This window comes from Capra hircus, chromosome 21, assembly GCF_001704415.2.
Source record: "Capra hircus breed San Clemente chromosome 21, ASM170441v1, whole genome shotgun sequence".
Lineage (NCBI taxonomy): Eukaryota > Metazoa > Chordata > Mammalia > Artiodactyla > Bovidae > Capra > Capra hircus.
In genome coordinates, this window is record NC_030828.1 from 68,549,249 (window position 1) to 68,683,248 (window position 134,000).

A 134,000-nucleotide genomic window follows, 5' to 3' on the forward strand; every position below is an offset into this window, starting at 1 on the left:
GTGAGGAGCTGTGGGGGATGCCAGCACCCTTCTGTGCGGGGGTCTGGCCTGAGCCCCGCGCCCCCAGCGGAGCGGAGCACGTGGTGCAGGAGGCCCGGCTGCCCTCCGGGGGTGGGGGGCTCCGGGGCCCAGGGATGAGGAGGGCCCAGGGTGTGCCGGGCGGGCTCAGATCTGGGGTGCGGGCCATGCCCCCCCCCCCGGAGCCCAGGGCCGCTGAGGGCTTGGGCCTGGAGTATGCTTAGGGGCTGTGTTCTGGGGGAGTTCCTTTCCAGAGCCTTAGCAGCCTGTGGTCACCCCGAGTGCGCTTTCAACACACCCCAAACGTTTTTGCTGCCTCCTGTTTCCCCAGGGCAGCAGGGAGGTGCTTCGCAGGGGTGTCGATGAGCCAGGTGGTCCCTGCTTGGGATGCTGAGCGGGCCGAGGCCCTGTAGGCTCCCCTCCTGGGCTGTTCCTCCCCTCGTTGGGCCCCGGGAAGCCCCTGGCATTGGGTCTTGCCCCACTTTGTGGGGAGGCGGCTCCAGGAGACAGCACTGCTGGTTTCCCGTGGGGTTCCCAGCTGGTCCGTGAATTCACAGGGAGGCGAGGTGCCCGCTGGCTGTCCCTGAGATCCTGAGAGGCCCGCGTGCCCAGCTTAGGTGGAGCGTGTCAGGCCTGAGAGCAGCCGTGGCCTCGCCGCCCGAGCCACTTCTGTGTGCCGTCTGCCCTGTTGCTGGCCGGCTGACCCCGAGGGCCAGGCCAGCCTCGTGACCTTGGGTGCACACCCCCACCTGGGCAGTGGGCAAGCAGGACACCTGCCGGCCCGTCAGGCCCTCCCCTGCCCGCTCTGGCTCACAGGTGGTCGCGGGAATGGGGGCCTGTGCCCCCTGTAGCAACAGGCCCTTGGTGGACACGTGGGGATCGGGCTCGGCTGCAGCGGCCCTTCAGGGAGGGGCCTGTTCATTTCCCACCCTTGCCCATCCGAGCAGGAGCCGGTCACCTGGAGGGCGGTAGGAGGTCCCTGGGACCCACTCGCCCCCTCTGTGCTGGCAGCCCCCAGCCTCCCCTGCCCAGGTCCCCTGGCCGCCCCGGCAGCTCTCCTCCTGCACAGTGTCCTCTCGGACCACATTTCTGCATGCAGGCCCCCTCTTTCCCGGCGTGAGACCCCTCTGGTTGGCTCACCCTTGCGGCTTGCCTGGTGCCCCTGAGGTTTACCTGGCCAGAAGCCCCCCCTCCCAGGCTTCCGCCCTAGGGCCGTGTTGGGGTGCTGAATAAATGAATGAGAGGAGGCGCCCAGCTCCTGGGTGGAGACTGGAGGGGGAGGCAGTGGGGTGCTGGGGGCCCTTCACTGGCCCCCACTACACCTTGGCCGCCTGCCGCTCAGGGCGGGACCCCCACTGTGTGCTGTCTCTGCCCCTCCCAGGCCGTGGGCACCGCAGCCTGTACTCCCTGCTTTGACGTGTGGGCTCCAGGCCTCCTGGCTGTGCAATCGACCAGGGCCTGGCCGCACTCAGGCCTTGCTGTGCCTCAGATGCCTGTGTCCCCCGCGGGTCCCCGAGGTGCTCCCGGGGCCCGAATGGAGGGCCGCCCTTGGACTCCAGGTTGGTCCGTGCTGTTCCGTCCCCCACCTCTGGACGGGATCCCAAGGCGCTGTCCCCTGGGTCCACAGGGCCTGTGGGCAGGGTGTCTGCAGGTCGGCGTCCTGTCCCGAGGAGCTGCTGGCTTGGGGTTGGGGTCGCCGTCAGGGCCTCTCAGGACCCAGACGGGCAGATGCGCGCCTCTCCCTGGGGCTGGGGCCCACTGGGCAGGCTGCCTGGCCTCGGTGCAGCACAGGGACGGAACCCGGGGAAGCTCTCTGCACGCGGGACCCTCCACCAGTCACTGGATTCAGCACGAAAAAGTACAGGATGCCTGAAGGTTTGCATTTCAGATACAACGTGTCTTAGCATCTGTGTGTCCCAAATGCCGCATGGGAGGGACACAAGAAAGTGGTCCGCAGCACCCAGCCTCTCCCGGGCGTCCTGCGTCCTGCCTGGCAGGCTGTCCCGAGGCCCTGCCAGGGTGTCTGGGCGGGGCGAAGGCATGGCCGCAGCTTCGTGCCAACTGACCGGGTGGGCGGAGTGGGTCAGCCTGGGAGGGACCAGGCCTGGTTCTTCCCCAGGAAGTGGCCGGGCCTGGACAGGAGGCCTCTTGGGCGGCACGTGGCGGGCGAGGCCTGGATGCCGGTGGTGGGGTCAGGGTCTGCGCCCCGCTGCGGGGGTCTGTGCTCTGCAGGAGGGCGGCGGGTTCCCGTCCAGGGCGGCCCTGGGCTGCGGGCACCGTAGACATCTCTTTCTGCCCCTTCGTGAAGGCAGAGCTGATCCATCAGGCTCCAGGACAGACAGAAGACCCGCAGCCCGGAGCCACGGGCGCCTGTTACCGGGCAGCGGGCGCCTGGGGCTGGCTCCCGTCTCCTCTCCTTCTGCTCTCGTTGTGGCCGCTTTTAGAAGGTGACGGACCCCGCCCTCCGGGCCGCGTGGCGGTGCCCCTGCTGCCCCCCCCTTTCCCGTCTGTCTTCTGCTCTCTGTCGGAGACGCTTCTGCGCTCGTTTGCTTACCTTTTTACGAGGTAAGACGTTGCCAGGCGGGAAAGCTGCGCAGGCTTCAGGGGCAGCGAGGGCCCGTGGCGAGGGGCGCGGCCGCCTTGGGCTCTGGGCGGGAAGCGGGTGGACCCCTGTGCACGTGTGCACACTTGACCTGCAGCCTGCCCCCCTGTTGGGGATCTTCTGGGGCCTTCACACTCGTCTGAGGGGAAGCTGCGGCCGTTGCAGTCTGGGGTTAATTCGCGAGGAGCTGTGGCTCAGGGAGGTCTGGGGCAGGTCCTGGGTTGGGGCCGGGCTGGGCGGTGGACGCCCTCCAGTTGGTGGTGGCTTTGCTGGGCACCTGGATGGGTGGGCATCGGTGCCGGACTCGCCAGGGCTGAGGCGGGGTTGATCGAGGTTGGTGCAGGATCCCCTTCTGGGGCTGAAGTTGGGGTCACTGTGGATTTGGGGGGCTGCCCTGAGGCCCTGGTCCAGGCCCCGCCCGTGACTCCGCAGCCTGCCTTCTCTCGAGCCTGGCGTTCTGTGCTGTCCTCTGCTTCGGGCCTCTGCTCCCCCAGCACCCCTGCCCATCTGTCCTCGGGGAGCAGGCGGGCTGGAGTCTGATGGCAGCAGGCCCGCTTCCCTGGGTCTCCAGGGGCCCCGCGTGGACGGAGGGGGCCGCTGGCGCTGTCCTGTCGGGGGCTCGGGGTGGCGTCAGGGTCGGGGCCCTGGGGGGGCCTGGCGGCCGTGCTCCTACCCTCCCAGGCCTTGCAGCCCTTCGGCCGCGATCACGGCAGCCTGAGGAGACGACCTTTCCGAGCAGCAGGTCTGTCCTCTCCCCTGCTTCAAACTGCAGGGTCAACTCCCAGCACCTTGAGGGCCCGTCATCTGGCCCTGCCCCCAGCTGGCCCCTCGCAGGCCCGGGTCCCTCTAGCTGACCCACGTGACAGTGACCGCCGGATGTGGGGGTGAGGGGTGCGGGCACAGCAAGCCCGGAGGGTCCATGCCCGGCACCTGGGGGGCAGGCCCACTGCCTCCCGCCCTCTGCAGGGTGGGTGTCCAGGCGGGCCCCCGGGCCCCCGGGGCTCTGTCTGTGGATGTCGAGCAGAGGGGGCTACCCTTGAGGAGGGGTAGGTCACCCCTGAGAGGTGGCCGCATCCCGTGTGAGGGGACCAGGGTCAGCACAGGGCCACCTGGGGAGGCATGCTCCAGTGGGCACCATGTGAGCTCAGGCCTGCGGGTCCGTGTGTGGGTCAGCGTGGGCTCCGCAGGGCCTTTTGTGGGGTCCAGGTGGGAACAGTTCTGCCCCTTCGTCCAGAGAGAGCGCAGGGCGTCTGAGCTGAGGCCTGGTGCCCGGCCCGACCCCCTGTCACCTCCATCCTCTGAACCCCTGGATGGAGGCCGGCCCCTTGGTCGTCGGCCACTTCGGCTCCGGGCAGGGCCTGGCCTCCGTCCAGGGGGTGTGTGCACAGGGGTCTGGCTGGAGAGATGGCGCGGCCACACCCGAGGGGGTGTGCCTGCCAGGCCCCGGGCCCGTGAGGCTCGGCAGGTGAATGTGGAGGCTGGCCGGGGCCTGGGGTCGGGCTCCCGCAGGCTCCCAGCTCCCAGGCTGAGCCTCTGCGCCCCCCGCGGGGTCTGCGGGTCCGGGGCTGGTGGGAGCCCGTCCCTGAGGTGCTGGTGACCCAGGCCTTCAGGGGCCGCGCCGCGTCCCTGGGGGCCTCCCTCCGTCCCGCCCTGCCTCGTCGCTCCTGGCTGCTCGCCTTTGTGAGCCTGCGGGTCCCTCAGGGTGATGCTGACCAGTGGGACCGCGAGGGAGCATTCCCCCGGCCTTGGGACCGTGCGGTTGGAGGTGCTGTGCTTTTAGTTGGAGGTTCCGGTGTCTGAGCGGGCCCAGCGATGCCCTGAGGCGCGTCCAGGGTCCCTCCGTGCCGGCAGGCTGCAGCCGTGAACCGGTGGTGTGATACAAGCCAGGATGTGGCTGTCAGTCTTCGAGCCGAGCGCGGAGAGCAGGTGCTGTGTTGATCCCGAAAGAAAGCCTGGCCTGAGGCTGCAGGAGCCTGACTCTGGCCTTGGCCCTGACCCTGACCTCGCCCTGGGCCAGTGGGTCAGCTCAGGAGAATTCAGCGTTAGAGATGATTTCAGAAATGCGATTACTGTGGCTAAGGGATTTTTAACATCGGAAGCTAGATCTGCCGAAGTGCTCACTCACACACCCTTTGTGGTTCAGCTCTTTGACTTGGACAGGTGTGCACAGCGGCTGTCACACATGCTTCCAGGTGTGTGGTCTCAACAGGATGAGGAGGGCCCCGGCGGTCAGACGGCTGGCACGACCCACCGATTTCCCTCTTGCCTTGTGGTCAGCCCCCGTGCCCAGCCCGGCTCCGCAGCCCCGAGGGGACCCTGTCGCTCCTGACACCCCCTAAAGGGTGTCAACGCAGCACGTCCAGGGCTTGCCCAAGTGTGGAGAGCACCTTCCTCTGCCTGCCGAGTCGGTTCTGTCAGACGGACGTGTTGTGGTGGACTCAGCAGCTGTGGGACGTCGGGTCTGGAGGCCCCAGCCTGAGGACTGGTCAGCAGCAGAGGCGGCTGCTCGCAGTTGTGGAGGCTGCAGGTCCCCAGACGCGGTCCAGGCTGCCCCCTGCAGACCTGACGTCTCGGGAGAGCCCACTTCCTGGCAGGGAGCTCTGGGGTCTCCTGTAAGGGTGCAGACGCCCCCTTCTGGGGCTCACCTTCAGCCCCTCCCAGAGGTCCTGCCTCCAGATAGCGGGCTGCCGGTTTGGGGTTTCAGCGTGCCACTTGAAGGGCGTGTTCGCGTCGCTGCAGGGTCGTCTTCAGCCTCTGGTGGCTGCACGCTCCACCCTGCCGTGTCACCTGTCGTGGTGAGAGTCCCGGGCTGGGAGGGCCTGGCGGGGCGGGGACACCCCCAGTGCCCCGGGCCCTCTGCACCCTGGCCAGCTGGCTCTCGTCGGGCCAGTGTCTCTGTCGAGGGTCTGACAGGCGGGCAGGGCGCCTCCAGTCTCCCCGGATCGAGGCGCGGGGGCACGTTTCCGCCTGCTGGTTGGCCTCCTAGCGTCTGGCCGTGTCTGCGCGCGGCCTCTGCCTGGCTCCTGAGGTCGGGAAGGAGCTCACCAGCGAGTTGTGGCGCTTTGTTTTACGTTGTATGCTTTAGTCCTTTATCAGATACGTGTTTTGCAAATTTTTTCCCTTACAATCTACATGTTTTGTGCATAAAATCTGCCAACCCCAAGGGCACGGAGGTCTTGCCCTGTGTTCTCTGGAGTGTTTATGGCTCCGGGCTTTGCCTGTAAGTGTGTGGCCCATTCTGACCTACTGGCATGTGGGGTGGAGGCGAAGGTCCTCGGCCTCTTCCTTGTGGGTGTGAGTGCCCTGTGGCCCGTCTCCACCTCTTACCCCCATCTGGGGGGTCTGGTCACAGCTGTTTGCCTCCCCGCACCGTGTGGGTCACTGTGACTTCACAGCAAGTCTGGGTCAGGTGGGACGCCTCTGATTCGTCCTTTCTCTTTCAGCTGCACTTGAGGCTCGCGAGGTCTTAGTTTCTCCAACAGGGGTCAAGCCCTGGGCAGTGGCAGCGCTGAGTGCTAACAAGTGTGCGGCCAGGAAGGCCCTGGCTTCATGCCGTCTCCAGATTGCTTCATCTGTCCTGCTGTTTCGGATGCCTCATGTCAAGGGTAGGACTGTCTTACTGACGTCTCTGCAGAAATCACAGTGGAGTTCGGTTGGGATTATGGGGAAACTGTGGCTGATACCAGCTTGGGGGAAGGTTGGCATCTTTTCCAGGGCTAGTCCCTCCTGCAGGGCCTGGCAGGCTGTGGCCCGCTGACTGCTCCTGTGACTCACGAGCTAAGAATGGTTCCTACATTTTTAAATGGTTGAGGGGAAAAAAAATGAAAAGAAAACTTTAGGACGAGTGAAAATTCTGTGAAATTCCAGTCTCAGTGCCTCTAAATAAAGTCATGTCAGAACGAGCCCTGCGGGCGTGTGTGCCTGTCTCCTTGGGCTGCTGTGGGGCCTTGACGAAGTCGAGCGGCGGATGGTGAGGTCGCCTGCCCACATGTCCGCCCGCCCTGAGTCACACGCCCATGTCGTAAGGTCAGTGTCCCAGAGAGTGGAGCGCTGGGCTCAGGAGGGTCCTTGCGGGGTGCGTGTGCGGGGACAGCGTGTGTGTGTGCGCGGAGACAGTGTGTGTGCGCGGAGACAGTGTGTGTGCATGCGGGGACAGCGTGTGTGTGCACGAGTCTAGCGTGTGTGTGCGGGGACAGTGTGTGCGCAGCGGACAGCATGTGTGTGCGTGGGGACAGCATGTGTGTGCAGGAGTCTAGCGTGTGTGTGCGGGGACTGTGCGCAGCGGACAGCGTGTGTGTGGGGACAGCGTGTGTGCGCGAGTCTAGTGTGTGCACGCGGGGATAGTGTGTGCGTGCAGGGACAGCGTGTGCGTGGGGACAGCGTGTGTGTGCACGGGGACAGCGTGTGTGTGGGGACAGTGTGTGTGCGCGCCAGTCTAGCGTGTGCGCCCGGGGACAGCGTGTATGCGGGGACAGCGTGTGTGCATGGGGACAGAGTGCGTGCGCGCAGGGGACAGCGTGTGTGTGGGGACAGCATGTGTGTGCACAAGTCTAGCGTGTGCACGCAGGGACAGCGTGTGTGTGGGGACAGTGTGTGTGGGACAGCGTGTGTGTGGGGAGAGCGTGTGCACGTGGAGACTGTGTGGGGACAGCGTGTGCGTGGGGGGATAGCGTGTGCGTGGGGACAGCGTGTGTGCACAGACATCATGTGCGTGGGGACAGCATGTGTGTGGACATCGTGTGCGCGTGGGGACAGTGTGTGCGCGTGGGGACAGTGTGTGCGCGTGGGGACAGCGTGCGCGTGGGGACAGTGTGGGCGGACATCGTGCGCGTGGGGACAGCGTGTGCACGTGGGGACAGCGTGTGTGTGGCGACAGCGTGTGCACGTGGGGGCAGCATGTGTGGGCGGACATCGTGCGCGTGCGGACAGCGTGTGCACGTGGGGACAGCGTGTGTGGGCGGACATCGTGCGCGTGGGGACAGAGTGTGTACGTGGAGACAGCGTGTGTGGGCGGACATCATGCGCGTGGGGACAGAGTGTGTACGTGGGGACAGCGTGTGTGGGCGGACATCGTGCGCGTGGGGACAGTGTGTGCTTGTGGGGACAGCGTGTGTGGGCGGACATCGTGCGCGTGGGGACAGTGTGTGCACGTGGGGACAGCGTGTGTGTGGCAACAGCGTGTGCACGTGGGGACAGCATGTGTGGGCGGACATCGTGCGTGTGGGGACAGTGTGTGCACGTGGGGACAGTGTGTGCACGTGGGGACAGTGTGTGCACGTGGGGACAGCGTGTGTGTGAGGACAGCATGTGTGTGCACGAGTCTAGCGTGTGCACGCAGGGACAGCGTGTGTGTGGGGACAGCGTGTGTGTGGGGACATCATGTGTGTGGGGACAGCGTGTGTGGGGACAGCGTGTGTGTGGGGAGAGCGTGTGCACGTGGAGACTGTGTGGGGACAGCGTGTGCCTGGGGGGACAGCGTGTGCGTGGGGACAGCGTGTGTGCACAGACATCATGTGTGTGTGGACAGCGTGTGTGTGGGGACAGCGTGTGCGCGTGGGGACAGTGTGCGTGTGGGGACAGTGTGTGCGTGTGGGGACAGCCTGTGTGTGGCGACAGCGTGTGCACATGGGGACAGCATGTGTGGGCGGACATCGTGCACGTGGGGACAGTGTGTGCACGTGGGGACAGCGTGTGTGTGGCGACAGCGTGTGCACATGGGGACAGCATGTGTGGGCGGACATCGTGCACGTGGGGACAGCGTGTGCACGTGGGGACAGCGTGTGTGGGCGGACATCATGCGCGTGGGGACAGTGTGTGCTCGGGACAGCGTGTGTGGGCGGACATTGTGCGCGTGGGGACAGAGTGTGTACGTGGGGACAGCGTGTGTGGGCGGACATCATGCGCGTGGGGACAGTGTGTGCTCGTGGTTGACAGCGTGTGTGGGCGGACATCGTGCGCGTGGGGACAGCGTGTGCACGTGGGGACAGCGTGTGCACGTGGGGACAGCGTGTGCACGTGGGGACAGTGTGTGTGGGCGGACATCGTGCGCGTGGGGATAGCGTGTGCGCGGACAGCGTGTGCGTGTGTACAGACAGCGTGTGTGTGGGGACAGCATGCGTGTGCCGGGACAGCCGTGGACCTTCCAGCTCAGGGAGGGCCCGTCCCAGCTGACCCTCCTCACCAAGTCCGTGAAGACAGTGTGATGGGGCCTCCACGGATCTTTGGCCGGGCAGGAAAAGCCGGTCCTTGGCCATGACGTCCCTGCGTCGTGCTGGTGGTCGGCTTCCCAGGCTGAGGGCCCGGAGCCCTGGGGTCAGGAGCCTGGCTCTGTGAAGAGTCTGCCTACAGGCACAGCCAAGATGCTCAGAGAAGTTGGGAAAACACCAGCCTGGTGGCAGTGGAAGCGGGCTCTGCTGGGACGCTGTGTCCACCCAGTTGGGCTCAGGGCGGCTGGGGGTTGTCATCCCAGGGTGTCTGCCAGGGTGCTTCGGGACAGGTGTGCGCTGGATCTGAGCCTGCCCTACCCCGCCCGGCGCCGCGGGGAGCGGCCGGCTCCTGCTTTCACCCGTGTGTCCGTCCCCTCTTGCCCTGGGGCGGCTCAGGGGCTCCCGGGTCTCAGGCCGTCAGACGCGGGCTGACCCTCACCACCGGCCGCCCTGGCCCCGGCTCGCGGGCGGCACATCGTCTGACCTCTCAGTCTCTGTATCCGCATGAGCCGGCTGGTGGAACAAACCGCTGCGTGTGAGTGTGTACACACCCGTGTGTCATACACATATACATGCCTCTTCCTGCCGTTGGCTCTGCTTCCCCAGAGAACCCTGGCGGGGGCAGACCTGTCACAGGTGACGGGTCGACAGGGCGGGCCGCAGCCGGACACTGGGCAGAGTGCGTGAGCACGCCGGGCAGCTGCTCGGCAGGCGCTGTGTGCAGAACGCAGGGTCTCCCACCTCACCCCGCCTGTGTGTCCGCCGTGAGCCGCGTCCGCTTGTGGGCTCTGCTGTCGTGAGCTCTGCGAGTCGTATCAGAAGTGGAGGCTGCGTATCTTGACTCGCCCTGCCCAGAACGGGAGGAGCGGCTCTCAACCGGTTCAAACGCGGACTGTCTCTGGACGCCAGTTTTGGTGCAGCTTTGATGAGAGTTCTCTGTGAATTCATCTGAAAAGGACGTAAAACGGCACTTCCTGCAAGTTCACGCGTTTGGTTTGGCGGCGACTGATCCTGAATCACCGACTGCTCTGCGCAGGTTCCTCCTGTTGAAAGGCGAAATGGGACCTCCGTTCGGATCCACGTTTGCAGCAGGCATGTTTTCTGAGCTCAGGCTGCAGTGCGGGCGGTGGAGGTGTCCGGGTTTCAGAAGCTGCTCCGCCGCCCGCCTCTGAGGTGCTTTGGGTTTGCTCCTTCGCCGGCAGGACTCTGTGGACTCGGCGGAGCTGTACTCAAGCTTCAGCTTAGGATCCTCACGGCAGCAGGATGCAGACCACGAGCAGCAGAGGAGAAAGGCCACGCTTCCTGCCCGTCTCTCCGGGGCTGCAGTGTGACCGCACGCACGTCGGCGGCCAGGGTGTTCCTCCCAGCCGGCCACGTAGCCAGGGCTGGCCTGGGGCCTGCTGGGCTGACCCTTCGCTGCACAGACGCTGAAAGGGGCAGAGAGGAAGCTCGGCAAGTCCGACACGAGTGTTCTCGGTTCAGCTTTCACACTGGCCGATGGATTCTGGTGTTCAGGTGCTTCCTGTGTGGCGGGACGCTGAGACTGCGGCACGGGTTGGTGTCAGCAGGGACAGGGCCCCGGGCTTTCATGATGAAGCACGTGAACTCTGAGCCCTGCTTAAATGAATTGTTTCTCCCACCAACAGAATTTCTTAGTAGACCAGTATTTTATCAGAAAAAGTGTATCCAGTTGTTTACTTTAGATTTCATTGGCAAAACGTTTGTGGAAATGTATCCTGTAAATAAATAAGCTAGAGGGGTCTCTTTGGTCTCGCTTCCTGTCCCCCGAGGCCTGCAGTCCTTACTGTCGGGCCCTTTACCGGAAAAGGTTCACGGTCTGTGTTCTGACGATGCCTCGCACGTCACTGCTTGTTCAGACTTTGTTGGTTTTCCTCACTAGTGTCTTGCAGTTCTCAGCATGCAGATCTCTGTGCAGGACTTGCAACCTTCAGAGGTTCGTAGGTGGTTAAGTCGATACCGCAGCCCTGAGTACTCAGTGGTGCTAATTTCTTTTACCTATCAGTGTGCTGGCTTCTGGCTCTGCGGGATTGTGGCTGCTGCCGGCGGGCCCTCTCTCGCCGTGGGAGCCAGGGCTCCTCCACACGCTGCACGGTCTCGTGGCGCGCCTTCTCCTGCGGCGCGTGGGCCTAGCCGCCCCGTGACACATGCCGGCCTCCCAGACCGAGGGTGGACCCTGCGTCCCCTGTGTTGGCCGGCAGATTCTTAACCCCTGGACCACCAGGGGCGTCCTGTAGATGGTGCTTCTGATAGACTTTTGTATCCTGTGAGCTTGCTAAACCCTCCCTCGTGAGCTGCTTTCTTCTAACAAGAGAAAGCAGGTTTATGGAGCAGGCCGCCCTGGCCGCGAGCGGCTGAGGTCCTTCCAGCCCACTGAGGGGCTGGGGCGGCCCCAGCCTCGCAGTGCTGGCAGCTGTTGGGTCGACCGGGAATTTCTCTGCGGACAGCCACGTCGTCTGCACGGAGAGTGCCTCCCTCTTCCTTTCCAACCTGTACGCCTCGAGTATTTACTCTTACTGCTTGTGGCGCCGGCTGGGTCCAGTGGGTGAGCAGCAGGGGGTGGCGGGCGCCCAGTCCCGGGTCCATCAGTAAAGGCGGCGTCGCTGTAGACTTTGGAGAAGCCTGCCAGTGGGCGAGGGTGTTCCTTGGACTCCTGGTTTGCGTCTGAGTTTTAACCAGGAGCTGTTCAGGTGTCTTCGGCTGAGGCGGCTAGGTGGCTTTTCGTTCTTACTCCGACGCTGTGACCCCCGGGCCGGGGGTGTGGCCCCATCCAGGCTGCCGGCCTGGCCTTGCAGAGGTTGCGCCCTGGGGTGGGGGGCTCCATGCTGTGGTCCCTGGGGTGCCAGCGGGGGTATTGGGGCCTCCTCGGCCGCAGGCCTCTCCTCCAGTGCTGCGGGGGGAGTGTGAATGGACCTGTGGTTGGCCTTTGCTCTGTATTTGGAGGGGTTTTGGGGGGTTCTTTTTTCTTTGTGTCTCTGCTAGGCTGTTGCTTCTCAAGTCAGGTCCTTCGTGGGTGTCCCTGCAGCCCCCTGCCCCCTCGTGGCTGCTCAGGGTGAGGCTGCTGGGCCCCCCCCCTCCTGCCCTGTGTTTGTGCCCACCTTGAAGCCCGCCCTCGGGAGTGCGGGGGCCCTGGGGGTGTGGCCCCCCCTCCCGCCGCCGCCCCGGTCCTGGTCCAGGGAGCTGGGTGCTGCCCTGGACACACGGCACCCCGGGGGCGTGTGGGCTGTTTCCGGTTCCTGACGTGTAGGAGCGATTCTTTCAGGTTTAAGTTGCTTATCATCTGGTTTCTTAGAGTGAAAGCTTAGATGGTTGATCTGAGGCCTTTCTGTAAAAACGGCTTTACTGAACAAGCCTGAATGTGATAAAGCGTGCCCACCGCATGGCCAGCCCCCGCCCCGTCAGCGTGGATGGTGTGACCCCTGCTGTGACCCCTCTGGGGTACTGTCCATCCGGGGTCAACTGGGCCGTGTGCAAGCCTCAGCAGAGTCCAGCGGGGCAGCCATCCCCTGCGGGCCCGCGGGGAGGCGAGGGCCCACGGCCGGGCTGGCAGCCGGTGGCCTGGTGGCTGTCCTGGGCCTCCTCGGGCAGGCCCCCCGATCCCACCGCAGGCCTCCCTGCGCCCACCCCAGGGTTTTGGGGAAACGAACTTCTGTGGGGGGAGTTTGCCCTGACCTGAGGCCTGGGACCCCGCTCTCCTGCGTGCCTGGTCTCCTCCCGCCCCCGTGGGAGTCCAGGACCCCGACCAGCGCGTTCGTCTTTCCAGGGAAGGTGGTGGTTTGCCAGGGCCGGGACTGGTGTGCGTGGGGTGGGGTGGGGTGGGGTCTGGCAGCCCTTCCCTGTGCTGACGTCTCTGGAGCCACACCCATCCAACCCAGGTGCCCCCCCGCACTGCGAAGATGTTCCAGGGGGCGGGCTGTGGACGCCGGCCTGGAGCAGCGACCCTGCCTCAGCTCACCCGCCCCCGTAGCGAGGACCCTGGGGCGGGTGAGGGCTCCGCACGGCTGACATGCTCTCCCCCGACCCCCTTCGCAGATTACGTCTACTTCGAGAACTCCTCCAGCAACCCGTACCTGATCCGGAGGATCGAAGAGCTCAACAAGGTAGCGTGTGCCCACGCCTGCTGGAGCCCCCTCCTCGGGGTCTCTGCTGGCCTTGCCGGGGGGGGGTGGGGGGGCGCGCCCCTGACCGAGGAGTGAGAGTGAAGGACATCCCTGCCCATCTCCCTGCCCGCCCCTCACCGGCAGTGTCCTGGGCGGGGGCTCCTGAGCCCTTCCAGCCCCGGGAGCCACCCCGCCTCTCCTGCAGGCCACCTGGTTGGCCGCATGGGCGGGGGTTCTGGGGGGCCGCCGAGCACGCCTCCTCCACAGCCACCGTGGAGCCCGGTCAGCGGCCCTGGGGCCTGCTGCTGCTCCCTGCTAGGTTCCTGCGGGGGTGGCTGTGGCCCCCTCCCCGGAGCAGCCCTCCGGGAAGCTCCATGTCGCCCGTGCAGGCGAGGGGCTGCCTTGTGGGGCCTCCATGCCAGGCCGGTCAGGGCACTTGTCCCCCAAGGATCAGACTTGGCTTGCGGCTGCACCCCAGCCCCACGACCACGCTCGCCAGGACCAGGCATGGGTGGGAAGTCGGGGCCCCCGGAGTCCCAGCGTGGGGCTGGCTGCAGCGAGCCCGTGCTCCCGGATGGCCTCAGGCTGGGGCTGGGGCCTGGCCAGGATGTGCCGTGGGGTGGCCTCGCTGTTGGAGCCTGGGCCCTGGGGCACCTCCCCTGCCCCCTGCTCGCCGCCTGCTGGGGCCACAGGGCAAGAGGGCTCCCCCGTGCCCACTGCTGCGACGGGACCAGGTAGTCACCCCCATGTGGTGGGCGCTGGCACCGGCTGAGGGCGCAGCTCAGGGCCAGGCCTCTGCCCCCAGCGTCTCCTCGGCTGGTGGGGCCGCGGCGGCTGGGCTCTCAGAGCAGCCGTGGGGCCCTTGCTCTGGCTGCGGCCCTCCCCCTCAATCCCTGCCTGTGGCCGCCCGGGGCCTCTGCAGGTGGGGAGGGGGAAGGCGGATTGCAGGAGCCAGGGCGCGCGGCCTTCTGCCGCGGTCTGGCTGGTCCTCAGCCCCGTGCCCTGCCCGCCTCCCTGCCATGGGGCACGGGGCTCGATCCCGGCTGGAGAGGCGGTCGCAGCCTGGGCGAGCGCGGCTCAGGCAGAGGCTGCAGGCCGGTCAGCCGGAGGGCTCTTAACCTGACGGTGGCCGGGGCCCTGGCAGCCCCACGCACGTGGGAGGTGGGGAAGGGCGAGCTCCGGGGTCAGACCTGAGCCGCTGTCCCCACGAAACGCCTGCCCTTGGCCGGCGGCCTGGGGGGCGGGAAGACGGAAGGGCAGCTTCCTTGTGAGGCCCGTCACGACGGCTGGGGACAGGGCTGACGTGGGCGCAGCTGATGAGGGAGACTCGGCCACTGCTGCGGTTGGTGGGGCTGGGAGACTCGGGGAGAAGTAATCCCTGGAAGGTGCTCGTGGAAACTGGGACGAAATCACAGAGAGAGAGAAGTCAAGTGGAGGATCCTCTGGGGGCCCAGCGGCCAGCCAGCAGGGGTCAGAGGGACAGGGGCTTCGCAGGCGGAGAAGCGACCGAGGAAATGCTCCCCCACCCCACCTGCCCCCACGGCCTTCCTCCCAGAGCCGCAGGCCTGCCCAGCCCCAGGACAGCGGATGCCCCTGCGGAAGGGTGCCCTGCGGGTGTCTGGCCCGTCTCCACGCCATCGCCCCGGAGCCGCCTGGGGGGGTGCGGGGGTTCCCAGCAGGTGGAGCAGGCAGGCCCTGGAATGGCCTGTGGTGGGCGGAGGGGAGCGGGCCGCGTGGCAGGCGGGGCCACCCCCGTGCTTTGCTGCTCCTCTGTGAAGGAGAGCAAGTGGACAGTGAGCTTTTTTTAAGAAAAGCACAGTTGCTGTCGTTCTATGGGTTGGGGTCTGCGTCTCTGCTGATTCGCCCCCTCCCCTCTGACCCCGCAAACCCTCCTCGAGCTGCGCCTGCCACCCCCTTCCCTGGCCCTCCCAGGACTGGGGGCTTCTGTGAGCTTGCGAGGGGACTGCTGAGTTTCCCTCTTAGGAGTCTGATTGGGTTTGTATCGGATCTGCCTTGACTGCGTGGAAACGTAAGTCTTTTCCGCCGCTGGAGCAGATGACTTGCTGTTTTGTAAGGACGGAGAGGCCTGCTGTGGGGGTGAGAGGGGCAGACCCTCGGGGCGGGGCTGTGGGGGGCCCGGCAGGCTCCACCCAGGAATTAGAAGGCAGATTTCAGAGTGAGGTCAGAACCTGGGTGTGGGAATCTCCGCAAAGGCCAGCAAGGGGCACCAAGTAGGTGTCGCCAAGCCCGACAGGACATCCCGTGCGTGCCACACTGTCATCCTGGCGGAGGACCCTGCGGGGCGTCTGCTCCCGGGCAGGGCCCCCTGGGGGCGTGCTCGGCGATGGTGCCCTGAAGATGCGAGCCCGGCTGCTCCGTGGTTGGCCTCCCGGCTCCGTCCAGTCGCTGCTGCCATCCTGTTGAGGTGCCGGACGTCTGCGTCTGTCAGAGGCCCCTCGTCCTCCCCAGCTCGGCGGATGGCCTCCAGACTGTTTCTAGCGATTGCTTTTTGGTCCGCAAAACTCGGGACGCCTGTGAGTCCTGCAGACTGCGTCCCGATGGGCCTGGCCACGCTCAGGACGGGCGTGCGACCCGCAAGTATTCTGGACCTTAGTTTTCCCTGGAGACATCTTGGTTCTCGTCACGTCCCTTGTAGGCTGGAGGGAGGCTGTGTGCCCTCCGAAGTCTCTGTGGCGACCTCGTAAAGCAGCAGAGAGGGTGACACTTACTTTACGTCAGGAACGCGAAAAGCTCTGAAGACTTCCTTGAAAGGTTCCTGGTCTAATGGAGTTGAATAACTAGAAGTTAAATGCTTTGTGTAAAGAGACTTTATTTAACCTAACGTGAAAACTTCTGCAATATTTTAAATTCTGCAAAGATTAGGGTTGTGATACCGCCCTTGTATTACTGTTAAAAACGCCGTGAACGCTGTTGGTTTAAACAGTCTTCTCCGGGGGAGGCGAGCGCCCCTGGCTCTGCGGCGTCCTGGCTGCCACTTGGTCGGGGCCTCGTGGGCCTCGGCAGCCTGACTGTCCCGGGCCGTGGCGACCGCTCCCGCCCAGGTGCCCGCGTCCCTCGAGGCTCGGGCTCTCCTCACGAGGCGGCTGGGACCGGCGCCCCGTCCTTGGTCGTGCCTGTCTGGTGCCCGCTTGCAGGGGTGCGGGCGGCTTTAGGTCCGCTGAGCCTCCCCCGGCCCTGGCCGGCGTGCCCTGCCCCTTGGCTCCCTGTGCTGGCCCCTGCCCCCACCCGAGGCCCTGCGTGGGGCCGCCCCTGCCAGGGCGCTCAGGGCCCGCCTTGCTGTTGCAGACGGCCAGCGGGAACGTGGAGGCCAAGGTGGTGTGCTTCTACCGGCGCCGTGACATCTCCAGCAGCCTCATCGCCCTGGCCGACAAGCACGCCAGTGAGTCCTCCCGCGCGCTGCCCCATGTCCCGGGGCCTTCAGCCGGGGGCGGGGCTGCTGTCCATGTGCTCGCGTGGACTGCCCCTTGCACAGTGCAGGGGTCGCAGGCCTGGGGGTGGGCCACGCAGGGTGGGCGCCTCTGGTGGGGGCGGGCTCCACCTGTGGGTTCCGGCCCGCGTGCATGCATGCGTACCTCCTATCAACAGCGTTCTTGTGGCACGAGCCTCCGTCCAGTGCAGGACCTGGTGCTCTGCCCAGAGGGGCAGGGGTGGGGTTCAGGGCCACTGGGCCCTCCCAGAGCCTGTGCCCACCAGCCTGGTACTGCCTGTGGCCTCCCGGTGCTGAGCAGAGGTTTTGGATCCTGGAGGTGCGGTGTTAGTGGGCCCGGCCCCATCTGCGCCATCCCGGTGGTCAGGGCCCTGAGGCGGGCCGGGGGTCTGTGTGGCCCGGGCATAGCCAATGGTGGGCAGTCTCCCGTGTCCGTGCCCAGCCCTGAGTGACCGCAGCCCTGGCCCTCTGCTCACAGTGGCGGCCGTGTCCACGGGCCCAGCTCTCCTGCCCTTGGGCCCCAGGGGAGCTTGTCCAAGCGTTAGGTCACGAGACCTGCGGGGAGTGGGTCCCCCCGAAGGAGGGAGCTGGCGGGGCTGGGGAGGCCCCCACACCCGGCTCAGGGCAGGGCCTCCGTCTCCCCAGGACCCTCCGTCTCATGGGGCCAGGCTGGACCAGGGGAGTGGGAAGGATACTCGGGCCTCTTCTGGCAGGAGGGATGGAGGCTGGGTCGGCGCCCACTGCGTGGTCGGATCTGCTGCTAGAGCTGCTTCTGGGCCTGGAGCCCGAGGCACGAGCTCGCGCCCCGCCCCGCTAGCACAGATGCCCCGGGCCCGTGGGCCTCCCCAGAGCAGCTGCCTGCCCGGCCCTGCTCACAGGTGCATGGGCCTCCCGCAGAGCTGTCCTGAGAGCCGGACCTTGCCTGAGGAGCAGTGGGCATGGGACAGGTCCTTCCAGGAACCCCAGAGCGAGTGCGGGGCTCGGGAACTGGTGGGGTGTGTGGGTGAGGCCCCAGCTCTGAGCCCAAGGCCAGGACTCGCTGGATCCCAGAGGGAGGGGCTTTGGCCCCAGGGGCTGTGTGCTCCTGGGTTCCTTGACGCTGGGTACCACAGCTCACTCGTGTCTGCGGCTGCAGAGCCGCGCAGAGACTCCTGGTCTCCTGGGGGCAGGGGTCAGCCTGGCCGAAGCCCTGGCTGCCCCTGAGGCCGCAGTGTGGCTCCTGGCCGCTCCTTGTGTTGCTGATGGTTGGGAGCCCCGTGGGCCTGTGTCGGCGTGAGGAGGGCGAGGTCTGTGGCCATGATATGGGCCCCCAGGGCCTGTCTCTGGCCCCGGCTCCTTGCTGCTCTGCCGGGCCGGCCAGGCTGCCCCTGGATGGTATGAGCACCAGTGTGGGCTGGGGGCCGTCTGAGTGTGGGTGACCCCCTTGCGTGGGGCTGCCCTGGGGTCCCCAGGGGTCGGCAGGGTGTGACTTGGCTGCAGTGTGGGTGGGTGCCCAGGTCCCTGTGGCCCCCGCCCAGATAGCCTGGCTCGGCCTCCTCCCCAGCTGCCCGCACCCCAGCCCCGCCCACCGGCTGCTGAGCTGTGGACGCGTGGGGGGCAGCGCGGGTCCCTGCGCAGCCACCACAGGGGGGCAGCAGAGGGCTGCAGGCCCCACGGGCCCGAGCGTGCTCCATGCAGCCTCCTGGGGGCCTCGGGGTGGAGGGTCGTCTGGCTGTGGGCTTGGCTTTCCCTGTCCTCCTGCGTAGCCCCAGACCACCACTGCCAAGGGCACTCCCGCCCCAGGCCTGCCTGTGCGGAGTCCACATCCTGGAGGCCCCCCGCTGCCCCCCGCATGCCAGACTTCCAGGCTCTCCCTGTGGGCGCCAGTGTCTTAGCCATGGGGGGTGGCTGAGGACCCCGGGCAGGAAGCTGTGCCGCTGATCTGGCTTGGGGACCCATCCTGCCCCGACCTGGTGCCCTGGGCCCGATTCTCCAGAAGGTCTGCCTCCCTCCCACTTTGCCCAGACAGGCCAGCCCAGGCTGGTCTGGGGTCTGCTTGGAGGCGTGGGTGGCGCGGGCGTGGGGGTGGGCAGGGCCGAGGTCAGCTAGGTGGGACGTCCTCTGGCTTTGGCTGGGTGGTCTGCGGGCTCCTGTCCACCTTGCCTCCCAGCCTCACCCCCTCAGCCAGGCCGGGTGCTGAGGCTGACCTGCTGTCTGGGCGCTGTCTGTCTGTCTGCTGTATAGCCCTGTCAGTCTGCTATAAGACCGGATCGGGGGCCGACGCCAGCGAGGAAGGTAAGAGCCGCCCTTGCCGGAGAGTCCTGGCGCCTGTGCGCCGGGCTGCATGCCCGCCCCTGCCTGCCTGCGGTGAGGTGGGCCTGCGGAGGCCTCTGCAGCTTGGCCTTGAGGGGGTTCTGGTGCAGGGAGGGCACGGGACATGGCCGTGGGGTCTCTGCCCCCCGGCCCTGGACGTGCAGCAGCGGCCGCCTCGTCTCCTCTGTCTCCCCTCAGCTGGCTCAGGACACGTCCTCCTTCCTGATGAGACTCCCCGGCTGCGGGCTGCTGGGGCGGCTGGGCTAGAGTGCCTGCCGGGGCCCCCTGCGGGGCGGGGGCCGGGGGAGCCAGCGGGTGGGTCTGTTCGGTGGCCTGAGTCCGTGTCCGCTCTGTCCTTCAGGAGAAATAGAGGAGGAGATGGAGAACCCGGAGATGGTAGACCTGCCTGAGAAGCTCAAGCACCAGCTGCGGCATCGGGAGTTGTTCCTGTCCAGACAGCTGGAGTCCTTGCCTGCCACGCACATCAGGTACCGGAGGCCTGGGCGGGGACCGCACATCAGGGGCCGCAGGCCCGGGTGGGGACTGCACATCAGGGGCCGCAGGCCTGGGCAGGGAGCACAGGTCAGGTACCCCAGGCCCGAGCAGGGGACCGCACGTCAGGGGCCGCAGGCCTGGGTGGGCACGGGAGCACGCGCCCACCCTGATGCCCGCCCTCCTGTGTCCTGCCTCGCAGGGGGAAGTGCAGCGTCACTTTGCTGAATGAGACCGAGTCCCTCAAGTCCTACCTGGAGCGGGAGGTGAGGCTCCCCCGCCCCCCGAGGGGCACAGCTTGTCTTGCCGGGGGCGGGGAGGCCCGTGGCAGCTGCCCTGGTTGCCGTCTGGGCTTCCCCAGCAGGCGGGTGCCCACCCAGCCGTCCTGGCGGCCGTGTCCCGGCCACACTGTGCCGACCCAGCGTTGCTGGCCGGGCAACTGGAAGCGTCTGAGTTTGTGAAACGGGTCGTCAGTGCTGCCCGGGCCAGGGGACCAACCTCGTCCCACCGGTGGACGGGCCTTGCGGTGATGCCCAAGCTCCTCACCCTGTGGCCGCTGTCCCTCCCGCCGTGACCCCCAGGGTGGGTGGTTCTGGCGGGCTTGCCTGTCCATCGTCCCCTCTCCCGAGAAACGTGATGATCAGAGCCGTCTCCAGAGGACACACGCGTGTCCCCGGAGCAGCAAGACGCATCTCCAGGGAAGCAGGGGGGCCAGCAGGGGTCGTCGCAGCGGGGCTCGGGCGTTATCCTGCAAGGGCAGGTCAGGGCACGGCCAAGGGGACACGTGCCACTGGCTCCCAGGGGACCTGCCCACGGATCCCTGCAGTTCCTGCTGGAGTGTCATCCCCTGTGGCTGGCACCCTCCCCAGGCAAGGCCAGGCTCTCCCGGGGCCCCGAGGAGCGAGCGGAGGGGGCGGTGTGGACTGGGAGCGCAGGTGGCAGCCGGTGCCAGCGGCCCGGTGATCCAGTGAGGGCGGCCTGGTGTGCGGCCTCCCTGACGCCTGACTCAGGAGTTGGAGAACCGCCAGGCGACAGCCTGGAGTCGGCGCAGAGGAGCTGCCGGGGCAGCCCGGCCCCCCGGGAGCCCCTGCCTGCGGGAGGCCTGGTGTGGCCTGGAAAGGTGGCGGGCACAGCCGGGCCGTGGCCCCAGGCAGCTTCCCCTGGGGAGCAGACGTGTGGCCTGCAGTTGGGAAAGGCCCCCCCGGTGGCAGCCGCCCGAGCAGTGCTGTGGCGGCTGTGAGCAACCTCTGGAGGTGCATGGGTCCTGCCGAAGCACCTGCGTGTGCCTCTAGGGTGCACGGCGGGCGTCTTCTGCTGTTCTGCTTCACCCGTCTGGCGAAGGGGGTGCCTCCGAGGAGAGGGGGGTGGCCCAGGCCAGGGGCTGGCAGCACAGGCGCACAGCTGCAGCCCACGGGACCTATGCCCCGGAGCCCTAGGCCCTGATGCGGGGGCAGCCCCTGCCCGCTGCCACCTGGGGCTGAGGGCTGTGGGGGCACAGCCACAGTGGAGTCAGGGGCACAGCGGGGGCGCGGGGCCAGGTAGACCCTGCGGGATACAGGGAGGCCCCAGGGGAAGCCCTGGGTGGCAGGCTTGCTTTCGAGAAGCGGCCCAGGCTGGCTCTGTGCCACTTCCTGGGGGCCAAGGAAGGTGCCCACGGGCTGGGGGCAGCCAGCTCCGGGCGCCAGGCCCGGGACGTCCTGCCACGCGGCTGCTCTGTGTGTGTCTCCCGTGACAGCCGCGTGGCAGCCCTGCCGTCGCCTCCGAGGCCGAGCCCAGAGTCTGTCGGCTTTGTTCCCAGATGTCTTCAGGGTTTCGCTGCTGTTAAATGCCTCTGTAACTAAGCTGCAGCCTCGCCGCTGGCGGGCTTGAGGCGGCTGGGGGCTGCCCGCGTGGCCGCGGCGCCGAGCGTGACAGCCCCGCCCCGCGCTGCTTTCCAGGACTTCTTCTTCTACTCTCTGGTCTACGACCCCCAGCAGAAGACCCTCCTGGCAGACAAGGGGGAGATCCGGGTGGGGAACCGGTACCAGGCGGACATCACCGACCTGCTGAAAGAAGGTGGGTGGGGGCGCGGCGGGCCCAGCACCCCCAGCGCCTGTTGCTGGGCCCTGCACGCTGCCTGGAGACTTTGTTTCCTCTTAGCAGTTGTTGTCATGACTTTTTAAAAGCTCTTTCTCTGTTCAAAGAGCTCGTTTGAGTGATTGCTGGTATCGCTGACTTCTGGTGGACGGTGCTGTCCACGAGGCCACCGTGCTCGGGGGACGAAGTGCCTGGCTCCCCTGCCCGCTCAGGCCTCCAGCGGCCTGGGGTCACGGGTGGGCCTGACCCCTTCCTGCAGCTCAGTCTGTCCCCATGCACGCAGCACAGAGGAACTCGGGCCCCGATGACCCCCCCAGGCCTTGCTTCCTGCAGGGGCCCCATGGTTGACAGCAGACCTGCCGTGAGTGGCCCTCATCCCTTGGGTGGTGGCCTTGCCCAGGCAAGTGGGGCTGATGCAGGGGGCCGCGGGGGTCCACGCTCGTGGGCATCCTGTCCTCTCCCGTCCTGCTCGCGCGGCTCGGTGAGGCGGGTCTGGCAGCTGGACCGCACACGCGCTTAGCCTCGGGGCATTTGGGCACCTTGCTCTCTTTGGAGCCGGTGTCCCCACAGAGCTGGCCCCGTGTGAGGTGCCCAGGCCGCCTGGGGTCCCCGGTCCCTCGTGGAGCGTGTGGCCGCTCCGCTCTCGTCCTCAGGCGGCCCTGGCGAGCGTCTGCCGCGTGGGTGGGGCGTGGGCCAGGCCTGGCTCCCCTCTGCTCTGCACCGCAGGCTCCTCTGTGCAGGAATCCCCAGAAGCCCCCTCTCCGCGGCTGCCGCGCCTCCCGACCCCCAGCTGCTCCGCTCGTCCTGGGCTCTGCTCTTGGCCCTGTGCACATTGCCTGTTGCACACGTGCACACACGTGTGGCACACCTCACTCGGACCTCACCCACACGCTCACACCCGCCTCCCTGCCGGGGCCGCGGTCTCCCTTTTGGGGCGCCTGCTTGTCTGCGGAGCCAGGCTCGTGGGAAGCGGGTGGTGGGGCGGCTCCCCCGTCCGCCCTGCGTGTCCAGCTCCGTCGCAGGCGGGCCTGGCCGCCCCTCCCTCCGGCCCCATGAGCACTCGCATCATCCTGGGGGCCCCTGCACGGCATCTCCCGCACAGACACCCCTCCGGGGTCAGGCGTCCTTGGGAGTCCCCGGGGCCCCCCAGGCCTGTGCTCCCGCGGGGTGGCTAAGGGTTCCTGGTGAGGCCTCAGGAGGACGCTGGTGGCTCAAGTGTCCAAAGAGCTCACGTTGCCCACCGCCTGGGTGCTCGGCGGGGTTGAGCCTCTGTTCTCAGGGGCCCTGGGCGAGCCCTGCTCACAGCCCAGGCTTTTCCCGCTCCTAACTCGGGGACCCTGGCGAAGGCCTCAGCCTGCTGTCTCCCCGCGCCTCCTGGGGCATGGACCCTGCCAATGTGAACCTGTGCCCCGTCCATGAGTGTGTGTGGCGGCCACAGAGTGTGCCGTGATGCTGCCCGCCCGCTGGCGTGGCACTGGGACGGGGGTGCCACTGCACCTGGGGCTCTGGGCCTGGCTGCCTGGCCACGTCACTAGGGCCTAGATCCAAGGGGAGGGTCCCTGGCTTCCCTGGGGAGGGTCTCAGTGCCATGTAGCTGCCAGGAGGGAGTGCACCATGCCCATTCTCCAGACGCCCCATCGCGTCCCACAGACCTGGCACCCCAGGCTCTCAGATCTCCGCGCCCCATCCCTGGATCAGCCCTGCACGTCTGCGGTGCCGGGCTTCCCTTCCATGGGCCCCTGGCCCAGCGCGCCCCTGTAGCCTGCCAGGGTGACCTCCCCAGGGCGAGGGGGCACGTGTCTCCCCAGTGACTTTCAGCCGTGCCGGCCCTGCTGACCCATGCCCACCCCAGGCTCCGTGGGCTTCCTGAGTGCACAGGGGTCCTGGGCCTGGAAGCGGGTTCCTGCCAAGAGTGACCGTGGCCGAGGGCGTCTGCAGGTGTTCAGCTCGGGCGCCCGCGTTGAGGGTGGGTGTGATGTGTCCTCCATGCCAGCCCAGCCACGCCGGGTGGGCATTCTGCAGACCCTCCTCGTGGCCCCATCCTCCCTGCTGATCAGAGCACACTGGCCCTTGGCACAGGTGCTGCCCAGGACAGAAGCGTCCACGGCCAGGCCCTGGGCTCCCCCGTGCCACCCACAGGCCGAGGGAGAAGCTGCCCTGAGACGAGGCCTCCGGCCTCAGGACCCCGGGTGGTGGGCGAGTGTCTGCTGAGCTGGCATCAGCGCACTGGTGGTGAGGGGCTGGCACGGGGGGCCGGGCGCAGTGGCACCCAACCCTGCGGCATCTTAGGGTAAAGAGCTCGACCGATCAGATCCGGACTGCCCGCCCTTCCCCCCATGGCTGCGCTGCTGGTGCCATCCCGGTGGTTCCTCTGACGCCCGGGGGCCCACACCCGGACCCCACTCCAGAGGCGAAGGCTTGCCCCATGCCATGCTTGCCCTGGAGCGCCGACCGGACCGCGTCCGTGTGTGTGTGCGCACGCGTGTGTACACATGAACCTGTGTGTGTGTGCACACGCGTGCCGTGTCCCCACCCCGGATTCACTCACCCTCTCCCTCCCTGCAGAAGGCGGTGCTCCCTCTTCACCCCAGTAGGCCAGGCCAACCCTGGCTCCAAGCTCTCACGAGAGCCTCGGGGCTCTTCCCGCAGCCCTGGTGGCCTCACCCCGCGGCACCCCTTCTCCACAGGTGAGGAGGACGGCCGAGACCAGTCCAAGCTGGAGACCAAGGTGTGGGAGGCCCGCAACCCGCTCGTGGACAAGCAGATTGACCAGTTCCTGGTGGTGGCCCGGTGAGTGCCCGGCAGGCAGGGCACAAGCTGGCGCGGCCTTGACTGCTCGCCCGCTCTGGTGGGCTCTGGGACGTCTGTTCCTTGGGGTGTTGCCCAGCGAGGGCACACGAGGCCAGCGGGGCAGGGCCCACTCTGTCACGACCCTTTTGTGGTCCCCAGGGAGGCCTGGCCCTTCCTGCGTGCAGAGCTGGCTCTGAGGGGCTGCTCAGGGCCCCCCAGCATGCCGGGGCTCTTCCTGCAGACTGCGCGGTGGGATAGGGTGCCTCTCCAGCTCCAAAACCGGGCGGAGGCTGCTGGGGCGGATGTGGCCAAGGCCCAGGCCTCCTGGACACGTGCACCTCTGCTGAGGCTGCCGCCCTGGCCCCCACTGGGCAGCTCCGGTGAGCACTGAGGCCACATGCTCCCCCCAGCCCCGCCCCGGGCTGGGCGCCATCCAGCGCTGGAACCCAAAGGCTGTCTCGGGACAAGAGCTCTGCGGAGACAGGCAGAGTCCCCGAGCTCCAGAGCAGAGCGCTCCTCCCCGAGACAGCCGAGTCTGGGCCCCTCTGCGTGTCTGGCGTGGCCTGCCTGGCCTCCTGCTTGTCTGCTCCAGCGGTCAGCGTCTCTTCCCCTCCCCGCCCCCCCCCCCCCAGCTCTGTGGGCACCTTTGCCCGGGCCCTGGACTGCAGCAGCTCCGTCCGGCAGCCCAGCCTGCACATGAGCGCCGCGGCCGCCTCCCGGGACATCACCCTGGTAGGTGGGCGCTGGCCAAGCAAGGCCCAGCACGTCTGCTCAGGCCAGGCCCCTGGGCACGGCCTCACCCAGGGCAGGGCTCTCTGTGGCCCCGCGTGGCAGCCCTGTCTTCGCACAGGCTCAGGCTGACCTGCACATCCCGGGGCCGCCCTGCTCCTTCTTCCCGCCCTGTCTCGGGCAGCAAGTCTCCCAGAAGGAGGCTCACGTGCCCCGGGCGGGCCCTGCCTGCCCACGGCTCTCTCTCCCCAGAGGCCCGAGCCTGTGGCCTTCCACATGTGACCCGGGTGTGTCCGCCATCTGGGCTGGGGCTAGGTCCCAGCGCAGGGCTCCGGTGACCCTGCCTCCCGCCCTGCACAGTTCCACGCCATGGACACGCTGCACCGGAGCGTGTATGACGTCGCCAAGGCCATCTCAGCCCTGGTGCCGCAGGGCGGGCCCGTGCTCTGCAGGGACGAGATGGAGGAGTGGTCAGCCTCGGAGGCCAGCCTTTTCGAGGAGGCCCTGGAGAAGTACGGGAAGGACTTCACAGACATTCAGCAAGACTTCGTGAGTTCCGCGGGGCGGGCTCAGGGCCGCGCTGCTCCCCAGCTCTCTGTCCCTGTCTGCTCGCCTGTTAGAGGCGCCTGCTGTGCCTCCAGGTCCTCGCTGGCCCTCAGGCCCCGGGCGTGTTTGAGTCCGGTGGTTTTTAACCAGCCGAGCTTCCGCATACGTCCTTGGAAGTGTTCCCCAGTGAGTGCGTGGGAATCAAGTCTGCAGGGATCCCTCACTCTCACGGCTCCTAAAACACACTTGAGCTCGTCTGAAAGGAGGCGAAATGCTGGTCATTCAGAGGAGCAGGTCTGTGCGGAGAGGGCAGCAGGGCGGCCGAGCCGGCCTGACCACGGGCCCTAGGGAGAGGCTGGGGTGCAGCAGCCTTGCCCGCGTCTGATGCCCAGCAGCATCTCCACTGGAACAGATGAAGCTGGTGCCGGGCTCACTGCAGGAGGTGGAAAACAGGTGTGGCCCGGAGGCCCTCAGGGCGCCCTGTAGAGCCCTGGTGCCACGGGTGCAGGCTGAGCCCTGAGCCGGCCCCTTGACCGACACGCTAGAGTGTGCCGAAACCTCAGCAGGGGGGCAAGGGCTCCCCACCAGAAATAAGCGGGGCGTGCCCCCCACAGGCCCCGGGCACCTCACGCTCCCGTGTGACGGCCCAGGTGCAGGAGGCACGTAGCCTGTGATCAGCTCACCCCAGCGGATGTGGGTGAAGGTGCTCAGGGGATGCCAGGCCCGCAGGCGGCGCAAGCCCTGCTGGACTTGGGCTTGGCCTGTGAGCCCGGGGTGACGCCAGAACCGCGGGAGCAGAGGGTTCTCGCATGTGCAGCCCGCAGCCTGGAGGGCTCGGGGACCTGGGTGCCTCCTGCAGCGCCCCCCTTTCCCCGGCACTGTGCACCAGGGGCGGAAGCGCCCGCCCACCCAGCCAGCCAGCCAGCCCGGCCCGGGCGCTGCGGCAGGAAGGGAAGCTGGGCAGGGCTTCTCTGCCATGCGGTCTGCCCAGGAGGGGGCGAGCCTGGGCGGGGCCCAGCAGGGCCCGCCGCCCCCCGCTGACACGCCCGCGTCCCACAGCTTCCCTGGAAGTCGCTCACCAGCATCATCGAGTACTACTACATGTGGAAGACCACGGACAGATACGTGCAGCAGGTGAGGGCCGGCCGGCGCGGGCGGGTCTCCCCGCAGACCCAGCTGCCCGCTTCTGACCCTGTGTTCTGTGCTTTAAGAAACGCTTGAAAGCGGCTGAAGCGGAGAGCAAGTTGAAGCAAGTTTATATCCCCAACTAGTAAGTGTACCCCCGGAGCACCGCCCCCGTGGCTCCACGCCCCTGGGTGGGCCAGGCCCGCTGCTGGCCTCACGTGGCTCAGAGTCTGGGCGAGTCGGGGGCCTGTCCTTGAAGCCCAGGATGGCAGGGGTGGCGGGAGGGCAGAACCCAGCCCTGGCTCTCCCTCGGCCAGCCAGGCAGCACCGGGCGCGGAGGCTGGAAGCCGTCCCGCCTGGGGTCTGACTCTGACCTGAGCCCGCGGGGAGAGAGCTGGGGTTGGCAGCCGCCCTGCGGCCCGGCGAGTATGGATGGGGCTGCCGGGGTTCCAGAGCCGTGCGCCAGGGGCTCCGTGCTCCCGTGACGCCCTCCCTCTCTCCCCTACCCAAGTAACAAGCCAAACCCGAACCAGATCAGCGTCAACAACGTCAAGGCAGGCGTGGTGAACGGCGCGGGGCCGCCAGGCCAGAGCCCTGGGGCCGGCCGGGCCTGCGAGAGCTGTTACAGTAAGTGCCCCCAGGCACACCCTAGTCCGCGGCCCTGGGCACCCCTGCACCGTCCCAGGGAGCGGCCTGGGGGCGAGGGTCGCACTCTGCCGGGAGGAGCCCTGATGGGGAGCAAGGGGAGCGCGGTGCCCGGGCCCGGGGTGGTGTGGGCGGGCGGCAGCTGTGGAATGCTCTTTGCCGTCACTGGTTCTGCTTAAGAATCCGTCTATTTTCAACTTTGTTGTCCGTAGCCACCCAGTCTTACCAGTGGTATTCTTGGGGTCCCCCTAACATGCAGTGTCGCCTCTGCGCATCTTGTTGGACATATTGGAAGAAATATGGTGGCTTGAAAATGCCAACCCGGTTAGATGGAGAGAGGCCGGGACCCAACCGCAGTAACATGGTAAGCCCCGCCCCGCGCCCCGCCCCGCCCGCCCGCGCGCCCACCCCTGCGGCCCGGCCCGCGGTCATGGCGCTGTGTCGGGGCGGCGCGCCCCCTTCCGCAGAGCCCCCACGGCATCCCGGCGCGGAGCAGCGGGAGCCCCAAGTTCGCGATGAAGACGCGACAGGCTTTCTACCTGCACACCACCAAGCTCACGCGCATCGCCCGGCGCCTGTGCCGCGAGATCCTGCGCCCCTGGCGCGCCGCCCGCCACCCCTACACGCCCATCAACGGCGCGGCCATCAAGGCCGAGTGTGAGTGTGCCCGGGGCGGGCGGGGTGGGGTGCTGCCGGCGGGCGCGCGCACTGACCCTGGCGCCCTCCCGCAGGCACGGCTCGGCTGCCGGAAGCCTCCCAGAGCCCGCTGGTGCTGAAGCAGGCCACGCGGAAGCCCTTGGAGGCCGTGCTGCGGTTCCTCGGTGAGCCCGCCCGCAGGGTCCTGTGAGGATTCGGAGGGGTCTTCCCCATGCTGTGCCCTCCCGGGTGGGCTCTGGGCTGGGTGGGAGGCGTGCCCCCCAGGAGGGACGCAGAGGGGCGGCCTGGGGCCTCGAGCATCCCACTTGTCCGTGGCCCTCCGCTCTGCTGGGCTGGGCTAGGATTCGGTCCCTCTCCCTGTGCCCACGTTCCCTTGGGAAAGACGCTCGGAGCTGGCGGGCTCCTGGGAGACACAGGCGGCTGTGGCCCCTCCTGCCATCTGGGCTCTGGCCTCTGAGAGCCGCTGAGGGCTGGGGCGCTTGGTAGGTGTAGGCCTGCGCCTCCTGGAGCCGGTCTGGTGACCTGTCCACGATCAGCTGATGGAGACCCTAGTTTATCATCTGGCCAGTGGCCAGCCTGTGCTGTCAGCTCTGTGGCCGCTAAGGGGACCTGCTCATTTGTGGGGATCTGGAGCCTGTGTGCTGGTTGGTAGTCGCCGGTGGGCCCGTCGGCTAGACCAAGGGGTCTAGCCCCAGCCTCTGTCGCTGCCCTCAGGGTGCCCAGGGCGCCACACTGGCGTGCCTACCGGGCCTGGGCTGCCCACACCCTCCCGGGTGGTGGGGCTGCCGCTGAGGAGCAGCCTGTGCCCACTTGCCTGTGTTGGCCCTGCAGAGACGCACCCCCGCCCCCCCAAGCCCGACCCAGTGAAGAGTGTATCTGGCGTGCTCAGCGGCCTGACCCCTGCCAAGTCGGCCCCTGTCATCAACAACGGCTCCCCCACCATCCTGGGCAAGAGGAGCTACGAGCAGCACAACGGGGTCGACGGTGAGTCCGGGGGGCCTCGGGCTCGGCCGGCGTGGCCGTGGGCCTGGGGTGCCCGGCGCCCGCCGCGCCCGCGCCCGCTGACCATGTGTTCTCTCCTCTCTCCTGCCGCCGGGCGCTGCCAGGCAACGTGAAGAAGCGCCTCTTGATGCCCAGTAGGGGTAAGGCCCGGCCCTCCGCGCCTGTGTGCTGTGCTCACGCGTGTGTGGCGGATGGCTCAGGGCAGTCCACGCGGGCTGGGCCGCGCCCCTAACCCGGCGCCCACCTGTCACTCGGCAGAGACCTTGGGGCTGCCCCTGCCCCCACCCGGGCGCCCCGGCTCACGAAATGCCCTTCCGTCCAGGCCCAGCGCCGGTCAGTGGACTGTCCTCTGTCGGGCGGCCGTGGCGCCCCTGCTGCCCGCCCGCATGCCGTCAGCCTCAGCTCACGTGGCCGCCCGCCCTGTGCTTGTGACCTTGCCTGCGCCTTGCCTGGTGGGGGGCTGTGGGACCCTGGCCCCTCGGGCGCCGACGGGACAGAGCTGTGGTGTGGCTGGCATGGCTGGGTGGGGGTCTGTGAGGCCCGGGGAAGGCCCAGGCCGGGGCCCCACGGGGAGGTGCACCCGGGGCTGAGACCGTGGGCCTTGTCCCAAGTGGGGGGCTTGTGCCGGGGCATGAGGCCACCACAGGGCTCCCCTGCTGTTGGGCGCAGCTGGCACTGGCTTCCGGAGTGTGGCTCCCTCGCCCACCCAGTGGTCCCGGGCTGCTCTAGTAGGGGTCACCACGGTGCCAGCAAGGAGCATTTCAGCCTTGTGGGGGCCAGTGCCCCTGACGGTCAGCCTGTGGCAGGACCAGTGAGGGGGAGGTGAACGGAACCAACAGAAGGGGAACTTAGGGGGACGCACTTAGAGCTCCTCCCGCCAGCCCCTCCCAGCAGCAAGGTCCGGCCCGGCGTGGACACCCCCACGCTGCATCATGGGCAGCCAGCATGGACGTGGCCGGAGCCTTCCCCCAGTCTCAGGACTGGAGACCTGCCGGCCCAGGAGGCTGGCCCAGGCTTGGGTCTTGGATCTCTGGGAGGGGGTGGGAGGCAGCGGCTATCTGGCCCAGCCTGGTCCCCTGGACGTGCCCATCTCAGTGTGTCCAGGAGCCCGGCAGGCACCTGCTGAGGGCCAGCTGGTGGCACTGAAGTCGGGTCCTCTCACTCCATCCGGACACAGGCTCTTCCCGCCCCAGGCCCCCTGCTGCCTTGCCCACGACCCCTTGGGGCGCCAGCTCACTTGAGCCTTGCCCCCTTGCTGACCTCCCCCTTCCCCTGGAGCCATCCTTGGGTGTTCTCACAGTCCCTGGTCTCAGCAGAGCAGCTGGTCCACTCGGCTGCCCACATCCCACAGGAGGGGAAGCGGGTCTTATCAACAGGGCTTGGGGCTTAGGGCTTGACTTGTAAAAAGCTCTTGATAGCAGTGGGATAAACTCTACTCACTTCCGTCAGTTTTTCCAAAATCCACGTGTTCCCGTAGCTACTTCAGCGCCAGCCCTGGGTCCCGGGCGGGTGTCAGAGGCTGCACTCAGGCTCACTGGGGTGCTGTGTGGCGGCCGGAGCAGCGGCAAATGGCAGGACCGGCTCTAGGCCAGGGCCCTGACCCCAGGGGGCCTTAACTCCCTAAGCTGGCCCTCTGTGGCCTGTGGCTGCCTCCGCCCCAGGGCCCCGTGTGTACATCCCCCACACTAACTGTGTGCTTTCTTCTCTCTGCCACCCGTCCCTCTGGTAGGCACCTACCTGGGTAAGTAGCACACAGCCCTGAGCGCTGTGTATAGCTGTGCACACCCGTGGACAGCTCGTGAGCGCTGCAGGCTGGCTGCCGGGGCCCCTGCCCCTGCCTGCTGGCGTTGCGGCTACCCCAAGTTAGGAGGTGCTGCAAATGGGGGCTGGACAGCTATTCCAGGCTCATCTAGAGTCAGACCTTGGTCAGGAAGCACTTCTGGGAGGAGTTAGATGTGTGTGGCAGAATGCAGGCGGTGGAGACTAGCTCACGTGACCGTATAGTGCACACTGACACGCTCACAGCCACACGCGCTCACCCAACACGCGCTCACGGGCCCGTGTACGCACACCAACACGCGCTCACGGGCCCGTGTACGCACACCAACATGTGCTCACGGGCCTGTGTACTTGCACCGACACCTGCTCATGGGCCCATGTACGCACACCAACACACTCATGGGCCCGTGTACGCACACTAACACGAGCTCATGGGCCTGTGTACTCACCAACATGAGCTCACTGGCCCATGTACTCACACCAACACATGCTCACGGGCCCGTGTACTCAGACCAGCACGTGCTCACGGGCCCATGTACTCACCGACACACTCACGGGCCCGTGTACTCAGACCAGCAGGTGCTCACAGGCCTGTGCACTCACCGACACACTCACGGGCCCGTGTACTCAGACCAGCAGGTGCTCACAGGCCTGTGCACTCATCGACACACTCACGGGCCTGTGCACTCACACCAACACATGCTCACGGGCCCGTGTACTCAGACCAGCACGTGCTCACGCGCCCGTGTACTCACACTGATGCTCTGGTGGCCACGCACGTAGACTCACTGCAAGAGCGCTTGGGAGCTGCGGACCGTCCTGGCTCCCGTTGAAGGTGGGCCTGTGACCTGGGGCAGCGCCTTTTCTGAGCCGCTGGTAGCGGCTTTCACCGCCAGACCCCAACCACAGAGAGGGCCTGCTAGCTGGAGCGCGGACTGCTGGCCTCTCCTGGGCGCCTCCATCAGCTTCCTGCAGGGCCTCTGGCCCCAGGTCCACGCTGGGCACTGGGAGCCCCTTGGGAGGACGCCTGGATACGTCTGAGCCCAGGGAGTGGCTGCCCTGCAGAGGGCCCCCCTGTTGCTGTTGCCAGGTGTCACTTGGCTGCTCTATAAACCGGGCCACAGTGGTCCTGCCTCCTCAAGGGAGTGAGCTCAGACCGAGGCTCCTACACTCTTCCCCTCCCCAGACCGGGGCCCCTGAGAGCCACCTGGGCGAGGCCAGGGCTCGGGAGCTGAGGCCCACCTGGGTGTGGGCTGCAGCTCTGGGGAGATGTAGCCCCGGGCTTCCTGCGTCTCCGCTGTGGGCCCTTGGCACGCTTGTGGGTGCGGCATGTGCCCGTGGGGACCTCATGGCCTGTCCTTCCTCCTGTCAGGTTTGGCCAACCACGGACAGACCAGGCACATGGTGAGCGCAGGGGCCCTGTTCTCCACATGCTCACACACACATGCTCCTGTGGGCCTTAGCAGGGAGGCCGCAGCCCTGCCAGGCGCTGTGGGGGCATCTGGGAGGCCCCTGGGGACCTGAGGAGGGGTAGGTGTTGGGGTCTTCATGGGGTCTTCGTGGCCCTCGGGGCACCCCTGCCTCCACTGCCCCTGGGACAGCCACCGTGGGGCTCCTGGGCACTGCGTGGAGGCCCGGAGCTCCCCTCTCAGGCCTGCCCCACCGCAGGGACCAAGCCGGAACCTCCTGCTCAACGGGAAGGCGTACCCCACCAAGGTGCGCCTCATCCGGGGGGGCTCGCTGCCCCCCGTCAAGCGGCGGCGGATGAACTGGATCGACGCCCCCGACGATGTGTTCTACATGGCCACCGAGGAGACCAGGTGGGGCGGCCGGCGGGCGGGGCTCGCGGGCCAGGGGCTCCGTGCTGCGCTGCGCGGCCGCCTCGCTGCGCGGCCGCCTCACTGCCCGGCTCCACCGCAGGAAGATCCGCAAGCTGCTCTCGTCCTCCGAGACCAAGCGCGCGGCCCGCAGGCCCTACAAGCCCATCGCCCTGCGCCCGAGCCAGGCCCTGCCGCTGCGGCCGCCCGCGCCCGGCGCGTGGCTCGCCATCGCCGACGCGCTGCTGCAGCTCACGTGCGTCAGCTGCGTGCGCGCCGTAATGAACTCCCAGGAGGGTATCCGGTACATTCTCAGCAACCAGGCCATACGTGCCGCCAGCTCTCCCTGGGTGAGGCGCCGGGCACACGCGCGCAGGGTGGGAGGGGCGGGCGCCCACTCTGAAGCCGGGACACTGCAGCTGATCCTCCGCCAGCTGCACCTGTCACCCGCTCTGCTCTGTGACTTCCCCTGCGTTTTCCGCCCAGCCCGGTGCTAGTCCAGGCTCTGCCCCAGCCTGAGTTTCTCTGGCTTGAGGGCCGGTCCACACCGTGGCAGTCGGAGTCGACTGGATCAGAAACATGTCCCTCTGAGGGGCCCCCTCCACTCCGCCTGGTTCCAGCTCCTCGGCTCTGGGCCACCGCTGGCATCAACTCTCCACCCCACCCCCGCCTCGGCACTGGCCTCCGGGGGCGCCTCCTCCCCGCTCAGGCTGTGGTGCCCATGTGTGCCTGCCGAGTCCTGCTCACCCTCTGAGCTCTGGCCCACTCACCTATTTTAGGGAGTCTCCCCAGGCTGTGGCTAGACGTAGTCCCCAACCTGGGGGAGACCCCAGGTGGCCCTTGGTGGACAGTGGTCACTGCATGCTCTGCCTGCCAGGCTGTGCTGCCCCCACTGATGCATGGGGCTCCAGGGCAGGCAGGGCCCAGTGGGGCGAGTGAACCAGAAACCACCCGGCCTCAGGCCCAGCCATTGCCGTCTGCCAGAGTCCTTAGTGCCTTAGTCTTAGCAGGGTCAGCCAGGAGACACCCCCAGAGCTTCCCCAGCTCCAGGAGTGTGGTGGAAGGCAGGGGCCACGGGGACAAGGCGGCTTCGTGGGCTGTGAGTCGCAAACACGGTTGCTCTAAGTTTGGAGAAAACATGGGCTCAGTGCTGGGAGCAGTGCCAGTGTGGGCCTTGGGCCCAGAGCCTGCAACTTAGACCTGAGGGCTGTCGGAGTAGAACCCCAGTGACTGGGGCCATGCCTGCCTCCACACCCCTTCCGGGGGTCCTGGGGCAGCCAGCATGTCCAGAGACCAGTGCCTGATGTGGGCGGTGGGCCCTGGTCTCTGTCAGCCCTGCAGGTTGGCAGCTGCAGGGTGGGAGCCTGGGCCCGGCGGCGGATGCAGGCATGGGGAGGGCAGGACCCAGAGGAGGGGGCCCGAGCCCCTCTGAGAGGCCCCTACCTCTGGCAGCTCTGGACACGTCCAACGTGATGGTCAAGAAGCAGGTGTTTGAGCTGCTGGCCGCCCTGTGCATCTACTCGCCCGAGGGCCACGCCCTGACCCTGGACGCCTTGGACCATTACAAGGTGAGCCACATGTGGTGGAGGCCGGGCCGGAGCCTGGGGGCACGCTGACCCCTGCCCGCCCCCCCCACCCCGCAGACAGTGTGTGGCCAGCAGTACCGCTTCAGCGTCATCATGAGCGAGCTCTCGGACAGCGACAACGTGCCCTACGTGGCCACCCTGCTCAGCGTGGTCAACGCCATCATCCTCGGCCCCGAGGACGTCCGCGCCCGCGCCCAGCTGCGCAGCGAGTTCATCGGTAACCTTGACCTCTGCGCCGGGCCCTGGCCACCCGGCCCGCGCTGCCCGCTTCGGGGACGATGCCCCTCGCCCCTCTCCAGGGCCCTGGGGCGGGCTCTGCTTGGGCCTGGGAAGCCTCCTGCCCTCCCGCTCCCTTCAGTGGACGCAGGGCCTCAGACCCCTGGACGGTAGCGCTGGAGGGATGCTGGTGCAAGGCTGCCGCGTGGAGGGAGGCAGGCCGGCTCGCTGACGTCCAGGCCTGGCCCTGCTGGCGTGACTGTTCCCCGGGCACCACGTGTGTCCAATGAGGTCTTTCCAGAGCCCCATGCCTCCAGCGACCTGAGGGAGCAGGTTCCCCTCCTGCCCCACAAGCTGGGCACTGTGGGTGGTGGGAGTGAGTCCAGGGAAAGGGCGGAGGGGAAGGCGTCCCATGTGCCGGTAACTGCTTGCCCCTTCCCAGGGCTGCAGCTGCTGGACGTCCTGACACGGCTGCGGTGAGTCCCCACGCACCTCCCCCCCACCCGGCTCCCAATTAGCACCTTCAGGAGGGCGGGGAGGGGGCCTCCCGGAGTAGCCCTGGCAGGCCCCCCCATCCTGGGGCCAGGCTCAGGGAGGACCCAGCCTGCCATCCATAGCTGGACAGGCCATTCTGTGGAATTTCCCCCAGGGGCCAGCAGCTGCCCCAGAACCAGGGTCCCCAGGTTTAATACAGGATGCGCAGTTAAACTGAAGTGTACGAAGACTGTTCCGTCAGTGTGTGGCCCAGATATCACACGGGACACACTTAGACTGTTTATCAGTCGATGTTTAAAGAAGCCGGTGTAGCTGAGAACCCCATCCTGGTCCTAACCAGGACCACGCTCCCCCCTGGGGAGAGGGCGGTGGGGCCACCCCATGAGGAGGCTCCCGGCTGATGTGACTGGGGCTGAACTGGCCTTAGCGGAGAGAGGCCTGCTGGATGTGAGGACTGGTCAGGGCTGGCTTTGGTGGACACAGCACCCCAGCTCAGGCCAGCGCTGAGGCTCGGTGGGCCCCCCAGAGGCCTTGGTGCTCCCCTGCCCTCCGCCTCACGCCCCAAGCAGCACAGCCATGCCGTCTCTCCCTGCAAGTGTGAGAACTCACGCTTTCTGTCCCAGGGGGCGTGGAGCTGACCCAGAAGCCCACCCCACAGATCACCGCGCCCCCCGCCCCTGCTGTGGGAACCTCAGGCCCTGCCCAGGGTGGTCTGCGTGTCTGTCCAGGGAGGGGCAGCTGGCATGGGGGGCAGCCAGCTGAACTCCCCGGCCCCCTCCCCTCCCCCACCCCAGAGACCTGGAGGATGGGGACCTGCTGATCCAGCTCGAGACCTTCAGGGAGGCCAAGGCAGAGGACGAGGAGGAGCTGCTGCGGGCCTTCGGCGGCATCGACGTCAACAGCCACCAGGAGGTCTTCTCCGCGCTCTTCCACAAGGTGCATGCGGCGGGCAGCCCCTCCCAGGACTCTGGGGGGGCCCAGGGCTCAGAAGGGGCCGAGGGCCTGCCCCGCTCACACCCCGCCCTGCTGGGCCTCAGGCAGCTCCAGAGCCACACCCTGAGCCCACAGGGGTGGGGGACTGGAGAGGCGGAGCCTGGGGCAGGGACCCAGCAGGACAGGGTGGCTGCGTGGTCCTGGGCCTAGCAGCCCAGCCACTGTGGGGTGGTCCCAGGGGACACTGGGACAGTGAGAGGCTGAGACAGAGCTGAGTTCCAGTCCAGCCCAGCCCCCATCTTCGCTGAACCCGGCAGCTCTCAGCCAGGGGCCGGGGTCCGCAGAGGCTGTCCAGAAACAGCTGGAGACACTGGGGCTGTCACCCTGGGCAGGGGCGCTTCCAGTGGGCGGGGACCAGGGGCGCTGCTGACACCCCACAGGGCATGGGCAGCCCCACCGCGCTGACCCGGCCCTGATGTCACCAGTGTGCCCATCGGGGAGCCCTAACTCAGACTCATTCCCGGGGCTGCCCTTGCAGCTCAGCTGGTAAAGACTCCGCTTGCAATGCAGAAGAGTTGGGTTCAGTTCCTGGGTGGGGAAGATCCCCTGGAGAAGGGCATGGCAACACACTCCAGTATTGCCTGGGAAATGCCCATGGACAGAGGAGCCTGGGAGGGCCTACAGTCCATGGGGTGGCAAAGAGTTGGACACGACCGAGCGACTACACCACCACCACCTGGGGTGTAGGGACCCTCGCGGGGAGGCCGGCGGGTGACGCCTGGGCGGTGACGCCCACCGACCCGCACCCCTCGCCCGCCCCCAGGTGAGCTGCTCCCCCGCGTCTGCCCACCTGCTCTCGGTGCTGCAGGGCCTCCTGCACCTGGAGCCCAACCTCCGCTCCAGCCAGCTGCTCTGGGAGGCCCTGGAGAGCCTGGTGAACCGGGCGGTGCTCCTGGCCACGGACGGTGAGCCTGCGGGGCTGGGGGAGGGGCACCAAGCCCGCAGCCCCAGCCTGCGTCCCCCTCCCGGACCCCAGGCGGGTGGGCAGACGGGGTTCTCGGCCTGCGGGTGGAGGAGGCCAGCCTTGGCCCCTGACCCCATCCTGAGCCCGGACGTCCCCACCCCAGGCCAAGAGTGCACCCTGGAGGAGATGGTTGAACGCCTCCTGTCCATCAAGGGGCGGCCCCGCCCCCGCTCCCTGGACAAGGCCCACAAGAGCACCCAGGCCGACCTTGGCCAGAGCCAAAGGGGCAGCTCCCCGCAAAACTCTGGCGCCCCAACAGCAGACCTGGGTGGCCAGCAGCCAGCCGCGGCCCTCGGCAGCCCTCTCGTCGCCAGCAACCAGGGCGAGCGCGGGCCTGCACCGCAGCCAACAGCCCCAGAGCTGCTGGAGCGACCCCCGCCCCACCGGCGCCCCCGCTCCCTGGCCCCACGACCGCGCCACCTCCAGCGCCCCCTCCCCCACCTCCCCCTCCTCCGCCGCCGCCGCCCCCGCCCCTGCCGAGCATGAGGGCTGCATTCTCCTCGCCCCCGCCGCCCCCGCCGCCCCCACTGCCTAACTCTGCTGGGACCATACCGCCCCCACCTCCCCTCCCGGGCCTGGGGGGCCCGCCCCGCCGCCGCCCCTGCCCTGCGTCCCCGGGCCCCCTGCCGTGGGCGACGCGGAGGAGATCATCGTGGCCCAGGTGGACAGCGGCCTGGGCTCGGCCTGGGTCCCCCGCCACCGGCGCGTGAACCCTCCCACCCTGCGCATGAAGAAGCTGAACTGGCAGAAGCTGCCATCCAGTGTGGCCCGCGGTGAGGCCCAGCCCGCACGGCTTCCCTCCCGGGGCAGGGGGCGAGGAGAGGTCAGGGGTCGCCCCTCCGGCCCCTGTGCTCCCACACGCCCCCTGGAGGCTGCGGGTCTCTGCTGCTGGGGCCCTGCACTGCGTGGGCCCAGGGGCTGGGCGTGCTGATGCCAAGAGAAGGTCAAGGCCAAGGGTGGCTAGAGGCCAGGTCGCCGGCCAGCCTGGACACAGGGCCCTGGGCACCCACACGCACGTACACAGCATGGCATCAGCTGGAGGGCTTCTGTGACTGGGCATTTATCAAGTGCCTGCTGTATGCTTGCCTTGGGCTGGGCCCCAGGCAGGGCACCCCTGCCAGCCCTCCAGGCCTGCACCACCTGCCCCTGGACTTGGGGGGGCAGGCATGAGCCTGACTGGAGGCCCCTCACCCACAGAGCACAGCTCCATGTGGGCAACGTTGAGCAGCCCCGACGCCGAGGTGGTGGAGCCCGACTTCTCCAGCATCGAGCGGCTCTTCTCCTTCCCCACGGCCAAACCCAAGGAGCAGGCGGTGGCCCCGGCCAGGAAGGAGCCCAAGGAGGTAGGGATGGGGCCGGGGCTCAGACAGGGCTCCGTAGCCGCCCTCCAGGTACTGACGGGCTGGGGCTGTTTTGCAGATCACTTTTCTGGACTCCAAGAAGAGCCTGAACCTCAACATCTTCCTAAAGCAGTTTAAATGGTGAGCATCCAGGATCTCGATGGGTCAGAAGCCCAGCCTCTGCCGTGGCCCATCTTGGGCTCAGCAGTGCCCTCTGCAGGCAGCCCTGGGAAGTGCACACCCCATCCCTGGGACTGCAGACAGTCAGATAATAGCGGCAAAGGATTCCTGCTGGGGGCCCTGGAGACCACCAGTCCAGCCTCCCTGGGGAATATGAGACCCAGAGAATGGCAGGGACCCCCTAAAGCCACAGATGAGTGGTGGCTGCGGCAGGCTGAGGACCTGGTCCTGCCTCCCTGCCCTGAGTGCTTCTTAGAGGCAGGTGCCCTGCGCAGGAGCTCACTGGGCACTGCTCAGCCTTCACCCTTTGTCCTGAGCAGCCCCCTGGAAGGAGGAGGCAGGGGGCGCTCTGGCAGCTGGGGAGTGCGTCATTCAGCCGCGACCTGGGCAGGTGGCCTGCCTTTGTGCCCTGAGACTCCCTAGGTGGAAGGAGAAAGCTTGCTGTGACCGGCCTGGGGCTGTGGGCCCAGGGCCATCCCAGGCAGGCAGGGTCCCAGGAGGCCAAGGGCCGTGGCTCATGCTGTCCTCGGCCACCCCCACCCTCTCGCCCCTCCAGCTCCAACGAGGAGATCACTGCCATGATCCGGGCGGGGGACAGCACCAAGTTCGACGTGGAAGTCCTCAAGCAGCTCCTCAAGCTCCTTCCGGAGAAGCACGAGGTGAGTGAGCTGGGCAGCAGGTGAGTGAGCGGGGCAGCAGGTGAGCCTGGGCCCCTCCTGCAGAGCTGCGCCTGTGAGTGGGCTGCAGCGAGCACGTGTGGGCGCCTCCCGCAGATTGAGAACCTGCGCTCCTTCACGGAGGATCAGGCCAGGCTTGCCAGCGCCGACCAGTTCTACCTCCTCCTGCTGAGCATCCCCTGGTGAGCCGGCAGCCCCGGGGGTGGACGGGAGCTGGGCCTGGGCTGTGCAGACCCCTGCCTGGGGTTCCGTGAAGGCTGGGGGCTGACAACTCTGGTGCAGCCCCAGCCTTGGGGCCCTCCAAGGGGCCCTGTGGGGTCCAGCCCTTCCTCCAGGCCAGGGACATCATGGGGGTGGGTGGTGGGCAGGGCTCCGTGGCCTCCTGCAGGCCAGCCCAGGCCCTCCTGTGTGACCCCTCCGCTCTAGGAGGGGACTGTCCCGCAGAGGGCGACTGCCCTTGTCCTTGGCACCTGCGGGCTTGTCCAAAGTGCTTTTGCTGAGCCCTCTCAGTCCTGCCGGATCCCATCTGGGGCCTGGCTTGGGAATGTGCTTGTTGAACCAGGCCAGGCCATGAGACCCCTGGCAGCTCCGAGCTGAGGACCCTGCGGGCCCCAGGCAGGTGGATGGGGGCCACTGGAGCCTGAGCTCCTGCTCTGCTGCCCCAGCTACCAGCTTCGGATCGAGTGCATGCTGCTGTGTGAGGGCACGGCTGTCGTGTTGGACATGGTGCGGCCTAAGGCCCAGCTGCTGCTCGCCGCCTGTGAGAGTGAGTGCAGCTGTGGGGCTGGGCGGGCTGGCCCTGGACGGCGCCTGTGGGTGCTTAGCTTCCCCTCCCCACAGACCACCGCCCGGTCCTGAGGGCTGTGCCACGCATGCACAGTCACGTGTGCACATGCCATATGGGCATGCACACACACACACATGCCCACACACATGCTCTCACACATATGTGCATGCACGTGCGCTCAGAAACACCCACACACTCTCACATGTGTGTGCACACACACACTCTTGCACACTTGCACACATGCAGACTCGTGCATGCACACGGGTGCACACACATACACATACATGCAGATATGTGTGTATAAGTGTGCTATCATACGCATACACCGGTGCCCACATGGATGTACACGTGTGCACATGCTCTCTCGGGCACATGCAGACACCTGTGCGTGCACATGCTCTTGGTACACGCGTACATGCTCTCGCACTCATGTACACATGCATGTGCATACATATACATGCACGTGCTCTCTCACATGCCCAGGTGCGCACATGCATGCACACGCTCTCACACACGTGCACACACATGCCACCTACCCTCAGCGAGGAGCCAGGGAGTCACCACAGCTGCGTGGCAGGGACGTGGATGGGCTTGGCCGCCGAGGCACAGCCCGGTTCTGCTGGGCATGCACCCAGGGATATCCCTGTCACCTCGCCCACAGAGCCGAGAGCCAAGGTGGGCGCAGGTCCCAGAAGGTCCCCTCAGCATTCTCGCCCACAGGACGGGCACTGGGGTTCAGGGAGCGCTGCTGGCGGCACGCCCCAAGCTTCCTGGGGTCAGGGCTCCACCGTCCTGCCCCTCCCTCGTGCCCCGCGCCCCTGTCCCACCCTGGGCGGAGCCTGGGGGCCAGGCCGGGGAGGGGCATGAAGGGACCTTATCCCGCAGGCCTGCTCACCAGTCGCCGGCTGCCGGTCTTCTGCCAGCTGATCCTGAAAATCGGGAACTTTCTCAACTACGTGAGTGGACAGCAACCAGCCCGCCACTGCTCCCAGACCCCCGACCCCACCCCTCCACCAGGCCAAGGGACTCCCTCCCCGCCCCCCCTCGCAGGGCAGCCACACTGGGGACGCCGATGGATTCAAGATAAGCACACTGCTGAAGCTCACAGAGACCAAGTCCCAGCAGAGCCGGGTCACACTGCTGCACCACGTGCTGGAGGTACCGGCGGGGGGCCTCCTGAGTGCAGCACACGGGTCCAGAGGCCCCGGGGGCCCCGCCCAGCCCCCCAGGTCTCCCCTTTGCAGCACTGCCTCACCCTGCAGCCCCCACCCACTCTGACCAGCCCCTGTCCCGCCCCAACCCCGGGACAGCAAAACCGTGAGAACTGCAGTCAGGCGGGACGTGGACCAGAGCTACCGAGGGTGGGGCTTGCATGGCGGCCTTGGGTGTGTGGCCTCAGTGGGCCTCACTGGACACGTCATGCTGCAGGAAGTGGAGGAGAGCCACCCTGACCTCCTGCAGCTGCCCCAGGACCTGGAGCTGCCCGCCCGAGCCGCAGGGTAGGTGCCTCCCTCCCCCACCCACACCCCAGCCAGTGCAGGTGGGCTCAGCTGGGCTGCTCCCATGCTGGGGCACCGCCCTGGACCCTGGATCTGCTGCCTGACAGTCATCCCACTTTGGCACAGGACCTCGTGTCCACTGTGGCCTGTCCCTGCGCAACCTAGAGGGAAGGAGAGTGACCCAGCCACGGTCACAGCAGGGGCTGGTCTAGCACAACCCCCTAACAAGGCTGACTTTCATGCCATGTCCATGCTGCCCCCATTGTACAGTCAGGGAAGCTGAGGACCCGGGAAGTAGGGTCAGGGCTGTGGGGTCACATAGCCCAGGGGCGGCTCTGGGAGGGCAGGGTCCACACTCAGCACTGGCTAGCCCGGCTCCATGCCACCATGGAAGGTTCTCTGGTCCTGGGGAGGCTGAGCCTTGCAGAGAGTCAGGCAAGGAGGGCAGGCTGAGCCGACAGGGTCACTGTCCTGACACCACCAGCCCATCACCTTCTCAGGTGGGCGTCTGAGCCCACACTGCTCAGCCCATCCTAGACCTCTGACATGCCTCTGGCAGCCAGTGTGCTGTCGGGGGCCACTGTCCCTGAGGGTGTGCCGTCCGGGGGCCCCGCTGTCCTAGCAAGGCTGGACGGCAGCTTTCGACTGGCGCCTTCAGGATCAACCTTGATGCTGTCCACTCGGAGTCCACCACTAACCTGAAGAAGCTCCTGGAGATGGAGCGGAAGCTGTCCTCCTCCGTCCCGGAGGTGCAGGAGCAGTACGCCCACCGCCTCCAGGCGAGCGATGGGCGAGCACAGCCCTTTCCAGGGTTGGGGTGTCTGCCGGGCCTGGGGTCTATCGTAAAGTGGGAGCGCTAGCCGAGCGGGTGAGCCCGGGGAGGAGAGAGCAAGAGGGAGGGCCCCTGCAGGAGAACAGCCCCTGTTCCTGGCCCCCCAGGCGGTTTCCACAGCTGAGGGGTCTCGCCTGATGTTGGGCTGAAGGGCTCAGAGCCCTGGCGACCACTGCCTGCAGAGCCTGTGCTGGAGGCCGTCCTGCTGTGGCCAAACCCAGCGCTCCAGAGGCTCCCGAGCAGGCATCACCTGAGACAGTGGGTGGGGCCGTCGCCCGGCCCCACTCCCGGGCCTTCGCAGGCCCCCTGACCCCGCCCCCGCCCCCTCCCACCACAGGCCCCTGGCCCCGCCCCACCCCTGCCCTGGCCCCGCCCTTGACCCTTCGCAGGCCCTGACCCCTCCCACCGCAGGCCCCTGACCCCGCCCCCTGGTCCCCCAGGCCCTGACCCCCACCCCCGCCTTCCCCCTACATAGGCCAGCATCACAGACTCACAGGCTCTGGAGGAGGTGTTCCAGGCTATCGAGCAGAAGCAGCTGGAGCTGGCTAGTTACCTGTGTGAGGATGCCCAGCAGCTGTCCCTGGAGGGCACGCTCAGCACCATGAAAACCTTCCGGGATCTCTTCCTCCGCGCCCTGAAGGTGGGTGGGAGGATGTGTGGTGGGTTTGCAGTCGCCGCTGTCTCCAAGCAGGGCAGGCAGAATTGGGGTGCCGGAGGCCTGGGGTCACGGACTGCGTCCGTCCCACAGGAGAACAAGGATCGGAAGGAGCAGGCGGCCAAGGCTGAGAGGAGGAAGCAGCAGCTGGCGGAGGAGGAGGCCCGCAGGCCGCGGGGCGCGGGCGGCAAGGCAGGTGAGGCGAGCGGGCAGCGGGCGGCTGGGGACCGCCGAGTCTGGGCTGTGGCCTTTCCGCCCTCCTCGAAAGTCGAGAAGCCACCGCCCCTCCCTCTCGGGGGCTCTGGGGACCCTGGGCAGTGTCCCTGAGGGTCTCTGGGCTCCTCAGCCAGGAGAGGAGGCGGGAAGCAGGAAGAGGTGTGTGTCATCGACGCCCTGCTGGCTGACATCAGGAAGGGCTTCCAGCTGCGCAAGACGGCCCGCGGCCGAGGGGACGCAGAGGCGGCCAGCAGGGCACCCACCACCGACCCCCCGAGGAACAAGGCACCTGGTGAGACCCTCCACCACCTCCCGTCACGCTTCCCTTCCCACCATCCTTGCAGCCCAGTGCCTTCCTTCCTCTAGGAAGCCCTCCTTGATTGCACAGGTGAGGCTGCTCCTCTTCCCTGTTGCCCTGAGATAAGGGACACCTCACTCCCATGATCCTTGCACACATCTCTGCTGCAGCAGAGGGTTCCCTGGTTGCTGTGATACCATTTGTTTGGCCCCCAGGCGGGCGGGAGAGCTGGGCCAATGGGCTCGTTGACATATGCCCTGGGGCTCAGAGGGTCTCTGAGGTGGCTGGCGGAGGCGGGATGAGGCCCTGGGGTGGGACCCTCCACTCCTGGCCAGGCTGCCTTGGGGGCTCTGGGGGCAGGAGTGATATATGTCATCGCCGTGGGCCCAGTGTGCCCTGATACCCCACGCTGGGTACAGACCGTGGAAACCAGGGCCCAGGCCTGCCCCGTGAGAACCCACTCGACCACCAGGGAAGGCTTCTCAGGGAGGGGGCTTCACAGGACAGGCGGTATTGACTTGGGACATCCTGAGCAGGGCCCTGGGGGTTGGGATCACTCAGGGGGTGGGGCCCGTGCCCTCCACTGACCAGTGCTTCATCCACAGCCACCACCAGGGATGCCGTGGGAGGTGCCAGCCCCCCCAGCTCTGAGCCTGGTCTGGACGCTGCAGCCGCCAGGGAGCCCCAGAGCTGGGACCTCGCGGATGCCACTCCCACCAGCCTCCAGCCCACTGGAGACTCATCAGAGATGGGTGGCCCTGGGTCCCTGGAGAGGCGCTCTTCCTGGTACACAGATGCCAGTGATTTCCTGCCCATGGAGAACCCCCAGGGCCCCCAGCCCCCTGCAGGGGCTTGGCCAGTGGTACTGGGAGACGCTCAAGTCCTGAAGCCACTCGACTTCAGTGACCAGCCCCCCAAAGCCATGGATCTGAGGCCAGACGCTGAGGAGCCCCCGGCCGCATTGGGTGCCCACCAGGCCGAGGCCAGCAGCACAGATGAGGGCCCGGAGGATGCAGCTGCCCACTGCCGCCACACCGGCCTCCCCGCTGCAGGCCCTGATGAGGACGGGGACGGGGAGCTCACGGCCCCAGACTCCTCTCTGGACACCTCCCTGGACAGGTCCTTCTCTGAGGATGCGGTGACTGACTCCTCGGGGTCCAGCACCCTCCCCAGGGCTCAGGGCCGGACGTCAAAGGGCACAGGGAAACGGAGGAAGAAACGCCCCTCCAGGAACCAGGAAGGTAACTCAGGCTCCCTGTCCCTCCCTGTCCTGCGGAGCAGGGGTACTGGGTGGGCGAGTAAGCAGGGCTGGGGGTATCGACACGTGGTCCAAGCTCATCCATCCCACGCCGGAGCCTGGACCTCCCCTGAGGCCGGCCGCTGCCCCTGAGAGTGGGCAATTCCCCGCCCGCCCCTCCGGTCTTCCCGCAGAGGAGACAGCAGTGTCCCTGCACTGGGAGGGCCCCGCCTGGCAGCTGCACCCCTAACCCACTACCTCTGCCTGGTGATGCCAACCCCAGCCGGGTGTGGCGGGGGGCCTGGGGCATGGCTGCGCTTCAGCTCAGCGTCCATGCGGCCCCAGCCCCGACTCCGAGTCCAGGGTCGCTTGTGAGGGACGAGCTGTTGAGCGCATTTCTTTTATTTGGAAGCAGAGGTTGCCCCCGACCCTGACGATAATAAAACAAAAAGGCTCTGTGTGATCCAGTGAGGTAGGTACCCGCCTGGCCCTCAGCACTAACTGTAGGCAGGGCCAGGCCCGCGCCGGCCCTCCTGAACACTAACCGCTTCCCCCAGCCCTCCCCGGGACCCTCCTGGCGCCCGGCTTCCCCTCCCGCCCTCTCGGAGCCTCGCTTAGCTGCCTTCTCGTCTCTTCCTGGGGCAGATGGGGCCTCCGCTGCCTGCAGACAGGTGAATGGGGCTCCAGGGCGCTGAGGGTGGGAGAGAGGCCCTCCTGCCTGAGCAGCTGGCTCACTCCCGCCCCCAGGGCCTCCCCTTTCCCCGAGTCTGTCCTCAGGGCACCCTCCTCTGGCCCTGGTGCGAGCCACACTCATACCCAGGGAGCCAGCGAAGGGCAGGCAGGCTGCCCGCCCCTGCAGGGGTGCTCAGGCCTCCCTTCTAGTGGGGAGGAGACCTAGGGAGGGGCCTGTAGGTGCCTCCCCGGTGACGGGCTCCGGGCCTCCCAGAACCCCTGAAAGTGGGCGGGCCAGCTGGGGTCTTTGACAAAGCTCACAGGTGTGACCAGAGCAACAGGTCTGGGCCCTCGCCGCGCCCCGGCCTGGGCTGTGGACCATGACCAGACACGGGGACTGGGAGCCCTGCGGGGTCCAGAGCTGCACGAGGGCGGCCCTGGTTCTCCACGCACCTCCTGCCCGCCGGACTCGAGGCGAGGTCTAGCAGGTGCGGGAGGCTGGGGCAGGGGTGTGGTCCAGGGCAGCTCTGGCCACCGGGCACAGCCTTTCCCTCTGCTCCAGGGGTCGCCCCTGGGGGCTTCCCAGCTGGGCTTTCTGCTCTGACACACTCGCCTTCACTTTACAGGAGCCCTGCACAGCCCTCAAGGCCAGGATCTGGCCTTGCAGCCCCAGCTGCTGGCCCTGGGTGTGGGGGACGCTGGGGGTTGCTTCTGTGGGTTTGGGGACAGCAGCCATATGTGACCGCTGTCTGGTGAAGATCACCGAGCCCAATGTGGGGTCTGAGCTCCCTCGAGCTCTGCGCCCCACCCCCCACCCCTGCGGACCTCTCATCCCTGGGTTAGGAGGGAGGAAGGGCCCCTCCTCTTTGTGTCCCCAGCTTTTTGTTTGGAAAAAAACTTCAAGTTGAAGGAAAATTTGCAAGGAAGTCCCAGTGGACACCATCTACTGTTCACCTTGAAATTTCAAAACCACGCAAAATATAGGAAAATTGCTAACATCTGCTTCCTTCTCCCACCCACACCCCCTCCCCATGCGCCTTCGCAGACCAGTTTGAGCCGTCGGGACACGCTGCCCCTGGGCTCGTCCCTGGCCCCCAGGTCAGAGCCACCCCCCCCCCATACCTGGACAGTGAGCCGGCCTCCCTGCAGCCTCAGGGCGGCCCCGCGTCTCCATCTGCCTGTTGTGACCCTTGCTTTGCTTTTCTGGACCGAGGTCCTGCCAGGACCGCACACCCAGTCCCCCCCGTGTTGCGTGACGCTGAAGACACAAGTCACTTTGCCACCCTGTCCGTCCCCCGCCGGGTCCAGACCGCACGGGGGCAGGGCCCACAGCCAGTGCCGGGAATCCTGCCCAGAGCACTTAAGGAGGGGCCCGTGGGCCTGTCTGCCCGGCGCTCGGCGGCACGGACGCCAGCTGAGAGGCCAGCTGCCGATTCCGGCGGACCCTCCGCGGCCCGAGCGGGGCCTTCGCCCTGGGGTGCGTGAGCAGCCGGCGGGCGAGGCCGGGGGTGGCTCGCGGTCTGCACCATGGCTCCTGTTCCGTCCTTCCTGTCACGAGCTTCCCTGCTGCCCTCGCCCTGGTGGGCAGTGTCGGGGGCGGGTGGCCTGTGCTCCCGTGGCCGCGGGACGAGAGGCGTCAGGCCGCCGCCTCGGGTCCCTTCTTAAGCAGAGCTGCACCCCTCCATCTGTCCACCCCCGCCGGCCGGGCCCTGCCTGCTGGCTCCTCATGGGGCAGGGCCCCAGCGGGAGTGGCCGACCGTCTGCCTCTGCCCCGGTTGTCCTCGTCTGTCTCTTCCGAGCACTGGTGCCCAGGCCCCGAGCTGCCTGGGTCCGTGGGGGCCAGGAGAGCAGGGCTTTTGGGGGAAACAGCCAGGCAAGAGCCCCTGGACTCGGGAGTGTGGAGGGCGCTGGGTGCGCACAGGAGCAGGAATTGGGGGCCTGGGGCGGTGCTGGTGCCTGAGGATGGAGCAGAAAGACCACGGGAGGCCCCCACCAAGGGGCTGGTGGGGAAGTGGCCGAGCAGGCCCCAGGGAGAGCCGGCGACAGTGGGCCGGAGAGTGTGGCCGGGGTGGGACTCGGGACAGGACACCGCGGAGAGCCCGCCCGCCCGTCTCAGGCGAGAAGCATGCCTGGCGACCACGGGCCGGACGGGTGGATGGGAGCCAGCCTGCTGGGGGTCAGCTGGCACCTGCCGCCTGGGGGCGCCTCGCTGCTCCAGAGAAAAGGCCTCTGGGGTGGGCACCGTGCCGCGGCCCCTGGCCAGGCTGCTCTGATCACGTCTTCTCCTCTCCCCACAGGCCTCAGGCCCAGGTCCAGAGCCAAGTGAGAGGAGCCATGGCAAGGCTGCTGGGCGAGCTGCTGGGCGGGGCCCCGGGCCAGGCTGGGCCAGCCCCCAGGAAGCCCAGACTCCGTGCCTTACCTTACCCGGCCTCACCGCGGCCTCTCGGAGCCTAGGGCCGTTGAGGCCAGGACCCCCTGGCGCCCCCTGGCCTGCCTGCACGCCCCTGCCCTCGTGGTTTGCTTCCTAAATGCCGCTGCCCAGCCCCGACCCACACGGCATGCACCACCCAGGGGGGGCGGGCCAAGTGGCTGCATCCGGGGCACCCCGAGCTTGTGACCTGGCTCCCAGATTACCCTGGGGATAGGCCCTCACAGACCTCCCCGCCGAAGCGACGGAGCCAGGGAGGACCGGAGCCCCCGCTCCACAGCTCTGCCCCAACTCACTCAGCTGGGCTGAAGCAGTCGTTTTTTAACTGAAATGGGATGATCTGTGGGTTTCTACTGTTTTGTGTGGCCGAGCTGGGGACAGGTAGGTGGGTGAGAGGACCCAGGGCCTTTGGGTAGAGGCAGGCTGTCTGGCCGTGCATGGGAGAGCCAGGGCCCCTCTACTCAGAAGAGGGGGAACCCCGTGGAATCGGCACCCATCCCCGCACCTCCAGCCCTGAGGTGGGGAGGGGGCTGCCCTTGGGGTCCTTTCGTCAACAAGACACCCGGCCTGCAACTGCTGCCCCCTCCTCCAGGCCCCGCTGGGCTGAGGGGAGGCCAGGATCCAGGCTGAGGGGCCAGAGGGGCTGCCATCTCTCCTCGCTGACCTGTGGGCCCCTTGCACTGCCCCCACCCTATGTGTGTGTGCTACCAAGACTGGAGAAACTTTGGCCAATAAAGAACAAGGCTAGCCCAGCAGGGACTATGATGTGTTTACAACTCATGGGTGAATGTGGTGTGATCACAGCAGCTGTGATGATGTGGGTGGATGGACAGATGATGGACAGATGGGTGGGTGGATGGATGATGGACAGATGGGTAGATGGATGGATGATAGATGGGTGGATGGATGGACGGACGGATGGATGGATAACGGGTGGGTGGATGGATGGATGATGGACAGATGGGTGGGTGGATGGACAGATGGGTGGGTGGATGGATGATGAACAGATGGATGGGTGGATGGATAGATGGGTGGGTGGATGGATGATAGATGGATGGACAGATGGGTGGATGGATGGACGGACGGATGGATGGATGACGGGTGGGTGGGTGGATGGATAGATGATGGACAGGTGGATGGATTGATGGATGATGGACAGATGGGTGGGTGGATGGACAGATGGGTGGATGGATGATGGACAGATGGGTGGGTGGATGATGGACAGATAGGTGGGCGGATGGACAGATGTGTGGACAGGTGGGTAGAGGAAGGGAGGAATAGACAGGTGGATGGATGGGTGGGTGGCTGCTTTGGCAGGAAGGTGGGTGTGTGGATGGGGGGATGGAGGGGCCTCGCTGCCCCCACAGAACACCTGGGAGAGCGGCAGGGCGGACGGTGAGCAGACGCCAGCGCCGTGGTGAGACGAGCATAGCCCCACAGGGCCGTAACTTGCATGCGTAAATGTTGCCTGTTGTAAGTGTGTGTAACGCAGCTGCCTGTTCAGCAGATTCACAAGGCTGTGCAGTCGTCACGATCTACTTCTGGAATATTTCCGTCCTCCCCCTGAAGCTCCTGCACCCCCCTCCCCACAGCTCCGGCAGCCACTGCACTGCCTTCTGTTGCTGTGGGTTGACCTTCCGTAGACATTTCACTTGAGCGGAATCGGATAGTACATGGCCTTCCGTGACGGGCTTACTTCACCTAGCGTGACTTGGAGGCTCAGCTGTGCGGAGTGCGTCAGGACCCCATTCTTTCATGTGGCTGAGTGACGTTCTGGTGTACAGACGCACCACCTTCTGTCCGTCCGTTCTGTCCATGGACACTCGGGCAGTCTCCGTGCGAGGCTCTGTGAGCCACGCCGCTGTGAATGTCTGTGCTCTGCAAGTCCGTCTTCATTGCTCAGGGACAGATTCCTAGGACAAGAATGGCTGGGCCATACGCCAAGCTCTACATTCAGCTTTTAAAGAAACTGCCATACTTTGTTCCAAAGCGTCTGCACCAGCGTTCACTCCTGGCGTGCCGGGTTCAGAGGTGTGGGTCCTGGGGCATCGTGTGCGGTGTGCAGTGAGGTCACACAGGGAGCCCCCCAGGCCCCAAGCCCTGTGCTGCCCCCGCTTTGGGGACAGGCCCGCCGCCTGCAGGGCTTCTGCTGGGGAGCGTTCTAATTCGGGCTGGGCCGTGTGACTGGCCAGGCCCCAGCGGCCAGGCCTGGACAGGGCTGTTTATAGAAAAGCCCAACTCCCCACCCTCACCACCAGGCATGCTGCTATTTATAGACCGGGGCCTGGGGGAGCGGGTGCCTCAGCCAGCACCTGTCTCTGGAGCCTGTCTGAACCCCATGGCACTCCCCTGGCCCCCCCAGGCCTCCATCTCACACCTGCTGGCCCAGAGCCCCGGGTCTTCCTCGGGCAGGGCTCGAGGCGGCACTCCCCGCGCGGGCCCTTCAGCACCAGTGAAGGACAGGGAAGAAGTCCTCTCCAGGCTCCCGGTGGGCATCCTGAGGCTCCACCCCCGCATTCGGAGACAAAGAGGAGACCCCTCCACCCCTCCTGCCCCGCCCACCCTCGGTCCCGCCCACCACAGTCCCCGCAGCCTCAGCAGGGACACGGCCCGCCTCCCACGCCCTCACTCCCCAAACCCTGCGCCCCCAGCCGCACCCTGCAGCTCACCCACCCTCAGCCTCCGCAGCCTTGCACCCAGCCCGCCTGCAGCTGCTCCAGCGGATTCCCGGAGCAGGTGGCCTGGGGCTGAGGGGATAGGAGCATTGTCCGTCCCGACACCATCACCGAGGGAGGCCTGGGACCCGACTTGTAACCCGCGGTGTCCCCGTGTGAGAGAAGAGGGACTCGGACACAGGGGCCAAGCGACCTGCCCAGGGTCAGAGCCTGGTTCTGCCCAGGAGCCCAGGGGATGAGGCTGGGGTAGGGGGAGGGGTGAGGAGGGACGGGGAGGATGGGGCACGGCACGGCCCCCCCTCGGCCCCCCCTTTCCCCGGGCTTGAATCCCTAACCCCCCACGAGGGTGTGACAAGAGCAGGCAGGGAGCGTCTGGTCTCCCCCTGCCTCGGGCCTGGGAGCCCAGGAGCTCCGCGGCTCTCTGAGCCCTGGGCAGAGGCCAGGGGACAGACTCCGGACTCGTCGGTACCAAGAGCGCCCCAGGAAACGAACTAGAGGTCTGGCTCCCGGCCCTGGGGCAGGGGCCGCATAGACCGCCCCCACCCTCTGGGGCCTACCCTGGCGTTTCTATGACTTGCAGGGCCAGTCACGTCCAAGCCCCAGTCCACCTGGGGTGTGTCGGGCTGCAGTGCACTCAGCCCGGACACGGGAGCCCAGCAGACCACGTGCACCGTCTCTGGGCGCCCAGTCTCTGCACAGGAGGAGCAGGAAGGAAGTTTCGGGGTGGCCAACGAGCACCGTGGCCGCCCTCTCCTGTGCCGGCCAGGTGACCTGAAAACACCGTCGCTTCTCCCTGGACTCAGAGCCCTGAGAACCGAGGGCAGCTGGAGGGCAGCCGCACTCCTGGATGGATGGGGCCCGCCTGCTGATGCCAGGGTGCCCTGTGACAGGCAATGGGGGTCCCCGCCCGAGCGGGTGGACCAGGGGACGCGCTGTCCTCTCTGTGACCACCAGAGGGCGCCCACGCCAGGCCGGGGTCCCAGGTTCACCGCGGGGCAGGTGCGTGCCCAGAGCGCCCCGCGTGGAACGCGGAGATGCAGCTCCCTTTGGGCAAATTGCACGCCCGCCCTGGAGGGGATCTAGACCCCCAAATGTGGGTTCGCCGGGCCCAGGCCCCGCCACGGGGAGGACAAGCGCGATTGCCCCCGGGAGCATGCCCGGGTCGCTCCAGCCTGGCAGCGCGGGAGGGACCCCGGAGTGCGCCTCTGGCCCGCGAGCCCCGCGGCCGGGCGCGCGGCCCCACCGGGCCCCGGGTGGCGGCGGGGGCGGGACCGGCGGCCCTGAGGTCCAGGCGGCGCTTCACGGCGCCGGAGAGCCCGCCCCGGCCCCGCCCCCCGCCCCAGGCCGGCTCCTTTTAATGGCGCGGCGCGCGGGTGCGGCGGGCTCTCGCGCGGCCCAGCGCAGAGGACGAGCCGAGCAAGCATGTCCGGGACCCGAGCCTCTAACGATCGGCCCCCCAGCGCGGGCGGCGTCAAGCGGGGGCGGCTGCAGCACGAGGCGGCGACCACCGGCTCCCGGGTGACTGTGGTGCTGGGCGCGCAGTGGGGGGACGAGGGCAAAGGCAAGGTGGTGGACCTGCTGGCCACGGACGCCGACATCATCAGCCGCTGCCAGGTGCGGGCCGGGCGCCGGGCCCTCCCCCACCCCGATCCGGCCGGACCCTGCCCTCCCTGCCCTCCCCCCTCCCCAACACGCCCCTTGGACGCCTTCCCTCCGGGGACTCCCTCCCCAGCCGCCACCCCCACCCACTGGGGCAGAGCGTCTTCCCTCCCCCATGGTCTCCCCCAGGGACCCCGCCTTCCCCGCCGGCCCCACCCCCAGGGCCGTGGGCCAGGGGCCGAGCTATAAATACAAGTCGCTGAGTTGGGGACACCCGATCCTCAGGGGGTGGGGTGTGCCATGGGTGACACTGGGGCGGGCATGTGGGGGCGAGGCGGGGACCCCGGTCCCCAGCGGCTTGGAGGCCACCCAGACTCCTCACTTCCTCCTTCTGCCTGGGGCTGGGACAGTGCTGGCTGACCACAAGGGGTCAGTGTGCGGGAGGAGGCTACCGGCTGGAGCCCAGAGTGGGAGCAGGCATGGCTTCTTGGAGCTGCGGAGGGTCAGCCAAGCGGGGGCAGAGACCCGAGCAGGACTGCAGGCCAGGGCCCGAAGGAGGAGAGGGAGGAGCCTGGGTCTTCTGGCCAGGGTGACCCCGAGGCTGGTGGTGCCACCCAGGATGCCAGACACAAGCTCTGTCCCCCAAGGGCTCCTGCCCGCTGCGGGCTGCTCTCTGCACCCCGTCTGTCTCCTGCACCCCTCGGGCCGTGCCGCGCTCAGGGTGCAGTGGGGTTGGCCTGGAGGGGTACACTGCTCCTGAGGCTCACATCCCCATGCGGGGAAGCTGCCAGAAGTGAGGAAGGGACGCCCTCTGGGCACCTCATGCCTGAGCTCCCGCCAGGTGGGGCCCAGGACTCAGCGCCACCGGGGCGGGGGCCAGTGTGCCCACTGGGGCAGATGCTGCTCGAAGGCTGACTGTGGGCTCCTAGAAGGTGTCTCCTGGAGGAGCGGGAGCCTCCCACCGTCTCAGCCCCTCAGCCGCAGCGAGCAAGTCCACCCCCCGTCCCCTGGCCCCTGGGCCAGGCTCGCAGCCCGTCTGCTGCGTGTCCCCTCGGGGGGCCTCCCTGCTCCAGCCGTGACGTCCAGGGCCCTCCATGTGACCTGCCCGCTCTGGGCAGCCTCACCCACCCTCCTCGAAGTGACCTCGGGGCTTGGCAGGTGTCCGTGAGGGCCCTCGCCTCGGAACCGCAGGGCTCCCCGCTGCCGCCGCGGTTCTGGAGGAAGGCCCTCGGTGCTCTGCCACCTGGGTTGGCAGGCCGGGCCCTGCCCTCTCCTGTTGCTTGTGAGAGCCGTGGGCAGGACCAAGCTAGGGCAGAGCCGCCTGGAGCCCCCCACCCAAGCGGGAGCCCACACAGCACCCTCTCCCTGACCCAGCTTCTCCCTGAGATCCAGTCTCCCCCTGCAGGCCTCCAGGTATCCTGGGAGCCCACCGTGACTTCTCCCCTCCAGCCTCCAAACAAGCTGGTGAGGCGGGGAAACGGGGCCAGAGCCACTGAGCCGTTAGAACAAGCGGCACATATGGGTCCTCCTGCGTGCCACACCCGCCTGGCACCAGTGCTGGGCTCTGGTTGGCGCAGGGAGGGTCCAGCCCCCACCCAGGGAGGACTGCTTTTGCCTGCAGCCCAGCGTTGTGGCCTTCACACGCACTTGGCCCCAGAGCTGGGTCAATCTCAGAGCTCTGGGCCAGGGCAGCGGGCAGCTGGCCGCAGAGTCACGGGTGGGGGACAGGGTGGGCTGGGAACCCAGCCCTGCCTGGGTGGCTGTCTAGAAGGGCTGAAACCAGCCAGCTCGTGACCAGAGGGGTCGCCTGGCCTGTCACCTGGGCCTGGGGTCACCCGAGCGGCAGCCGCGACCCCAGCGACCGCCCGGGGCCCGCGGTCCACCTGGGAAGCCCTTCAGCGGCCTGGCTCGGGGGAACTCACTTTCCACCTGCCCAAGGCGCCCCCGGTGGCCACCCTAGGTGCTCCCCATCCCGGGGGCTTGGGGCCCGTGGGCAGCATGCACCGCAAGACCCCCAAGACCTTCCTTAGGGTCCAGAGACCTGGGCCTTAGCCCCCTGCTGTTCTGTCCGCCTCCCCGCCCCGTGTGGATGGCGCCCGACCCTCCCCCGGCGTCGGGAGGCCCCCGGCGGCCTGGGCGCAGGTCCTGGGGCTGCTCCGGGCCCCGCGGCCCCAGGGCTCCCTTCTCCCCTCACTCGCCGCCCAGCGCCGCTTCCCTCCTCCTGGCCCGGGTCCCGCGGCAGCCTCGCGACAGCGACCCCAGAGCCGCCTCCGCGTCCCGCCGCCCCTTGCCGGCCCCCTCGGGCCGCGCGCTCCGCCCACTCCCTGGGAGACCCCGCCCCTGCGCCGGGCTTTCTGTCGCGGTGCCCGCGGGCATCCTTCCTGCTGTTGGAGGTACCCCACCCCCGACCCCCGTCGGGACGGGAGCCCGAGGGCCCGCGCGCCTGGCCTGCCTGTCAGGGCCCCGGTCACGGCCCCTCCTGCGCCGCGTGCTGTCCCCCCGCGGTGCCAGCCCTCCCTCTGTTTCCAGAGTTACCTTCAGCAGGCTTTGGGCCCCACAACAGCCCCGAGGCCTCAGGGCGCCCCGGGCAGGATTTTTATACGATTCCCCCCTCCAAGGGCAGTGAGGCGGCTCGGTGCAGGAGTCCAGCGCGGTGGGCCCATCAGCTCCGGGGCGCGGTGACCGAGGGCACATGGTCTCACTCCTGCGGGGTGAGGGGCCGCGCCCTGTGGCTCGGCGGTGCTCTGGATCTCTCTCCCCCTGAACCCCAGGCCGGCCCAGGGGCCTCTCGGGTCGGGGGCTCTGGGGGAGACGCCCGGTGGTGACTCCACGTGTGCACCCTCTCGTGACACCTGTCCCCCAGCAGAGGTTCCAGGGGGAGAGCCTCCGCAGGGTCACCTGGGCGGTCGTGGCCCTGGGCGGGGGAGCCCTGTGCACCCACCTGGGGCCCCTGCCCTCCCCCCTCTAGGCCTCACTCTGGTGCCTCGCGCAGAGCAGTTCTTTTTGGGGTGAACGGATGGATGGTGGACCGATGGTAGAGTCCCTCAGAGCAGACACCCAAAAAGACACGCTTTCACCCAGACCACAGTGGGGGTGGGGCCAGTTCCCAAGGCTCTCCACCTGGAGGGCAGACCCCTGGCTGTTGCCTGCTGGGCAGGATCCTGAGAAAACCCACCTCGTGGCCGCCCAGAGGCTCCGCCTCCGCCCACGGCCACGCCCAGGGCCGAGAGCAGAGTCACAGCCTCGGAGGCCTGCTGCCCACACCCACCCTCTATGTCTTGTTCGTCCACTCTGCGCTGGCCCCAAGGAGGGTGGGCTGGAGGACACCCGCAGAGACAGCAAGGGCCGGGGCTGGCCAGATCTTGGAGTGGGCCAGCCTTGGTGCTGTTGCTGTGTCCTTGAACAAGAAAGCCCCACTTGCTTAGATGCCTGCCGCCAGGGCAGCACCTGGTGGGGCCATCCACTGGGGACTTTGAGTGCCCGGCCAGGTCGTGGGGGTGGCGGCAGCGTCCCTGGGGCCTCTGAGCTGGCTGTGCCAGCTGTGAGGCTCCATCACGGAGGGGAGGACCTGCAGGGAGGTAGAGTCCTGAGGGTCCCCCGGGCAGAAAAGAGGGGTGAGGCTGGCTCCCGGTCACTCTGGACGGGAGCCTCCAGAGCCTGTCCACCTGGGGGGACAGGGAGGCAGTGCAGCCTGGAGGCAAAAGCCCTGAGGGGGCTGCCAGGCTGGGCCTGGGACTGAACCAGCTGTCCCTCTAGGCGGCTTTTCCCAGCCATGCCCCCAGCTCTCCCAGCCTGTGGACTGCAGACCCACAGCAGGGCTGGGGCGTTAGGGGTGGGGGTGGGTGGGATACCCCTGCCCCGACCTCACCCACGCCCCGGGAGAGGGCGGATGGGGGTTTCTGGGACGGTTGCCTGGACCTCTGCAGAGCTGCTGGGAGGGGCGCCCTCAGGTCAGCCAGCCCTGAGCTCAGCGTCCAAGGCTGGCTTATACCCCAGGAGTGGACCGTGGCCTGGTACCTGGGCCCTGTAGCCAGCGGGGGTCATTTGCCACCCATGGACCCACGGCGGCCTGCGCCTGTTCCTAGGCACTGGTGTTTACCCCAAACAAAGGTGGAGTGTGCTCGGCCCAGCTGACGCTGGCACTGGGCAACTGAGAACCGGGGAGGGGGCAGAGTGTCTAGGCCCCCGCCACCGCAGGCAGGACGCGGCTGGGGGCGGATCTGGCTCACAGGGAGAGAGGCTGCAGGGAGGCCATCAGCCCACCACCTGGTCTCGCTGCAAACTCCTTTCCTGGGACCTCGGGTCCCCCCACCCTCCGCCAGGCTGCCCCACCTACGTGGCAAAGGTGACCGTGGGCATGAACTGCACAGAGAACCTCGTGTGCCGGGAGGCACTGCACGTGTCCCGAGGTGAGGGCAGAGTAAGGATGGGGTCTCTGGGGGGGCCCAGTGACCCCAAAACCCAGGCCATCAGTCACAGTGACTCAGATGCTCAAGGCTGAGCCCACCGCCTCTCCCCCCCGCACCCTGGTCAGCATCAGCTCCCTCCCCTCCAGCAGCCCCCCTGGGGTCCCTTGCTTGCTGGCCCACCTGCCCGGTTCGCTCCCAGCTGGCTCCATCCTGAGCCCCTTGGGGCCTGGCACTGCGCCACCCCTGCTTGTGGGGCCCCCTCCTTGGTCCCCAGCCCCCCCTCCACCATGTCCCCTGCCCCCCATCATCGGCTCAGAGCCTGTGGTCAGTTCCCACAGGGACCACCGGCTCAGGCACCCGGGGGGCGGCAGGCTGTCCTCCAGGGTGAGTGGGCTGTGGCACAGGGCCCTGTTGTGCAGCAGGGGCCCCAGGACACACACCGGGACCCCACTGACCCCAGGGGTCAGTTAGAGGCAAACCTGCCCTGGCCCTCCAATCCCGGGGTCATTCCAGACAGGCCTCTGCACATGCGCGTGACACACGGAACACTTGGGGTCTGCAGGGCCATCGGGGGTGGCTGGGACGGAAGCTGGGAAAGGGGCATTGAGGGGAGGTCGGGCTCTGGCCACTCTCCTTAAATTGCCCGAGTGTGAAGTGAGGGAGGTCCAGGAGAAAGTGCCCCCACTAGGGTCCCCCCACCCCCGCTTGGGCCCTTTCCGTGGGGGAGACGGGAGGTGTGTGAACCTCCCCAGCCCCGCCACAAGGAGCAGGTGCCCCCGGGGGAGGACACGGCCCTCATTCGGCCAGGCCTGGCCGGGCAGGAAGCGACCACGCACACGTGTGGGGCTCGTCTCTGCTCGGCCCTGAGGGGCACGGGTGCTGGAACCCTCACAGCCAATGGCCATCACCTCCTCTGCCAGCCAGGAGGAGAGCGGGGCATGGAGGGCAGGGGCCCAGCCGTGGAGGGGCCCCACGGATACTCGAGTGCCTTGCAGGAGGCGGGCTGGCGGGGCTCCAAGGCCTCAGGCAGCAGCCAGGACACATCCCCTCCCCGGGCCCTGCTCACCGGCTCCGGGGCCCACACTGGGGCCCGCACTGGCCTCTAGAGCCTAGACCTGGGGCTGGAGCCCGGCTTCCCTCCTGGGTGGGGCCTCCTCCTGGCTACCCGCACACCGCAGTCGGCCTCAGGATGGTTTTTCCTGCTTTATTCCTGGTGTGAGGCGCAGGCCCAAGGGAGGGCTTGCTGTTGCACCGGCTCCTGGTCCCGGAAAGGCTGTGCTGCCTGCCCGCCCCCTCCCCCCTCGGAGCTCAGGCTCTGTGGCAGCAGGGCCTGAATCTCTGCTCCCTGCATCATCCTCGCGTCAGAGGAGGAAGCCCAGGGGGAGCTGTGGGCGGGCAGGCAGGGCTCTGAGCCTGTGGAGGCTTCAGGGGCTTCACTGAGCCGGCCTCCCCGGAGTCAGCCCAAGAGGGTCCTGGGTGTGGGGGCCAGCCTGTTTCTTGGACCCAGTGTCCCGGCCAGGCCCTGGCACCCCAGACACGCATCGGAGCCAGCCACTGGACCAGGCTCCCCACGCCCAAGCAGAGATGGCATCTCACACTCCTGCCACCCGGGCAGCCCAGAGGGGGCTCCTGAGCACCTGCATTTAGAGCTACCCAAGTGAGCTAGGTGCCAGGCAGGCCTCCTGGGGTAGATGCCGATCCGGTTTCTGTCCCCAGGGAGGCAACAATGCTGGCCACACCGTGGTGGTGGACGGCAAGGAGTATGACTTCCACCTGCTGCCCAGCGGCATCATCAACCCCAAGGCCGTGTCCTTCATCGGTGAGTGCCCGCCCGCCCGCCTGCCCCACCGCAGCCCAGGAACCCATGGGTGTGAGTGGAAGAGGCCTGGACATCGTCGAGCCCAGGGGTCCATACGCAGGCTGGACGTAGCGGGGCACGGGGCTGGGCCCCGAGGGTCAAGGTTCCAGCCCCACCGGGACCCCTTGCAGAGGCCTCTGATCTGGGGACCCCGCCTCGGGGCCCTGCTCGGAGCCCAGGACCCCCTCCTCCCCACGCCTGGGATGGAGGGACAGGTGGAGGGTGCAGGAGGCTCCCTGAGCGCTCGGACTCCCCGGATGTGTGTGTGTGCAAGCCTGTAGGTGTGTGTGTGGGTGAGTGAGGGTGTGGGTGTGCACGCGTGTGTATGGCAAGTGTGGGTGTCACGTGTGTGAGTGTGTGTGCGTGCCTGTGAGAGTGTGTGCACGTGTGATGCCCGTGGGTGAGTGTGCGAATGTTGTGGGGCTGGCTCCCCTGTGGGTCTGTGTGGGCTCTGCGTGGGCAGCTGTCCCCCACCCTCCTCCAGCCCCTGGGCAGCCCCCTCCCCCACCCCTTCCCACTGCCCTCTCCTGCCCACCCCTCCAGGACACACTCTGGGAGCTTCGGGGACTTTTCCTTTCGGCTCTTTCCACCACTGAGCAGGGCCACACACGTGACTCACTGCCCCGCCCCCCCCCGGAAGCAGGGCTGGCACAGCGAGTGTGTGCCCGCTGGTGGCGTGGGTCCAGCCCTGGGTGTGAGCCCAGGGGCGCTATTGCAGCAGTGGGCCTGTGGGGCGGTGGGCGGTCAGGCTGAGCAGGAGAGGGCGGTGGCCCAGGGGCTTCGTGGTGCAGACTGGGCCCTGGTGGAGGGTGAGGACCCCGGTTCACCCGGGACCCCGCACCCAGGGGCCAAGTCTCTGCCCCAGGAGGCTGCTGGGTGCCACTAGGTGGGAACCAGGCCAAGCAGGCACCACGTGCTGCGGGGAGGGGAGAGGCGGTCTGCCTGGTGTCCTGGGAGCCAGAGGTGGATGGGGGCCAGTGGCCCCCAGGAGCATGGGCAGGGGCCAGCCCGGCCAGATACTGACGGGAGCCCCCGGTAGGGGTGGGATGCACCGGCGCTCACGCGGCCCCCCGCCAGGCCCCGCCCCGTGGCCATCTCGGGGCTCCTGGCATTTAGATGACCTTTCGAGCCCGGTGTGGCTTGCCGCCTCTGAGTCACTCCCGTCTGGACCTGTGTCCCATCTCCCTCCGCCAATCCCGGCGCCTGCGGGACGCACCCCCCGGGAAGGCCGCGGGGGCCCCACCCGGCGGGCTTTGGTCTCAGAGGAAGGGGCAGCCTTGGCTTCAGCCTGGGCCCCTGGTGGGCTTGTGGCCGTGGCGAGCCCCCTCCTCGGCTGGGCTCGGCACCCGCCCTCTACTCACCCCTGCTTCAGTTTTACAGGGATGGGGAGGCCTGGCTCAGTTTCACGGGAATGGGGAGGCCTGGCTCAGTTTTACAGGGACGGGGAGGCCTGGCTCCCGAGACCAAACAGCTGCAGGCTGTGTTTCTCCCCGCCTGCTGCTTTCCCGTCTCCGTGTACATCAACCACAACAGCTCTGTTGAGGTATAACTTACACACCATGAAATGCGCCCCGGGAGGGTAGGATGGTGCATCCGCCCCAGCTCAGTTCCGGAACAGTTTCTCCCTCCTGAAGACCTCCCCCAGCAGCCCTCATCTGCTGTCTCTCTAAATGAAGGCTTTTGTTTGGACCATTTTTTATTGTGATAGAGTACACGTAATATAAACTTTCCATCTTTCATAAAACAGAATTTATTTTATGTAAATGCATGTATTTTCTTCTAAATTTTATGCCCTACTTCCTTTCTGGGTATTCAGGTTCCCTCTATTTGATGAAACAGTGGCCGCACAGTTTTTTTTGTAAATGCCCTTTCGTGGCAAAACAGTTGGCAACCCCAGATCTGTGCGCTGATTTTTCTTTGAAATGTGGAATCTTCTTAGAAGCCCTGGGCAGCTCAGTGGTCACCTGACAGCCAAGTCTGTGGAGGGGACAGGCAGGTCTGAGTTGACCAGATGTGAGCTGACCACTTCGGAGCTGACCCCGACCCACCACACAGCTGACAGTGAGCTATGTGACAGTCGGGGAACGTTGGCCCAGTGAGCAATTTAACCACTCATTTCTTTCAAACTGCATCTTGGGAATTAAGCCTCTTAATGAGAATTATTAAGCTCCTTCTCGTGGCAAAAAAAAAAAAAAAGTTTCCATGTTAACCGTTTTTAACCGTCCAGTTCAGGAGCATCGAGTACGTTAGTATTGTCTCGCAGCATCAGCATGTCCGTCTGCAGAGCTCCGCCCCCCCGAACTCTCCATCCCCTTTCCCTCCCCTCGCCCCGGCCCCCAGCACCCTGCCCTCTGTCCCTGTGAGTCTGACTCCTCCAGGGACCTCGTACAAGGGGGACCTCATACAAGGGGGTCATACAGAGAATGGCCTTTAGTGTCTGGCTTACTTCACTTTATTTATTTATTATTTATTTCACAGAAGGGCTTCCCTGGGGGCTCAGATGGTAAAGCATCTGCCCTGCCATGCAGGAGACCCGGGTTCAGTCCCTGAGTGGGGAAGATCCCCTGGAGAAGGGAATAGTTACCCACTCCGGTATCCTCACTTTCACTTTTCACTTCCATGCATTGGAGAAGGAAATGGCAACCCACTCCAGTGTTCTTGCCTGGAGAAGCCCAGGGACAGGGGAGTCTGGTGGGCTGCCGTCTATGGGGTCGCACAGAGTCAGACACGACTGAAGCGACTTAGCAACAGCAGCAGCAGCCGGTATTCTTGCCTGGAGAATTCCCTAGACAGAGGAGCCTGGCCGGCTACCATCCATGGGGTCACAGAGTCAGGCACGACTGAGTGGCGAAGGCTTCCACCCTTATTTCACTTTATGTAGTGCGCTTGACGTCCATCCGTGTGGCAGCATGCCCTTCCTTTTCACAGCTGTATAATAATCCCGTTTTGTGGCTGAACCACATTTTCTTTGTCCATCATTGATGTCCACTGACGGACAGCTGGGTTCTTTCCCCGTCTTAGCCATCATGAGCGATGCAGCCGTCAGCATGAGGGCGTGAATTTCACGGCGTTTTAAGTGTGAAGTCCCTCTGTGACCCAATTCAATCTCGTGTCTATGTCTCTCAGGCAATGGAGTGGTTGTCCACTTGCCGGGCTTGTTTGAAGAAGCAGAGAAGAACGAGAAGAAAGGTAGGTCCGTGTCCCCGCGGAGCCGCGCCGTCCGGGAGCCGTGTGTGCTCCCCGCGGCCGAGTTGGCGGTGCTCCCCGTGTGGTTTCTGCCGATGGCGGCGGCAGGTGGGCAGGTGGTGCGGTTTCCACGCTGGCCCCCGGCCCGTGCCTGCTGGCCCTGCTCACACCAGAAGCCTGAGAGCAGGCAGTCAGTCCAGGGGCCCCAGCCTTTGGCTTCAGGCCACAGCCTCTATGTCGCAGGCGAGCTTTCCTGACACTGGGGACCGGTGATGCCAGGAGCTGCAGACGCAGGCTCTCCAGGACAGAACCCTGAAGCCTGGACTTGGACCCTGATGTCCCGAGAATGGGGACAGTTGGGCCGACCTCCCTGCAGGGAAGGGTGTGGTCCCTGGGGGCTGCTCAGGGGCAGGAGGCAAGCAGGCAGTGACTAAGGCTGCCAGCCAGGCACGCGGGCAGGTGGGCCCCCAGTGGTTGTTGAGAGGCAGGTGGGCGGCACTGCAGCCCTAAGGTGCCCTGGACGGAGCAGAGCCTCCGCCTCGGGGCCCAGGCTCAGAGCAGGCGCAAAAGGAGCCCGCGGGCCCTGGCCCCGGGACGTGGGCTCCAGGAGGTGCCAGGACGGAGCCCGTGAGGAGACAGAGCCACCCTTGGGGACGCGGGTGGATATCCCCAGGCCCCCGGGGGAGGGCCCGTCTCCGACCGCGTGCCGTGTCCGCAGGCCTGAAGGACTGGGAGAAGAGGCTCGTCATCTCTGACCGGGCCCACCTCGGTGAGTCCTGGGGCCTCCCTGCTCGCCTGCGAATAAGTGACCTTCTCCGAGGCCGTGGCAGGTCAGGGTGGCTGCCAGTACAGGCCTAGGGGAGGGACCCGTGGTGTCCCCAGAGACCCCGTAACCTTCTGTCTCTCTTGCCCCCCGATGCTCCTGCCCACCCGGCCGGCAGTGTTCGACTTTCACCAGGCGGTGGACGGGCTCCAGGAGGTGCAGCGGCAGGCCCAGGAGGGCAAGAAGTGAGTGGCATCTGCGCTGTCCCCGGGCCTCAAGTCCACAGCCGCAGAGCTGGGGGCGTGTCGGCTGGAGGGGGGGGGCGTGCGTCCACCAGGAGCCCCGAGGACAGCGTCCGTCAGTTCACCCCGCGCCTCCCCAGCCCTGAAGCCCAGGCGAGCCGCCTCTCCCAGGGCCGGGCAGTCCTCCCTGGGGCCACCCCCAGGAGTGCCCGTGCCATCCGCCACCTGCCGCGCCCCCCGCCCCTGCTGCAGTCCCAGGCCAGCCTTGACCGCAGCTCCAGCGGGCGCCGAAGCCTGCCTAGCCGCCTCAATGGCCAGTCACTGGTTCTCCGGAGACGCGCGCTGCAGTGGGCCAGGGACAGCGCCAAAGCCAGGACAGGAGCGAAGCAGACCAGAATCCTGCCTCTCACACGTGTGCACACACACACAACCAGAGCGTGCGTGCGCGCAGATTATACACGCACGGCCGTGCACACTCACATAGAGGGACACGCATGCCTCACAGGGGGACGCGCATGCACACGCACACGGGACGCACATGCACACACACACAGAGGGACGTGCGTGCACACTCACACGGGGGGACACGCATGCACACTCACACAGAGGGACACACATGCCTCACAGGGGGACGCACATGCACACTCACACGGGACGCACATGCACACTCACACAGGGGCACGTGCGTGCACACTCACACGGGGGGACACGCATGCTCACTCACAGGGGGACACACATGCACACTCACAGAGGGACACACATGCTCACACAGAGGGACACGCATGCACACTCACACGGGGGACGCACATGCACACTCACACAGGAACACGCGTGCTCACTCATACAGAGGGACACGCATGCACACTCACACAGAGGGACACGCATGCACACTCACACGGGGGGACACGCGTGCACACTCACATGGGGGGACACGCGTGCACACTCACACGGGGGGACACGCGTGCACACTCACACGGGCGACATGCATGCACACTCACAGAGGGACATGCATGCACACTCACAGAGGGACACGCATGCACACTCACACGGGGGGACACGCATGCTCACTCACAGGGGGACACACATGCACACTCACAGAGGGACACACATGCTCACACAGAGGGACACGCATGCACACTCACACAGGAACACGCGTGCTCACTCATACAGAGGGACACGCATGCTCACACATGCTCACATATGAACACGCCCTCACACACTCATGCACAAGTACACACACACAAGGCTTGGCCGCTCCCCGACCTGGGCTGGGCTGTGGTGGGCAGTGGGTACAGGGTGGCACTGCCAGGTTCCAGTTCTGAGGAGATGGCAGGTGCCCAGAGCAGCAGCCTCAGTGCTGGGCAGAAGGCAGCTGGGCCAGGGAGGGCACCGCCGGGCACTGGGCCTCTGGGGGCCACGGGAGGGCCAGGGCCGGGACTTGGACCCACGTGCTGGCCCCACAACCCAGCCACTGAGGCTGGGGCTGGGGAGGGCCCTTGGGCATCGCCCGGCTCAACCTTGGTGTACAGGGGTGGATGCTGAGGGCTGGCCGGGGGCCCCGGGTTCCCAGGCTCCTCCCCCAGTTCCAGCAGGCCCGCCTAGGTCCCCTGAGCTCATGGCCCTGGCCCTGTCTTCCAGCATCGGCACCACCCGGAAGGGGATCGGGCCAGCCTACTCGTCCAAGGCCGCCCGCACTGGCCTCCGCATCTGCGACCTCCTGTCCGACTTCGACGAGTTCTCCTCCCGGTACCTGACCCGTCCCCAGCCCTGGGCTGGGGGAAGCCAGGCAGGGAGGCGGGCGCGGGGCTCAGGCAGATGGGGTGGCAGCCACTGTCGCTTCCACAGATTCAAGAGCCTGGCACAGCAGTACCAGTCCATGTTCCCCAGTTTGGACGTGGACACCGAAGGCCAACTCAAGAGGCTCAAGGTAGAGCTGGGCGCCCCAGTGCCGGGCAGGCCCGCCCCACCGAGGGCCCCTCCACAGCCGTGTGCACTGCGTGGCGCCCCGGAACAAGACCTTATTTCCCGGTGGCTGGGCTCGGGGGCCACAGGCCTCCCACAGGAGCCCCCGGTTGGCGGTCTTCTCAGGAGGCCAGGGGCTCACCTGCTGACCTGGCCGCTCTAGTCCTCTCTGAGGAAACGACCCTGGATACTCCAGGGGCCATAAGCAGACCCTGTCGGTCTGGGGCAGGAGGCAAAGGCGTCCCAGCTCACTGCTAGAGGGATGGAGCGGGTGGGATGGACGTGCTGGGGGACAGAGGCCAACCCCGTCCATTGCGGGCAGGAGCTCGAGGTGTCCCAGCTCACTGCTAGAGGGACGGAGCAGGCGGGAGACAGGAGGATGTCCGCACAGAGCCCTTCTGGAAACCTCCAGGACCGGACCCCAGCTCCTCCAGCCTCCTCTGGGGCCCTAGATGTAGACAGGGATGGACCCACAGGGATGCATGCCGACCAAGGGCCTCACTGGGCAGGAATTTGGTGGAAGACGGGAGGAGGCCAGAGCCGGGTGGACCCCCTTCTTGCATCCTGGCCCCTTCTCCCAGGGCTTCGCCGAGCGGATCCGCCCCATGGTCCGAGACGGCGTCTATTTCATGTACGAGGCGCTCCATGGCCCCCCCAAGAAGATCCTCGTGGAGGGCGCCAATGCAGCCCTCCTTGACCTTGACTTCGGTGCGTCCCCGGCCAGGGCCCCGTGAACCCCGCCTGTGCTGTCTGCCAAGGGGACAGCTGTGGTGGGCTCGCCTTCCACACCAGGCTGCCCTCTGTGCCCGGGAAAGAGTGCTACTGCCCTCTTCCCACGACCTCAGCTGGGAGGGGGGAAGGGAGGCTAGGCTGGGGATGAGGGACGGCGATGAGGGGCAGGGATGAGGGATGGGAATGAAGGATGAGGGGGATGAGGGACGGGGATGGGGATGAGGGTGGGGATGAGGAGCAGGGATGAGGGATGGGGATGAGGGGGATCAGGGACAGGGGTGGGGATGAGGGACGTGGATGGGGATGAGGGATGGGGATGAGGGAGAGACTGGCTGGGCCGGGGAGCCCCAACTGCCCCACCTGGGCCTCTGTCCCCGCTGTCCCCACTGTGTGTGTCCCCTCTGGTGTGCCCAGGGACACACCAGTCCTGAGGCCGCCTGGCGCAGGTGAGGCACCCACCACCCAAACCTGAGGGACCCTCCCCCCCCCCGCCATCTCATACACACAGCACCCTGCGTCGGCCATGCCCCTAATGGTCCCTGGGCGCACCGGGGCGACCCCTCGCCAGGATTCCTGCGGGGTGGCGACCCGGCTGGCTCTGTCTCGCAGGGACCTACCCCTTCGTGACGTCCTCCAACTGCACGGTAGGCGGTGTGTGCACTGGCCTGGGCATCCCGCCCCAGAACATAGGCGAGGTCTACGGCGTGGTCAAGGCCTACACCACACGCGTGGGCGTCGGCGCCTTCCCCACCGAGCAGATTAGCGTGAGTCCCCAGCCCCGGGGGACTGCGGGCACCTTGTGGAGGGACCGGGGAGGCCTCAGAGAAGATGCTGAGGCTGCAGCTCCAGCCGCCCCCCAACCGCCGTGTGGCTGTCCCGCAGAGCCCCCGGCTGAGGAAGGACCCTGAGAGCCTTCTCTCTGGCCCCTGCTGGGCACCCAGGCCGCCTTCCTCCGGGGCCTGAGAGAGCCTGGGTTTGGTCTCAGCCGGAGGAGAGCAGGGTGGAGCAGCGCCCCGCCTCCCCAGCAAATTGCCCTCCAGCCTCGTGGGTGTCTCTGAAAGCTCAGGACGGCCCCTGCCTTTCTCTCCCCAGCCTTGTGCCCGCGAGGCTGGAGGGACACTAGGCTCCTGTCCTGAGCAGGTGTGTGAGGGCCAGAGCAGGAAGGGGATATGCTGGGCAGAGTTACGAACCCCGGAGAAAGAAGCAGAAAATGAGCACACAGCCTGCCTGAGGGCAGCTGCAGGGTCTGCAGGTCCACCCTCACCTGCCCGTGAGGCCAGGACGGGGCGGCCACGAGGCTCAGCTGGGGCGGGCGTGCCGGGGCCCGGGACGGGCAAGCGGGCGTGAGGAAGGGTGGTCGTCAGGGGGCCATGGCAGGGCGGGCAGCCAGCTCGGGCTCCGTCCCCGCAGCCCCCGGACCCTCTGTCGCCCCGCAGGAGATCGGGGACCTGCTGCAGAGCCGCGGCCACGAGTGGGGCGTGACCACGGGCAGGAAGCGGCGCTGTGGCTGGCTGGACCTCATGATCCTGAGATACGCCCACATGGTCAACGGATTCACCGCGTGGGTGGTGCTGAGGCGCCCTCCACTTCCCGGGCGCCCACCCCCCGGGGGCCCAGCCCCAGCTCCCCAGACGCTGCAGGAACAGGGCAGCCGGGCCTCGGGGCTCCGGCCCACAGTCCTCCCCACACAGGGGGACCTCACCCCAGGGAGACCCTTCCACACAGCGAGGCCACTGGGGGGTGATGGGGAGGGCCGTCCAGGGCGCCCTGGGGCTGGCCCTGCCTTGGCTCCTGAGCATAGACAGGGAAGGCAACATCGTGAGGCCAGAGGGTGTCCCGCCGCCGGAAGTGGTGCAGACGGCTCTCCTGGAGCCGGGGAGCGATCCCAGAGCAAAGGGCCTGCACTCGTCCAGACCCCTGTTCTGCTGGGCCGTAGGGCCGGGGCAGTGCTGGACTCCCAGCCTAACCGTCGGGGGCTCTGGCATCCTCCGTCCTAGTCCTGCAAACAGAGGAGCGAGGGGTGGGGCTGGGCGGGAGCAGCGAGGCAGCTGACGGCCCTCGGCTTCTCGCTGTGCTCTGGACAGGCTGGCCTTGACGAAGCTGGACATCCTGGACGCCCTGGACGAGATCAAGGTTGGCGTGGCGTACAAGCTCGGCGGGAAGCGGATCCCCTACTTCCCAGGTGCGGGCACCGCCGCCCCCCTGCCCTTGGCCACTGGTCTCAGGCGAAGGGACGGCATGTGCGCGTCGGGCGCACGGGGCAGCCTGTGTCAGAGGCCCTTCCCACTTCTGTGCGCTGCAGGTTCTCACCCTGAGCGGAGGCCTGTGCGTCCACGCTCTGAGGAGGGCTCAGCGGGACTCAAGGGCTGGCCCGACCCCAAGACCTTGGGGGATCCCCAGGGTCAATGCCCACCTCCCGGGAGCTGGGGACTCACCTGAAATAGCAGACATGGGCTCTGGACGCTCAAAGCTCTGGACAAATAGGAAGGTGATGTTGACCTAGGAAAACACATGTTTTTGGTTAGACTTTTTAAGGTCTCCCTGAAGTTTCTGTGACCAAGCAAGCGTCTCTTCTTCTGAAAAGCGTAAAGGCAGTGATGTTGTCCTGTGTGTCTGGCCTGGGGTCACGGATGACCCCACCCCCACCGGCGGCCGTGGGCGAGCTGCCCCCGCTGCCCCCCAGCGTGTGTGTGCGCAGACTCTTGGCTGTGGGAGCCCCGTGCGTCCTCTCGGCCAGTGTCCCCCAGACCGACTGACTCTGAACTCTGAGAGGACACAGCAGGGGAGCGCTGGGACTCAGGGCATGTACTTGGAATGGACAGCTCCTTCCAGCAATTTCTGACCACAGGGGTCGTTGGCATCTGCTGTGAGGCCAGGAGTCCAGACCAAGTGGGATCCTTGCCCTGGGGAGGGGAACGTAGACCCTTCAGGAACCCTAACACCGCAGGACCTCAAATCCCCTTAGAAGCGGGGTCCTCAGAATTGCTCAGCTGAGGTGTCCCCTGGAATCCGTGTCCAGGGCGGCGTGTCCTCTTGGCTGGAAGGGGATCAGGCAGCGTCCCAGAACCACCCCCCAGCCCTGAGAAAACCAAGCAGAGCTGCTTGCCTCCTCTGCCCCCGAACGCTGGGGCAAGCAGACCCCGGGCTGGGGGTCCCAGGCCCACAGCTACGCAGACATCGGTGGCACACGGCTCACCCAGCCCACGTCCGCAGCCAACCAGGAGATCCTGCAGAAGGTGGAGGTGGAATACGAGACACTGCCGGGGTGGAAGGCGGACACCACGGCCGCCCGGAAGTGGGAGGACCTCCCCCCGCAGGCCCAGAGCTACATTCGTTTTGTGGAGAACCACGTCGGAGTGGCAGGTGGGTGCCCCGCGTCCAGCCACGCCCTCCACCCGCCTCACCCCAGGCTGAACCTCCCCTTCCCCTTTCAGTGAAATGGGTTGGTGTCGGCAAGTCCAGAGATTCGATGATCCAGCTGTTTTAGACAAAGCCGGAGCTGACCCCAGCGGCGTGGCCCACGTCGTGTCCTTTCCTCGGCCAGCAGAACCAACGCCGTGAACTAAGAGATTTGAAAGCTATTTTCTGTACTTTCGTATTGCTCTTTGAGCCTTCAGCCCAACCCACTGACTTCCACAACGTGAAGCATCTGAAAGCCAGTGCTGTGTGCGTGTTTTAAAGTCCTGCTGTTTCACGTGAGCTCAAACCAGAGCCCTTTTCTGGCTCCTTAACTGTCACGTGGTTGTCTATACAGTTGGAGCCGCTGAGTAATAAACAAATCCCGCAGCCGCTGAGCAGCAGTGAGCAGTGCAGGCTTTTTTCTGACTTCGTCATCGTTACTTTGACTTTTAACTGCTCAAGGCATCACTCGGCAGCATCAGTGGCCTGGGTGACTCACATTTTCGGTGTCAGGAAGCCAAGCCGTTTGTTTGCTCAGACAACAAAATGGGAGCAGCCCAGGGATGGAAGACCACGGGCATGAAGCATGTTTTCCAAGATGGAAAGTCTCCGCAGACCCGCTCTAGATGCCAGAGCCCTCCCCACACAGCAGGTCCTGCCTTTCAGTGGGACGCCCTCTGCCCCGCCCCATGTTCCCCAGGCGAGGAAGACGCTTCTCAGCTGGCAGAACCTGCAGAGACCCTGCTGTGGTCTGTGCTCAGCTGGAAGCCGTACTCGGCTCATTCAACAACGCTTCAGAGTGCGCAGTCAGTTTAGAAAAATAACTGGCCTTTTGGTGTCATTTCAGAGAGGGGAGGGTTTATACACATGGAGAGGCTGGGAGTCTGCCAGGCTTAAACCCTCACTTTCTGGAGCTGAGGATGTCATCTGGGCTCCCTGGCATTGGGCAGATGCCAACCGGCTCGCTCCCCGTGGACCCCGCCAGCCCCAGGATGTTCTGCCGGGCCCGGTGTCACCGGCTCGCACCCTGGAGTCCCAGACTCTCGTGACAGCATATTAGGTGAACGGGCCGCATATTGGGAGTATGGCTTCACATACACACTAGCGAGCTTTTCCAAACGGCCGAGAATGCCTTCAGTGATTTGAAAGAATGCGGGAGCACGTGTGTGGACCAGCTTCCTCGGGCAGCCGGGCTAGAAGTGAGAAACATCAGAAGAAACAGACCCTGGCGTTCCCTTCACGACAGAGCAAAGGAGAGGAAAGGAGAGAGCCCCGAGGCAGGGTGAGCTCTTAGGGAAGGAGGAGGTGGACCCCAGCTCTCCTCCCTGCCCCCGGGGACTGTGCTTCTCGTGACCAGATGACCGTCTCATCCCATCTTGCTACAACAGAGGGGTGCATGCTCTGGGCAATCAACCAGAACGGACATTTTTCAGAAGAAAGAGAAATCACTTTGTTCTGTGTAAAAAGCTGCACTCCTGGCTCAGCAAGGTCAGCCTGCAACTTAGATTAGAAAGCTGCCGCTAAATCCTTCACTCCAGTACAAGCTGTTGTTTCCTTCCAGCTCTGGACCACATCCTGGGGAGGCAGCCGCAGGCGGCATGTCTGACTATCTGCAGAAGTTTTACAGAAAAGACCAAACTCGAGGGGTCGCCATTCTTGGCTGGCACCGGCGTCCTCACCCTTGTGTGGCCCAGAGATGGGAGGGTAGGGGGTGAGGTTGGCTGCCTTCTTTCAGCATCAGGTGCTGTGAGGGTCTGAGCAATTATAACCTGGTGTCCTCTCTCCTTGGCACCAACAGCAGACCTCCAGGGTAGAGGAGCTTACACTGGTCTCAATTGAGTATGTGGGGAAAAGACAAGTAAGTGATTTGAGGCTGTTGCTCCATAAAATGTGTTTTCAAGCTCTTTGGAAAGCTGTCGTTAGTGTTCATTACCCTACCACTGAGCCATCCCACTCCTAGGCACTGGCCCATGAATGTCCAGAAGAAGCCTCGGAAGAGAATGTTCAGAGCAGCTGCCTTCACCAGCACGAAACCCGGCACAGCCCATGCGCCTGTCCACAGGGCAACGAAAGCTGTGGTCCGTCCACACACAGGCACACTCAGCAACCGGAGGGGGAGACCACGGCCGGTGCGGGACCCTGGACGGTCTGGGAGTCAGCCAGCTGAGGGGGAAAGCCAGACACAGGGCTGCGCGCAGAGCGAGCCAGGATCGCTTCTGCCGGGGCGGGCAGGGGCGACGGGTCACCATGGCAACACTGACCATCCGGGCATTCCAGTGGACGTAAGGACACACAACTGCACTATAAGTAAACTATTTCCCAAGCTAACAGTCACTCAAAGCAGGACAACCATGCTGCGCAACTGAGATGATTAGCGCTCAAAACTGTAGGACCCCGGGGAAACTGCTTAGACATTTTATCGAAAACACTTCCGGCCGGCCCTGCCCCTCTACCTTTGTCGGAGGGGAACATCGCTGCACTTCTTCTGGGAAAACACAAAGCATGTTCCTTCCTCATCTGACGTGTATTCAATTCCAGAACGTCCAACTTTCTAAGATCAAACTATGCCCTTCCACAGATGCTTTGCCTGCGTTCGGTTCCCGGCCAGCCAGCTTTGCTGGGGTGACCCCCACCCCGGGCAAGGTGGGCCTCCTTGCTCTGCTTCCACAGCTCCTTGGGCTGGCCCTTTGGTAGCGTTTGTCCCACCAGAGGGCAGGGACCCAGCTGGCTCTGCCCAGCAGCACCCCCGAGGGCCTAGCACAGAGGGTGGCACCAGTCATGGGCTGGACTGTGTCCCCCTGGAATTCACATGTGGACATCTCAACTCGTAGCACCTCACACTGTGACTGTGACTGCATTTGGAGGTAAGGACTTAAAAAGAGAATTAACAGCCATGTGACTGCTGTTCTTATTCTGTCGCTAAGTTGTGTCTGACTCTGCAACCCCGTGGACTCCAGCACACCATGCTTCACTGTCCTTCACCATCTCCTGGGGTCTGAGCAAACTCATGTCCGTTGGGTCAGTGATGCCATCCAACCATCTCATCCTCTGCCATCCCCTTCTCCTCCTCTCAATCTTCCCAGCATCAGGGTCTTTTCCAATGAGTTGGCTCTTCACATCAGGTCACCAAAGGATTGGAGCTTCAGCTTCAGCATCAGTCCTTCCAATGAATATTCAGGGTTGATTTCCTTTAGGATTGACTGATTTGATGGCCAAAGGACTCTCAAGGGTCTTCTCCAGCATCACAGTTCAAAAGCATCAGCTCTTTGGTGCTCAGCCTTCTTTACGGTCCAACTCTCACATCCATACATGACTACTGGAAAAACCATAGCTTTGACTAGACAGACCTTTGTTGGCAAAGTAGTGTCTTTGCTTTTTAAGATACTGCCTAGGTTGGTCATAACTTTGCTTCCAAGGAGCAAGCATCTTTTAATTTCATGCCTGCAGTCGCCATCCACTGTGATTTTGGAGCCCAAGTAAATAAAATCTGCTACTGTTTCCATTTTTCCCATCTGTTTGCCATGAAGTGATGGAACCAGAGGCCATGATCTTAGTTTTTTGAATGTTGAGTGTTAAGCCACCTTTTTCACTCTCTTCAAGAGGCCCTTTAGTTCCCCTTCAATCTCTGCCATAAGGGTGGTGTCATTTGCATATCTGAGGTTGTTGCCATTTCTCCTGGCAATCTTAATTCCAGCTTGTGATTCATCCAGCCCAGCATTTCACATGATGCACTCTGCATAGAGCACATGATGTACTCTACTAAAGAGCCTCTTAATGACAGTGAAACAGGAAAGTGAAAAAATTGGCTTAAAACTCAACATTCAGAAAACTAAGATCACAGCATCTGGTCCCATCAGTTCAGTTCAGTTCAGTCACTCAGTCGTGTCTGACTCTTTGCGACCCCATGAATCACAGCACGCCAGGCCTCCCTGTCCATCACCAACTCCCGGAGTTCACTCAGACTCACGTCCATCGAGTCAGTGATGCCATCCAGACATCTCATCCTCTGTCGTCCCCTTCTCCTCCTGCCCCCAATCCCTCCCAGCATCAGAGTCTTTTCCAATGAGTCAACTGTTCGCATGAGGTGGCCAAAGTACTCGAGTTTCAGCTTTAGTATCATTCCTTCCAAAGAAATCCCAGGGCTGATCTCCTTCAGAATGGACTGGTTGGATCTCCTTGCAGTCCAAGGGACTCTCAAGAGTCTTCTCCAACACCACAGTTCAAAAGCATCAATTCTTCAGCGCTCAGCTTTCTTCACAGTCCAACTCTCACATCCATACATGAACGCAGGTAAAACCATAGCCTTGACTAGACGGACCTTAGTCGGCAAAGTAATGTCTCTGCTTTTGAATATACTATCCAGGTTGGTCATAACTTTTCTTCCAAGGAATAAGCGTCTTTTAATTTCATGGCTGCAATCACCACCTGCAGTGATTTTGGAGCCCAAAAAAATGAGGTCTGACACTGTTTCCACTGTTTCCCCATCTATTTCCCATGAAGTGATGGGACCGGATGCCATGATCTTCATTTTCTGAATGTTGAGCTTTAAGCCAACTTTCTCACTCTCCTCTTTCACTTTCATCAAGAGGCTTTTTAGCTCCTCTTCACTTTCTGCCATAAGGGTGATGTCATCTGCATATCTGAGGTTATTGATATTTCTCCCGGCAATCTTGATTCCAGCTTGTGTTTCTTCCAGTCCAGCGTTTCTCATAATGTACTCTGCATATAAGTTAAATAAGCAGGGTGACAATATACAGCCTTGACGTACTCCTTTTTGTATTTGGAACCAGTCTGTTGTTCCATGTCCAGTTCTAACTGTTGCTTCTTGACCCACATACAGATTTCTCAAGAGGCAGGTCATCATTTCATGGCAAATAGATGGGGAGTGGACACAGTGACAGACTTTTTCTGGGCTCCAAAATCACTGCAGATTATGACTGCAGCCATGAAATTAAAAGGTGCTTGCTCCTTGGAAGAAAAGTTATGACCAACCTAGACAGCATCTTAAAAAGCAAAGACATTACTTTGCCAACAAAGGTCTGTCAAGTCAAAGCTATGGTTTTTCCAGTAGTCATGTATAGATGTGAGAGTTGGACCATAAAGAAAGCTGAGCGCTGAAGAACTGATGCTTTTGAACTGTGCTGTTAGAGAAGACTCTTGAGAGTCCCTTGCACTGCAAGGAGATCCAACCAGTCCATCCTAAAGGAAATCAGTCCTGAATATTCATTGGAAGGATTGGTGCTGAAGCTGAAACTCCAATACTTTGGCCACCTGATGCGAAGAACTGACTCATTTGAAAAGACCCTTATGCTGGGAAAGATTGAGGGAAGAGAAGGGGACGACAGAGGATGAGATGGTTGGGTGACATCACCAACTCAATGGACAGGAGTTTGAGGAAACTCCGGGAGTTGGTGATGAACAGGGAGGCCTGGTGTGCTGCAGTCCATGGGGTCGCAAAGAGTTGGACACGACTGAGCGACTGAACTGAACTAAACTCTACATATAAGTTAAATAAGCAGGTGACAACATACAGCCTTGACGTACTCCTTTTCCAATTTGGAAGCAGTCTGTTGTTCCATTTCCAGTTCTAACTGTTGCTTCTTGACCTGCATACAGGTTTCTCAGGAGGCAGGTAAGATGGTCTGATATTCCCATCTCTTTTAGAATTTTCCAATTTGTTGTGATCCACAGAGTCAAAGGCTTTAGTGTAGTCAGTGAAGCAGATTTTTTCTGGAATTCTCTTGCTTTTCTTATGATCCAACATATATCAAGATACAATCGACACAGAACCAGTAATTGGCACATAGAATGCACACTTTAATTATACACTCTTGACCTACAACAATAAAAGAGACCAGCAAAATGGGTTTATTCGGAAACAGCCAAGAGTTGCAGTTTGGAACATGCAGTCTATGGCAAACCACAGGCAAGTCTGGAGAACAAAGAGGCAATTCTTTAATAGAGGAGAATGGAGAATTAGGAAGGGCCCGTCTAAGCAAGGAGTCCATTGGTGGAAACTGAGAATTTGGCATGTAAGCGGTCTTCCACTGGCTGGCTTGTTGCCAGGAGTGGAGAAATCCTTCCTCCCTCCTCCTATTAGTAAAGTAATGCAAGGCACTCTCTTCCTTGCAGGAAGATGCCAGAGATATGGGTTTAATTCCTGGGTTGGGAAGATCCCCTGGAGGAGAGCGTGGCAAGCCACTCCAATGTTCTTGCCTGGAGAATCCCAGGGACAGAGGAGCCTGGTGGGCTGCAGTCCGTGGGCTGCAGAGTCTGAAGTGACTGAGCGCACGGCACACAGGGTCTGCTTGCTCCCTCTCGGGCCTACTGACTCCAATTTATTTTTTTAAGTTTTTGACCACGCCGCTTGTGGGATCTTAGTTCCCTGACCCAACCCTCAACCCTCGGCAGTGAAAGTGCAGAGTCCTGACCCCTGGACTGCCAGGGAATTTTCTCTGACTCCATCGTACTTCATTTAAATATCGAGTTATCTATCTGGCTGTGCTGGGCCTTAGCTGCAGCACACGAGATCTCAGTTGCAACATGCTTGAACTCTTGGTTGCATGTGGGATCTAGTTCCCCAACCAGGGCTCAAACCCAGGCCCCCTACATTGAGAGCCTGGAATCTTAACCACTGGACCACTAGGCAAGTCCCTCCGACTCGTTTCTAAATGAGGTTTCTGTTTCTCAATTTTTATAACACTAAGGTGTACAACGTCATGATTTCATACACACACATATTGCAAACTATGATAAGGTGAGATAATACATCCTTCACCTCAGATAATTACCATTTGGCTGTTTTTGTTATGGTGAGTACATTTAGGATCTACATTTAGCAACTTTCAAGTACATAATACTTGTTACCTAGAGTTACTGTGCTATACATTATGAGAACCCTGGAACTTCATTTTATAACTGGAAGTCTGTACCCTCAGACCATCAGCTCCCCATTTCCCTCAATGCCAGCGCCCAGCAACCACCATTCTACTCTGCTTCTACAATGATTTTGAATTCCACATGTAAGTGCAATTATACAGTACTATATTTGTCTTTCTCTAAATTAGCAAAATGTCCTCCAGGTTCATTCATGTTGTTCCAGTGGGCAGGATGGCCTTTTTTATGGCTGAATAATATTTCCTTATATGTAATTCCTAATACCACTCACTTCTTTATTCATTCATCCACAGACGAACGCTTAGGTTGTCTCTGTGTCTTGGCTATTGCAGAAATGCTGCAGTGAGCTTGGGGCACAGCACTTCAAGATACTGGCTTCAGTTCCTTTGTATACACCAAAGTGGTACTGCTGGATCACATGGTAGTCCTATTTTCAACTTTTTGAGAAACCAGGATGTAATAAGTTATCAAGAGGTCTTATGGCTTCGCCTTAATCCAGTCTGACTGAGATCCTTGTAAGAGAAGGGGATGAGGAAGAGGCCTCAGAAGTCAGCTCTGCCCGCCTCGATCTGGGACTTCCACCTCCCCGAACTAGAGAGAAGAAATGTGTATTGTCTAAGCCCCTAGTCTGAGAGCTTTGTTACTAGCACCTCTAGAAAAGGAATCCAACACTGACCAGGCCCTCCACAAATATTTCTTAAAATTGAGCTAGAAGAGCTATCAAGATTCTCTTTTAATCACAATGTTTTGTACCTGTTGAATATTTACTGTGACTGAAAAGAGTCTAAGGCAGTTTCAAATCTGAACCCAAAGAAAGTTTTTAAAATTCCCAAGATCTGTAAGATTGAAAACAATATTCTTGGGAATTTCGTCCATTTCTAGGATAAAACCAATCAAGCGTCTCTTCAGTCAGTTACTGCAGATGGCTAACAGGAATAGTACCACACGACAGCCACACGACCGGGAAAACGCTGCCAAAGCCCCCTCCGGACCTGTTTCTTCCTGACCCACCAGGCCAGGCGGGAAGGGGCACCCGGACCAGAGGCTGGCCCCGGCCATCTTCCTTCTAGGCGGGGTCAGTGTCCAGGGCTGTGACGTGCCTCGTGTGGGGCGTGTCCCGTGAGACTGAGGCCCTCGGCTTTGTCTCCAGAAATCCGGGCTACAGAGGGACGTGCTGGATGGCCCCTGGGTCAGCAGACAGGATGAGGGTCAGGTAGGCAGGCAGCCGGCAGAGGCCTGGGTGGGGCGGGAGCCTCGCTGCTCGGTCAGAGCCCAACATTGCCTCAGCCCTGCTCAGTGACGTAGCAGGGCCCAGAACGGCCCCGTGTAAGGCACTCTCCGCTTGTGAAGGCGAGACGTTCCTCCAAATTAAGAAATAAAGACAAGTTAGCACATGGAACTCTGCTCCACACTGGGCGCCAGCTGGACGGGAGGGGGCACTGGGGGAGAGCGGACACACGTGTATGTGTGGCCTTTGCTAGTCACCTGAAACTACCGCCGCACTGTTAATCAGCTATACCCCAGGACAAAATGTTTCTGGAGTTAAATACCAAAAAAGTGAATCCTCCTCAGACCGCTGGTGATTTAAAGGAAGAAATATGAGTTTCCAGAGTTATACCTATGGCTGATTCATGCTGATGTTTGACAGAAAACAACAAAATTCTGTAAAGCAGTTATCCTTCAGTTAAAAAAATAAATTTAAAAAGAAAAGAGTTGTTTGGAGACCAGAACAGCAGCCAATACGCTCCCCTTTTTCGCCCCGCCTCAAACGAGTCTCGCCCCCTCGGACGAGTCCCGCCCCCATGTCGCCTCTGGCCTATCACGGGCCGCGTGTCTCACGAGTCCCGCCCCCACGTAGTCCCCAGCCTATCCCGCGGCGCTTTCGCATCACACCGCCTTCCTATTTCCCTGCTGGTGGCGCGCCCGCTCTGACCCTTGACCTTTCTCTGGACTTTCCCGCGCCGCTGAGTCCCGCCTCCCAGAGCAAGCGCCCCGCCTCCGCCCTCGCCCTGGGCCTATCCCGCGTCGCGCCGCACACGAGTCCCGCCCCATCCTCTCCCCAGACCTATCCTGTGTCGCGCCGCGCATTAGTCCCGCCCCCCGCTCCGCGCCGGGTTGGCGCGCGGCTGTGACGTCACGGGCAAGAGAGGCGCGGCGGCCGAGCGGAGCGGCTCCGGGCCGCGGCCATGCCCAAGCGGGGCTGCCCCTTCGCGGATGCGGCCCCGCTGCAGCTCAAAGTGCGTGTCGGCCAGAGAGAACTGAGTCGCGGCGTGTGCGCCGAGCGCCTCACACGAGAGATTTTCGGTGAGTGCTGTGAAGCGGGGCTGGGCGGGGGGCCCCCACCGGCCGCGCCCCCTGGAGCCGGTGCCCTTGCTCCCCGCCGCCTGACCGGGCTGAGGAGCCGCGGGAAGGACGGCGTGAATGCTCCCGCGTCCACGACCTGCCCCTCCCGCACCTCCCGAAACGGACGGCTTCTGCGTGGGGCCGAGTCGGGGCTCGGTCCTGCGGGAATACTGGACTCGCTGGAGCCCGCTCTGATCTGACCAGCCCAGCGATAGGCCTCCGGGTCCCGCCTCCCGGGACTCGTCCCGGTGGGAAGGTCGGCAGAGGCACCCCTTCAAACCCGAGAGGCTTGTGTGGAGCGCGCCCTCCTCGCCAGGCGGTGCCGCTGCTGAGGGGGCCAGTCGAAGGAGGACTCTCTAGAGGGGCAGACACGGGTCACCGAAGGACCACCTGCAGGCTGTCAGGTCTCCTGGAGGAAGAGTCAAAGCCAGATCCTGCGGGGTTAGACAGGCAGCGAGGGAAAGGAAGGAAATTCCTGGCAGAGGGAACAGCCTGTGCGAAAACCAGGGCGCTGGAGTGTGCTGTCCCGCTCCGCGCGGCTGCACTGTCCAGTTGAAAAAATGTGAGGGCCCTGACTTAAGCCGCCTCTGACTTCTTCAGGCACGGTTTTGAGTGCATGGATAATACTGACATCGCTTTGGAGGGATTAGCAGGTGATGTAAATAAGTGAAGCCTAGGGTACTTGGGCCAAACTGCAATGTTACTCTCTCAGGACCTTCCAAAAATGAAAACACTGCAAACAGAAGGGAGGGCTTCCCTGGCGTCTCAGACAGTAAAGAATCCGCCTGCAGTGCGGAGGCCTGGGTTTGATCCCTGGTTTGGGAAGATCCCCAGGAGGAGGGCACGGGAACCCACTCCAGTATTCTTGCCTGGAGAATCCTATGGACAGAGGAGCTTGGTGGGCTACAGTCCATGGGGTCGCAAAGAGTCAGACACGACTGAGTGACTAACACACACACATAAGTCAGTCTAGCTCTTGACCACAGTGTCCTGGACCATTTGCAGAGCTTGTCCCATGCAGGGCCCATCAGGGAGGGAGTGCTAGGCTCCCTGGACATTCTCTGAGAAGGACAGGGCATCGCGAGGCCCATGTGAACTCATGTGTAATGATTTCCAAGTCTTAAACTCTGGCCTCTTTATGTTGAACTGGCCACAGGCCCTTGAAGACAAGTGTTAGTCTTGCCAGATGACCTGCCCCCCGCCCATTCCCATCCTGTTACAAACGGGGAGACTGGAGGAGGAGGAGCTGGGTGTGGCAGGCTGTCATCACTTCCGTTGAGTTATCAGCTGTGTGTTTCTGTGATATCACCCAGCACCAGCAGCTTCTAAGGTCTCCACCCTAGCTCTGTTGGGACAGAGCAGAGAACCACAGAGCATTGCTGGGCTGGCATTTGGCATTTCACCTTGCGAAAGCTGCTGCTCGTGGCTGGGGAGATGTCCAGGTCCCACAGAGGTCTGGAAAGTTCTGGGGTACCTTGTCAGGAGCCAGCTGTGGCTGTGCATTTTGCCAGCAGCTCTGCAGCAGCCAAAAGGTTGCAGGCTCAGCCCTGAGTTTCTTGCTGTGCTTTAGTTGGCTATCCGCAGTGCAGAAGGGAATGGAGACGGAGATGGCAACCCACTCCAGCGCTCTTGCCTGGAGAATCCCAGGGACGGAGGAGCCTGGCGGGCTGCCGTCTATGGGGTCGCACAGAGTCAGACACGACTGAAGCGACTCAGCAGCAGCAGCACAGAGCTTCCTCTGTCAGAGGAGGCCTGCTTGTGGGTTCTGGGGAGGAGGTGAGGCCACACGTTGTGAAAAATGAGCAGAGTGACAGGACGGGGAGCCCAGGTGGGGCTGCAGGGTGCAGAACCTGGCTGGAGGAGGTGCCCGCTGAGCCCGGGCCGGAGGGCAGCCTCGCCAGGGGCAGCTTGGTCCCGGGTGGCTGGAAATCTGCTCAGAGGAGGGCTCAGCACGCGCAGCTCCAGGGACAGGCGGCCCCACAGGGGCTTCCTTACCGCAGGGGTGTAAGTGGGCAATGCTTGTCCTCCCCAGAGAAGACCATGCAGCTTCTCTTCCGTGGAGCCCAGGCCTGCATGGACCCTGCATGGGAGGAAGGCTGCGCCATTGTCCACACGCCAGAGTCCCCGAGGCCCGGCCCCACAGAAGCCCCTCGGGCCGCGCGTGGGCAGATGCTGATCGGGCCCGACGGCCGGCTGACCCGGAGTCAAGCGCAGGCCTCCGAGGCTGGTGAGTAAGGCGGCAGGCAGGCGCTTCCCAGGTCTCTGCTGCAGACAGGATGGGGTGGGGGCTCTTCCTCCTGGGCTGGCGGGAGCTGGGCCGGAGTCTGATGCCGGGAGTGGGCGAGTGCCTGGAGGTTCCCACTGCAGGAGGCGCTCCCCGCTCTGATGTATGGGAACTGTGAACAGCTCTAACTGTTGAGTCAGAAAGGAGCAGGCACCCCTCTGGGTGACCCTCGTGGGTGTCCTGCCTGCTTCCCACCTGGAGCTCTCATCCGCATCCCTCTGCCGTGTGCTGTAGACTCAGACTGTCACGTGCGTCACAGCTAAAAACCCCCACCCCTGGGGGCCCAGGAAACCCTGTGTTAAGCCAGGACACGGGGGCCACACTTGGAGACGCAGCTGTGAGATGCGCCAGGGGTTGAAGGCCTGGCGAGTTCTGCTGCAGGTGGTCAGGGGAGGAGCTAGCCCAGGCTCCCGACCTCTGGGTGGTGAGAGTTCCAGGTGGGCCTCACGGAAGCCAGCTAGGATCTCCCCCTGGTGAACGGGTCCCAGCGCCGTGCTTCCACACAGGTTGACTAGTGGCGGGTGAGGTGCTGGAGGAGGGCGGCCCGCTGTCCTCCGGGAGGCGAGGGGTGGCCCCCAGCGCCAGGGCTCCCGGTCACCTTTGGACTGACCAGTGTTTCTCCCGCACAGACCCGGCTGGGGCGGCGTCGGGAGCCTGCTCGTCGTGCGTGCGGGCCGTGGACGGGAGGGCCGCGTGCGGCCAGTGTGAGCGGGCCCTGTGTGCGCGCTGCGTGCGCACCTGCTGCAGCTGTGGAGCTGTGGCCTGTGCCCTGTGCGCCCTCGTGGAGTGAGTGCGGGCCCTGGGGCGGGGGGCTCCCCTCGTGGACTGAGTGCAGGCCCTGGGGCGGCGGGCTCCCCCTCGTGGAGTGAGTGTGCGCCCTGTGCGCCCTCGTGGAGTGAGTGTGGGCCCTGGGGCGGGGGGTTCCCCTCGTGGAGTGAGTGCGGGCCCTGGGGCGGGGGGTTCACCTCGTGGAGTGAGTGCGGGCCCTGGGGCGGGGCCTCCCCTAATGGACTGAGTGCAGGCCCTGGGGCGGGGCCTCCCCCTCGTGGAGTGAGTGCAGGCCCTGGGGCGGGGCCTCCCCCTGGCCAAGTGAGTGCCGGCCCTCCTTGTCCTCCCGCCTCCCCCAGCTGCCTGGTTCCCAAACACCCACAGAGCCCACCGCTCACCTGCCTGGTCTCGTCGCCGTGGTGGGCCGGGCACCCTGCCCTGTGTGATGAGCTCATGACTTGCTCCAGGGCTCCCTGGAGGCCGGGCTTTGGCCTCCGAGCTGCAGTGTGGCCCTGCCACGGCGTCCTGCCCATGGCTGGTGGACCGCTCGGGCCCTGGCTCCGGCGGGACTGTGGGCTGGGCCGCCGCTGAGAGCCGGGCCTGGGCTCCTGAGTGCTGATGCTGTGGCACCTGCCACCTCCCGGCCGTCAGCTCCTTCCCCCGGGCGGTCTCCTGCCCTTGGCTGGGTTGCCTCTTCCTTGCCCCGCTGGAGCCGGCGGAGGCCAGTCAGCCCTGCCGCCCAGCTGGGGCCTGCCCGGGGCGGCAGGCCAGCGTCAGGCCTGAGCTGCGCTCTGCCTGGCAGGGCCTCTCCAGTGAGCGCCCCGTTCACTGTCACCCCCTGCAGGTGGACGCCCACCGCGGGCTGGTGTCTGGAGGCTGAGGGGGTCTCCTCGGGGCGCCCCTTGTCAGCAGGCTCCGCACTCTGGCCTCACCCCAGGCCCCCAAGCCACCTCCCTCAGGAGCGTCCGTCTCTGGGGGCCTGGCCATGGGGGCTCGGCCGCCTGGGTGCGGGACCCCCTCATAACTGCCTCCATCTGGGCCGGGCTGGTACGCAGCTCACAGGGACTCAGCCCTGACGCAGCCCCTCTCTCACCGGTCTCAGCTACGGGGGCGACCTTCACGAGAAAGTGCTGTGTTCCAGCTGCGCCGTGTTTGAGGCCTGAGCCTGCGCGTGGACCGCCGCCTCACCTCCACCGCCCTGCCACAGCGGCTGAGGGACCGGGGGCGGGTGCCTTTTCTCTCTTTTATTTTGTGCCCCCGACCACCGAAGACAATAAAGCCTCTATATTTGGACGAGAGGGCTCAGTTGGCGGCGCTCCCGAGGCCTGTGACCTGCCAGCCCCACACGGCAGCACCCTGAGCCCTCGGGTGGGCCGAGTCTCAGACCGTCCCTGCAAGGCCACCAGGCACACTGCCGTCTCAGGGCCCCTACCCAGGAGGGTGGGTTCTGGCCAGGGTCACGGCCCACGGGGCCTGAGGGAGGCAGCAGACAGGCGGGCCGCAGGCCGGTTCCCATACACAGACCCCCACAGCGCTACCCGCCGGGAGGAGCCCATGGGCGGGCAGCCTGTCTCCCTGGAGAGCGTGGCAGAGCAGAGAGGTGCGCGGGGCGGGCAGCCGGGGCACTGGTGGCTGGAGGGTCAGTGACAGCGGTCCTTAGGGGCCTGGGCCAGGGCAGGGTTTGCCCCCATGGGTGGAGCCTGGGACCCCGGATCAGGGAGACGGAGGGCCGTGAGGGGGCCTTAGGTCTAAGAAAGGGGGTCACAAGTGAGTCCCGGGTCTTTTGAGCTGAGAACATTCAGAGGCCGCCTGGCTCAGCCTCGGGAGCGCGGCTCAAACCCCAGTTCGGCGGTCAGCCATCCTCCTCGGGGGTCACCTCCGGCCCTGCGTCCACCTGCAGACTGTGACCCCGGCAAGCACGGGAAGAGGGGCTCAGTGAAGCTCATCGCTGGGGACACAGGTCGCTGTCGGGAGGAGCGGCCTCGCCCCCGTCAGGGTGCGCGTGCGCAGCTGTGGCCAGCAGGCAGTGCGGCGTCGGGGCAGCCCCGCAGTGAGTGACCGGCGCCCCCACCTCTGGCAAACACCCTGCAGGGAAGCGAGCCTGTGCCCCCGTGTTCACAGCGATGCTATTCACAGGAGGGCAGAGGACCTTGTCCATCTGGGGGACAGGGCTGAGCCAACACAGCCCATCCCTGCAGTGGAATCGGGCCTGGCCTTACGAAGGAAGGAAACCCTGACAGACTACAGGACAGACAGACCCAGAGGGTGTCGTGCTGAGGGAAGTAGGCCAGCTGCAACAGGGCGGGCCTGCGATTCCACTCAGCAGGACAGCTCAGCGGGGCAGCTCAGCAGGGCAGCGGAGGGGTGGGGCTGCGGGCAGGGCGGAGGTGGGCGGTGAGTGGAAGGAGAGCGGTTTCAGTCTGCGAAGATGAAGGTTTCTGGAGGTGGTGATGGTGGGGGACACACTGAACGCCTCTGCACTGGCCGAAGCGGGAAACTTGACCTGTCTTACCAACAGGATATTTAGAATGTTACAAAGACAGTTGGAAGCAAAAGTAATGTGTGTTGGGGATTTTGAACGTGATGGGAACAAGCTGTGAGCCCAGCACAGAGCTGGGACGTGGAGGTGTGCGATCTGAGGGCTGTGTGGATCGCTGGGTCTCGGAGGCAGGCTGGTGAGTCGGTTACAGGTCCAAGCACGGCCAGGCCACAGCTCTGTCCTCCCTGCAGAGAGCGCTTGCTCTGAATTCCTCACGGGACCCCGCGTCCTGGAACTGAAACAGCAGTGGGGAAGCTGATGAAATAGAAATAAGCCATTAAAGAAAATGGGATGGTTAAGAACAGTCATGAATCCAAAACGAGGCAGAGAAAGAGGACAGACGGCATAAAGCAGCAGCGAGGCGTCCAGGAGAGCAGCACGGCGGTGCCCAGGCTCAGCCGCGGCTAGATCCAGTGCTGGAGGCAGGCCCGGCGCCCCCGAGGGGCTGAGACCCTCAGCCAGCCCAAACAGAGAACAGCAGCAAGAGCAGCCACCCTCCTTGTCAACAAGAAGTCCTTTATGAGTAGAGAGAGGCAAATTCAGAGCGGAAGGCCGGGCTGAATGTCTGTTGAACGATGAGCCTTGAGCGGACGTTCCTGGGCTGGCATCTACTTCTGGGAAGGCCCCGACCCTATGCCATCCCGACACCCCAGCCTGGCCGGCCCCTAGCTGGGTGCTGGCCTGACCCGTGGGCACCCCAGATGCTAAAGGCGCTTCTGTTCCCATCTCCCTGTCCCTCAGGGGGCTGGCCTAGTGAAGGACAGGGTAGGACATGGGCAAGCATTACAGCCTCCCTTGCAGGCCAGGCTGCCCTGCTGGGCCTCACTGCCCCCGGGGCCACAATTCACCAGGCCCCTCCAGGTCTGCTGTGGCCTTGCCGGCCAGGCCAGGATGGCCCCACGAATTTCTCCCCGAGATGCCCGACTCCCCGCACCCCACTACTCTGCTGGGGAGGTGCCTCCACAGCCCCGCCTCCGGGAAGGTCCGGATGTTCTGGGGTCTTCGCCCCTGGCTCATCCCCTCTTGGCCCAACCCTCCTGGATGGGACACAGGAAGGTCACACTTGTGTCTGTGCCCGTGACCTTGAAGCCTGTCCCAGGCCAAGGAATGCCCCTGGGGCCATCACCCCATCTCCCAAGGGGGTCCTGTGGGAAGGAGTGGCTCAAGCCCCTCTCCCTGGCCAGCTGCCCCCACCACGCCCCAGCTTCAGCTTCAGCGACACCCCCCGGGTTTCCACACTGCACTGGCCACATTGGGGTGCCATTGCTTCAAGTCGGGATCATCGGGCACTGCTGTATCGTATGGTCTCCACCTTTCCCCCTTTTCTATGGTGTTGAAATGCACGCCTCCCTGACCCTGCCTTCCCCTCTCTGGGGCACATGCGTGCATGCAGGTGTGGGGCTGCCGGGCCCCGTGGTGGCCCCAGCTCTGCTTTGAGGCGCCTCCGTACCATTATCCACGGGCTGTGCCGTGGTGCGCTCCCACCAACAGTGCGCACAGGCTTCCAGTCTGAACCACGCCTTTTTGTTTCTGAAATTGGTCTAGAGCATGCTCAGCAGGCAGCATTTGGCGTGTCTGTGGTCTCCAAGAGAGCTGCAGCATACTAGAGTGAACTGGGCGGCTCCAGAGGCACCCCCAGACCTGGACGGACCTCCAGCACCCCACACTCTGCTCAGGCACCCCGTCCAGCACAAGCGGGCAGCCGCCGCACTCCAAGGAATGCCTTGTCAGCGCCACCTGCCCCGGAGCCTGGAGAAGAGACGGCGGAGTCCACTAGAGGGGAGGGCAAGGCCCCGCCCCTCCCTGCAGGTGCCAACGGCCCGCCCGGAGGCCGGCGCTGCGCGGCAACGTCTCTCTGCACCCACCAGGTGGCGCCCGAGGCCCATCCCGCTGGGCCCCTCCCAGCTGTCCCAGGCTTGCTGCGCGACCCCTGGCAGGCTGCCCTCTGGTCCTCTCAGGTCCCAGGGCCTGGCGGTGGCTGGAGTGTCTGTCCTAGCCAGCAGTGGGCCCTGCAGGGTCCCGGTCCATCCTGGTGGTCAGGCCTGCTGCATGGATGGTGCTGCTGGGCAGACAGCTGTGAGCCTGGGTGGCCTGCTTGAGGTGTGGGGCTGGGGTGAAGCCGTGGGCACAGGGGCAGCCAGGGCATTCCCTCCGACTCCCGGGCGAATCCTGCCAGAGGCGGGTGAGGGACACCCTCTCAGGTTGTCCCCGGGCTTCCAGGCAGGCCGCCTCGGGCACAGGAGGGCCAAGTGTGCCCTGTCAGGAGGTCAGCCACATGCATCTGCCACCCAGCAAAACGAGCCAGAGTTGAAAAGCAATTTTTATTGAAGAATTTGGAGGGAAAGTTTCATAATAGTAAAAATACTAAAGTTGAGTATAAAAGAAACACCTTGGTGCAGCGCAGCGTCTGGCCAGGAGGCGCACAGGGCACAGCGATGGCCCCTGCAGAGGGCGCCGGGCAGGGCCGGGGCGACAGCGGGAGTGAAGCTTCTAGAAGGACACGTGCTACCGGGGGAGCCATCGGGGAGCCGGTCCCAGTGGGAAAGGGGCGCAGGGAGGGCTTTCTCCTGAGATCAGAAACCCCAGTACACACAGACAGCGACAGGTGGCACCCGACCCCTCTATCTCACCGCAGCCCTGGCCCAGCCTGATCGTGGGGGCCGCCCTCCTGCAGCCTCTGCTCAGCCCCTCCCCGAGCGAGGGGGCTGGGCCAGCACCCCACAGCCAGATGGCTTCTGGGGCTGCGGGGTCGGGGGAGGTGGGGGCAGCTGGGGACAGCTGGCCGGACGGACGGAGGGGCCACGGGCAGGGCCCACGGGGACCGGTGAGCCCGTGGCTGCAGAAGTCCTTGCTTTCCTACAGGAATCTAATCGTTCCAAAGGCCGAGGCAGCGTCTGGAGAACTGGATGAATAAATTAAGAGAAACTGCAGGACGTCTTCCTCCCGAGCCGGCCAGCCAGGGGCACTCTGCCCCCAGTGCGGGCGGCCCTGCCCATGGCATGGGGCGCCTCCCCATCCGTGTTGGCGGACGGCGTGGTTCCACCCAAACGCATCCAGAAGTAAAAAAACATTAAATACAGATGCTCCGTGCAAGGCTCCCTCCCAGTCCTCGGGAAGCGTCGTCCAGAGCACGTGGCTGCCCGCGGCGGTGTCTTCTGAGCTCCCCCAGCAGGCCCCTCAGGCCGTGCCGCTGGCCGAGTAGGAGAACTGGGGGAAGTGGGGCCTCCGCTCGCTGTCCACCCCCTCCATGCTGTCGTCTGTGGACAGTAGGGGCGGCTCAGCTCCCGGGCACTGGGGAAACCAAGGTAGGCCCCGAGGGCTCACCCCCAGACCACAACAAGCTTCAGTGACCCCCGCCCCCACAATCCTGGGACCAGGGGACTGCGGCCCTGGCGCCCACCCTGCAGAGGGAAGGTGGAAAGGGAAGTCGCTCAGTCGTGTCTGACAGCAACGCCATGGACTGCAGCCTACCAGGCTTCTCCGTCCACGGGATTTTCCAGCCAAGAGTACTGGAGTAGGGTGCCATTGCCTTCTCCCCTAACAGGAGAGGGAGCCGCCCAATAAAATGCTGAACAGAATTCTGTTGTCTTGAGGGGTCGGCGGGGAGGGCCACCCTCACCTTGGTCAGGTGGCGTAATGGTGATCATCTGGGCTGTGAACTCCTCATCAAAATACCTGGTGTCTGTCTCAGACGTGACCTGAGGCTTGAAGGGCGGGCTGAGCTGCAGGAGGAAGGGGTGGGTTACAGGCCTTGCTCCCACTGCCCAGCACAACTGGACCCAGACACAGCTCCCCACCCAGGAGACAAGCCTGTGGCCAGGCCTTCCCCTGCCTGGGTGCCCTGGGGGACCTCGCCGTTCAGGGACCCACCTGCAGGGCTGCCCACCTCACTCTCGGCCCCGGGCATCAGTGGCCAGGCAGCGTCAGGCTGCAGAGGACCCACCATGACCCAGGACTCGAGGGCAGCTTTAAAGGGCCAGACTCATGGGAGGAAGCAAGGACCCCCATGTGCTCCTCCCTGGCCCAGGGTCAGGTCTGCCTGGGAACTAGCAGCAGCTAGCAGGCTGGGTCTTGGGTCAGGGCTGGCACCAGAGCCCTCAGAAGGCAGGGCCAGGAGGCAGCAGGCCCTGGGGCAGGACCCTGGCTGGAGAAGGGCAGAGTCGGGGAGCCCCGTCTCAGGGACAGAGGTCCAGCTGGCTGCGTGTAGCCTGCAGAGGAGGGGTGCGCTGACAACAGGGTGGAAGCGGGCTTGAGGAGAGACACCTAGCAAGCCTAGGGACCACCTTCCTGGGTCTGTCAGCCACGCTGCCAGCACAGGCCAGGGCCTGGAGCTTGTGGGTCCCGCAGAGGGCCAAAAGCAGAGAACCACATGTGCAGGAACCATGCTGCCTCAGTCCTCGACAGCTTCTTCACATGTATGGGGCGCGAGCTGGTGGGGGCGCGAGCAGGCGGGGGTGTGAGCTGGTGGGGGTGCGAGCAGGCGAGGGTGTGAGATGTGAGTGGGGGTGAGCAGGCGGGGGTGTGAGCAGGTGTTGGTGTGAGATGTGAGTGGGGGTGAGCAGGCGGGGGTCAGGTGTGAGCAGGTGTTGGTGTGAGATGTGAGGGCGTGAGCAGGTGTTGGTGTGAGATGTGAGCGGGGGTGAGCAGGCGGGGGTCAGGTGTGAGCAGGTGTTGGTGTGAGATGTGAGTGGGGGTGAGCAGGCGGGGGTCAGGTGTGAGCAGGTGTTGGTGTGAGATGTGAGGGGGTGAGCAGGTGTTGGTGTGAGATGTGCGGGTTGAGCAGGCGGGGGTCAGGTGTGAGCAGGTGTTGGTGTGAGATGTGAGGGGGTGAGCAGGCGGGGGTCAGGTGTGAGCAGGTGTTGGTGTGAGATGTGCGGGGGTGAGCAGGTGTTGGTGTGAGATGTGAGTGGGGGTGAGCAGGCGGGGTCGGGGGTGAGCAGGTGTTGGTGTGAGATGTGAGTGGGGGTGAGCAGGCGGGGGTCGGGGGTGAGCAGGCGGGGGTGTGAGATGTGAGTGGGGGTGAGTGGGCGGGGCTCGGGGTGAGAGATGTGCGTGGGGGTGAGCAGGCGGGGGTGTGAGATGTGAGTGGGGGTGAGCAGGCGGGGGTGTGAGATGTGAGTGGGGGTGAGCAGGCGGGGGTGTGAGATGTGAGTGGGGGTGAGCAGGCGGGGCTCGGGGTGAGCGGGCGGGGTCGGGGGTGAGCGGGCGGGGGTGTGAGTGGGGGTGAGCAGGCGGGGCTCGGGGGTGAGCAGGTGTTGGTGTGAGATGTGTGGGGGTGAGCAGGGCGGGGGTGTGAGTGGGGGTGAGCGGGCGGGGGTGTGAGATGTGAGTGGGGGTGAGCAGGCGGGGCTTGGGGGTGAGTGGGCGGGGTCAGGGGTGAGCGGGCGGGGGTGTGAGTGGGGGTGAGCAGGCGGGGCTCGGGGGTGAGCAGGTGTTGGTGTGAGATGTGTGGGGGTGAGCAGGCGGGGGTGTGAGTGGGGGTGAGCGGGCGGGGGTGAGCGGGCGGGGTCGGGGGTGAGCGGGCGGGGGTGAGCGGGCGGGGTGAGCGGGCGGGGGTGTGCGTGGGGGTGAGCGGGCGTGCTGCCCGCGGCGCAGCCCCACGCACCTTCTTCTGGTACACGTCCTGCCACACGATGCTGGCGAAGAATCGGTGCTGCATGATCTCCTTGGCGTCCTCAGAGCCCCCACCAAGCCTGGGGGGCAAACGGAAGCCAAGGTGACCGGTCGTGCCTGCTGGGCCCAGGGCCCGGCTCAGGCTGAGGCTGGCTGCCAGGCAGCAAATAACAAGAGCAGCCCCTTCGATGGCAAAGTCTAGCCAGTGCAGGACGCTAGGTGGGCAGGAGCTGCCAGCCGGGCGGGGTCTTCCTGACCAGGTATGAGGGGCCACCCTGCCTGGGCCAGCCCAGGCCAAGGACATCACACACAGCCAGCAGCAAAGCCTGCTGGGCATTTCCTGGGGGTGTCAGGGGACAGGTAGGTGGAGCGCAGCTCGGGGCAGGGCTCACCGCTGCTTGGGGTCCTTCTTGAGCAGCCCCGAGAGCAAGGACTTGGCCTCCGGGCTGAGTGTGCGCGGGAAGCGGATCTCCTCCATGAGGATGAGCTCGAAGAGCTTCTCGTGGTCCTGGTTGTAGAAGGGCAGGCGGCCGCACATCATCTCGTACATGACCACGCCCAGCCCCCACCAGTCCACCGCCCGGCCGTAGTCATTGTCTTCCAGCACCTGGGGGTGCAGGGCACGGGCTCAGAGGGCGCAGGGCACGTGAGGGCCTGGAGGCCGGGAGGAGGGGCGGGGCCCGGGGACGAGGGTGCGGCTGTGCGCACCTCGGGGGCCAGGTACTCGGGGGTCCCGCAGAAAGTCTTCATGGTGGCGCCGTCCTTGATGCCCTCCTTGCACAGCCCAAAGTCGGTGATCTTGATGTGCCCGTCCTTGTCCAGCATGAGGTTCTCCAGCTGCAGGAGTTGGCCTCCAGCTCAGCCCGCCTCCGGGCCACCTGGCACCCCTGCTCCCCGCCCGGCCCGGCCTCCGCCCATACCCTCCCCGCTCCCGCCTCCCCAGCCCCGCCGCGCCCCAGGTCTCCTCCCCGCGTCCCTGCCCCAGCCCTGCTCCCCTCCCCCCCCAGCCCCGCCCCGACTCCCCTCCCCTTCCCTCCCCCCACCGACTCCTCTCCCCGGCCCCGCCCACCTTGAGGTCCCTGTACACCACGTTCTTCTCCGAGTGCAGGTAATCCAGGGCCGACACGATCTCGGCGCCGTAGAAGCGGGCCCGGTCCTCCGGAAACACCCGCTCCCGGGACAGGTGGAAGAAGAGCTGCGGGACGAGAAGCCTGAGCCGGGCCAGCCACCTCGGCCAGGGCCGCGGGGCAGAGACCCTAACCCGGCGGGGAGTGGGGAGGGTGGCCACCCCCCACAGCACCCGGGGCTCAGAGAGGGCAGCGCCGGGGCAAGGCCCTACCTCGCCCCCGTTGGTTTACCTCGCCCCCGTTGGCGTACTCCATGACGAAGCACAGGCGGTCGTGTGTCTGGAAGGAGTACTTCAGGGCCTGCGAGGGAAGCAGAGCTGGAACCTGGCCCTTGGCTGGGCAGGGGGTCTGCCCCGTGGAGTAGGAGACCCCCAGCTGCCCCAAAGGCCGTGCCCGAGGACCAGCAGCTGCAGGTCCAGTGACCACGTAGAGATTCCCCTGCAGGATGCAACCCACTGCCCTCTGCGTCAAACCACAGGCAGCCTCACTTCAAAAGAAAGACTGCTACTGATGGGATGGCCCCCTGGCTTGTGAAGATACCGACGTGAGACCCTCCCCCACGTCCTGCTCCAACTCCCATCCCCAGGGAGAGCCAGAGGGAGGCGAGCGTCCCCAGGGAGAGCAAGTCCGGATCTCTACAGGACTTGAGGTGGCCCAGTGGAGGGCATGACAAAGCCTGGCCTTCTCCTCACAATCCTCTGGCCAGACAGAGGGGAAGGGGCAAAATGAAGCGGAGGCGGCAAAGCCACGGTCATGATAACTCTGGGCTGGGCGGACAAACAGTGTCTGCTCTTAATGCCTCACACTTCTCCTGAGAAAACATCTTAGGAGCCTGCCTGCTCCTCGGCTCTCTCCCCGCGTTAGACCAGGCGTCCCCTGGAGAGCAGACACCGTGCTGAGCACAGTGGTGCCGGGGGCAAGACTCTGGAGGCTGACCCGGTCGCCTGACTGCTGACCTGGGAGCACGGCCAGCCAGGCCTGGCGGCTAAATCCAGCCAACGCCTTGCTCGGGTTTTCCTTACATCTCTCCTGGGCTGAGTTCCCCCAGGACAGGGAGCGCCTGCCGTGAGCAGCAGGGTGGGCGTGGGGAGTGCAGCCTCCCGGGGTCTCAGCAGGACAGAGGGAAGCCGGGAGCCCCTGCCCGCTCTGTGCACCCCCACGCCCCTCCCGCAGGCCTGCCCACCATCGTCCAAGCTCTGAGCCTGCTGGGTTGGCAGGGAGGACGGGCTGGGGTCCCCAGCGCTGTGCATCCACGCCTCCACCCCCAGGGGCGCGGGGGAGTGGGGGGGGAGGCGCTCACCGTCAGGAACGGGTGCCGGGAGTTCTGGAGAACGCGGTTCTCTGTGAGCGTGTGGGCCACCTCGTCCTGGAAGATAGGCACTGCTGAGCCGCCCCCCCCGGCCCCCCCGGCCCCGCCCCCCGCCCCGGCCCCGCCCCCCGGCCCTCCGCCCCCCGCCCCCAGCCCCAGCCCCTACTTTGGCCACGATGACCTCCTTCTTCAGGATTTTCATGGCGTAGTAGCGGCCTGTGGCCTTCTCCTTCACCAGGATCACCTTCCCGAAGGTGCCTTTGCCCAGCAGCTTCAGGTACTCAAACTCATTCATGGTCTGAGGGCAGTGTGCAGGCGCCAGGATCAGGGGGCAGCACGCTGACAGCCGGCGGCCCAATAGCACTGAGCGGGGCCGGGGTCTCCGCGGGGCCGAGGACAGTGAGGCTGGGGCAGCGGGCGGGGGGAATGGTCCTTGGGGGTCCAGGGCTCAAGGGAGATTGCAGGGCTGTGTGCCCCAACTGGGAACGCTGGGGTCTGGGGGATGGGATAACAGTCCCCAGGCCTCCCTGCGCCCAGCGCTTCTCCCCCGCTTCCGTGCAGGGGCTGGGAGGTGGGGTGTGGGGGGCTGTGACAGCAGGGCCCCGGGCAGGGCTGGGGCTCACCACGCGGTGCTTGGGCTTGGCCAGCGACACCTCCATCTCCTCGGCCCCCGAGTTCTCGCCAGGCGAGCCCGACCGGAAGTCCATCGTCTCCTCCTCCTGCCTCTTGAGCCCATCGGCCACCGTCTGGATGGCGGTGGTCCACTCCTCCCTGCAGGATGCTCAGGTGAGACCCCAGCTCTGCCCAGGGCCCGGGGCCTCCCCGGCCACGGCGCCTGCGCGCCCTACCGCTCCTCGGGCGTCTCCACGTGGAACGTGCGCTCGATGACCGTGGTCCACTGCAGGCAGCGGATGATGAAGGTGTTGGGCCGCGGCCGCTCCGTCTTCATCAGCTGGCATTCTAAGGGCAGGCAGCGCCTGTCTGCACAGCATCCCGGCCCACCCACCGCAGGCCAGACCTCTCCAAGCCTCAGTCTCCCGCCCTGTAAAAGGGGGCCAGAGCTCCCTTCCAGCTGGAACCCTGCTGAGAGCTAGGCAGTGCCCCTGAGGGGGTGTTTGCGACTGGACGGCTCCATCTCCAAGGCCTGTCCTCTGGTCTCTGAGCTCCCCAGCCACCCAGGACATGGTCCTCAACCAGGAGGAGGATGGGGGACCTGGGGGGCCTGAGGAGGGGCTGGCGGGGAGGAGGCCTCTGGGAGAGCAGCTCCCCAGCTTCCCGAGCAGGAGCGTCCCACCTCCCAGCCACACGAGGACCAGCGGGCTCCCCGCCCCATCTCAGCACAGGGCCAGGCCCGGGATGGAGGCTGGTAATGACTCATCCTCTGGAGAGGCCACCCGTCCACCCCAGAGGCCGCCTGGGCTGACCCTCTCCACGCTGCTGCCCACGACCCCGGTGCACGCAGGAGCAGAGACCGGTTGGCAGGCCTGGGAGCGCACGCACGTCTGGAGCACACGTGCCCCAAATGCGCACAGCTGCAGCGAAGGAGCTGCGGGAGGGCCCAGGGCCCGGAGCGGGGCTGGGTTCCAGCTCGGCCGGTGGAGGCAGGAGGGGCCTGGGGCCAGGGCAGGGGCCTCAGACATTCCAGCGTCTAGGCCCTGGCAACCGCGAGGGGCCCTGCCAGGCTCAGCCGCGTGCAGGAAGCAAGGAACGGTCTGCCAGGCTGGGGACCAGGGCGGGGGTCTCCGGGGTGGTGGGGGTGGGGAGTGGTGCTGGGGACCCACGTCTGCTGGGGCAGGAGGGGGAGGAAAATCTGTGCGGCAGCCTTCGGGGTCCGCATACCCTCCTCCATACTCTGCCCATCGGAGACCACCAGGAGTCCCCAGGACCCAGGTGGTCAACCCCCATCCAGGGCCTGACTTCTCGCCCCCCACCTCGGCAATTCCTCCTCAGTGAACAGCCCCTGCTGCAGAGGCCCCTGCGGAGCCGCCCAGCCCTCCCTCTCCGCTCTGCTCCTGCTCCTGTGGCCTAAGGCCTGCCTCAAGCCCCTGCCCCACCTGCTGCTGGAAGCCCCTCTGGGTGGTCCTCACCTCCCATGTGTGTCCCTACGGCCCCCACACTCCCCTGCGCTGAGTTCGGGCAACACTCCCGAGGAATCTCCTCCCCCACGAGGTGGCAGCTGCCCAGCTGAGCATCCTTCCCAGGCTCAAAGCCCCCAGCCCAGCCCCGGGGGCCCCATGGGGAGCCCAGACTCGCGGCCACGGGGCTGCCGGAGGGGACCTGCCTCCTGGGCCTCCCCCTGCCGCTGTTCTACCTGCTGCTCTGCTGACACCTGAGGAGCCTGGGAGGAGGGTTCAGGGCTCACGGGAGCCAGTCCCTGGTAAAGCACCCCAGGGAGCCCCCAGCCAGGGCCTGGTCGGGGTCAGGGCCTCTGCTCCCTCTGCTGGAAGCCCTGGGGTGGGGTGGGCCGGCTGGGCCTCCCTGCAGCACGGACAGCCCAGGGACCAGGCCGGCCCCACCCAGGCATCTGCAGGCGCCGAGGCTGGGGGATGGACCATGGTGCTACCCACCCCCACACCCTGCACCACAGCCCTGGTCTGACGCGGGGTGGGGGAGCTGGCAGCCCCGGGCTCACAGGGCTCACAGCAGGGAGGGCGGGGGGCTTACGAGGAGCCGGGTGGGGCCGGGCCTGCGTTCTGTGCCCCAGCAGCAGGTGGGGAGGCCCCGGGGCCTGCCAGTAAACAAGCCATCACTCCCCCACCCCCAGGCCTGTGTCCCGGGCCAGCCCTGGGCAGGGCACCCAGGCTGGAGGCCCCGCTGGGCAGCCCGTCCTCACACCTCAGTGCCCCCGCCTCGGGCGGTCATACCTGCCGCCCCCTGCAGGTACATGAGGCCACAGCAGCACCTGCTTTAGAAAAAATGCGCCCATCCATTAAGCCTCCTGAGATGCCCCTGGCGGCACTGCCATACCCACCCAGCCTGCACCCCGCTGAGGTGGGCACACGCGCCCCAGCGGGGCCGGGGCCTCTGAGAACCTGCACCGGGAAGACAGGCCCCTGAAGCCGGTGCACTCCGGCACGCCTTGGGCCCGGGCCTTGGGGAGAAGCCCTGGGGGCCCGTCAGTGCCTCCGGGGGTAACACTCTGCCCCCAACAGCCTAGGGCCTCGGCTCAGAGACCCGCGCAGCCAAAACCAGCCACTAACGGTCCCCGAGGGCTGCCAGCCTGATGCAGAGGCCGGGGGACCCACGAGGGGCTGCAGACGCGCAGGGACACCCGTCCGCAGCCACCACGCACTTACGGGCCACAGAGAAGTTGTTGAGGGGCGACTCGCGCTGCTCCAGGTCCTGCGGCCGCTCCTTGTAGCCGATGAAGGTGCCATCGCTCTTCAGGAGGAAGTAACGCGGCCGCCAGGTCTTGATGTACTCCCCTGCGGACGCGGCGGGCGGGCGTGAGGCTGGGCCGCTGGGCCACGCGCCGGGCCCGCACACCCTCGTCCCCAGGTTGAGGGTCAGGCCAGGCATGGACCTCGATCCCCGAGGGTGAAATGCAGGCAGGTGTGAGGCTGGGCCGCTGGGCCATGCGCCGGGCCCGCACACCCTCGTCCCTAAGTTGAGGGTCAGGCCAGGCACGGGCCTCGATCCCCGAGGGTGAAATGCAGGCAGGTGTGAGGCTGGGCCGCTGGGCCACGAGCTGCGCCTGCACACCCTCGTCCCCAGGTCGAGGGTTGGGCCAGGTCAGGCACGGACCCCGATTCCCCCGGGGTGGAGGCCAGGTGGGCAGGAGGGGCTTGCTGTGGGAAAGCACCCACCTGTGACGAAGAGCCCACCCCAGCCTGTGTTGGAAAGGGGGTCAGGTGGGCGCCTGGACCTGATGAAGGCTGGCCCAGTCCTAAGGGCCCTCCAGGAACCTGGCATCCAGCGCCGAGCAGCTAGCGCCACACTCGAGAGTGAGACGCCCAGACTCGCCTGGCAGACATGAGCCCACCCTCAGCAGGTCCCCAGGGTGGGCACTCGGAGCAGAAGCTCCTGCCCACGTGATGACCCTCCTGCCGTCCGGGGGGGCCCAGCTCACAGTTGTGAAGCCAGGCCTGGAAGACCCTGTCCCACCCACGGGTCACCCAGGTCCCCGGGAAAGTTTCTCCCCAAGTTCTGCAGCATCAGCCATACACGCGCCAGAGAACCAGAGCAGATGTCCTCCGTGACGTCCCAGCGACTGCCATATTTCATACTGACACCAAGAAAAAACGTTTCGTTTCCATTTTGCCGAGCAAGGAGTTTGAACTGCAGCAGAGGACTTACTAATTAGGCGCCCACTTCAGCAGAGGGCCACTGGGCGGTGGAGGGGAGGGGCCGGGCTTTCCTGGACGCGGCCACCTGGAGGCCGAGCAGGGCCCAGACCCCCTCCCCTCGCCCGCTCCTCCGCCCTGGCCCACTCCCATCTGGGGCCTCTGGGGGATGCGAGGGGCATCCAGGAACTTCCCGCCATCCCCCAGGGATCGCAGGCAGGGGTCTTCACCAGGCCCAGACACTACTGACCCACCCAGGAGGGCCCAGGAGGCGGCCGGTGACCTGCCCCCACCCCGGCAGCATTTAGCAGGGTCCCCACCCAGTCCTGAGACCCCCCAGGGGAGGTGGTTAGCACGGCACTTCCTGTCCCAGGGCTGGGGATCCCTCAACGGCCTGTGCCAGCACTGGGGGAGGCGGGTGGGGGTGGGGGGCAGAGCTGGCTGGGGGCCGCCCGCCGCCCGCCACTCGCCCCACCCGCCTGCGCGCCAGTCTGGAGCTGTCGGCCCCTGATGGAGAGCCTCCCGTCCCACCAGCTGCCGCTCCCCGGGACGCTAAGTGCGCTGGGAGAGGGATGCGTGCTGCACCCGAGCAGCCCCCAGATCCATCTTCATTCGCCAAATGCTGCCGCCCCCACCGCGCCCAGCGTGGGCCCCCAGCGCCGCGCCCCACGCGGGCTGCCAGCAGGACCCCCCCCACGCCCCTGCCCAGGCCTCAGACCCCGCCATCCCCAGCTGCGGACCCCACCCACCGTGCCCCCACGAGCCCGCCGTGCCCCCACGAGTCCGCCGCCAGGGCCACGAAGGCTCTGGGGACCCGACCTGGGCAGGTGGGGGTGGGGGGAGCGCAGGCCGAGAGAAGCCGGGGGCAGGCACTCAACGTGGACAGGCCCATGAGGCCTGCTGGGTCCCCCGACAGCTCCTCACCTTGGGGCACTACAGGGGGGCCGCACCCGCCTCAGGCCCCCCGCGGAGGGGCAGTAGCCGTGCTGCGGCGCGGGGATGGCGGGAGGAGGCCAGGGCCGGGGCTCGGAGACACAGACCCCGTTCTTCAGTCTCTGGGACGCTCCCGCCTGCAGACGTCCAGCCAGGCGGCCACTCGGGGGCCGCCAGCTGCGACCTGGGCTGTGGCCTGCATAGGAATGAGCTCAGCACAGACAGGGCGTGGGGAGGGCTGCCGGCCCAGGGCCTGGCCACGCCGTGCTGTGCACTTGGCCGTAACACTTGGGGGCCGACGACGGGGGGACGGCAGGACAGGCACCCACAGCCCGTGCTGGGGACAGATGGGGAAGCCTAGGGCGGGACGCCCTCCTCTTCTGCCCCCCAGGGGCCCCTCCGCATCCCCGTGGACGGTCTGCCAGCGGGGCCCTTCCACCACGCCAGCTCGTCTCCAGGAAGCGGCTACAGGACTCCCAAGGAAGGAGGGGATTGCTCTCCAGCATCGCTGGCCTCCCACAGCCGGGCCGGGGACCAGCTCGGGGACAGGACGAACACAGGCTGATGGCCAGCCCCCAACATCCCCCAGCACATCGCCCAGCACGGGTCCCAGCGGGCAGGAGACCCAGAGGCCGAGACCCAAGCTGTGGGCCCCGGGGAAGCAGCACGCAGGCTCCCTGAATCCAGGCCTGCCACGGGCACACCCTCCCCTGCCGGGGGTCTGGCCCCTCCAAGCCCCACCCTGAGCCCACCGCACGGGCCCGAGCCGGTCCTGAGTCCCCAGCTCTCGGGGAAACTGCTGGATGAGCGCACTGCCACGGCGTTGGTGGGTGGCAGGCAGCCTGGCAGGGGGCCAGGCAGCACAGCGCTGCTCCTCCAGAGCGGAGCAAGCCCCAGCAGGCCCAGGGAGCGGGCGCCAGCTGACGGCACTTCCCGCACGGGGCCCCCACACCACACCCATCGGCCACTGACGGCCACCGCATGCCCCAGCCAGCAGGCCCGCAGCCAGCCGCATCCCCACGTCCACAGGCCCCATCCCACCAGCAGGACACTCAGCCCCGGACGGTCAGCACACGCCGAGAGCCAGTGCTTGGGAGTGGGCACAGCCCCCTCCCCAGCAGAGCCCGGGTCTGCCACGCAAACCACACCGCCAGCTCCTTGCTCCTGGGGACGCAGCACTCATGAGGTCCTCCTGGGGGCACAACGGGCAGTTCAGAGGAGCGGAGAGGATGGGCGTCCAGTCCCAGCCCAGTGGAGGTGATGGAGGGGAGGGGTGCACCCCCACATGGGCCCTGAGCCGTCCCCGGCAGCCCGCAGGCACAGAAGATGGAGCGTCATGACCAGCCGCTCCCTGGGGAATCCAAGGCCCAACGCAGGGGCTCTCAAGGTCCCAGAGAGGCGGCTGGGGGCCAGAGTCGAGGTCCCGTTGCCAGGCCGCGCCTACTTCTGGAGAGACTGAGAAGCTGTGAGGTCTCTGGTTCTGACATCAAGCAAGGAGGGCCCAAGGTGCACAGACTGCAGAGGAACGCGGGCAGGCGGGGTGGCAGCCAGGGGTGCCCTCGGGGCACGCTGGAACCCCCTACCGAGGCAGAGCAGAAGGCCCCAGGAGCTGCCCTCCCGCTTCCCACTGCCTCAGGGCAGCACCGGGCCTCTTGCCAATCACGACCCACCACTGCCCTGCCTGCACGCCCGCCCAGCCTGGACGTCCGCCGGCCTGGCCACCCTCTCTGAAAACCCCGCCTCCGCCCTGGGCGCCACACGCCATCCGCTGCACCGGCTAGAGAAAGTGGCTGCCCTGACCCCGCACGCATCCGGCTGGCACTGGGCCCCAGGGCGCCCCCCCCCCACCGCCTCGGAGCTGCCCCCCTGGCTCCGTCCCGGGTCCTGTCCCCGGGACACGGGGCCTCCTGCCCAACCCACCACCCCGCCTCTTGCCTCCCTGTCCCCCAGCAGCTGGATGCCCCTCACTCAGTCACCATTCACTCAGAAACCTCGCCTACTGAACGGCCGCATCCCCACTGCCCAGGCGCCACCACGGACCCAACGCGTTCTCCCTGCGGCTGCCTCCCGGGGCTCATCTGCCGCCCTGGGCCTGCGTGGGCGCCCAGCCTCGCTGCCGCAGGGGCATCTGGGGGCGCGAGCTTTCGGGACAGGAGGTGGAGGGGCAGCCCGCAGGCCTGTAAATCCAAGGCTTCCTCCCTCAGCTGCTGGCCTCTGGGTCACAGGCCCCGGCCCTCGGGCAGGGCTGCGCAAGGTCACATGCACGCACGTGCTGGGTTGCCACAACATTCCCCTAGGGACATACCTCTCACCCCTGTGCCAAGAGCCCAGGACGGACCCAACCAAAGCCAGGAAGGTGCCAGGCCCCGCGGGGCAGGGCAGAGGAGATGCGCACGGGCAGGGGAGTGAGCAGACGGGTGGCACCGGCTCCCGGGGGGCCGGTGGGGGCAGCGGGGCCTGCCCTGTGCCCACGCCCCCCGCCCGCCAGCCCAGACGCTCAGAGTGGGCATCCAAGCGAGCCCAGCCTCCCCGCGGCCAAGGGGCTCCGAGCACCAACATCCCCCCCGGACAGAACACCACCCGCATGGCAGAGGGGTCAGGGACCTCGGGACTGTCGGGGCCCCCCGCCGCCCAGCTGCCCGCTCCCCAATGTGGAGCCCGTCACAGCAGCCCCCTCTCCCGGCGGCCCACTCTGTGACAGGCAGGCTGCATCCTCCCCACGCCCGGCCCTGCCTCCTCGCACTCCCAGCCACACCCACCCTGGCCCCATCCCCTCCAAGTTCCTCAGAGCCCCCCATTCAGGTTCGCCAGGCATCCTGCACCCCAGCCCGGGGCGGAGCAGCACATCCTCTCGGCCAAAGGGCTCCTCTGAGGTCAGCCTGGTATGGGGCCCCTGACCCTGTGGATCCTGCTGAGGCCGGGGGCAGGCAGGCCCCGCGGGCAAAGCCCCATGCTCAGGGGGCTCGGTCCTAGGCACACACCCAGCGCCCCAGGGCCCTCAGCCCACAGCCCCAAGGTTGGCAGAAGCAACAGCACACGTAACCAGCACCCCCATCAATTCCAACATTCCTGAGACAGGAGTGCGTTATTTCTGACGGTTAGGGAGCCGCGTGACGCAGACGAGAAAGCAGGGAGAGCATGCTGCGTGGGGCGCACGCAGGCCGGAGCCGGGGCCCTCTGCCAAGCGGCCAGAGGGGGCCAGGTCTGGGCCAAGGACCCGCACGGGGGCGCACGGGCAAACGCCAAGGGCACCTATCCCGTGGGAGCAGTCACGCGAGGCCCCCGGGGCAGCTGCGGGCCACGAGCCTGGCCACGGGGGACGCCCGCACCCCCACTGCACTTCTAGGAACTGGCCTGACGCGACCCGGCCCAGGCTGCCCCAGAGGACCGCGGCGGGTGGGACGCCCTCCCCGACCCTGTAGGGGCGCTTGCTGAGCTCCCAGGGGCCAGTGCCCTCCCCGCCCGCCAGCGTGGGGCCAGGAAGCAGACGGCAGCGTCTGAGTCTGGGGACCCGGGGCGGGGGCGGGGATGACCCCTCACCCCCAGCGCAAGGACGCCCAAGCTTCCTCTTTTGTTGTTTGTTTTGAAGGGAAAATTCAGCCTGCTCACAAAACAGGAAACTCGGCCCCACACCGGCCCGCGGGCCTCAGCCTCAGCCACACGCCACGGGCCCCAGGTCGCCACCACCCACGGGCTGGAGGCGCCCCCCCAGGAACAGCCCGTCCCCAGGCACCAGCTCCCACCCTTGGGGTTGGCTGTCTGCTCCGTGCAGCCCAAGGGGACCACCAGGGCCAAAGCCACGGACCCCGTGGCGAGATGCAGAGGGAAGCTGGGCGCGCCTCGCTGGGCCAGACACTGGAGCCCGGGGGCTCAGCTCAGCCGGGCCCGGGGCGCACAGCACAGGGGGCAGCCCCCTCCCCTGGGGGTCCCACAAGCCCCGTGTTCTGGCCAGCAGAACCTCGGCCTCCTCGAGGAGAGCCAGGCTCACCCGCACGGCCCCACCCTGTGGGGGGCAGTCAGGCCTGCGGTGGGTGGGAGGCTGACAGCAGGTGGGACGACCACCTCCCGGGACCAGTGCAGGGAGCAGGTGAAGCCCAGGGCAGCGGCCAGAAGCAGGAACCGGCCAGGACTGAGGTGGAGGCAGGGGAGGTGCCAGCACGGCCCAGAAGCCCACTCCCCACCAGGAGGCCTGGGAGCAGCTCAGTGAGCTGGCAAGAGCCTGGACCAGGGAAAGGTCTGGGCCAGTCACTGGCTAGGGTCGGGACAGAGGCAGGCCTGAGGCGCCCCCAGGACCAGACCCTGCCCCCTGCCCCCTGCCCCCTGCCCCGAGGAACACAGGGCCTCGCCAGGTGGACCTCACTGGGAGAGTTGGGGCCAGACCCAGGAAGGCTCCCAGGCAGTGAACTCCGTGCCCCCAGGCCGGCCCTCCGCCCGCCTCTTAGCCCCTGCCTGCCAGGCCGCGGCGTGGGGGCTCCTGCCGGACTGCAGGCCAAGTCCAAGCAGCCCTGCCTCCTGGAGGAGGACTGGTTTTTCAAGCTGTCCACCTTCAGCTGTCCACATAAAAGGCCGAATCTTTGCAAAGCGGCCTCCGTGAGCCTCACTGAGCCCAGTTCCCCAGCGCCTCGGCTGGAGCTGAGAGGCAGACGCCCGCCACGCGGGGTGGCCTCCCACGGCGGGGGGTGTCTGCCCACCACTCGCGGCATCCCGCTTTGCTCAGGGAGTCCGCCAGCCTCTGGGACATCCACTCGTATTCAGGACGTGCAGCTGTCTCGCAGGAGCTCTGCCCACGGTCCCTGCAGCCCCACTTGGCCCAACCCTTGTCCTTCCGAGCCTCTAGCAGCTTGGCCGCAGGCTCCCCGGGACGCCTGGGGACCCGGAGGCCTGGAGGCCGCACCTGGGTGCCGCAGGGTAGGGACGGACCCTGGTTGCCAGGCAGGTTCTCCCCTGCCCGCTCGGCTGCTCTGAGCCAGAGCACACAAGTCGGCGGTGCAGCCCCTGAAGGACGGGGGCAGGAGCCGGGCCCGGGGGTCTGTCCTACACAGACCCTCGCTGCCTGCCCTTCAGCTCTCAGGCTGACACCTGCTGGCTCCTAAAGTGCCTTGGCCCTTTGCCCACGGGCCCACAGCAGCCCCCTGACCTCCATAACAAGAGGCACCGTGGGGGCACTCGGGGGTCCGTGAAGAGCTGGAGGACAGTCAGAACCTCCCCCCCACTCAGAATCAGACCCCTGGCAGTGGGGGTGGGGAGGGGAAGGTGGAGCCCCCTGCCCACTCCCGGCCCGGGCCCCCACTCCACCCAGAGCCACCGCACGGGGGGCCTTGACATCCTCCTCCGGCCAGTCCTGAGAGGTGGGCGCAGGGCAGGGGGGGAGCACACAGGAGCGGCTCACACCGACCCCTCCCGCCCACTTTGAGGGGCTGGGCGCGCACAGCCACCCACCTGCGGACCCCCAGGACGGAAACACAAGTTCCCCCCCGCAGCCCAAGAAACAGCACCACCACAGCCCTCCAGCCCCGAATCGGGGTCACTCTGGATCCCCCGACCCCGGCTGTGACCTCTGCCCCTTTTGCCCTTTCACCTCAAAGCGCAGCGCACAGGAAGAGCCCACACTTCGGGGGAGAACAGATTTGGGGAAGACGCACAGATGTAGCGAACAAGATGGTAGTGACACCAGGGTCCCCGGGGGGGCCGTGCGCGTGGACCCGGGCCACCCCCTGCGCGAGGCACGGCCCTTCCTGGGCCACAGGGGCCAGTGCACCCCGCCACACCGCACACCACCCAGTGGGCATGTGAGCCAGAGGCAGGGCAGACGCAGGACCTCTGTCAGGCCTGAGGCTCGCTGCGCTCTGCCCAGGGTCCGGGGGCCCGCCCCCGACTGCTCCCACCGCACAGACGGGGACACAAAGGCCTGAGGACGCAACACACTTGCCCGTGGAGAAGGGCACGGTGATGGGGCGCTGCCTGGATGCCCCCGCCCCTCCAGAAGGCACACAGCCCGAGTGGCCCACTCAGACTCACCCAGGCGTCAGAGGGGCGCTTCCACCCAAACCGGGCTGGCCAGTGGACACCCCAGGAGCTGGGCCAGGGGCCACAGCCCCAAGCCCCAGGCATCTCCCAGGTCAGTCCCTGGTCAGTCAGTCGACCAACGCTTGCCAAGGACTCAGAGGCCCTGGACCCCAGTGTGTGCCTGCGCTTCCGCAAGGTGCAGAGGGGACGGCAGACCCAGGCAGGCTCAGGCCTGACCCCGAAGAGGGCGACGGGGTGAGGAGACAGGGCGGGACCTGGCAGGGATGGGGGGGCGGGGACCAGGAAAGGGTCAATGCTGGGGGAGGGGACCCAGAGGGCCAGCCGCTGCAGGAAGCCCTGGGGGGGCCAGCCACGGACCACAGGCCCCTGCAGCTGCCCCACCTCCGTCCAGAGGCCGAGCACTGTGCCCCCGACTGCTGCTGGAGCGAGCTCTGAAAGCTCACGCTGACCACATCCGTGACCCCTCCTTCACGCCCCTGCTGTGCCCGGGGTCTCATCTCCACCTCTCCCGAGCTTCCCAGCCTGCTCCGCCGGGCGGCTCCTGAGCGTCCCAGAACACCCGTTCTCGCTGCAGCTCCCCGACTGCCCACCTGTGCCTGAGGTCCCCCTCCCAGTGGCCTGCGGGATCCTGAGGTGGAGAGGGGACACCGTCCCTGGAGGGCATGCATGAGGAGTGGGGGCTAGCAGCTAGCTAGTGTGGGGCGGCCAGAGCTGGAGCCGGTCTGCAGGAAGGGGAAGTTGGGGGAGCAGGTGGTGACTAACCAGCCCCCGACCTGGAGCAGGAGAGCACGCCCTGCCTGAACGCCTCGGACACCTCGACCCCAGGCCTGTCCTGCCCCCCGGGCCTGTCCGGCCTCTATGGGACAGGAGGCAGCGAGGCACCAGGGCCGCAAGGCGAGGGGCCCGGGCCCAAGCTCCCATCCCACCAGCTCCCCGAGAGCCCCTCCCTGGGCACATGGGCGAGCAGGGGGCAGGCTGGGCAGGGGCCAGGGCCTGGCAGCACCAGCGTGAGCCTGCCGCACGCCGGGCCCCGGGCAGTGTAGAGCCCCCTCCTGCCCACAGCCCAGCCGGGACTGGCCCCAGGCCAGGCCCGCCAGCGCTGCCCTGCCCTCAGGAGCCCTCGGGCAGTGCCCTGGGCCACCAGCGCGCCAGGCTTTGGACAGGCCCCAGTCCTTGCTGCCTTCCAGGAAAGCGGGTGGTTCTCCCCGCCCGCAGCCTGGGCCCGGCGGCAGCTCCACGGGCTGCATGCCGGCCTGGGGTGCACGTTCCCAGCCAGGAGGCCCCGCGGGGGCTTGTGTCCCCCAGGCCGCAGGGATGTCGGGCCCCGGACGTGCCCCTGGGCTGCTCCCAGGGTTCAGGGAGGCCCTGCTGGTCCAGCAGCCACAGCCCACACCGCCTCCAGCCCCCGAGGAGCCATGGGCCCAACTCGGGGCCCTGAGCCGGGCTGGCCCGCGGGCACTGACCTCGCTTGTGCAGCCAGCCCTCCTTCACGACGGCCACGTCGTCCATGCTGCTGTGGCTCCCGCGGGCCTACGCGGCCCAGACCTCACTCTCACGCCTCTCGGCGGGGTCCACCCCGCACCCAGCGGGCCGCCGACAGCCTCTGTAGGAAGCAAAGGGAGGTGTGAGGCTGTGCTGGGCCCGGGGAACACTCATCAGGGGAACCGAAGAGGCCCGTGGCACCCAGGGTCTCAGCTCAGGCGCATCTTCCCACGTGGCCTGTCCCCCTTAGCCTTCAGAGCTGCCACCTCCCCCCACACGGCCTTCCCACCCCGGCTCCAGATCCCAAGTCACTCACACGGCTCCCAGGGCCAGGCCTGCCCTGCCCCCAGGCTGTAAGCCCCCCTGCCACCACCCCTCCCGGACCCCAAAGCCCTCAGAGCTCACTGTCCCTGTCTCTGACCATTCCCACCTCCCCTGACCTTTGTACAAATGACCCCTGTCCCCAAAAGGCCCCCCATGGTATATCCCAGCCTCCCTAACCTGCCAACCCAGCAGAGGCCCTCTCTTCCAGGCAGTCCCCCTGACTGCTTCGGCCCACACCTCCTGGCCTCTGCAGTACCCTGGCGAGGGCACCCAGGTCTCCCTGTCCATGGTGCTCCTGCCCCAAGGCGGGCGTTCCCGAGAAGGACCCAGGCCTCCTCCTCTCCGTCCCAGACTGGGAAGCAGAGGAGTTCCAGCGTGAAGGCAGGGCCAGGCATGCAGGCGGCTGCTGCAGACGAACTGGAGCCCTCCAGGGCAACACACGACCCCTCACAAACCCACCCCAGAGAAACCCCAGGCCCCCCCTAAACCTCAGTGCCCCGCCGGCCTGAACCAGTTCATTCATTCGGCCAACATGGACCAGGCATCTCTGGTTTTGCCAGGCTCAGCACTGGGCACTGGGGACAAAGAGAGGTTCAGACGAGTCCTGTCTGCGAGGAGCACCCAGTCCAGGGTGGTTACAGACCCATAATTACAGCATTCAGGAGGCAACAAGCCGGGGATGGGGGACTGTGCAAACACGGAGGCCCGGCACCAGCCCTTCGGAGGCCCACCAGCAGCCTTCTCGTGAGCAGACACTTTGGCCATTGATCCTGTGTGGCCCACCCCTCTGCTCCCCTGTTGGATGAACTCCTAGGCACCCCTCAAAACCCACTGCCCACATCACTGGTTCTGAGCATCCTGGGAAACAGCATTCTCCCCACAAGCAGTCCTCCGTTACCCTTCCAGTTGGGCACTCAGGAGGGTAGACCTGGAAAGACTCCTCTCTGGGACCCTCAAGCTGGGCAGACACCCCTAAGTATCTCCAACATGGTATATACCTACATATACACTCTTCCTATACACACTGCCTACATGCATCTCCCACAGCCCACCTTCCTGGGCTCCTGGAGAAAGCCGCTGCGCACTGTTCATCCTGGGCTAAACCTAGAAGGGCAGGAGGACCCACGCTCTGATTTGTGTGTGACCCCCGTCAGCGGGCCCACAGGCAGGCGTGGCAAGTGAGACTGGAGGAGGGACCACCAGGGCCAGGACTCAGAGCCAGCCTGGCTCGCACAGGGGGGCTCTGGTGACATTCGAGTGGGCGTGGCCTGGAGGCAGAGGGCTGGACTCAAAGACCTCTGCACGGGTGGGCCCCCACCCCCACGGGGCTGAATGGGTCTGCTGCTGACAGGGCCAAACAGCTGTCGAGAGCCCCGCGTGTAAAAATCTATCTGCGCGCACACACAGGGCGGTGTGCTTGTGCGCAGAAAGGCGCACACCGAGCCGGGGCCTGGGCTGCCTCCCCCCGGGCGGGCGGCTCGAGGGGACCTCTGCTTCTGCGCTTCCGTCCTGGGAGTGCCTTCACCACGAAGGTGAGTTACTGCTATGACTGTTCAAGTCACGACCTTCCAAAAAATAACAATCTCTGCTCCGAAAGGTCCCCTCCCTTTGCCTCCGAAACACCAGTTTATAAACTAGATGTTCAGCTAGGGGGCAGGGGACCAAGCCCCACCAGTGCACCCCACTCTTCATTTGAAACAGAGGCCCAGGGCAGCTAGGAGTGGCCTGAGCAAGGTGGGAGGGGGCCAGGGGTGACCGTCGGGGGGCATCTCTGGCCCCAGAGCACAAGCCCACAACCCCAGCTCTGTCCACCAGCACTGCCAGGACCCAATCCCACCCACCAAGTTCACCAGCTGCCCCGGGATCCCCCCAACCTGGGGCAGGATCCCCAGCCTCGGGGATGGGTGGGCAGCACTCGCGAACCCACCAAGCTCCAGAACCAGTCTCAGGGCCCAGGAAGGCTGTAGTCCTTTGTGGGAGGGCCTGGGCACCCAGCCACCACGGACAACTTTTTGTCCATGGGAAAATGAAGTCCCTTCCAAGGGCCCACCCACAAACTTGAACGAGAGCCGGGTCGAGTCTTTTCCCCGGGCCCCCGAGCACCCAGTGTGCGCCGGGACCCCGCTGGCCGGGCGCCCGGGGAGCCCTCGGCCGCCACGGACCCCCGGCCACGGACCCCGGCGAGCGGCCGCACCCCTCCGCCCCGGCCCGGGCCTCGCCCGCCGGAGCCGCTTCCCCAAGGTCATGCGGGAGGCTGGGGCCGGAGGCCCGCCGCCCCGCCGCCCGCCCGGCCCGCGCCTTCCCCGCCCAGGCCGCTCTCGGCCACTTCCTGCTCCCGCGCCTCCATTCCGGCCGCGCGCGGCCCGCGCCCCGGCCCGGGCGGCCGCGAACAAAGCGGCCCGGCCGCGGGGAGGAAATCCGGGCCCCGGCGGCGGGCGGCGGGCGGGCGGGGACTCACCGGGCGCCGCGTCCGGCGAGAGCGCGGGCCTAGCCGGGCCGCGGCCTCCGGCGCCCGCTGCTCCGCATCCCCGCGGACCGGCCGGCCGGGGCCGGGCTGGAGGCCGCGGCGGGCGCTGCTCGGGCGGGCCTCGCGCGCCGCCGGGCCCGGAGCTCGTGCGCGGCCGCCGGCTCGCTCCTCGGGATGCGCTGGCTGCGCGGCTGCGCTGGGCCGGCCGCCCGCCCGCCCGCCGCGCTCGGCCCCGCCGGCCCGCCCTCTCCCCGCCCCGCGCCCGCCCCGCCCGGCCGCCCGCCCACATCCGCCTCCGCCGCCCGGGGCGTCCCCTCCACGGGGCGCGGGAGCGCGCGGCGGGAGGCCCTGGGGCCGGGCCGGGCCGCCGGCGGAGCCCGGCCGCTCCCGCCCCTCCCCGGGGCCTGTCTCCGGGCCGCGGCCTCCCTGGCCTCGGTTTCCCAGTCTTGTCCGGCCAGCCCGCACTTCTCGGACCAGTCCGGCCTCGACCCTGTTAACAGGGCCTGCGTGGGCTGAGCCGCCTGCTTCTGACTCCCTCCGGCGGGAGCAGGGCTGGAGGGTGGGTTAGTCTAACTTTTAGAACATGCCCCAAGCTGGGGAGCTGGTGGCTCCAGGGGCCACGGTGGGCCTAACAGACCCAGTCCAAGGCCCTTTGCCTAGCGCAGGCCCCTTGGGTGGGGGGTGCCTGCAGGAGGCTGGCCGGAAGGTGGGCAGTCAGTCATCTGTCTGTGGGCTGAAGGCTTGCTTGGGTCTGGCCCTGGGCTGGGCCCTCATCCCTGGTGAGGGTCTTCCAGAAGCTCCCCTCCCCAGAAGGAACACGCAGACATCTGGCAGCTACAAAAGCGAACAGGGACCTCACGTGGGGACCAAGAGGGAAGAGGGCCCAGGGCCGGGGGGTGGGGGCGCCATTCAGCACACCTGGCCTGGAGGGCCCCCCTGAGTCAGTACAGACACCCAGAGGGGGTGCAGGAGGGCAGTCTCCAGAAAAGGGCTGTGACAGCTTGAGGCAGACCGGGGTCCTCCCTGATGTCCCTGGGGGCCCTGGGCACTTGTAGGGCGCTGGGGGCCAGTGAAGGGGCCAGCATGGCACTGCAGACAAGCCGCCACCCCACCCCTCCCTGGGCCCTGCTATGCACAACCTTTTCCAACAGCTGCCCCTCCCCCCACCCCCCAGGCCTCCAAGTTGCAATCCCTTCATGAAAGGAAGACTTGGGGGGCTCCCTTCCTGGCGTTGGTGTGTATTTGGGGGGAGGAGGACATTTTTGTTCTTCCTCCAGAGTCAGAGTTTTAGCCTGGTTGGGAGGGGTGGGGTATAGACACTTCATCTGGGTCAGAGGTGGAAGCAGCTGAGTGCGCAGGACAGCGTCCGCAGCTGTCCGTTCCTCTCGGGGCTGAAAGAGAAGGACCAGGGACATTTGCTCCTCCAGGAGAAGACGAAAACCTCTGGGCCTCTGCCCTCGCCACCCCCACCCTCCCGCCCCAGCGAGCTGCCCCAGCCCTGCACCTCCACCCCCAGGCCCTCGTCCGCAGGGACCAGGGGGGAGGCCTGACAAGCACTCGCTCCCCCCAACCCTCCCCTTGGGCCCCCTCTAGGACCATCCCCCCCCACCCCCGCCCACCATTCTCCCAGGAGGGCTTTCCTCTGCACCTGCGCCCCATCCTGGGCTGGCAATGCCAAGGAGAAGGCAGGGAACCCCTGGGGGCCCCCGAGAGGGCGCCCCCTCCTGGGCCCTGTGGTGACTCGCAGCCGTCCTCGCCATCGCGTCTTGGCCAGGAGTGTCTCTGTGGTGGTCAGGCCTCCTCGGCCTGGCCCGTGTCCCAGCGGTGAGCCCCACAGCCCTGCCCTGCAGCATAGCTGGGAGCCGGCCCTGCGGCTGGAGCCTCTGCGGGCAGGCCCAGCGCCCTCCTCTGGCCTCCAGAGGGTGAGCAGAGCCCCTCTCCTCTAGAACACCTCCTGCCCGCTGCCCCCCAAGCCGAATGTCGCTGCCCTGGCTGAGGCTGGGGCCGCTCAGGAGCCCCCGAGGCAGATGTTGGCCACAAAAACTGCTGCACCAGCCTCCGGGGAGGGTGGCCACCTGCCCCTCCTAGAGCTCAGGGTCCTTGCGGCCCGGTCACCTTCTGCAGCTGCCAGCCCTCGGGCAGGACTCGGGGGCCCGAGGCCCGGGCTGCCTGGTCTCCGCAGCAGCTGCAGGGCGGGGCCTTGAGGCAGCTCCCGGGCCAGATGGCCGCCTGGCTGGCCGTGTCCAGCGACGTTCGGCCCCCACCGTTGCGACAGCCTCCTGCCATCCCTGTGCCTCAGGCCTCGCCAGCCACAGCGGGGGACCCACAGGCCAGGCCTGCTGGCTGCCGGGTGCCCTCTCAGGTGGCCTGGGGTGGCCCCTCCCGGGCCCAAAGGAGGATGTAACTCCAGGAAGACTGGAGACCTTCGGACCAGGAAAACACAGGGGCCTCTCTCCCTGTCCCCTCCCCTGAGCGATGTCCCTCCTCCCTTAGCCACCCCTACCCAGCACACCCCCAGCCTCTCGCTGGCCACATCCCCTGCTGCCGCGTGGACCTCCTTCGTGCCCACGACCTCCGTCTGGGCCCCAAGGAGCCCTTTGTCCCACCAGCCAGGCAGGGCAGGCCAGGACACTCTGCCCACCCCAGGGCCTTCTCTCCTGGCCTGGCTGGGGAGCTGTGTGCCCGGGCTGGGCAGGTGGGCACGTCAGAGCAGTCAGGATCAGGATGGGGGCACCTGTGGGCATTGGACAGACACCACCGCCCTGCTTTCAGTCAAGAGACACGACTACACCCCCTGCCTGTGCCATGCCAAGTCTCAGCAGCAAAGATCCAGTGGAGAGCACGGGGCGGCAAGGCCACGTGACACGGGAGCTCCTTGGAGAAGGCGGAGGCCCCAAGAGGAGATCATGGGATTGGGGACACCTGAGTGGGAGTGATCAAGAAGGCCCACTCCCAGGGGCTGCTGCTGGAGCAGAGACAGGACTGGGGAGACATGTGTGGAACCTGAGGACTCACGAAAGGCCCCAGGGTCTTGCCGTGTGCTGGGCCCTCCAGTTAATCTCCCCCTTTTGCAGATGAGAATATTAAGGTATGGAGAGGTTTAGAGTCATGCCCAAAGTTGGAAGGGGGTAGAGGCAGGGCTCTCAGCAAGACTCCGAGAGGTAGTCCCCTCTGGGTTCACTCTGACCTGACTTGAAATCAGCTGCCCAAGCTGGGGTGGGGGCGGGGCGTGGAAGTGAAGGAAGGGGCTGGCCTCCTCAGGAAAGGGTCCCCAGGGTGCCCGGGCTCTGGGAGCCAGGGCATTCTCGCTGGCTCTGAGCACAATGCAAGTCCAGGGTACCAAGCCAAAGAGTGCTGAATTTAGGAAATAAAAATGTAAGCTGCCCGGTGAAATCTGAATTTCAGATAAACAAGTAATGGATTTTAGTATAAGAATGTGTCTTTCCTTCGCTCAGACTTGAAGTCCTAACTGTGGTGGGCCCCAGGGCCTCTGCCCACCAGAGTTTAAATAGGACCCCTGGAGCCCCACCCCCACACCCCATCTCACAGCCAGGAACTCCCCCCAGGGGTTCTCGCCTCCCAAGAGCATGGCTGGGGGGCTCCCCACCCCGTCTTGCTGCCTCTTTGCCATCGTATACCCAGCTGGCTGGGGTCCTGCCTTTGTGATCCAGCACCCCACAACACCACCCCCGCTTCTAGTCAAGGCCTCCTTTCTACTCCTGCGCTGAACCCCACCCCTGCCCACCCTCTATCTCCCGGGGTTCTGGGCTGTACAGGTGAGAACGCAGGAGACGCTGCCAGACTTGGATCCTGGTTCAACAACTGACTGCCTGCTGTGTGGCCCTGGCGCCTTCTGAACCAAAACCAGTGTGATAATCAGAGCACCTCACTAAACCAGCGGGGCTGCTGGGACAGCTGAGCAGCGGTCCACAGCGCCTCCATCCTGCTCTGTAAAGGCAGTTGGGGAAAGACTGCCAGCCAACAGTCACCGCCCGCCCTGGGGGTCCCAGCCTCTCCAAGCTCATTGCTCATTGCTTTTCTCAGGCTTCTTCCTTAACCCAGGACCTAGATGTCCCTCACACCTTCGCGTGGCCTTGCTCCTGAAAGGCCAGCTCAGCCCCTTCTGGGCGTCAGCTCTCTCCCTGAGCACTCCCTCCTCCCTCCTCGCAGCCCGCGGCCCGGCTCTGGGCTTTCGGCGCAGTTCCCTCTCTCTCCATCACCGCGATGGGCCCCTCACCCCATGACGCCTTCTGGGACCGCCACGGTCCCCAAGGCTCACAGCTCCGTGCACCTGGCTCCCATCAGAGGCCTCGCTGGGTGTGCTGAGAGGATGAGAGTGCCCAGTTTTGGAATACCAAGGCTGAGAACCCGCCCAAGCGTCTGGAAAGGGGGCCCAGCTAAATTAAATTCAATTCGAGGCTTTCAACGAAAGGGGGTGTCATCTTCTCAATATGTACGACTACCTCCGCCCCCTCCTCCATCCCAGGGCGGGCACCCCGCGAGGTGGCGGCGCAACCCGGCTGCGCCTTCGGGAGACTGGCGCCGGCGCTGGCTGGGAGAGGAGCTGGTCCTCGGAAGGAGTCTCTTAACAGACGGGCGCAGTTGGGACCCCATGGGGGGGACCCCGAGGATGAAGCGGCAAGTATCGCGAGAGAGCCCCCTCCCCCGCCGCGTCCCGCGTCCCCTCCCACCCCAGCGCCCCAGATGGCGGCGCGCGGGGCCCGGCCGGGCGGGGCGGACGGAGAAGGGGCGGCGTGGGTGACCTCAGCGGTTCCGCCGCTCCGGGAAGTCGCCTCGGCCCGCCCCCTCCAGCCCCCGCCCCGAGTTTCGCTCTCTCCGGGGCGGGGCAAGCGGCGAGTGCTGCCGGGCCAGCCAAGTTGGAGCGCGCCCCGCCCGGCGCCCTCCCCGTCCCCGCGCCCTCCCCGCCGGGGCGCGCTGCCCGCAGCTCCGCACGCGCAGGGGCGGCACCGGGGAGGGCGCGCGGCGCGGGCAGCGGCCGGAGAGGAGCTCGGGGCGGTGGAGGTGAGCGCGAGGGGCGGGCGCCCCGCATTGCCCGCCCCGCCCGCCGGCCCGCTCCCCGCGGTCGCGCTGCCTTAAATGGGGCCCCGCGGCGGCGGCGGCGGCATCTGGCGGGCCGAGCGGCAGCTGGAGGCGGCGCGGAGGCGCGGACCAGGGGCGGCGGCGGCGGCGCGGCGACTCGGGCGTCGGGGGACGCGGCCGGCTGCCGCCCCAGAGTGAAGTTCAGGGGCGCCCGCGCGGGGAGGGGCGCCCGGGGTGGAGACGCGCGCAGGTTCGCGCGGCTCCGGCCCCCTCCGCTGGCGCCCCGGGACCCGCCCCCGCGGCGGAGCAGCTCCTGTTTACTTTCGATCGAGTTTTTCCTGCTCGGGGCAGGTGCCCAGGGAGGCTCCGGGCGGGCAGCCGCGCGCGGCGCCCCGCGCCCCTCTCCCCGCGCTGCCCGCACTCGGGAAGGGCTGGTTGGGCGGCTGGGGGGCGAGTGGCGGCCGCGGCGTCTCCAGGCGCGCTCACGGGCGTCCCGTTTGTGCCCAGGTGATGACCGCGGCGGCATGGAGTTCCCGGAGCACGGCGGGCGGCTGCTGGGCCGCCTGAGGCAGCAGCGTGAGCTGGGCTTCCTGTGCGACTGCACTGTGCTGGTGGGCGACGCGCGCTTCCCGGCCCACCGCGCTGTGCTGGCCGCGTGCAGCGTCTACTTCCATCTCTTCTACAGGGACCGGCCCGCGGGCAGCCGCGACACGGTGCGGCTCAACGGCGACATCGTCACGGCGCCTGCCTTCGGCCGTCTGCTGGACTTCATGTACGAGGGCCGCCTGGACCTGCGCAGCCTGCCCGTCGAGGACGTCCTGGCCGCCGCCAGCTACCTGCGCATGTGCGACATCGTCAAGGTCTGCAAGGGCAGGCTCCGCGAGAAGGAGCGCGCGCTGCCCCCGGAGACGCCCGCCCCTGGGGCAGAGCCACCGGGCCGGCCCCCGGGCCCTCTGTCTGCCTGGGCCCCCGCGCCCTGTCCAGCCTCTCTGAAGGCCAGGCTCCCTCCCGCCGGGCCAAAGGCCACCCGCCCTCCGCCCGCACCGGGACCTCCCCCCTGGCAGGCGTCTGGAGAGTCAGACGGGGCCCTGGACCTGTCGCTGAAGCCCGGCCCGAGGCGGCCGCCCGTCCGCCCACCCTGCGCCCTCCAGACCGCCCCCTGCCGCCAGAAGCAGCCCGGGGCCCAGCCGGTGGTGAAGGAGGAGCCAGACTCAGAGTCCGAGCGGGAGGACGGAAGCAGCAGCCCTCGGAGCGCCCATAGCCCCCTGCGGCCCCCCGGTGTTCCCGCGGCGGAGCCCCTGGCCGGGGGCTTGGGGCCGCTGCCGGTGCGCGGGGTGGGCAGGGGGGCGCCGGGGCCCGAGGCGGAGCGGGGGGAGCTGGAGGCCGCCCTGCGGCCGACCGGGCGCCTCTGCCTCTGCCCGCTGTGCGGCAAGCTGTTCCCCGGCGCCCACGTGCTGCAGCCACACCTCAGCGCCCACTTCCGCGAGCGGGACGGCGGCCGCGCGCGGCTCTCGCCCGACGGGGTGGCACCCACGTGCCCGCTCTGCAGGAAGACCTTCTCTTGCACGTACACGCTGAAGAGGCACGAGCGCACGCACTCGGGCGAGAAGCCCTACACGTGTGTGCAGTGCGGCAAGAGCTTCCAGTATTCGCACAACCTGAGCCGCCACGCCGTGGTGCACACACGCGAGAAGCCGCACGCCTGCCGCTGGTGCGAGCGCCGCTTCACGCAGTCAGGGGACCTCTACCGCCACGTCCGCAAGTTCCACTGTGGCCTGGTCAAGTCCCTGCTGGTGTGAAGGGCCGACGGAGGGGCGGAGGGAGTGTGAGGCCCGGAGCTCAGCAGAAGCCCCCAGGGCTGGGCCAGCCCAGCAGAAGGAACCCTGCTGCCCTGGGAAAATGGCCCCAGACTTGGATGGACTGGGAGCCGCCGGGGCAGTCCTCCAGCCTTGGCCCTCCGTTCCAACTCACTCTTGTCCCTGGATCTGCCCTGACCAGACACTGAACTCCTCCGTCCAGCCTGTGAACTCCTCTCTCCAGCCTGTCCCAAGGAAGGTCCGAAGGGTCCGAAGGGCCCGGGCTCCCCAGCGAGAGGAGGCCAGCTGACCCTCCTCCCAGGCTTTCCTGGCCACCCCATGAGCAGGCTCGGGGGGCACCCTGTGAGCCTGGCACTGTGCTCGGTGAAGGATGCCCGCTCACAGATGCTGTCAGTGTGAGTCCCAACGGGAGCTCGGACGGAACAGACCACTCCTGGTGGGTGGCAGTAGGAACCCCTGCGGGGCGCCCCGGGCACAGTGAGCACCAGCAGGGCCCTCAGGGCACAGCTGGTGTCCCAGGGGTGCGGCCCCAGCAGGAACCCGGGTGGCAGCAGAGCCAGCTGGGAGCAGAGGGCTGCGGAGCTGCGGGCACTGGGAAGGGAGGCAGGCCCTCCGCAGCTCTGGTCCTGCCCACACCGCAACACAGGGCGGAGAGTGGGATTTGGAAGCATTTCTCTAGATACAGAAGGAGCCTCTGGAGGTTGCCAGATGTTGGCGCGTGGTCGCTGGGCCGTGCCACTCCCCTGCCTGAGCACAGGGACCAGTATGCCTCCTGGCCGCCCCCAGGGGGCCGCCGAGCGGGGCTGGGAACGCAGCCCCCCCCCTGGAGCATTCCTGGTCAGTGGCAGGCCTGACCCTGAAGGTCATCTGTCCACCTGACGGCGGTCTCCCTGGAGCTGCTGGTCATTGCCAGAGTGCTGTAGGGGACCGAAGGCTGCAGTTTGGATCAGAGCCAGGTGGGCAGAGTTTCCTTTCCCTACGGGGCGGGGCAGGGGGAGAGTCTGAGTCAGGCATTGCTTGGGGCGGGGTGGGGGGAAGGCATGTGGCCTCCAGGCAGCGGTCACAGGACCCCGCACGCCACTTGTGGAGGCTGATGCTCCTAAAACGCAAAAGGCTGCTGCATCTGCGCTTGGTGGAGGCACTCCGCCTCGTCTGCCTGCTCCCTGGGCAGGTCTCGCTGCCGGGTCCCAGTGGGTGGGCAGAGGTGGGGCCGCCCCAGGTCCTGGGGGTCCAGAAGGTGGCAGAGCCGCCCAGACTCCTGGTTTCCCCAGAGCCTGGGCTCTTGCTGCTGTGACCGGAAGTGGTGCTGAGGTCCGAGTTCAAGTTTTAAATTATTGCTCGGCTCCTGACAACACTTGATGTCGTATTTATTCGTCTGCTTGGTCTGGAGTGAGAAGACCATCGGCCTTTGCAGCAGGTGGGCAGGCGGGGGCCATCCCCCTGCAGGCCCTCAGCCCTCCCGGTGTGTGGGCAAGCTGGCCTGCAGACCAGAGAGAGAACCGTGGGAAGGGTCCCTGCTTCTGATTGTCCTGGCTCCCGGCCCTGCACCTCTCGGAGGGCTGGTGGGACTGCACTCATGGGTAATGTGCTCCATGACCGGATTTCCATGCGTGAGTGTGTGCTTGGGAGTGTGTGTGCGTGTGTGATAGAGAGAGTCTGCCTGTGTGGGCATCTGTGTCCAGCAAAGGCGGGGCCTGAGCCAGACCAGCACCCAAGCCCCCGCCCCAGCAGGCAGTGGGGAGATGAAGCCTCAGCCTTGGTTTTCCCCACGGGGTTTCCACTGGGGAAGAAATTTATTTTCCTGGGGCAGGAAGCCAGCCTGTCCTGAGTTATCAACACTGGATTCATTGTCTTCTGCAAACAGTTACTGTGAAGTTAATGTACAGAGAAGTGGTCAGTTTTATGTTTAACAACTGACACAGTTCAGATTAAAAAAAAAATATATATATATATACACACACACATATATTTAAGACACTAACCATGTGGGATTGTGTCGCAGAGGCATGTGTAGATAGCCACCTTGCTGGGGGGCGCCTGCTCTGTGGGGCCCTCCTGGATGGCCCAGCCTCCCGCCCCTCGGGCGCCACTGCCCCTGGGTGGGGGTCCTCCGTGTGCCTGGAGGACAGTCCTTGGCGCTTGGCGTCTGGCGGGAGGACTTGCTGGCGTGCGCCCGCCTGCTGTAACGGTCTCCCCCTGTGCATGTTGTCGTCTCAGTGACAGTGGTAATAAAGCCCACCCCAGGTGGAGATGGCCGTGATTGTTCCTGGGGACACCAGAGCTAGTGGGAGTTGGAAGTGCCGCTGGTCTTCAGGGGGACCCGGGTGTGCGGTGGGCACTCTGGGAGCCCTGTCCCAGATGCCACCTGCCGTGTCTCCTGGGTGCAGGGAGCTGCAGCAGGCTGTGTATGGCTGAGAGACCCTCTTTTCCCAGATTGTTACCTCGCCCTCACCCCAAATCCTGGGGAGCAGAGTGCTAGCTGGGACCTGGTGAGGCAGCTCGTGGCCTCTCGCCTGGTGCAGGGGTGCCTCCTAAGGCTGCCAGCCCTCTGGGTCTGGGTCTTGTCCCCCTGCTCCAGAGGTAGTCCCCATCCCTGCCCCTGCTTCACCCTGTGCCTCTCGCCTCCCTCCACACCCCGTTTGTACACCCCTGCCTCCCCCTGGGTGGGACGGACCCTCACAAGAGGTGAGCAAGGCTGGGCGGGGGTCTCGTGCCCGCCACCCCCACCCCTACCCTGTGGCGCCCAGCTTGATCTCGGGACGGCTGAGTGGGACCCAGTCGGGCGAGTGGCTGGACAGGCTTGGCCACTGGGGTTTCTAGGACCCCGAGCCAGCTCAAGCTGATGGCAGGGCTAATGGGCAGTCTGCATGGGCATTCCACAGGGGCCTGAAGCTGGTGCTTCCCTGAGCCTCTTTGCCGGGCCCAGGGCAGGTGGCCTTATGTGTGTCCCCGGCCATAGCACCCACCAGGAAGAGCTGAGTCAGACCCAGGAGGGGAGGGGCCGGGGGGCCTCACTTGCTGAGAGGACCCCAGAGGCTGGCTGGGTGAACCGGTGCCGGGAGGACTGGTTCCTGGGCCTTCGAGGCCTTCCCAGCCTGGACCCTAAGTGCACGCGTCCTTGCTTCTGGGAGGTGGCACCTGCACCTCCCCTGCCTGGCCCAGCCTGGCTCTCAAGGAGCCTTCCTCCTGGACCGGAGCCACTGTCCTGCAGGGAGGCCCTGCCCTGTTCCCATCTGGGCCTGTGACTCAGCCCGGGCCTTCTCAGAACCCAGAGGAGGCTATTGCCGTGCCAACCCAGGGAAGGGCAGGAGGGCGCTCAGAAGGTCCCGGGGCGGGGGGAAGCTGACCAGGGTGGGTTTCCAGGACTCCTGCCAGCCCGGCTCTGCCCAGCTGAGCTCACACTCTGCCCCCGTGCCCGTCACTGAAGCTGCCGCCCGCACACCTTGGGGGAGCATCCAGCCCTAAGCACGTGGAGGGGTCCGGCTGGCCTGCTGTCGCAGAGCCAGTGGGTGGCAATCCCAGGCGCTCCTACAAACCTCAGCTGGGCGCTGCCCCTCCACCTTGGCGCAGCGGCACTAGAGGCAGTGCCAAGGGCAGGACTTTGGGCCAAGAGGTCCCCACGACCACCAGCAGGGCAGCACTCAGGCCCCTCCAGGAGCACATGGCACGGGTGCCCCAGGCCGCGGGCCACCCTGCGGAGGTGGCAGTGAGAGGGGCCACGTGGGCGCCCCAGGGAAGCTGCCAGCTTTGAGGCAGGGGGTGCCCAGGGCAGGTCCGGCCAGCCTCGGGCCCTCCTCCCCAGCTTCCTCTGCCCCCTGCCCTGGGCCTCGCCGCTCCCAGCGCTCATGCCCGCTGGTGAGTGAGGTCCACCTTCAGACCCTCAGGACAGACACACAGGCTTCTGGCCCACTGGCTCCATCCCCGCCTCCCGGCCTTGGGGGGCAGGGGGCACCCGGCTGGCCAGCCTCTGCAGGGTCCCCGGCCCGGCACGGCTCACCCTCTTCCACAGCCCCGAGCCCGCCCAGCCACGGTCACTGCCATCGTCACAGCGCCGCCCCTCCACGCCCCTGCTCCACGTGCACGGTCACCTCCACCCACCCTCGAGGCGGGGCCCCACAGGACACCCCATCGAGGCCAGTTTCCAAGCTGAGGGCCTGGTGCTGAGCAGCCACGAGCTGACGAGGGCCGGAGACGGTGCAGCCCCCCAGCGGCCCGCTGTCCATGACTGTCCTGTGCCGCCCCCGGCCCGGCGCCTTCCCCCTCCTGCTCAGAAGAGCAGACATCTGCGCCCTCCCCACCCGGCCCGGCCACCTGGCCTCCCAGCACCTGCCCCCAGGTCCCGTCCTTCCCCGCCTCTGAGCCCTCGCGGGGGGACAGGCACTGTGGCAGACAGCTGCTGAGAGGAGCCTGGGCACAGCCAGCGGGCATGCCAGCGGCACTGCTGCTGATGACGCCAACAAGAAGGAAGACGCAGGGCTTGGCCCCAGTGCTCTCCGGAGCGGGGGAGCGCATCCCCAGGGTGCTGGCCGTGGGGGGCGGTGCGGGGCCTGCCGGCACTTGGAGGAGCATCACTTTCGGGTCCCAGGCCTCCTGGGCCACCATGCCCCTCCCCTGCCTCCTCCCTCCTGCAGCTGCCCCTGCAGCCCCGGGGGGCTCCGGAGGGTGGGAGGTGGTGGGCAAACCCCAGCAGCCACGGAGGAGTCCGGGGACAGCTGGTTGGAGGGCCAGGACCCAGCGGGGGCGGTTCAGAGAGGAAACCCGCTGTGCTGACTCGGTGTCCAGGCCGGCGGCCCCGTAGAGAAGTCCAGCTCCTGGACAACCAGAGCTCCCCTCCCTGAGTTGGGATTCAGATGGGTTTGTTTTCACCAGTTGGAACAGAAATCTGTGTAGAGAAAGCCCCTTTCCTTGCCTTCTTCAGCAGACAGCTGGGGCCTTGAAAATTAGGTTCTGGAGCCAATTCCAATGTGTGTGTGTATGTGTGTGTGTGTGCACACGTGTGCATGCATGTGTAAATGTGCATTGCATGGGTGTGCATGCGTGCGCACACAGGTGTGCACCTGTGTATACGTGTGTATGTATGTGCGCGTGTGTGCGCGTGTCTGTATGGGTGTGAGTGTGTGTGTGCGCGTGTGTGTCTTGAGCACTCCTACAAGCAGTGCTCCAGCACCAGCTGGGTGTCCTACAGCTCAGCCCCATCCTGACACTGTCGACCCAGACAAAGCTCAGACCCATGTTTACGGGCTCAATCCCACAAGACAGTTCTGCCCCCAACTCACGCTGGTCCCGAGCCCGGATTGCCACCTGTACTGCTAACACGGGTTATGAAGCAGAGGCTCCCCCGACCCCAGGAAAACAGTTTATTACATCCTTGGCTTATAAAGAAAAAGGATATCATTCAGGATAAGCCAGAGGGTTCCTGGGGCGAGCTGTAGGGGCAGGTGTGAGCTTTCAAGCCCCCTCTGGTTGAACCACTTGCCCTGAAACTCCATGGTCTGACCAGACCAGCCGGGACGCCCCGAACCCTGTCCTGTGGGGGCTTCACAGAGGCTTTGTGCCTGGGTGCATTGACCATGGATGATTGATTCCATCTCTGGCTCCCCGCCCCCGGGAGGTCAGGGGGCGGGGCTGTCACCTGTGGTGGTCCTCCGGGCAGTTGTCCCCACCCTCAGGGGCCTCCAGGCACCTCCTTCACAGGAAACAGATGACAGCTTGATGAGTTTCTTCACGCAGGAAATGCCGAGGGTTTCGGGAGCTCTGTGCCAGAGACAGGAACGAAGACCAAATATGTATGTGTTTGGTTTCTTGGCTGTGCCATGTGGCTTGTGGGATCTCAGTTCCCTGACCAGGGACTGGACTCGGGCTCTGGGCAGCGAGACTGTAGGGTTCTAAGCCCTGGACTGCCAGGGGATTCCCTGTATTTCTCACTAAATCATGAACCGCAGCCTGGCATGTGTCTTCACTGGTACTGCTGGTTGGCTAGCGCCGGCCTCACACACACCGCAGGGGGCTTGGACCACGGGCGTCGCCACTCACTCCCTGGAGCCTGGGACCCCGGATCCAGGAGCACAGGGCCGGCTCCCCCTGAAGCCTGTCTCTGTGGGATGTAGACGCCGTGTCCTCACGTGGGCACCCCTCTGTGCCCGTCTCTGCCCTCACCTCCTCTTAGAGGGTCTCCAGTCGAGGGCCCACCCTGGGACCCCAGCTCACCTTCATCACCTCTTTGGAGACCCCGCCTCATAATGCAGTGACGTTTGAGCTCTGGGGTCAGGGTCTGCACGATCTGAATTTGGGGGCACAGTCCAGCCCATACTTTTGGTGTTTCAGAAGGGCATGGAGGCCGGCGGACCCTGGCCTAGGAGCGGGGAGGCTCAGATCCCAGCCTGGCCCTGCCTGGATCCAGACGAGCCACCGCAGTCTTCTTAGAGGTGAAGTTTGTTGGTGTTTCCGTTTTGCCCTTCAGCCCATAGGCTGCGGGCTACATGGTACTCAGAGCCACAGCTCTGGGCACGTCGCCCTCCCCAGGGGCCACAGCCCTCAAACTCCTCCACCCCAGGGTGGCCCACACGGGTTCCGCTTCCTCGAAGGCGGCGCAGACGGACCTTTCCTCCCATCAGCCCCCACCAGCCGGCCAGGAATGGAGGCACCTGTTTCCCTATCACTCCTCACAAGACCCTAGCCCACCTGGGGCTCAGGCATCCAGGTAAAGCCCCTCCCTTCCTCACACCTCTGGGCTCTCGGCCCACCTCCCCCCCTCCATCTCCCCCTCCAGGTGCCAAGGCCCCCAAGACTCAACCCCGTGCAGGAAAAGCAGCCAGCACCCCACCCTGGGCTCCCAGGCCCCTGCCCCCTCAGCCCCACCCCTGCCTCCATCACCACCAGTAAGGGCATCCACTCTGGAACTCTTCCCTCACCACTGACCTGATCCAGCTGCAGTCATAATTCAGCCTCGCAGTTATGAACCCACCAAACGTGTCGCCTCCTCACCACGCCTCCCCCTGCCCCCTCTTCATTCACTGCCCCTGCCCAAGCCTTGAGCCACTGGCCCTCTTCTTTGATCAAACCCAGGGTAAAACTGGAACCTGGGCAGCTGTAAATGTTCCCTTCACTGTGGAGGCCTCCAAAAAGGCAGGGCTGCTGGCTCCAGGACTTGTGAACATTTACCTGACCTCCATACCCGTTTCATAACAGAGAGAGACACAAGCGAACCTCACAGTCTGCAACACTGGGGGAGCATGGCTAGGCTGCCCCTCAGGTCAGTCGCTCAGTTGTGTCCAACCCTGCGACCCCATGGACTGCAGCACACCAGGCCTCCCTGTCCACCACCAACTCCTGGAGCTCACTCAAACTCATGTCCATCGAGTCGATGATGCCATCCAACCATCTCATCATCTGTGGTCCCCTTCTCCTCCTGCCTTCAATCTTCCCCAGCATCAGGGTCTTTTCCAGTGAGTCAGTTCTTCACAACAGGTGGCCAAAGTATTTGAGTTTCAGCTTCAGCATCGGTCCTTCCGATGTATATTCAGGACTGATCTCCTTTAGAATTTACTGGTTGGATCTCCTTGCAGTCCAAGGGACTCTCAAGAGTCTTCTCCAACACCACAGCTCAAAAGCATCAATTCTTCGAGTCTCAGCTTTCTTTATAGCCCAGCTCTCACATCCATATGTGACCACTGGAAAAACCAGAGCTTGGACTAGACGGACCTTTGTTGGCAAAGTGATGTGTCTGCTTTTTAATATGCCGTTCCCTACCCCCATGGAGCTGTGGAAAATTCTGAAAGAGATGGGAACACCAGAGCACCTGACCTGCCTCTTGAGAAACCTGTATGCAGGTCAGGAAGCAACAGTTAGAACTGGACATGAAACAACAGACTGGTTCCAAATACAAAAAGGAGTACGTCAAGGCTGTATATTGTCACCCTGCTTATTTAACTTATATGCAGAGTACATCATGAGAAACGCTGGACTGGAAGAAACACAAGCTGGAATCAAGATTGCTGGGAGAAACCAATAATCTCAGATATGCAGATGACACCACCCTTATGGCAGAAAGTGAAGAGGAACTAAAAAGCCTCTTGATGAAAGTGAAAGTGGAGAGTGAAAAAGTTGGCTTAAAGCTCAACATTCAGAAAACGAAGATCATGGCATCCGGTCCCATCACTTCATGGGAAATAGATGGGGAAACAGTGGCTGACTTTCTTTATGGGGCTCCAAAATCACTGCAGATGGTGATTGCAGCCATGAAATTAAAAGACTCTTGCTCCTTGGAAGAAAAATTATGAACAACCTAGATAGCATATTCAAAAGCAGAGACATTACTTTGCCAACTAAGGTCTGTCTAGTCAAGGCTATGGTTTTTCCAGTAGTCATGTATGGATGTGAGAGTTGGACTGTGGAGAAGGCTGAGCGCCGAAGAATTGATGCTTTTGAACTGTGGTGTTGGAGAAGACTCTTGAGAGTCCCTTGGACTGCAAGGAGATCCAACCAGTCAATTCTAAAGGAGATCAGTCCTGGGTGTTCTTTGGAAGGAAGGATGCTAAAGCTAAAACTCCAGTACTTTGGCCACCTCATGCGAAGAGTTGACTCATTGGAAAAGACTCTGATGCTGGGAGGGATTGGGGGCAGGAGGAGAAGGGGACGACAGAGGATGAGATGGCTGGATGGCATCACTGACTCGATGGAAGTGAGTCTGAGTGAACTCCGGGAGTTGGTGATGGACAGGGAGGCCTGGTGTGCTGCGATTCATGGGGTCGCAGAGAGTCGGACACGACTGAGCGACTGAACTGAACTGAACCCCCATGGAAAGTAGTGAGAAACGCCAGGCAAAAAACAAGCTGTGTTTAGAGTGACAGTTGGAAGGCACTGGAGCTCGAGTGAAGCAGAATCTGGGCAGGAACCTAGCTTTAAACAACAAACACTGCAACCAGCCAGGCGTGTGTTTGTGGCTGGAGGGTCACTAGACACGTCCCAAGGGAAGACACACACATAAATGGCAACAGGCACATGGAAGAGCGTGAAACTCACAAAACCACAGTAAGCCATCACCGCACCCCGTCCTGAGTCAGTGACCGACACCACCGAGTGGGGGTGGAGACGTGGAGCAACCAGAGCACCCCCACTCCGCACGGAAGAGGGGCTGAGCTTCTTACCAAGGCCGACATACGCCCATCACTGGAGGAAGTGACTCCGCTCCAGAGCGTGGCCCAGGAGAGCTGACACGCACGTGTACAAAGGGACCTGACTCAGATATTCCCGCTGGGGCCTCCCCGGCAGGCCAGAGGATAGGGCTCAGCGCATCCACTGCAGGGCGCGTGGCTTCAGTCCCTAGTTGGGCAACCAAGATTCCACACCCCTCGAGGCACAGCCCAAGTATTAAAAATTTTAAAAGCCTTAAGAAATGTTCACAGTGGCTTTCCCATATTTACTTGGAAACTACATATGGCCTGAACATCAGTGAATGTGACCGCTGCACACTCACACCACAGGGTGAGACAGACCCAGAGGGAACAGGCGAGTGAGGCTGCTGTGGGTGGACGTCACCGTTCCCAGGGGAGGAGGCGGATGGGGTGCGCCATGCCTGCCAGGAGCTCCAGGGCAGGCAGAGCTGTCCGGGGGAACCCGCAGGACGGCAGCTAGGCAGGGGAGGGCAGGCCAGGCAGGACACAAGGGCACGTGCGGGTGACGGACATTTCCAACTTCATGTGGGGGTGTGCCATGCGGGTGCAGTTGTTTGTCAAGATTTAAAATTAAGCTTTGTGTCTTTCCGCACACGTGCTGTTAAGACTGCAAGACAGTTGTGGGGAGACAAGGGCAGCTGGGCGTCTGGACACGAAGAGAACGGTGGAAGGACAGGTCGCTGAGACTCGGGATGGGGCAGAGAGCTTACTGCACCGCTGCATCCGAGACTTCATGAAGTAGATGTTTAGAGTGGGGAAAAAAGAAAACACGCAACACAGGTTCATTCTGCATCAGCCCGGCAAAGCTGGCAGCCTGGTGCCACCCTTGCTCGGGGCAGCTGCGGGCAGCGGCTCTGGCACCTGGGACGGCCAGGGCGCCGGCTGGCCTGGGTCTGCGGTGGAAGGCCACTTGACGACTGCCGTCCACGCCACGACGGCACGAGTGCTGGACCCAGGCGTTCTAGGAGTCTGCCCTACAGATAAGTGCACACGAGCTCCAAGCGACTGACGTGCGAGAGTCTTCATCAGAGCCTTGCTCGTGCAGCAAGCCGCTGGAAACGGCTTCGATGCCCAGGGGCAGGGCCCGGGTTAGTGACACCCCAGCCCACACAGTGGACAGAATACGTCACAGCCACGGAGTGGAGGCGCCCTGTGTGGGGCAGGGTGATCTCTGCACCGTGAGGTGAACCTAGGAAGTGCAGAGAGGCGCTGGGCCACCCTCCCGTGTAACTACATGGCTCCTTCTATGCACGGGAGCATCGTTGGGACGTGTATAAAATCTCTGGAAGGATACTCAAACAAATAGCTAACTTGGGAATGTGGATCACTCACGGGACTGAAAGTTGGTGTCTGGTGTGGGAAGTGGGGGGTTCTTCCCGGGGACCCTAGTGGTAGAGCCCGCCTGCCAATGCAGAGACGTGGGTTCCACCCCTGGGTCAGGAAGATCCCCTGGGGAAGAAAACAGCAACCCACTCCGGTATTCTTGCCCGGAGAATCCCATGGACAGAGGAGCCTGGTGAGCTACAGCCCACAGGGTAGAAAGAGCTGGACACGACTGAACTGACTTTGCACATGCATGTGGGAAGTCGAGGACTTTTTCAATTTTTAACCACCTTACCATTTGTTCCCAGATCAAACATTAATTAAAACTTATTCACCCCACACCTCCTCCCACTTTTTCTGACTGGTTAGCTCTGTGTACCTTCTATTTCCTTTTCCCCCGAACTACTGTTTCGTTCTTTATCATTAAAAGACACACATTGGAGTGCTCCCCGGACGTAAATTCCCTGCCTGCTCTGTACCCCATCTTTGTTGCTGTTCAGTTGGTAAGCCGTGTCTGACTCTTTGTGACCCCATGGATTGCAGCACATCAGGCTTCCCTGTCCTTCACTATCTCCCAGAGTTTGCTCAAACTTATGTCCATCGAGTCGGTGATGCCATCCCACCATCTCATCCTCTGTCACCTCCTTCTCCTCCTGCCCTCAATCTTTCCCAGCATCACGATCTTCTCCAGTAAGCCAGCCCAGTTCGGCTGGTAAAGAATCCGTCAGCACTGCAGGAGACCCCGGTTCGATTCCTGGGTCGGGAAGATCCGCTGCAGAAGGGGTCGGCTACTCTCTCCAAGATTCATGGGCTTCCCTGGTGGCTCAGCTGGTGAGGAATCCGCCCCCAATGCAGGAGACCTGGGTTCTCATCTCTGGATTGGGAAGGTCCCCTGGAGAAGGAAACAGCTCCCCACCCCAGTATTCTGGCCTGGAGAGTCCCATGGGCTGTGCAGTCCACGGGGTCACGAAGTCAGACACAACCGAGCAAGCTTCCCTTTCACGTGAGGTGGCCAAAGTGTCGGAGCTTCAGCATCAGTCCTTCCAATGAATATGTAGGACTGATCTCCTTTAGGATTGACTGCTTTGATCTCCTTGCGGTCCAAGGGACTCTCAAGAGTCTTCTCCAACACCACAGCTTGAAAGCATCAATTATTTGATGCTCAGCTTTCTTTATGGAACCACTCTCATATCCATACCCCACCTTTACCTCCACCATGATTCGCTTCTAGTGTATTCTCCAATGTTCCCTTTTATAAATACAGGCAAATATTCTTTCCCCTATCATCACCCAAAATGTGGCATACATACACATTCTGTATGTTGCTTTTCTTCACTTAAAAAAAAAAAAAAAAAGACCGAGGAGACCCTCTCCCGTCAGCACATAGAAAATTTCTTGACCCCGTTGTTGAGGGCTGCAGTGTTCCCTGGTGCGGCTGTCCTGACATGTATTTGGTCCCCTAGAGGGACACCTGGCTGGTTACCACTTTTACTGTAATAAGCAGCGCCTTGGCTAGTCAACCTTGATTGTGTGTCCTGCACAGGAGGTATTTGGTGTGCATCCCCAGTCGGGGAAAGCGCCCGTGATCCTGTCGGGGTCAAAATGCCTCCTGGGGGTCGCCCCTACCCTCACCCCTGCACCTGCTTCCCGGCCACCTTGCCAGCCCGGCACGGTAGCACACTCTGGGATTTACAGGAAGTTTCTCGTCTGTTACACTTCTCTCCTTACAGGTGTGAGGTCCCCTCCCTCCGGTGCTCGCTCCCACCCCCGCCCACTTTCCCAGGGGTATTTCCACGCCAGGGCTGCCGGATCCACCCAGCTCTTTCTAGCGCCTTTAGTTTCACTTCTTTCCTATCTTTGTTCGATGCTTTCGTTTTAACTGGTACGTAGCCACACTAAGGATCTGACATTCTCATTATTCGGATGAGCAACACTACTAGTGTCCACCTGCACCTTCGCCCCCAAACTCCCACGTGCGTCCGGGCCTGTCCCCTTGCACGGCTCCCCCCAAGCCCCCGCCGCGCAGTTCTGCGCTGGACTCTTTAAGTAGACTAGTTTTGATCTCTGGCTGGGAGAGCTGCTCTCATCTCCTTTTTCCTGGGTTCCTTTGGCAGGGGGTTCTTTCGCTTGTCCAGCTTTCATGCCAACTCGAGCATCAGCTCCTCCAGTTCACGGGGAAGAGTTCTCTACTCTGCAGTGCTCTCCAGGAAGTTTCTCTCCCAGCAGGCCGCCTGCTCTGACTTCTAAGCTGACCACCCCCGGAAACCTGCCCCTCAGCAGCTCCGCGTTTCCCTTCTACACCTCCCTGGCTTTTCTCCGCCCCTCTCCTCGGCCCCCACGCTCCATGCCAGCTGTCTAGGGCCTTTCCTCCTCGCCCCCGTGGTGGAGGGTCTTGCTGGGGCCTCTTAACGCGACGCTGCCCGTCGCCAGCTCCCTTCCGGTCGCACAGGTGACACCCACACGTCTCCTGAGTGCCTTCCAGGAACACAAAGCGAAACCCGGACTTCCCCGCCACACGCCGCCCCCACTACAGGAGAGCTTCGGGGAGCCTGCTGCTCAAGCCGGCCGCCTGGATGTCACGCCTGGGTCCTTCCTCCGCCGCCGCCCGCGGCCCACAGCGGGCTCTGGAGCTGTGTGCAGAGCACACGGGGCCCCTGTCCAGCTCCAGAGCCGGCGCCCTGGTCCGAGCGGCCGCCTGCTCCGCACTGCGACCCCCGCGGCTCAGAACGCCCGCCGGGTCTCATCTCCCAGCATCGTCCGAGCCCTTCCTCTCCGAGGCCCGGCGCCACGGCCCGGCCCAGGGCCCAGGCGCGCCGGCAGGGGCTGTCCCCGGCGGGGAAGGCGGTCCCTGCGGCGGCTGAGGGGCGGGCGCGCGCCCGGGCCTCGGTTACCAACGCCCTGCGCGTCCTCCTGCGCCGCCCGCGGAGGCTGACAGAGGACAGCTGCTCGCGCCCCCTCCCCACGAGGCTCTGCAGCCAGACGGGCGGCGACAGAAGCCGCAAGCCGGGCGGCCGCTCGCCCAAAGGAGGACAGCGCGGAGCAGCCAGGGCGAGGAGGCGGCCTGGCGGGCACGGCGAGGCCGCAGCCCTCAGCTCCCGCCGGCAGCGCAGCCGGAAGCGCCGCGCGCCCCGCGCATGCGCGCCCCGCCCCGCCCCGCCCCGCCCGCACGTCACGTGGGGCGACGCGCCGGTCGCTCCCGGAAGTCGCCTCCTCGCGCCCCGCGGAAACGCGAGCCGCGCGGCGCCGGGTTCCGGCCCCGCTCGCCGGGCGCCGGGGGACGCGTTGCCGGCGGGCGCTGCCGCGCGCCGCGGGCCGCCGTGTGGCCTGCGCGCTCGGTGTGCGCGGCTGCGGGAACGAGGGCTCGGCGGTTCGCGCGAGCGCGGCGCCCGCGGGCTGGGCGGCGGCCGGCCTTGCCGCCCGTGCCCGTCAGTGCTGCGGGGTCGCCTCACGCCGGAGGCGAGACTGCGGAGACGCGGGGGACGACTTCGGCCGGCGCGCCGCGGCCACCCTGCGGGAGAGCGGGCAGAGGCGCGGGGCCGAGAGGGCAGGGCAGCGCCGGGTCCTGGGTGACTGGAGCAGACGGGGAAGCCTGCCCTCTTCAGGTCTCACACCCGCTGTGGGGCCCTCCTGCTTCCCCTGTGCGGCTCCAGCCCTGCCAGTGAGCAGCGGCCATAGCGCCCCCAAACAGGAGGGCGCAACCCCTGGAAGGCTGGCGCAGCCCACGGCTACAGCATGAACCTGCTGGAATCAAACGGGTCCAGGAAGGCAGACGAGTCAGCTTTGACCGGACATGTATCCTCAGTCAGCAAGCTCGATGACACACCAGGCTTCCCTGGTGGCGCAGAGGGTAAAGAATCTGCCCGCAATGCGGGGGACCTGGGTTTGATCCCGGAGTCGGGAAGATCCTCTGGAGGAGGGACTGGCAACCCACTCCAGTATTCTGGCCTGGAGACTCCCATGAACAGAGGAGCCTGGCGGGCTGCAGTCCATGGGGTTGCAGAGAGGTGGACACGACTGACTGCGCACAGGCGACAGGCCCAGAAGCGCTGTGACGGTTCCAGGGTAGTGTCAGTCGCTCAGACGACTCTGACTCTTCGAGACCCTACGAACTGTATAGTCAGCCAGGACCCTCTGTCCGTGGGATTCTTCAGGCAAGAATGCTGGAGTGGGTTGCCATCCCCTTCTCCAGAGGAGCTTCGTGACTCAGGGATCAAACCCAGGTCTTCGTGGCGGGCAGAATCTTTACTGGTCTGAGCTACAGGGAAGATCCGTTTCCAAGGCACCGTCAAAAGACCAAAAAGCGGTTGGTGGCCCAACTCCTGGAAATCACCCCTTCCCCAAAATAGTTGGAATAATCCTTGTACTCATTAACCTGTGAAATTACCCAGCCCGTAAAAGCTAACCAGGCCACACTTAGTGGCTGCTAGACTTGCCTTCTAAGATGGCCCGCATTCTGTGGAGTGTGTTTCTCATTGAAGAAATCCACAGCTTATCACTTTGTCTCGCACTGAATTCTTTCTGTGATGAAACATCAAACGCCTGAGCTTTATTAGGTCTCAAAACCAGATACTGTGGGTTTTGACTGGGTTTGAGTCCCAGCCACGTGGGTTACTGTTGTTTAGTCATGTCCGATTCTTTGCAACCCCACAGACTGCAGCACGCCAGGCTTCCCTGTCCTTCACCATCTCCCAGAGCCTGCTCAAACTCATGTCCATTGAGTTGGTGGGTTAGAGTCCCAGACTGGGTTTTGGCTGGGTCTGAGTCCCAGCCACGTGGGTTCAAGTCCCCCTAAGGTAAACAGTTTCAGTCCTGATGGTCCTTGCTCAGCCCTGGGGCACAAGGCCAGGGCAGCTCAGAACTGACCCTCAGCAAGACAGTCAGCATGTCCTCCAGGTTCAAGTCTCTCTAGTTAGAAACTCTTCCACCACCTGACTTTATGGGCTTTGGGGAGACATCTTGGTTTTGTCTGAAGCTAGGCTCACCCCTGAGCTCACCAAGGAGGTTGGGTAGAAGAGGGCGATGGAGCCAGACAGCAGGGAGCTGTGTGGTGGGTGACTCTCCAGGGCGCAGAGGAGCGTTGGAGGCAGCAGGGGGGTGGAGGGGAATTCTGACCCATCTCCAAAGCCTGAGATAAGTGAATTCTAGGAGAAAAAAACTCCACTACTTTAGAGGACTATAGTGTAAGTGGTATCCCCGCTGGACAGCTTGGGTTTGTACAAATCTAGGAATCCTTCAAAACTTTGCATTTCCCTAATCCTACTTCTAACAGTAAACAACTTGCTGAAGAGGCCTTCGCTGGAATAACTCCATTTCCATCCCCACTTGTCTTCCAATTGGTTTCCATGCCTTCTCTCAGCTTTATTCCAAGTCTCCAATAAACTTAAACTGTCCCTCATTTCCTTAAAACCACTGTAAATCCGTGCACGCTTTCCCTGGAACAATCAGTGTTGACCAGAAAGACGCACAAGGTGAGAGTTGCAAGTTAAGTTTTTCCTGGGGGCAAAGTGCAGACCGCAGTCCAGGAGACAGCACCTCTCCCGGAGATGGCTGAGCGACTGCTCCAAAGAGGCAGTGGGAGGAAGGTCAGTGTATAAGACTTCAGCAAAGGGGGAGTTCAGCGCAATCAAGTGCTTGCTTTACAAAGGTTTTCTGCTAGTCAGGAGGAGCTGATGTCACCATGAAGGGATTTAGTGATTTTCTAGATAAGAAGTGCAAGGACCGGGATCATAGAATCAGTTCCTGAAAATATCTATCTAAAGACCTGTTCCACCAGTTTCCCTGGAGCACAGAGTGCCTCTCTCCACCCTGAATTCTCCTGAGGGGTGGGGTGGGGATGTGCAGCCGCACAGGGTTCAGTCTCCACAGAAACTGCTCAGTCGTGTCCGACTCTCTGCAGCTGCACGGACTGTAGCTACCAGGCTCCTCCGTCCATGGGGTTTTCCAGGCGAGAGTACTGGAGTGGGTGCCGTTTCCAGATGGCAGATGCCCTTGTTGTTAAGTGTTAGTAGGGCTTCCCTTGTAGCTCAGTGGGTGAAGAATCTGCCTGCAGTGCGGGAGACCTGGGTTCGATCCCTGGGTTGGGAAGATCCCCTGGAGAAGGAAACGGTAACCTACTCCAGTATCATTGCCTGGAAAATCTCATGGACAGAGGAACCTGGTGAGCTGCAGACCGTGGGGTCGCAAAGAGTCGGGCGTGACTGAGCGACTAACACTGAGAGATTGCTCTTGGCAAGTGCCCGTCTGTAGTTGACACTAGGGAGATGGATGGACTGTTGGACCTGTTAACCAAAAATAGTGAAATAGTTATTTTTACCAGCAAACCAAGTTTATTCTGGAGCCGTAAAGGATTGAAATTCTAGACTCGCAACTATGGCAAACCATATGAAATTGTGGCAAAGCCAAAAAGAGGAAACTCTTATAGAGGGGGAAAAGAAGTTGGGCGGGGCTGTTATAAACACAAAGTGTTGACGGAAACTAGGAGATCAGAGTATAGTGGGTTTTCATTGGCCAAATTGTGACTGTCTCTTATTGAGTGAGCTGTTGCCAGGCAAGGAAAAAATCTTTCTTCCTCCTCCTGATAATAAAACAATGTCACTTCCTGCTGGGGATGAGGGACCCATCTTCCTGTCTGAGTCAGGTTGATGGGGTACCTGTACTGAGCGGTACGTGTGTGAGAGCTCCTCCTTCTGGCCTCTTAGTTCCATTTGAGTGAGCTTTGCTTTACTAATTTTCAAAGATACATGAATGGACAGTTGGATGAATGCATGGCTGGTATGTCAGTTAGAAGCACTTTTGGTTTCAAGTTCCCCGGTGGCTCAGATGGTAAAGAGTCTGCCTACAGTGCAGGAGACCTGGGTTCAATCCCTGGGTGGGGAAGATCCCCTGGAGAAGGAAATGGCAACCCACTCCAGTACTCTTGCCTGAAAAATCCCATGGACGGAAGAGCTTGGTGGGCTATAGTCCATGGGGTCACAGAGAGTCGGACACGACTGAGCGACTTCACTTTCACTTTCACTTTCACTTTCACTTGGTCTCAAATGCAGTAATTATGAAAAGTGCAATGGTTTGGACCAACAGGGGTTTATTTTTCTCCCATAACAAGAGTCCTAGAGGCAGGCAAGTCTGCTCAGCAGCCGTCATGTCAGACCAGCATCTCTGCAATCATGTTTGGCTTCCCTCATGCTCACAGAGGGTTGCCACAGCTCTAGACACCACATTCACGTTCCAGGCTAGACAAAGAGCGGAGAGAATAGCGAAAGGGATGTCTACCTCTTTTATCATAGAAACAAACTCCCCAGAAGCTCCCCAGCAGTCTTCAGTGACATCTCACTGGTCAGAACTATGTGACCTACTACAGCAGACCTGGGGGAGTGGGCGCGAAGTGTTTCCAGTGTTTATAGCGAAGAGGGAAGGGGAGAGGAGGGTGGAGGTGTGACTGCAGGGGACGCCAGGCATTGCTGCCTCCCAGCATCTTTTGAATATCATCTCTGCAGTTGGGTGGTTCCCACATTGTGAATCCTGTCCCTCCGGCTTGGAATCCTGAAGGATAGCGTTGCCCAGCCTTCCCTCACCACTAGGGGCAGATGTCCAGCTTGACCAGGGAGGGGGCAGCGGCGCCAGGACCCCAGTGGGCTGCTGGGGCAGCGGTTTTGCTGGACTGGTCCTGGCAGAGGCAACTTGTTTCTGGGGCCAGGGGTGGTGTCCACCTCCTGCTGCCACAACAGCTCGGGCGTGGTGGGGGTAGTAGAGCCCGTAGCCAGACCAGTCCTGGCAGGGATTCTGGGCACTGCTCCTGGAAGCTGAGCCAGATCCGCGAGCCCTCTCACAGCTCCTTATAAATCCGCACGTGCATAAACAAGCTAGAGTGGATCCCTTCATCCACAGCCGTTAGGGGCCGGATGTGTCTCCCCAGATGCTGTGTCCTCATCCCATACCTGCGATTGGGACCGTGTCATCAAGTCACCAAGAGATCCTTGGGGTGGGCCTCAGTCCAGGACGCTGGTGTTCTCATAAGAGGGAAGCGTGGAGACAGACCCCCAGGGGAGAAGGCCGCGTGACTACAGGGACAGACTTCGAGGGGCTGCAGCTTTGAGCCCTGGAACGCCAGACTGACAGCACCCAGAAGCTGGAGGCCCCTCCCGCAGACCTTCAGAGGGAGCATGGTGTGGCCACACCTGGATGCTGGACTTCTGGCTTCCGGAGCCTGAGAGAATAAGCTCCTGTGGTTTTAGGAGCCCTGGTCTGCAGATCTTTGCTGCAGCAACCTCAGAACATGCGTACAACAGCCCATCCCTCAAGCAACCGTGAGTGTCAGGGTGAGGGGAGAGCGGGCAGATGGACACGTAGCCAGACATGAGCTGGGGGGTCTGCTCAGTGGCGAGGCCCCTGCCCCCAGAGAGAGCTGCGGCAGCGGCCCAGACGCCCCTCCTTGTGCTTCCAAAGCAAATTCTGTTGAGAGCTTTGCCAGCCAGGGCCACCAGCCTCCTGCAACGCCCCGCCACCCGGCCTGTCCTGCCCCAGCCCAGAGAGGATGGGTGGGGAGAGCCGCCAATGCTCAGGCCGAGGGGGCGCCCCGTCCTGGACCACCCCCTCCTCCCCGCCTCGTCATCCTAGAGCTCCATCCATAGGGGTTGGGTTTATCCTCCCTGAAGGTGGCCGCATGCAGGATACAGTGCCACCCTCCTGGCATTTCCAAGGGCTAGAGGCCTCTTAGAGCAGCAGGCACCCACGGATGAGAGATGGGCTTGGTCCATGGGAGAGCCAGGGAGAGGGGTTGCTGCAGAAAACAGCTTACCCTGTGGATTCAGACAGAGGCAGCATGAGGGGCCTGTTCACAGAGGTGCGGGCGGGGATGGGGGTAGGGCAGGGTGAGGGGTGCCCTGCTGGTGAAACGGGCGCCCGGCAGTGAGGCGGCTGGAGGGGTCTGGGGAGCCAGCCCAGTGCAGAGCCTGCGGCCACCGTGCCTGCTGCTGGGAACACCCTGGGCGAGGGCCGCGGGTTCCTGGTGAGGAGTGTCAGACCCCGCAGACAGGGCCTTCCTGTCCACCTGATCTTCAAGCATCCCCTGGGCAGCAGAGGCTTCTGGGAACATCTCGGTGGGACACAGGTGTCGTCATGCTCTGCCCGTTTCAAGAGCCTCCTTAGAAGACCCCTGCCCAGTTCTCCACGCCCCAGCCGCCGCCCTGTGGGCCACCCCCACTCCCACTGGGGGCCACACCTCGTGAACCAGGCAGTCATGCTCCAGGCGGTCCTTGTGACCACTCCGAAGGTGGCTTGGCCGTGGTCCTTCGGGGCCTCACCGAGCAGGGCTGTGTGCCATGGAGCCAGCTGCCCGCTGACACCCCGTGCCAGCTCGTCCCATTCGCCTCTGTTCACCCATCCGAGGGTCACTGCATGAGGCTCACCCACACCCGGATGGAGCAGCTGCAGCAGCGGCCTCCACATCCAGCAGACACTCAAGGCCCCTGGACCCGGCGGGGCCCGGCCTCACGTCCGCTGTCCTCAGTCCAAGACGGGGGTGCATGGGGCAGGTTTAACTCTCTGTTTGTGTGGACAGAGGATCAGTAGGGCACCAGGGTGGCTCAGGGTCACCTCCCAACCCGTGGTCTCGTCTCCCGGGGCCAGCAGCTCAGCCAGGAGCTGCCTGTCGCTACCAAGGCCATGATGTCGTATCCGCCACCTCGGGGTCCAGCAGTTCCCCTGTTAGGGCTGCCGGAGGCTTTCCCCAGAACGCCCTCTTCTCTGGCATCTCAGAAGCACCAGCCCCAATGGGTTGTGGGTCCCAAATGGCAGGGTGGCCTGGCCTCAAGCAAGAGCTCTCACTCCTCTCGATCTGGCCCCACTCGAGCCTGGAAGCCCTCACGTCACTCAGTAAACGGGTTGGGAAATGTGGTCAGATAGTACGCGTTGCCTCCAAAATCCAAGACGGCCACCATGGGGATGACTCGGCAGCCCGGGAGGGCTCCACACTCCACGGCAGGGGGCACAGCTTGGGAAGCTGAGGTCCTAC

General features: G+C 65.0%; 8 protein-coding genes across 14 annotated transcripts; 7 read left to right on the plus strand and 1 right to left on the minus strand.

Annotated features, from left to right (window-relative positions):
- LOC102190739 (metastasis-associated protein MTA1) lies at positions 12,677-28,721 on the plus strand. Its single transcript, XM_018065864.1, has 16 exons — positions 12,677-12,944; positions 16,251-16,344; positions 18,616-18,666; positions 19,046-19,172; positions 19,379-19,442; positions 21,114-21,231; positions 23,940-24,042; positions 24,675-24,774; positions 25,132-25,320; positions 26,377-26,451; positions 26,529-26,587; positions 26,954-27,069; positions 27,347-27,451; positions 27,555-27,744; positions 27,819-27,908; positions 28,576-28,721. Exons 1-13 carry the CDS (start codon positions 12,741-12,743, stop codon positions 27,445-27,447), a joined length of 1,401 nt encoding a protein of 466 aa, XP_017921353.1. The 5' UTR covers positions 12,677-12,740; the 3' UTR covers positions 27,448-27,451; positions 27,555-27,744; positions 27,819-27,908; positions 28,576-28,721.
- LOC106503399 (metastasis-associated protein MTA1) lies at positions 30,494-32,575 on the plus strand (the record flags this gene model as incomplete). Its single annotated transcript, XM_018065937.1, has 3 exons — positions 30,494-31,929; positions 32,194-32,345; positions 32,446-32,575. Coding segments are annotated over exons 1-3 (357 nt in total), but the record flags the coding sequence as incomplete, so codon positions are not given.
- On the plus strand, positions 32,578-37,043 carry LOC106503389 (inverted formin-2; the record flags this gene model as incomplete). The annotated part of the gene is made up of 7 exons (XM_018065938.1): positions 32,578-32,692; positions 33,795-33,910; positions 33,986-34,145; positions 34,587-34,620; positions 35,434-35,575; positions 36,396-36,537; positions 36,700-37,043. Coding segments are annotated over exons 2-7 (918 nt in total), but the record flags the coding sequence as incomplete, so codon positions are not given.
- On the plus strand, positions 37,079-48,169 carry LOC102185402 (inverted formin-2). Of its 3 annotated transcripts, XR_001919817.1 has the most exons (17): positions 37,079-37,369; positions 37,794-37,939; positions 38,016-38,077; positions 38,673-38,775; positions 38,890-38,975; positions 39,459-39,559; positions 40,466-40,536; positions 40,631-40,738; positions 41,009-41,079; positions 41,738-41,858; positions 42,387-42,551; positions 42,660-42,762; positions 42,913-43,074; positions 43,686-44,321; positions 44,733-44,789; positions 46,035-46,466; positions 47,287-48,169. XR_001919817.1 is itself a non-coding variant. In XM_018065861.1 (16 exons), exons 1-15 carry the CDS (start codon positions 37,324-37,326, stop codon positions 44,786-44,788), a joined length of 2,037 nt encoding a protein of 678 aa, XP_017921350.1. In that variant the 5' UTR covers positions 37,079-37,323; the 3' UTR covers position 44,789; positions 47,287-48,169. The 3 variants fall into 3 exon arrangements, 2 of the variants coding, with proteins under 2 accessions (XP_017921350.1, XP_017921351.1); XM_018065861.1 differs by lacking the exon at positions 46,035-46,466; XM_018065862.1 differs by lacking the exons at positions 44,733-44,789; positions 46,035-46,466 and having other exon boundaries at positions 37,084-37,369.
- On the plus strand, positions 51,438-70,154 carry ADSSL1 (adenylosuccinate synthase like 1). 2 transcript variants are annotated; one of them, XM_018065980.1, is made up of 13 exons: positions 51,443-51,706; positions 57,817-57,919; positions 61,085-61,147; positions 61,863-61,913; positions 62,086-62,152; positions 63,788-63,895; positions 63,995-64,076; positions 64,693-64,819; positions 65,453-65,607; positions 66,280-66,404; positions 66,928-67,025; positions 68,057-68,206; positions 68,278-70,154. In XM_018065980.1, exons 1-13 carry the CDS (start codon positions 51,515-51,517, stop codon positions 68,328-68,330), a joined length of 1,374 nt encoding a protein of 457 aa, XP_017921469.1. In that variant the 5' UTR covers positions 51,443-51,514; the 3' UTR covers positions 68,331-70,154. The 2 variants fall into 2 exon arrangements, with proteins under 2 accessions (XP_017921470.1, XP_017921469.1); XM_018065981.1 differs by lacking the exons at positions 68,057-68,206; positions 68,278-70,154 and adding an exon at positions 67,146-68,050 and having other exon boundaries at positions 51,438-51,706.
- SIVA1 (SIVA1 apoptosis inducing factor) lies at positions 77,258-81,827 on the plus strand. Of its 2 annotated transcripts, none has more exons than XM_018065982.1 (4): positions 77,258-77,443; positions 79,515-79,709; positions 80,396-80,552; positions 81,379-81,630. In XM_018065982.1, exons 1-4 carry the CDS (start codon positions 77,326-77,328, stop codon positions 81,608-81,610), a joined length of 702 nt encoding a protein of 233 aa, XP_017921471.1. In that variant the 5' UTR covers positions 77,258-77,325; the 3' UTR covers positions 81,611-81,630. The 2 variants fall into 2 exon arrangements, with proteins under 2 accessions (XP_017921471.1, XP_017921473.1); XM_018065984.1 differs by lacking the exon at positions 81,379-81,630 and adding an exon at positions 81,637-81,827 and having other exon boundaries at positions 77,261-77,443.
- Positions 85,376-106,744, minus strand: AKT1 (AKT serine/threonine kinase 1). 3 transcript variants are annotated; one of them, XM_018065816.1, is made up of 14 exons: positions 106,630-106,744; positions 103,829-103,968; positions 94,419-94,547; positions 91,971-92,082; positions 91,746-91,893; positions 91,289-91,420; positions 91,114-91,179; positions 90,045-90,113; positions 89,756-89,881; positions 89,395-89,523; positions 89,079-89,293; positions 88,679-88,766; positions 86,693-86,795; positions 85,376-86,330 (listed from the first exon to the last, which is right to left on the minus strand). In XM_018065816.1, exons 2-14 carry the CDS (start codon positions 103,872-103,874, stop codon positions 86,251-86,253), a joined length of 1,443 nt encoding a protein of 480 aa, XP_017921305.1. In that variant the 5' UTR covers positions 103,875-103,968; positions 106,630-106,744; the 3' UTR covers positions 85,376-86,250.
- ZBTB42 (zinc finger and BTB domain containing 42) lies at positions 111,432-115,744 on the plus strand. The gene is made up of 2 exons (XM_018065985.1): positions 111,432-111,660; positions 112,186-115,744. The coding sequence occupies exon 2, from the start codon at positions 112,203-112,205 to the stop codon at positions 113,475-113,477; it is 1,275 nt and encodes a 424-aa protein (XP_017921474.1). The 5' UTR covers positions 111,432-111,660; positions 112,186-112,202; the 3' UTR covers positions 113,478-115,744.

Coding starts and splice junctions, on each gene's coding strand:
- ZBTB42 (XM_018065985.1), top strand. CDS start 112,203: ATGGAGTTCCCGGAGCACGGCGGGCGGCTGCTGGGCCGCCTGAGGCAG.
- LOC102190739 (XM_018065864.1), top strand. CDS start 12,741: ATGTTCCAGGGGGCGGGCTGTGGACGCCGGCCTGGAGCAGCGACCCTG. Junction 19,443..21,113: donor AGTCCTACCTGGAGCGGGAG/GTGAGGCTCCCC, acceptor GCTGCTTTCCAG/GACTTCTTCTTCTACTCTCT. Junction 26,452..26,528: donor CGGACAGATACGTGCAGCAG/GTGAGGGCCGGC, acceptor CTGTGCTTTAAG/AAACGCTTGAAAGCGGCTGA.
- AKT1 (XM_018065816.1), bottom strand. CDS start 103,874: ATGGACGACGTGGCCGTCGTGAAGGAGGGCTGGCTGCACAAGCGAG. Junction 94,548..103,828: donor GGGCTGGCTGCACAAGCGAG/GTCAGTGCCCGC, acceptor CCGCGTCCGCAG/GGGAGTACATCAAGACCTGG. Junction 89,294..89,394: donor CCGAGTACCTGGCCCCCGAG/GTGCGCACAGCC, acceptor CTGCACCCCCAG/GTGCTGGAAGACAATGACTA.
- LOC102185402 (XM_018065861.1), top strand. CDS start 37,324: ATGAAGAAGCTGAACTGGCAGAAGCTGCCATCCAGTGTGGCCCGCG. Junction 40,537..40,630: donor TCGGGAACTTTCTCAACTAC/GTGAGTGGACAG, acceptor CCCCCCTCGCAG/GGCAGCCACACTGGGGACGC. Junction 43,075..43,685: donor CCCGAGGAACAAGGCACCTG/GTGAGACCCTCC, acceptor CTTCATCCACAG/CCACCACCAGGGATGCCGTG.
- ADSSL1 (XM_018065980.1), top strand. CDS start 51,515: ATGTCCGGGACCCGAGCCTCTAACGATCGGCCCCCCAGCGCGGGCGGC. Junction 64,820..65,452: donor CCTCCTTGACCTTGACTTCG/GTGCGTCCCCGG, acceptor TCTGTCTCGCAG/GGACCTACCCCTTCGTGACG. Junction 65,608..66,279: donor TCCCCACCGAGCAGATTAGC/GTGAGTCCCCAG, acceptor GTCGCCCCGCAG/GAGATCGGGGACCTGCTGCA.
- SIVA1 (XM_018065982.1), top strand. CDS start 77,326: ATGCCCAAGCGGGGCTGCCCCTTCGCGGATGCGGCCCCGCTGCAGCTC. Junction 77,444..79,514: donor CCTCACACGAGAGATTTTCG/GTGAGTGCTGTG, acceptor TGTCCTCCCCAG/AGAAGACCATGCAGCTTCTC. Junction 79,710..80,395: donor AGCGCAGGCCTCCGAGGCTG/GTGAGTAAGGCG, acceptor TCTCCCGCACAG/ACCCGGCTGGGGCGGCGTCG.